Raw genomic sequence first — 125409 nt, 5'->3', positions numbered from 1 at the left:
ATTCGTACATTTGGCAGCATACAAGTCACCTCTCATCCAACTCCACTCCTCAATAGTTTTCCCACACACCCTCCCCACCCACTTCATGAAAATGATGTGACCATTTTAGAAAGTACATTGACCACCTCATTGCCCTCTCTCAATACATGAGAGATTTGATAAGAATTAAATGTTTCTAATTCCTTTTTAATTAATTTATGAAATGTATTAATTCTCCATGAAGTCGCCTCGCCTTTCAAGATGGTGTTAACAATAATTTACGAGTCTCCCTCCAGGTGCAAATGTGGGATTGAAAGTCATTGCACCATTCTCACCCCTGACAACGCTTCTTGCACCTCTACTTCATTGTTCATTACATCAACCAATCTCGTAGCTCCAATAGATAAAATATCACCATGCCAATCTTGAGCAACAAAACCAGCCCTTGAAGGCCCCAAATTACACTTTGACACCCCACCGAAATTTACCTTCACCCAACCATCCTTTGGCTTCTACCAAACCATTCATCCCCTTGTATCCCCCTTCCCAAAAATTTTATTCGGATCTACCCACAAAATCCCATTAATGAGCCTCTTCTCAATTTTTAATAGTCTAGATTTAGTCACCATAGAAAAATTCATCGTTATATATAATTTATTTATTTATTTTATTTTGTCTATAACAAAAGTTAGCGAGTTAATGGTAGCTAGAAAGATTAGATGGTTTATCAATATTACATTATTGTATATGATGAGAAAATTTATGTTCTTTTAGATCATGCTATTATAATACCTTTGTTTCATGTAATGAATTATAAAATTAGAGCATACGAATATTCCTTGTAAGCAGCTCACACTCCCTAGTACATTCACTAGTTTTAATAGACCATATTCAAATTACTATTGATTTATTTTAAACAGAAATATAAAATAACACTAGACAAAGTTGAGGACACAAACACACCCAGAGGAAGATTAGTATATACATAGAATTAAATATAGTTTATCTAAATAAAGTTGGTAAAACAACATACTTAAAAAAGCATATGTAAAATAGGTTGATAGAGCACTCTTTTAAAAATGGATATCGACATATTTTACATGTATTTTTTTAAAATATAGATATAATATAGACAAAGAAAATTAGCATTTAGGTTTCATTTGCAGAATGATACAACATGGGTTATTCTTTATTTTTTTCAAAGATCATAAGATGCAACAAACTATTATTAACAAATACTACTCGAACATAGGGCATTGTTTATTATGGGCCCTAACATGGTCGCTAGATGCTCTAAATGAAGAGGTCCTAACTCTATCTTTCCCTAGATTGTTAATAATTAAGAATGTCCCACCATTGTTGTGAGCTTTGTTGGCTTAGGTTTTGGCTTCACTTGGAAATGTCGTTAGGACTGATGAATCCAAGACTACCCTCCCATACATGGATGATAAAGTTCTCATTTATTGTCTCTAACTGTGGAGATTTTGGAAATTAATATGGAGGATTGAACTCACTCCTGTAACATTTAAATTCTAGGTGGTATTAATGCTTGTTACCTGTTCAAGAGAGAGGGCCACAATAGGAAAAACTAATTGATCATTCTTAATGGAAATGATAATCCCAAGTCCAATATGAGTCAAGATAACAATGTACCTAAACTTAAAATGACCACTGACAAGCCCAAGGTTCCTGTAAATAATGGTGGTCTAGTTGTCAGTCTTGGTAATGCTTTTTAGATCATTAACTATAAACCAATTGCTAATTGTAATTTAGGAGGCCCCATTTCAAAGGGAGTACCTTTTAAATTTTATGCTCATGGTGTATCTATCAAGGTAGATACCTCTAATAGCTCAAATCTAGACCTATGCAAAACAAGTTGAGCGACAAGGGGATAGCCCCAGTACTACTTCACTAGTGGAAGTGATTAATTCAATTGACTACTTATCAAGATTATTTTATAACCGTATTATGACAAATGCATTTGGAGAAGACTAAACTCAATCCTATTGCCCCTAGTTGCTCAAAAATTAAAACAACCAATCCATTTTAGTTGCTCCATAACCCTTAGAGGCAATAAGTCTACAACTTGGAGGTAAAATCCAATGAAATGGTGATTAAAAAATATACAACAACTACATATGAATAAAATTAGAAAGAATTTTGCCTTGGGAAATAACAATTTGTTAAAACTAATAGTAGTGTTATAGTGGATACTGGGGAGATTGAAATAAGTCCTCTAGATAAAGATCTAAATAATGACGATATTAGTAATGATATGACTATGGTTAGCACAAATAATGTTAATCAAGACCAACAAAACATGAAATGAGCACCTTCTATAATTGTCCTTAAATTTGAAGCAAAAAATCAAATTACTGGCAAGCTACAAAGTACCAATAATAGGTTAGTTTCAAACACTTCTAAAGAAGAGGATAATAAGAATTAATGAATAAATTCATCACCTAAGCTTAATAGCAATCAATTCGAGGATAAGGTGTTTGAATTTAATAATGAGTTACATGTCGATACTAATAATTCATCACTTAAGCTTCATAACAGATAAAAGAAGGGTAAGGTATTTGAATTTGATAATGAGATACAAGATGATACTAATCTCAGTGATGAGAACATCCTAGACCAAGATGGTGTTATAGACAAACACACTACTTATAATTTGGAGGTTACTAATAGTTTGGATATAGATAATAGAGAACATTTATCTCTTCTTCACTCTATGAATGTACCTAGCGATGATGCCAATATTATTTTTGTGTTGCCTATAATCATAAAGGGATATTTAGACCCTAATATTAAAAGCATCAATTTTGGAGTAAATCAACATGGAAATGATAATGAGAAATTATATACACTAATGATAGTAAACATAGAGAGCCTTATAGGAGCTAGTGAGTTTTGACTAAGAAGTGGACCACAAAAGGTCAATTGATTCCTCGTCTGGTCTCTTCCCTTGCTCCTAGGTGGGCTAAGAAGGAAAAACCTATTCTAATTAGGTGGGGTAGATAAAACCACACCAAACATATAATGATGAAGACATGCATAATGATATTTGAGCCTTCTTCTAAGAGGAAATATATAGAAGACAACATGCCTAAATGCTTTGATAGCTTTGAGATTGCAAAGGATTACTCTCAATAATTGTTTGTCATTGTTCTTAGTTGTACCTCATGGAATGCTAGGGGAGTTGAGTCACCTCATAGAAAATACATTCTTACGAGGTTTCTTAACTTGGAAAAACATAAAGATGCAATCCTCCTAGGGGTAATCAAAGCTACTAGATTTACACTTGATACCAACCTCAACTTTATATGGAAAAAATTCTCTCATTTTTTCACCAAGCATGATAAAGGGAAATGAGGGGAAACTATCCTTCTGTATAAAAATTGGGCCCAATTTGTAACTACATTTGGTACCTATGAAAAGGGGAAAGGAGGGGCAAATATCCTTCTATCTAAAAATCGGGCCTAGTTTGTAACTGAATCTGGTACCTTCCCATGCAACTATGTTGCATGGGCTACTATTAAGAAATGACATGGGCTACTATTAAGAAATGAGAGGCCAAATTTGGCTCATGTTCAATACATGCAACTAATTAATAAGGAAAAGATTGGACAATAGAATTGGTTATTATAACCTTCAATATCTATCTTAGATTCTGGTGGGTGACTTTAATATAATTAATAATATCAAAGACAAATGTTGGGGTATGGACATGGATTAGAAGTGAAATGAAAAAGACTTTTGGTATATAATGAAAGCTAAAATCAACTTAATTGATCTACTTAAAGGGACGAAGAAAGACAATACTATCATATGGTATACACGTTCTAATTCTCAAAAAAGGAAAAGAAGAATCTACTATAGATCGGGCAGGTTTTATGATGGTCTAGTTGTTAGAAAGGGATGAGAAAAATCTATTGTAGATTGGATGGGTTTTATATGCAAATAGAATTTTTTTTAATCTTGATCCAAATATTGATGATTGCAAAGTATCTATCCCTATTTATTGTCTAACCGTCACCCTATTATATAAAGGATTTTAATGGGCACGAAAGATATTGAGAAAAGAAAAAGAAAAGATTGCTTCGCACACAACACTGACCTATTAAAATATGAGGATTGTAATGAAGCTATATTGACTCTTGGGGAAGTAAATAAGCATATGCTTCATGATATGACGGCTATAAAAAAGTGGGAACATAATGTACATGGTTGGGAAGTGATATTACAAAATATTGGTGAAAAGAGGCCATGGATAGAAGGAACGATGAAAACAACCATCAAGAGAGACTTCTAAAAGCATAAATTTGTATACAAAAAGAACCATTAATGAGTACTTTGTTGGCATTTGCATGAAGATTGCATTAATGATATGTTATGTTGTCATTGATGTCAATTGAACTGGTAATGATATTGTTGACATTGTTGTAATATTGTTACTGTAATTGGTAGGAAGAATTTGTTAGGAGAACCAGTAATTGGTGTAATGGTGTAAACCTTATCTATTGTTGTAACCGGTAAACCCTACCAGTTGCTTTTGTTAAACCCTAACCGATTAAGGTTGTTGAATTGGTTATGTTGGTTTATGATCTGATGTTGAGCGGTAATGATGGTGACACGTATGGTCACTGTATGAAGACAAGTTCAAAATGTTTTGGCGCATTTTTTTGTCTAGGGAATCAACAAACGTATTGCATCCAATGCAAAGCGCGTGATGAGTTATTGAGCTCGATGAAGCGGTAATCAAGGAGCAGTTGAGGTTTTCTTGATTGATGTGTAGAGATTGCTATGAAATCCAACGGTCATACTCGAACTAACTTTTTTGTAATATCTATGAGAGAATTAGGTTTTTGTTTTGTTACCAACTTGATTGATTGATTTATAAGGTTGATGAAGTTGTCTAGTTGAAGGTGTTGGCAGAGATCAGTTGAGTGTGTGGTTGTTGAACCAGATGATGAGTCTGCAATTTGAGTAAAGGCAGATAGGAGCTTAAAAGGATTTGATCAAGCAAGTGTAGTGCTATTCGGACAGATCAACAAACTCCTATTGTTTTCTAACAATTACAACATAATTGAAATCCCCTAATCGGGTAAGCTCTAACAAGCTTGGTGCTATTCAAATCCTCTAACAAGGTAGCCCATTAGCTTGGATTTTCAAATCCTCTACTAAGGTTACTCCTTATAGGGTATTGCTTCTAACAAGGCATTTGTAGTCAATCCCTTAACCGAGTGATTCTTAACAGGATCAATTCTTAACAAGACTTTTGCAAAGCTTTAACAGGCTTGGCTCCTAACAGGACAAACTTCAGAAGAGTTCAGATATTATTTCGTGTGTCTCATCTCACCGTGGTTTTTACCTATTTGGGTTTCCATGTAAAAAATACTTGTTTCATGTGGTGAATGTTTTTGTGGTTATGATCTTATGGTTGATTTGATTAACTACTTGACTATTTTTGATAAGGCATGATAACCAGAAGCATTGAGAAATGAAGTATGTTGACATATGATAAAGCATTTGGATGTTTACAAGTTTAATGATGTTTATTGTTAAGTTGTTGTAACAGTCAACCGGTTTTCTTATGAGTTTTCATATTGACAGTGGTATTTCATTTATAAGTTTACTTTGTGTGATTGGAGATTGAGATTGGGAAAGTTTGTATCCATTTTTCTATTTACTGATTCACCCCCCCCACCCCCTCCCCTCTCAGTAATCTACCAGATACTTATTCTTTCATCATACCATCAGACTTGTGTGAAGAGCTCGCCATGGCAAAAAAATCATTGAAGAACTTGTAGGTCAACAAAATCCAGGGTCTTGGAGTGAGGGCTAAACTTAATTGGTTGAATAATGGGGGCAAAGGGTCCAAATTCTATTTTAGATGCACAAGGGATAAAGGCGTCGAAGAGAAAATAGATAAAAATTGGCATGATGATAAATTTCTTAACAATTAGGAGGATATCAAAAGACATATTTTCCTCTTTAATAAGAACCTTTTTACATCTGAAGGGGATAGTGTAGCTAGCCACAATACAAGAGCATACCACAAACAAATTATTCCAAAGAAGATCTCTGAGGATTATGTTGGCAGATCGAGTAAAGAAATATCCAAAGAAGAAATTAGGAAATCCATCAATATCCTAAACAATGAAAAATCGCGTAGGGTAGATGGATTGCTTGTGGAGTTCTACAAGAAATACATTGATTGGGTCTATGATGATTTGTTTCAAGTGTATAAGAAGGTTCTCAATTAAGGTTTCATGGGTAAAAACATTAACAAATGGATTATTAAGTTACTTCTCAAGGATGGAAATAACGTATTGATAAAGAATCGGTTGCCATTCACTTTACTTAATGTGTCTTACAATATTTTGGCTAATGTTTTAGCCATGAGATTAGTAGATATTATTCCTTCCTTACTAACATCCAAACTAGCTTTGTTAAAGATGAATATATCTTAAAGAATTTAATAGCTAGTTGGGAGGCAATGGAATGGGCAAGATACTCTAAACAAAATACAACTATGTTCCTTTTAGATTATGAGAAGGCATATGATAGGATTGTTGGCATTGTTTTGTCATTGATGTCAATTGGTATGCAAGTTGATGTTACCGGTATGAAAGTAGGAGTATTGAAGATTGTTGGCATGTTGATGTCAACCGGTAAGTATGTCAACTGATAAGCAAGCAAAGAGACATATTGAAGGAACCGGATAAGAAGATGAAAGGATGTGAAGTGTTTGCCACGTTAGCAAAATGGTTGAGGACTATCACCGATAAATGATAACATGTCCTAATTGGCAAAATAGAGAAGTGCACGATATGAAGGTTAACCAATTGATGTATACCGATAGTATGTTTGGTTGGTGATCGAGTTTGAACTGACACAATCAAGTGAGTTGGATGCTGACAGAGATGTCACGTGGACTCCAGGTGGCGAACATACAGTGGTAGGTAAATGTTGCATCGACGAGGTAGTTGCTAATTAGGTCGATATTAAATGAAGACAGTGGAAATCATGGATCGATTGTAGAGGATTGTGGCTCGAAGTATATCGAAAGGCATATATTTTTTGATATTATGATCGAAGTAGGACATCTAATCACCTTGTTGATCTAGAGAAGGAAACAACTAGATCATTTATTGTGATCGACAAAATCAAGGCCGATAAACAAGGGCCAATTTGCTAAATATAGTAAACGTTTATTGGAATAATAAAAAAGGACAAAGCTTTTTGTTGATCTATTGCAGGTTTTCGATTCAAGAAGATGAGATCCGATTTGATATGGATCGTGGTCAGTGAAGAAAACCCTAGGCATGTAAAGTTTGAGTTTTTGTTTTGGCGGGAAAGCATGTGTATAAATGTGCAGATCAAAGACTCAAGTTATGTGATGAGAAAGTGTGATCATGCTAGATGAGAGATGATCAGTCTGAGCGTTGATAGAAAAATATTGAAGTGCCTGAGTGTTAGAAGAAGAACTGATAAGAAGGGTTTAACTGGCAAGGTTTAAGGTAACCGGTAAAACTATTATAGAGCATAACAGTCTATCAAACCGACATAGATTGAACTGGTAAGGTAGCCTTTGAGAGTGAAGGAGAGCAAATAGAGTGTGAGAGGAGATCCAACAAAGCAAAAGATGAGTTGAAGAGGATTCAAACAAAGAGAACTGAGATCCGGTAGAGAAGAAGCAGTGTGACAGAAAATAGTTCAACCAACAGAGTGAATAGTTTGCAAAGGTTACAAAACTCACACGTAACAAGGTGCTTATCATTATATTGGTTTTATATCTCATTGTATTTCACTAAGTGGGTGCTCAGTGTAGGGGTTGGTGATCCTTGAGTTGGTGCTCAAAATAGATCAGGGGTTGGTGCTCCTTTGGGTAGGTGCCCATAAATTGTTAGGGGTTGGTGCCCTAAACATTGTAAAACTGTTATTTCACTGTGAGGTTGGATTGGAGCAGTAGATTTCCAACAACATTTCTCATTGAGGTTTTTCCCACATTGGGTTTTCCTTGTATATCCAGTGTTATGTGATGTGCTCTTGTGTGTGATTGCTTGTTAGTGTTTTCATTATTCTACTGATTGCACACACTGTTTGAAATTGTTTATAATCAACTATTCACCCCCTCTTAGTGATATATTGTGTTCTACAAGGATAGAGTGGTATTTTTTGAGAATGACTCTTGAGGCATTTGGTTTTTCTATTAGTTTTTACAACATGGTTGATACCTCACTAAAGATGTAGTTGCTCAAGTGGAAGTAAATGGATCCCTTTCTAAGTTGTTTAGATTGGAAAGATCAATCAAATGGGGTTTCCCCTGGCCCCTACTCTCTTTGTAATAACTTCTGATGTAATTCACTATCTATTAAGAGAATTTTGTTTGACCCCTAGGATTAGAGGCCTCTCCCTTATAGACACCAATGACTTGTTAATATTCAATTTGCATACAACACTACCTTATTTGTGGAACTTGAAGAAATTAATGTGGATAATCTAATTAAAATATTAGAATTATTTTGCATTGCTTTAGGTGCAAAGATATCTAATGCGAAATCCATCATGCTTGGTTGGGTTGACACCCCCCAGTTTAGTTTATTAAGTATGAATTCTAGTGGGGAAGACCCCATCAACAAGTTAGATACTTGGGAATTCCCGTTGCAATTAGCTATTGTCTAAAAGATACATGGTTATAAATTAAGACTGATATTGATAAAAAAAAATGGTTGGAATAGACAATACCTTTCCTCAGGGGAAAGATTTAGATTTGTCAAAAGCTATTATCCTCTTATAGCCTTCACTGTTTTTCTATTTGTCTTTATTAACAATTATCAAGTTAAGTAGATTTAAAATAAAATCAAGAACTTCTCATGGTCTAGTGGGAAGGGAAAGAGAAATAAATGCTTTGTCAAATGAGATTGGCGTTGTCTAGATAAAGTCAAAGGTGGTTTAGGTCTTAAGGATTCAATGAATAATGATATTGATCTTGTGGTTAAATGGATCACTAAGACATTAGAAAGTGATGAACCATGGAAGGTTCTTGTGATGAACTATATTAAGCTTGTTGTCCATAAACAGGCTAAAACTTGGAAGCTTCTACCATTTTGTGATCTCCTTATTAGCAAACACCCAATAGCTCATGTAGGGTCCTATGTGTTTAAGAGTATTTGGAAAGCACGAGAACTAATTAAGGACAAGATCATTAATTATCATTTCATTAGAAATAACAACATACAAGTTCTTGCTCACCAATCCATATAGTAGAACTTGAAACATAAGGGTAAACCCCTTGCATTACTACAAGGGTGCTCCATTAGGATCTGGTCCCAAAAAGGGATCAAATGTTTTAGTGACATTATCCATAATGGGAAATTAAAATCATTGGCCTCTTTGAGCTATGGATAAGCTTTACCTGGATCAAATTGGAAGACTTACACAATTATGCGGGAGGCCTATAAGATATTGCATATTCCTACTATTTGTATTTAGGATGTTGATAACTATAAGAAATCTAAATGGATAGATGACAAACCTCTTTATAACGTGAAAACCAAGATGGTCTATAAATCTTTGTCTAATGTTTTTGTTTTTGTTTTTTTTCCTGGTTGGTAATAGATAATTTTATTAAGTCTAAAAGTAACATTTACATCGATATTCCCATATAAAAAACTGTCAACCCAAAATGTGCCCAAACCACCCTTTCCAATACTATTATGTTCAAGCTATTAAATCCAAAACTGCTTCATAAGGCAGTAAAATAGACCACCCCCAACCATACCCTGCTGAACAAACCGATACCACTATTCTAGGGGTATACAAAAAAGCAAACCCCATTTAACTACTACTCGATCCACCTCACACCTAGACATACATACATTTTAACAAAAAATACAAAAAAAGGATTTCCAAATCACCAGGGACGACCAACAAGCTCTCGACCACCTCGACTGTCCTCTTCTTGGACTCTACCCACTTCAACTCTCATCTTCTTAGATTCTGCCACCTCTTTCTTCCTCGTTGTCTACTTATTCTCCTTGACATCCATTTCAATGGCCGCAATACCAAAGTCTCATTTTGCCTCTTTTTGCTGAAGAAAGGTCTTCGGGGCATCCCACCCAATTAAAGCTTCCGCCCTTCTTTCCTCTTTGTTGCACCGCATCGGCCAACACATGAAAAAACTTAGTTCATACACTTCATCTGCATCCATATAGTCAATTCCTTCTCTAACATAAAAACTCGCACCAGGGATAGCCCATTCCATTACAAAATTTAGCCCATGAATCCAGTCCTCATCAATGCTTGCCTTCATGAACCATTCAACGACTTCTATCCTCTCTCCCAATTCAAGTCTCCACATTAACACCATGGAGACAATGCCATGTTGGTTCGGTATTTGATGCTTGGTGTGTAGAAACTCATCCCCCCAACAAGGTCTCCATTATTTGCAGAAACATTGCATCCCCAAACTTGAAGAGGCTTTTGAATCTCTTCGGAAAGACAAGCCCCAAAAACGCCGCCTGCTGCCTTGTCATGATCAAAGTAAATGTTGCCTCCATCTCCCTTTGCCAACAGAACACCCGTCGCTTCTTACTGCAAAAAATAACTACCTTATGTCACCTTTAAAGCCACCTAGAAATCCCTATCCAATCGATCATCCTCCCATAATTCCTCACAAATGCTTCCTTCATATGACGACGCACCAAAATGTTAAAGATCGCATGCAAGATTGTGAAAATCTTCAAGTCACATATCGCCTTCATCATTGAAGGTTAACACCCACTTTGAAAGGACGTCTGCCACCTCATTACTTGCACGTCGTACATGCAAAATTTGGTAACAATCAAATGTTGCCAATTCTTGTTTAATGGCACAAATGTACTTTGATAAATGCCAAGCTTGCACCTCACTCAATTTGATTGCATTAACAATGATCAAAGAGTCACCCTCTAAGTGAATCTTTGGGAGTCCCAAGCATCTTCCAATTTTAATGGCTAGAAGAGCAACCTTAACTTCTGCAACATTGTTTGTTTCGTCCTCTATTTGTGTTGCTTCCAACGCAATGATATTCCCTTGACAATCCTTGACCACAAATCCCACCTCTAAGGGGCCCAAATTTCCCTTAGATGCTCCATCAAAATTAATTTTAAACCATCCTTCCATCTATTTCAACCATGTTGTCTCCTTTGAAAATGCTAGAATCTGGATGCCCCCGACCATGCCCATTAACAGGCCAAATCTTTGTCTAATGTTGATTCAACCATTGAGTTTGTTAATAAATGTTGGATTTTAGACTTAGAAGATAAATAATGACGAAAATATTTAAAGTATTATGGTATAACATTCTTGAGCCCAAAAAGGCTTGCTTTAGGTGGTTATTCATATTGTAGAGATTACCATACAAAATAAATTCTTCTAATGTTGAAATGTGTGGCATATGTAGGAAGCCTTAATCAATAAGACATATTTTTTTTTAATGCTCTTATGTTAAGGAAATTTGGAAAATGTTTTGTGATGGTTCAAATAACTAGGGGATATAGGGGATCGTCCCATAGTCAACCAATCCCCCCACCTCCTCCCCCAACCCATTTAACAAAGAAAGCTACATCTTCCATTTTTGTGATGGTATCATATAGGGTATTATTTTACAAATTAACAAAAATGCATTTCTTAGGTAAAGGCGGATTTAGGATAAATTTTCCCTTACCTTGATTTGATCCGCCCTTTGTGCTGTCCAAATTTTCATTGCTTTTCCAATTGTCCTTCCCTTCCATGCAATCCAAGATAGAGTTGTGTTATTATTTCTGATTTGATTTTCCTTATTATGACCATGGCTCAAGGTCATGCCGATAGTTTCTCTTTTGATCAAGGGCAAGACCCTATGCTCTTTCCTGCCATTATATTAATTAGAAGGAAATTTCGATTGGTACTATGGATAATTTGGACAAAGAATACAATTTGTTTTGGCTATGTTTTTCAACTGAGGTATTATGGAATGTATGATAAACAAGAAATGAGGAATTGTTTAAAGGGTTTGAGAGGACACTTATCGAGTTTGCAAAAAGACTCACATTCTTGAATATTTTTGTGCAGGTGATCTTAACATTGGAGGTCTCTAAAAGATTTTTTTAAAAGTTGCTAAGGGAGGGCACCACAGAGGTGAAGGAATTGGAAATCAAACATGGTCAAATGTGGCTGTTCAACAAAATCGACAACACCTCCTTTTTACAAAGCTACTTGAAATTCCTAATGAGATATAATCTCCAAATTCCAATAGGGACACTAAAGAAGGCCTTGGGCTTGTAAAGCAAAGCTAAATTTCATATCAACTAGAGTGATGACTTTGTAGCAGAGGTGGTGAGGTCAAGTGATGAGGCCTTTGAGATCAATGCACCTCTAGATTGGAATGAGAGAGATGACTACAACAGTAGCAAAAACCGTTTATAAATTATACAATAGTTTATAATGATTAAAGTTTTGTTTGGTTATATATGTATAGTATAAAAGTAGATAGTCTTGAGTATACCTTACTCAATTTTGTATATTTGTAACTTAATGCCATAGTCTTGTATATTTATAGCATGCATATTTGACCCTCCATGGTCTCATTCAGTCTTAGAAACTCATTATGATGTATATTTTAATTAATATATATATATATATATATAATTGCATGGCAAAAAAAAATCTAATAATGAAAAAGTCATATTCTCATTTTTTTCTGAATTTCTTAATAACAAGCTGTTCAACCCACAGCTATGCCAGACGTCCGTCCGATGGCCAAAACAACTTACGTTTCAGATCTTATCTTTTTCCTCCTCAACGAATATGAAAAGCCAAACAATTCAAAATTTCTTGATTCCCTCGCCTTTCTGATTTTATGCTCGAATTCCGTCAAACACTTGCAGACACATATCTAATCCAACCAAAGGAAAACAAAAACGCCACTGTTTTTATTTTTTTGTTTGGCTTTGAGCATTGGATTTGTAGTGTAAAGGTTTTTGGTTTTGAATTTTGAAAGGTCTGTAAGGCAGAGAAGAGAAAACATGGCTGAGCAAAGTCGCAGCAAAACAGGTTGTTCAAGATTGAGGACAATGGCGGATAGTTCAAATTCACGGCGTCATGTTGTGGCTTCCAAGAAAAGAATGCCACTTTCAACTTTGACAAATAAAGGGGCCGGCACCGGCATCGGCACGGCGACTGCGCAGCGCAACAACCATAGCATTGTTCCTTGTGGACAGGTATACATTAGCTTTCAATGCATCATTGGCCTGAATTGTGCACCTGATGAACCGATTGAACTGCATTTATTTTTTAGGGCTTAACCTTGTTACAAGGCAATATTGGCCTCAAAAGGGCACCAGACCACACGTCACCTCATCAACCAATCAAATGCCTTGGTATATATATGTGTTTCCCAGGGATTTTTAGCTTCAATTATTCACTAAATCAATTGAATGCCCCTCATTCTCCATTACTTAAAATCTTATTATGTATAAGCTTTTGAGGTTTTATTTGCCTTCATCGGGTACCGGGATGCTCTCTGTGGTCAAAGACAAGCAGCTTAGGTACAAGAAAATTACCTTGGTGACTTTCCCTGCAAGAATACTTCGAGTGTCCGAGAGCCGCCATTTTTAATGGGATAGAAACTGCCATCAAGCATATAGAGATGGAGAACTATGTTGTCATTCACATTCAGCTAGGCTTCATACCCGGTTTTGCCCATTTTTACTACAACTAATGTGGTCTGCCTGAAGACAGGGTTGACCTTCTTAGTGTCATCCGTCTGCTTGCACCAGGTTTCAGCCTTCTTTGAACCCAACAAATACCTAAATGCGGGGAACAGCGTGTCCTTAACCTTTGACCTCCTTAGTGTCATCTCACCTGGCTTTGGCCATTTTTGACTTTAATTAACACTAACTGCCTGAACGCAGCGAAGTTAACCTTGATGATTTTTCATCATTTAACCTTTTCAATGACATTGTTCTGCATGTGGTTTTGACCTTTTATTTTATTTCAATTAACATGGCTGCCTTTTTATGCAGGGCAGTTAACCTGGGTGGTTCTTAAAACTTTTGACATCACTTTGTTTTGTATCTGTCTTTGACCATTTTTGAACCCAGTTGATAGGGCCACCTGAAAGCAGGGGAGCCTTGCCAGTTCTTCAACCTTTGTCTGTCTCAGTGACGTTGCTCTTTTCTTGCCACTAAGTCAAGCCAGATGGACATTGGCCAATAAATTTTATCCTGTACTAACCTTGTGGTCCCATACAACTCCTTGCTGCCTTTTTTTATAGAAACAGGTGGTCGCATTGATATTATTTTTAGTTATAATGTATAATATGGAATCTTCTCTGAAAATGATGGAACAATTACAGTTTAGGAATTATATGATGGTCCTATGTAGCTGGTTATCTTAGTTTATTGTTTAAATTTAGCAGCACAGGTGGCCTTATGTAACTTTAAGCTAAGCACAAAAGGATAATTTAGAGTCTTTTAGTGATTAAAAGTAAGAGAAAGGTTCCATATGACTGCTTAGCTTATTTTGTTTAGTAGTCATTATTCAAATGTTTTAGGAACTTTCTGTGGAGCTAGTGGTACCATTATCATTTTATTTATTTTAGTTTAAAATTAAGTAATTGTTATTTTTCTTTTTTTTTTTGATCGGTAATATAGATATTTTATTAATATTTAAAATATAAGAATACATTGAAATTAAGAGTCTGATTCAGCAACTCCAGCAGAAACCCTAGCCACCATACCTCCTATGCCAATGGACTATACAGACACAACAAGACTTCGGCCACCCAGACTGCCAACTAGAAACATGAATACACTACGATGCCATTACAGTATACAGTTTTCATATACAAAATCCAGAACCACTCAAAAAACCATCAACAACTAGACATAGCGAACAAAATTTACAAAATTGGCAACATTTTTTTAATTTTATACAAAATCTATTTCTTGCATGCCTTGAGGGGTCCATTGACCCAATAATCATCAAAATTAAACCCGTCTCGAACTCTGTCCTTGTGCTCCTCTGCTATTTCCTCCTCATGTGCCTGTTCAGTGCCATCTTCCCCTTCACCACCCACATTGCACCCGTGTCCTTTAGGTCCAGACCCTGCTCTCGAAGATAGTCCTTCAAGGCTTCCCATCCAATATGCACCTCCGCCTTCCTCTCCTGCACATTAATAAACAGACTCCACTGTAAAAAGGGTTGCAATTGTGACAGTTGCTCACCAATTTTCAGCCACTCACCCTCTGTGACAAGAAGGCCTTTGCGTGGTTACGCCCATTCAAGAATTGGCCTCAACCCGTAAGTCCAATCTTCTTGAACACATTCCTTGACAACCCATTAAATGTCCTCCTTATTTCCCAATTACAAACCCATGCAACCAGCATTGAGACTATGTCAATATTAGTTCGACACTTGTGCTTTGATTTCATGAACTCCTCACCAAATAACGTGTCTAAAATTTGCACAAACAGAGGGTCATCAAATTTGAAGGCACTATGAAACCTCTTCCCACGAATTCAGCCCAAAAGGCTAACTGCTGCTTAGGGGTGATCAAAGAGAAATTCGCTTCCATGTTTTCTCGCTCCACCACCAAATTGCTTCTCACCAACCTTCGCCACCACCACTACGCTTTGCATCAAATGAAACCTTGATACTAGCATAAAAAAACAACCCTTGTCCCATTGCCTTAAACACACACGCTTTCCCATAATGACTACTGCTTTTGGCGGCATAGTTTCCATCATAGCTCAGAGATCGAAATCCCTTGAAAATCTTCCCATATGAAATCCGATGGATCCTCCATTAATGATACTGCTCACTTTGACAGCTTGTTTGCCACCTTATTACCATTTCTCAAAACATGGGATATTTTTTTTTTTTAAAAGACATTAACATATTTCTAATAATAACAAAAAAATTTATTTAAATTCCAAGCTGGGCATTTGCTCTTGATGATTGCATTAACAACAATTTGGGAATCACCTTCTAAATGCAAATTCTACACCGACAATCTCTTGGCCAACTTTATTCCTAGCATAGCTGACTGAAACTGGCCTCATTGTTTAAACCATCCTTTAGCCTTTTCGCCCCTATGGCCAAAATATTGCCATTCCAATCCTGTGCTGCAAATCCAGTGCCAGAGGACCCTGCATTCCCTTTTGTAATGTCCCCTAGTCATAGGCTGTCAATTCCCAAAAAGCAACATATATTATTACCTAATAGATAATTAAAGTTGCTCATAACCAAAGTTCCCAGACTCGGACTCGGCTCGGACTCGACAAGGTTGACTCGACTCGTGACTCGGCTCGAACTCGACAAGGTTGACTCGACTCGTGACTCGGCTATGACTCAACAACGACTCGACAAAATAAAAAACCCTTGAAATTTAGAGATTTTTAACGATTTAAAACTTGTTTCATGCACCCATTATTGAATAAAGCTTAAAGACACTATACCATCATCAAATAGAAGCTAATTTGATCACATACATAAACATACATCCAAAACATGCGTAGAAATGTAAATTGTAGTTGAAGGAAATTAAAAACATAGATATATAGAGTTATAAATGTTGTCAAATGTATATAAAATCCATGACATCAAATGTTCCCAAACATATATGTAACTGTAAACAAAAACAAGTCTATGGCTCAGGCTCTAGCTTATCCTTAGCCTCAGAGTAGTCTGTCTGCCTCCTACAAATGCGTCTAAGGTAGGTCCTGGATGACTGAGTAGCCATAGTCTCCGCCTGTGAGGTGCCTATGCTGGATCGTGCTCTATCCTCCTCCTCTGCCATAGCCATAGCCTCAGCTTCTCTGTCTGCCTGGTCAACCCACTCATGGTCCTCCTCAGTGAAGACGGGATTGGTAGACTCAGTGATCCACTCAAACTCTAGATCGATCTCCGCTAAAGTGATCGGAGAGGAGTCAGTGTTCAAAATCTGTCTGGTCCTAAGACGGAGGTTGTAATGAACAAAAACAAGATCATTCAACCTCTCCATAGACAATCTATTACGCCTCTTCGAGTGGATGTGCTCGAACATGGACCAATTGTGCTCACATCCAGAAGCGTTGCATGGCTGACTCAACATATGGATGGCAATTTGTTGAAGGTTTGGGGTTGAGGGCCCAAACATTTGTCACCATCTATCTGGAATAACGAAAAGAAAAAAAAATCAAACTCATTTCCAACTTTAAGGCTAGATTATAAAATAAAAAATTAAAATGCATAAGCCATAAACTTAAGAATCTTAAGTTTATATATATTTCTACCTGGCTGCAATTGTGTCCGAGCCTCTATGCACATGTTGCTTGCGAAGATTGCCCCTTCTCGATTATTATATTTATCTAGCTGGAGCATTGTACTTGAGGCTGTGTCATCAGTACACAACTTCTGAACCACTGTATATAGGCCACTAAGAACCTCCTCATCCGCCTTGAAGTCATCACGGAATCGAAATGCCGGATTGAGGTAATAGGTTGTTGCATGGATGGGCCTGTGAAGCTGGTTCTGCCATCTCCTATCAATAATCTCCCAAATGGGGCCATACTTATCCTCATCTCCTGCATATATGGACCTAATGGCCTCCTTGGCCCTATCCATACCCTCATATATATAGCCCATAGAGGGCTTCTCCCCATCAACAACTCTAGGAGAACTACGAGGGGCTCAGTGACCTACACATAATGTTAAACAAAAACAATTAAGTCACAAATTAAATTAAAAAAAAGAAAAATTGCAAAGTTAAATTGTTAATAAATTTAAATTAAATTACTAAATAGTAGATACTAAATGTTAAATTGTAATAAATTTACCTGCACGGTTTTTCCACAGGGGGTCCAAAAACTTGGCTCATCAAAAATGCAATTTACCACATCTATCCCTGCAGTGGTCGTAACATAGGATGAGGAAGTCCACTCCTCACCAACAAACATACGCCTCAAAGCCGCCTTTGATTTCATCAAGGATTTCAGTGTGAGGAAGTTTTAGGCAAACCTCGTGATATCAGGACGAGCCAACTCCTTTTGCCCCGTGTATTGCCTCATAATGTTAAGGACCAATGCATGATTGTAGATAAACTTGCTGATATTTCTGGCCCTTTCAACTATTGATTTCACCCATTCAAGCTTACCAATATCCTCCAACATGAGGTCAAGGCAATGGGCCGCACATGGAGACCAAAGAATTTTCGGGTGCCTCTCCATCAAAAGTTTACCTACAACAATTTTAAATTAATTAGAAATTTTGATGTGTTAAGAAAATTTTAAATAATCATAGATGCCTCTCTATCAAGACTTGAAAAGTTCAAAGTTTACTTGCAACAACATAACTTGCTGCATTATCTGTCACCACCTGCACCACATTTTCTTCCCCCACCTCTTGTATGACTTCCGAAATAGCCTCACATAAGTATGTGACATTTTTCACATGTGAGGAAGCATCAATAGACTTCAAGAACATGGTGGATCCTGAAAATAGAGTTTCAACAAATCAAAATTTAATTTATTCAATGCATTTAGGGAAGTACAAATTAGAATGAATCATGATCAATCACCTCCGCAGGAAACAAGAAAATTTAGGAGTGTTCTATTCCTTCTATCCGTCCAACCATTTGTCATGATGGTGCAACCCTTTTGGCTCCAAGACTGTCGGTGGTCCTTTAGCTCAACTTTCATATCCTCAACTATTTCTAACAAGAGGGGGCCACTTAACTCAGCATCAGTAGGGGCTTTAAACCCTGCACCACAAATGGTTATGGCATCTACCATGCCTTGCCAATAAGGAGACCTGTCACAAATAGATTATGATTAGACAAAGTAGAGTTCAACTTCAAACTATAAATTTACTTTTAAACTTAAAGCAATCAAATCAAAAAGAATTACCCGGCTGCAATAAATGGAATGTTGCAAAAGTACCAAAACTTGCAAATTTGTTTTCTTGCAGCATCATGAACCTCCTTGTTCCAACCCATGCTCTCAAGTGAGGGTTGTGCCCCAGGAGTACTACGCGGCACAAAATAACTATCCAACCTGGATTTCCGAACTCTAGGGCGAAAGGTAATAGTGCCACTAGGAGGAGTAGAAGTAGAAGCACTAGCACTAGCAGAAGCACTAGGGCAAAAGGGAGGCATGGAAGAACCCTCTCCAACACAGCCTGCGGATGTGGATGCAAACGCGGATGCGGGTGCATGAGAGCCAATAGCACTTAACTCTTCCAATTGCCTCTTCTTAGTTGACTTTTCTTGCTCATTTGTTTCTAATTGGACATAACAAAAATGTTTTGCCTCAGCAGTTTGTTTTTTACATACCTCAATATCATGGCCAGGTAAGCCGACAATATGGTATTTAAATCTATTGATGCCACCAAAATTAATTTCTTTACAAAAAAAGCATTTTGTTTGATTTTTTTGTCTGCCAATAAAGTCTTCAGTATATTTCCAAGCCTCATCCTTTTTAGGCATTGTGAAAAATGAATGTTTTTTAAATGTGAAGGCTGTTGCAATAAGAAAATTTAATAAAGTTATAAACTAATAGAAAAAATCAGCAAACCCTACTTTTAAAAAAAAAAAATTGTAAATACATGTTTAAAATTTTTTTCTAAAAAAATGTAGGGTTTGCACTTTACTATTATTCTACTTCTCTCATTGAAATTAAGCTAAAAAAATAAAAACATTCAAGATTTGGAAAGTTAACTGTTAAACTAAAAAAAATTAACAAACAAATGAAAAAAATCCATTAACATACCTAAAAAAACCAACAAAATCTACAAAGTTTAACACTTACCTCTTTCAAATGAGTTGAGAAGTCTTGCTATGGACTCCTTGATGCTCTCAATGCAAGCCTATGGCCTCCCCAATGTGATTTGTGGTCTCCTTGATGCTCTTCTTCCCTGCTGGTTGCAAACCTATGGCCTCATGTTTTCCTTCCTCTCTCTCACTTTTCCTCTCTTCTTCTCACAACTAACAATTAGAAGACCTTTTAGGGTTATATGAAAGAGAAATTAAAAAAAAAAACAAGTGAAAATGCTTTTGTTTTTTAAAATCGAAATTTGGCATGCCGCGGCCGAGTCCTGGAGCTCAGACTCGACGAGTAAAACCTGTCAAGTCCGAGCCTTGAGTCAGCAAAACTCGCCGAGCTTGGCTCGACTCGCCAACTCGGCGAACTCGCCTGACTCGTGGCGAGTCTGGGAACTCTGCTCATAACACAACTTAATATTGTCATCACTCCAGTTCTAATTCCAAACCCTTCTAATTCTCAATCCCAGAAGTGGGCATTGGCTTGTCTAGGGCGCTATGACACCACCTCCCTAATTCAGCCCAGACGTCAGGAACCTCAGTCCTTTCGTCCTTGGGGCTCTTACATCTTGGAGTGGATTTACTCTGCCTCTCCCTAACAACATCCGTCTCCCTTGGGGATTAGAAGAATCAGAATAAATTAAGTACTTTGACTGTGAATATATTTGTCCTTCAATTATTATGAATGTATATTAAGTATGACTGTCGTACATAATGCAGTCTATATTAATATTATTAATATTAATACTAAATCTGCATAAGAATATTGTTAGGTTGCATATATTAAGCACATCCCCATGCATACCACCAAGAACAAGGATATTACTGCCTGTAACTTAATAACAATTCTGATCTGATCTGATCGATGGTGATCTCACTGGATGCTTTTGATTCCTTTCCTTTATATCTCTTAATGCGAGGGAGAGGTCACGCCTCTTCATCATGTATGCCCTTTGGCAAGAGACACACCCTTTCACCATAAGCAACTCTTCATTATTTCTGCCCTTTGAAAGGGACACAACCTTCACAATCAGATCTGCACTTCTGATTCCCAAATTATGCCCCCTCAAACGAAGTTCTCTTCTCCCTTTGATATCTCATATTTGAGGGAGTCAACTTTTCATTTTTTTGTCTTTTGACTATTCATTAACTTAATTAAATTTTAATTATGTTCTTTTATATTTTAAATTTTTTTTTTAATATTTTAATTTAATTATTTATTATTTATTATCAAATTCTATTTCAAAGTGGGGACATCACACCTTTCGAAGCACCGTCAAAGTTGACTTTCATCCAGTCCATTTCTGGCTTCAACCATTCATCACCTGATTTCTCCTTTGATTCCAGATCAACCTGGATAGGTTTATTAACAGGCCAAAAATTAAGTGATTGTTAAATGAATGGTAGACATCACTGTATATTTGTGTGAGCTAGGAAAATTCTGGAGGTGAAGGAAATAGAAAAGAAGAGGAAAAGAAATCTATGTAGCTCCATCATTATAGGTATAGATTTCAAATTATCCTTTATGCTTAGTTTTAAATTTGCATAGGATCACCTATGGTGCTAAAATTTAAGCAGCAAATGCAGATAAGCAGGTGCATGGGACCATGGCCTAAGCTATAGAAAAAGGGGGTGAAATTATGCAGCTGTTGCATAATGAAAAATATATGACCTTGTCTGCACACATTTTCTTCCCTCTTTTATATTTCCCTCCAAATTTTACTTCCAATTTTTTTCTTATTAATACAAATATTTGTCATGCATTTAACATCTACTTAAAATAAGCAAATTCATTGAACCACTAACTCCACAGAAGGCTCTTAAAAGCATTGAGTAGTGGCTGCCAACCAAAATAAGCTAAGCAGTTATATGGGACCTTCCTCTTAGAATTTTAGTTGAAGGTGAATAAGAATGGTCGAAATATACAGCCACTGTTGAATAAAAAGTACCATGTGGGTGCACATTTTTCATTTCCATTCTATTAACATTTCCCTCCAAATTTTACTTCCAAAAATGTCTGCACATTTAAATGAAAGCAATTTTTATACTACACGTTAACATTAAAACAAAAGGATCCGAGAAGAGCCAGATTCTAATTGCTTGTCTATAGGTCATAATGCGATTACCTAGCTGCAATATTTCCCTGCAGATCTAAGGTTCCTTTGTATTCACTGTTAACTATACTGAAGTAAAATAGGGTTCTCTATATAAAAGACATGACAATTGTTTGCCTAAAAATTCTTTATACATTCTAATAATCCACATTATCAACATGGAAATAATGGGTTCAATCCACCTACTTGATATTGCTATTTCCTGGTTGGAATTGGAGATATGAAGACCGTCAACTTTGCCAATGCCCTCCTATGCCGGCTGGAGCTCTATTCCTCAATCGGACTGTTGTTGTGGATGGTAGTCCTCTCACACCTTGCCAATGCTCTCTTCCCTTATTCCACGAGCCTGGTGTACTCCTCTATGGTGCCATTCTGTAGCAATGTGGCTTCCTGTAGCAATGTGATGCCAAGGGATAGTCTATCGCAGATAAGAGGAAAACAGAAAATATAAAAATCATGGAACTGCTAACCAAAAATAGATTAGATGAAAAATTTAGTCATTGCTATTTTTTAAGCAAGTGGCTGCAGGTTTCGTACATGGTAGTCGATGGATTCAACTCCAGAGCTTTAATCATTGTCATTAATTTTCATTTTCTTATTTTTTGATTGGTATTACTTTTAATACATATTTTTATCATAAAGAAGGGGTTCTAGGTGTTTTTATTAGGTACTTTCGTATTTCCAGGGATTCTTGAACTTATTCAGTCTCATAGCTTTATGGAAACTCGTGGTTCTCAGCTAATATTATTGATTTGTTTAGGCATTATTAGTGAAACCATTTTATATACAGGATTCTAACTTCTAGGTGTTGAAGTCTCAATTTTTTATTTATTTACTTTCCAAGCATTCTAGACTATTAGTTCAACCTTAGAGCTTTGGCGAGTTTCAATGGTTCTGTTTTCTTCTTGTAAATTATTGGGGTTCTATTTATGGGCCCCCAACCAAAGTAACAAACTTACAAAATTCTAATACTGATTTTACTCCTAATAGAACACATTTCAGCTGTCATAAATAACATATGCCATACCCCATATAATAACCAAATCCTCAAACTTTTTTTGTATGTGCCTTGAGAACCATATACCCTAAAGTTTGCTTTCTTCAAGTAGCCTTCATGTTATTTACTTCTCTCCAACATATAGTTTCCTCCATTTCATTTTTTGAAGTAGATAAAGTAGAAGGAGATTGATTTATTTTGTCTAATAAAGAGTTTGGGATGTTTGTGTCTATATTGCATTCGTTAGCTTGCAATAAGTTTGAATTCCAAACAACATTTAGATACGTGAAGGGAAGTAGAGTAGGTAGCTTTGGACTCACAAATTTGGGAGAATCCCTCATTGTTTATGCAACATCCTTATTTTTTATTTTTTTTAAAGGTAAGTGCTATCGTTAATGGGGATAGCTCCCTATATTGCAGAATTAAGAAAGTTACATACTGTTTAAACATCAGACAAGACTAGCCTTGCCTGCCATACACTACCATAGACGCAACTTTAGACACCCAAGCCCGACTACCCACTAACCAGTAACATCACAAAATAGAAGCACAACCCCATAGCCCACAATCCTGTTACATTTGTCCACCAATTGCTTGGTATATCACAGCTGCAAATTCACCTATATTGATAGCATTGCAGGTGGAGTTCTCAGGGAGCCACCAGTCATTTGATTCAGTCAGTCTTCGGAAAGGCGCCATGTCCCCTTTAAACACCGCTTATCTGAACACTTCCCATGCATTCTCCCCAAATGCCTTTAAACACTCGCGCTCCGCCTTCCATAGCTCCCTTCTAGCCATCTCGCGTATGGCGTCACTGTCAACAGAGCCACCACTGCCCCCATCATCTGTATCCTCAGATTCCTCCTCTGACTCTGAGGATAAGTAATTTTCAAACTGGAAATACACCTTCAAAATGCTCACTTTGACACCCTCGTCCAGACTTAATATGACATTAGCAACATTGTCCGCAATGAGTGGCTTCTAATCTTGCGAACAATGCAAAATATTGCTTTCTGAGCATTTATTTTTTCCCTTTTGGATGAATCCTCCTTATCTTGTCCTTTTTGTGCAAGAGAGATTTGACAATGTTTGAGTATCTTGAAGGTGAGTGATTAACCTTTACAAATTTATCCTCTTGATTTAAATGTGTTTAAGTTATGTCAAGCCCTGGATTATATTGAAAACCATTAGATGAGGAGTCTTATGAAACAAAAGGAGGATTACAAGCAAAGCGTTTTATGTATGGATGTGAGAAGTGGGCACCTTGCCAACGTGTTTGCCTTTTCTGAGGTTTTGGGTTTTTTTGCTTTGTAGTCAAATGTTATATGCCCTACTTAGAGCACCTACAACATCTAAACAATTTTTTTTTCATAATCTAATGCTTGCATCCAAATCCGATCTCCCCAGTTGAGACGTTTCTTAGTAGGTAAACCTTTTGAGATATCCAATTCTCCCTAGATTCTTGCCGATGTTGATGGAATCAAACCAACTATTTTAGGATAAATGGACAAAAATCCACCTAACATATTTCGTATACCTTGGAAACATGAATCTGCCTAGAATTGTAGAGGGAGATATAGAAGCTGAATCCATACAAGCATAACTGAAAAATTCTTTGATATCAGATTGAAGGAAAGGAACAATGGCTTGTCCAACATAACATTTTTATTCCATAACCATGGTCCATTCTCTAAAATAAAGGATCTATCCTCTATAGATTAACGAAACAACACAAAAAATCCTCGACCACTAGGATATATCTTTACTGCCCTTTAAATCTTTTTCGACCAATATTTTGAAATCCATGTATGTAAACCAGAAGACTAGGCCATAAAGTATTGAACTTATAAGTTTAACTTTTCTTAGAGAAAGTATCTCCCTTATAAGTGATTCCCTTACCTAGTGAAAGGATGAGACGCTCTCTTGTACACAATATAATGTTCAAACACTACATTTGGGATGCCAAAACTGCTGCAATTTCCTCCTCTTCATCTTTGGATGACGTCAAATTCACCTGCTTCATTTTTGAATTTTGTGGCCCACTCGACACAAACTTTTCAGATACCTTTCAATTATTACCCACAATGCCTTGTTTTCAAGGTATGATAGGGGCCATAACATAAGCACCTGATTTTTAGAGAAAAATAGGCCCAAGCCTGAATTATCTGCTGTCCATGGATAAATGTACCCTCGTCAGTGAACTACACTTCGAAAATTAGTCTTTTTGCTCCATTTCCAATTGTGCTTGTCACAATAGGGTTTGCAGAAGAAAGAGTGGGAGCATCCATTTTGGAAATCTAGTCCTATTGTTATGTAATTGTATGGGTGAAACGCATGAGGACCTTGTTCATTTCAGTGCTTATGTTAATACCAAACAAATTTAATTAATCTTTACCAGATTCAACTATTATTTTGATTATTTTATTTTGGTATATTGATTTTCAAGCTTAATGGCCAATGCATTATATTCAGTTTTAAACAAGGGGTTTTCAATCTTCAAAGCTCTTTATTTGGTTCAATTAGCGAGAGCTTTTCTGTTGACCTATGCCTTTGGGGACAAACAATTCAAACACCTAGCTTTGGCATAGAGAAATTTACAAGTATAAACGGTCATACTCTTTATATGTTTCAAGTCCCTAACTCTGTCAGCTTACACTATGCACTAGAGCTTATTAGTTGCTTAGTAATACTCAACATGTTTTTCTTAGTTCCGAAAAATTTAAATTTGGTTTAGTGCATCAATGAGATTGTAGCCATTCTCTACTTTTTTCACAAACAAATGGTATTGGATATTTTCAGTCTCAAAATTTTCAAATCTTAGGGTTTGCTGCACTAAATCAGTCTCACAGATTTAGGATATAGCTTGTCCTATTCATATTTTTTTTGTTTTTGTTTTTTAAAAGTTAATATTGGAAGATCTATGTTTATTATTTTGGCTCAAATAAATTTTCAGGCTTTCTGAGTCAATTTATTTTATCATCAACGACAGGTTTTAGTCATATATCTATAGCTTCCTGCACTAATTCAATATTCAGAGCTCCACACTGACTATGCTTCTTTTAGTTAGTAATTATCTATGCAGCCAAAATTGGGAAATTGAGAGTTATTGTGACTAGGACCTATCAGCAATCTGGTCTGAATCAGATTGCTAGTTTTTTCAACTTATGCATGATTCCCAAGGTTGGAAAAATTGGGAGTAACTCCTCATTTAATTGGAAATTGTGATTTAATTATGAGTATTAGAATTAATCAGGATTGAAATGGAAGAATCTTGCGACTTTAAGTCTTTAACAAATGCAGAAAATTCATTAAAAAAATAGACAAAAAATTGTGCACAAGTTTTTCTCTATTTTCAAGAAATTTTCAATTTTTTAATTTTGTAAATTTCTTCCAATTAATTGCAAAGCTCTTTATCTTTTGGTTTGCTGAGTCAATCCCAAGAAGGAATTTTACTATTGCGGTTATTATCCACCAATCCATTATGTACCTAAGGCTTTTGGTTTTGTTACCTTTGATTTTGTAAATTTAGTGTTTTCTGCACTTTAGATTGGTATGGAGACATAACTTCAGGGGATTTCGTCTGTCTTGTAAACTTTAGCACTGTTTTTAAAATTGGAAAACATAGTTTTACTTTACTTGTAGCTGTATTGTGTGTATTTGGTTGAGTTGGCATTCTTATTTCTTAAGTTTTTTTTTTTTGTTAATCAAGTGAGAGATGAAGGCACTCCCCTTTCTATCAATTTTTTGTGAAAACTACATCAATATATATATAACTTGTGATAATTTTCCATGTTTGGGTTCTAAGTGACTACAAGACAAAATAGAGAAGTGAGATACAAACAAAGACAAAAATACATCAAATATTGGTTTCCCATGACAACATTGGTAGATACAAAAGGCAACCTAATACAATCCCTTTAGACACAAACATATTATATTCACAATGAGTAGAGGAAAAGGTCATTCACCAATGAATTCAAAGCTGTTGGAGCCATACAATCGCTTGAACCATAGTTTTAAAACTCTTTGACTCGCCTCGGACTCGCCACGGACTCGCGAGTCCTTTGGCGAGCCGAGTCGACTCGCCTAGGACTCGCGTGGCGAGTCCAGGCGAGTCCCTGTGAAAGACTCGCGAGTCTTTCGCAAAGACTCGCGCGAGTCTTTCACTCGGACTCGATAGTCTTTCACAGGGACTCGCGGGCCCAGAAAAAACGCGCCCGTGAGGCTTAAAACCAATTTTTTTTTCATTTTTTGACTTCAATTTGGGTTTTTTTTGGCTGGAGCAGGTTAGAAGGGTTTGGAGGAGTAGAGGGAAGAAGGAAAAATCAGCAAGAGAGATCTAGGTAAGGATTTTTCTCCTCCTTTTTTTTTTTCATTTGAATCATTTCATTGTTTTGAAACTGAAAAAAATCTTGAAAAACAAGGGGATATGCTGCCAAATTTTTTTCTATTTTCTTTCCTAAGTTATTTCCTCTTTTTTTTTTCTTGTTTTTGAATGCTATTTTTCCCAAATGATTCATTGTCATTTTTTTTGTTGATTTTCCATAAAACCCTGCTGATTTTTTTTTTTTCATGTTAAATCAGCAATGGCAAGTTCAACTCCAAGGGCAACCCCAAGGTCAGGAAGACAAAGAGATAAAGCTTGGAAATATGGGATTGCAGGAAGCAAAAAGGGGGAGGTCACTTGCACCGAATGCACAAGATGGATGACTGGTGGAATCAATAGATTAAAATACCACCTTGCACAAATACCTGGATATGGTGTGGAGGCATGCCCCAAATCAACTCCTGAAATTATTAGAGAGATGAAGGCCATTCTTGCTGAGAATGATATGCATAAGGAAGAAAGGCAAAAAACAAGAGAAGCCATAGCAGCTGCAATGAATCCCACATTGTCCACTTCGGGTCCCATTGGTCATAGTCGGGGTCGTCAGTCACTTTCATCTTTTGGTGACAATGAGGGTGAGGCTAGTGGCACTCCTGTTAGATCAGACCCTAATTTTTTTGTACCACGCAATGTTCCAGGTGCACAACCTTCACTTGAAGGTACAGGATGGAATAAAGAGAAGCATGAACAAGCACGGATAGCAGCTTCAAACTTTTTGTTTTACAATAATCTATCTTTCAATGCAGCAAACAATGTGTATTGGGAAAGTTTTGTTAATGCATGTACAGTGGCGGGTAAGGGGTTTAAGGCCCCAACAGGTTATGACTTCAGTGGGCCATTGCTAGAGAAAGCTGTGAAAAATACAGAAGGCGTGGTTGATGATCAGAAAAGGTATTGGAAGAGAAAAGGATGCAGCATTTTATCTGATGGATGGACAGATGGACGGAATAGGACTCTTCTCAACTTCTTGGTGGCTTCAAATGGTGCAATGGTATTCATAAAGTCTGTTGATGCCTCAAATGAAATAAAAAATGCAGAGACTTTGTGTAATCTGTTGGATGGTGTGGTTCGGGAAGTTGGAGTTGAGAATGTTGTCCAAATTATCACGGACAACGCAGCTGCATATGTATCTGCAGGTAGAATGCTTATGCAAAGGCATCCTTCGATTACATGGAGTCCTTGTGCTGCACATTGCTTGGACTTGGTGCTAGAGGACATTGGGAAGATTGGATGGGTGAAGAAGGTGGTTGAAGATGCAAAAAGTGTCACCAAATTCATCTACAACCATACTTGGGTGCTTGCTTTGATGAGAAAATACACAAATGGCAAGGACCTTGTGCGACCTGGAGTGACACGATTTGCTAGCCACTTCATCACTTTGTAGAGCATTCTTAGTGCCATTCCTCATCTTAAGCAGATGTTTGTGTCAGATGCTTGGTTGGGGTCTGCATACTCCAAAAGACCTGAAGCAGAGAAGATTGCGACCATTGTTTTTGATGATGGGTTCAATAAAAATGGAGAGGAGTTGACTGCGGTAAGTAACAAACACAAAAGTAAAGTTTATACAATCTTGTCTATTTGCTGATTTTATTTTTTAGGGGTTGATTTTGTATTAATTTAAAATTTGTTTTAATTTTTTTAGGTGACAGAACCTTTGGTGAGGGTTCTTCGTATGGTGGATGGAGAGGGCATGCCAATGGGTTTCATTTATGAGGCCATGGATAGGGCCAAAGAGGCCATTTCACATTACTATCGTGGAAATGCAAGAAAATGTGAAATCTTTTGGCGCATCATTGATCGTAGGTGGACAAACCAACTCCACCAACCGATACATGCCTTCGCCTACTTTTTGAACCCGAAATTCTACTTCTCTGATTCATTTAGGGCTGATGAGGAGGTCATGGCAGGTGTTATTACATGCATTGATAAGATGACACCTGATCCTGAGTTGAGAGACAAGGTTCTTGATGAGTTGGAGGTGAGATTTGACATTTGCAATTGCTCTATCTTTATTTATGAATTCGGAAATGTTCATTATTGAATTTGAGTTTGACACTTTGACTATCTAGTATCTATTTCTGAATTTGGAAATGTTCATTCCATTGTTCAAGATCTACAAAAGTGCAGAGGGGAGACTCTTCTCATCACAACTAGCAATTGATAGGAGAGGAAAACAACAACCAGGTAAAACATTTAGTAACTTAGTTCAACAGTGCAAGAAAAAACCTACAAACTTGATTGTTACATTTTTTTCTCAATTCTAATATTTCTAAATGTTTTTTGTAGATTTATGGTGGGAGAATTATGGTGCCGGCACGCCTAATCTTCAAAAGATAGCTATCCGTGTTTTGTCTCAGCCATGCAGTGCTTCTGGGTGTGAACGAAATTGGAGTGTCTTTGAAAGCATTCACACAAAGAAGAGAAATAGATTGTCACAAAAGCGGCTCAATGATCTAGTATTTGTTCGGTACAACCTTCGCCTTCGAGTTAGACAGGTGGAGGGTGTTTCACATGAGGCCATTGACTTGGATGAAATTGATCCATATGGTGATTGGACCATGAATGAACAAAATGATGGTGATGATGTCCTCCTTACCGAAGAAGAAATTGCAGAAATAGAGAGAGGAGCAGCACAAGATGCAGAAGGAGCAAGATTGGATGAAGATGAGGACGAAGATGAGGATGATGATGAGGACTATGACTTTGAAGAAGACTCATCTCACCATTTAGATACCACAACACCCACTGCTACTACTTCTAGCTCAAGGCCTGAAAAATTGAGCTATATTAGGAAAAATACAAAGAGGAAGATGTAGTCTTCTCTTTGGTTTGTTCATTCACATTGCTGTTTTTCACATTTGCAGTTGGACTTGGACATATCATTATATGTAATTTTGTGAACATTTATATACTTATGCTGCCATTATAGTATTATACATTTTAGAGTTGAAACTTGAAACTTGAATATGCTGCCATGAATGATGAAATTTCAAATATTGCGTGTTTGTACTTTGTAGATCATATGACATGTGTAATGTTTCAATTATGGCACTTATGTTCTCTAAATGCATTAATTTCTTTATGTTTTTTTGTAAAACTACGGTTTTTTTTTTTTGCCGAGTCTTTGCCGAGTCTTTCGCGAGTCTTTCATGAGTCCGAGTCCGAGTCCAAAATTTTGGTTTGCCGAGTCCGAGGCGAGTCCGAGATTTTCAACTATGGCTTGAACAATCACCTTTGGAGGAATTTGATTGCCTTTACAATCTTTGCTTGGTTGAATTTGTTCAATATTTTGTCATTGATGTCAAAGGTTTGTTGAAAAGAGAATTGGAATGAAATATTAGTCATTGTGCTGATTATTCATCAGATTTTCATCAGCTACTTGTTGAAATTAGACTTTCAGATTTAATGGAAAACTCAGAAACTGAATCTTAATTGATTTGCTGTTTAGTTTAGAGACTTTCAGAATTAGGCATAAACATAAAGATGAACAATAATGAAACACGACACGCAAATACCCTGGGAAAACCTCCCAAGAGGAAAAACCCAGCAATGAAGACCCACAGGTCTGATTATGCATTCAATTCCAAAAAGTAACAATGTGTATTTAGCTGCAACTCAGATCTGAGATCTGTATTCTGCACACTTGCATAAATCTGATCTGCTTCTTTATTATGAACAGGTTTGCACTAGGTTCTTACTTCCACAGGGAATAGGTATGCCCTTTCAAGTGACTATGTTTGCTTTGGGTCTGTATCAGATCTGCACCTTGAAGAACTTGCTATCAACAGCAACAATATTCGCTATGATCTTGAACAGATTCGCAAGTTCAGTAACAACTTTCGCACCTTTAAAGCAGATATCCTTTTTCTCTGTTTTGTTTATTTATTGAATGGCAAATGACTTTGTTATATATGAGTTCTAACGTGCAAGTTTTCCTTTGGGGTCGGCTCCATATTTTGGCGCCCATATTTTATATTTAACCTTAACACGTTACCTTAATTGTTCTGCCCTATATAAGGGTCACACGCTACATGGGATAGGGTCGGCCCTATAACACTCAGATACATGAGAATAGGACCCAGCTGAGTCTCCACGGTACATCAAGAAGAAGGGCCCAGACCTATAAGGATTGGAATGAAATAATAGAAATATTAGTCATTGTGCTGATTATTCACCAGATTTTCATCAGCTACTTGGTCGAACTACTTGGTTGTGTGCTTGAGCTACTTGGCTACTTGGTTGTGTGTTTGAGCTATTTGGCTACCTGGTTGAGCTACTTGGTTGAGCTACTTGGTTGTGCACTTGAGCTGCTTGGGTGTCTGCTTGAGCTGTTCTTGTGTTTGCTTGAGCGGGCTGCCTGTCCACTTCACTTGCTTGTTGGGTTATCTTGCCAAGTCAGATTGCCATGTCATCATCGATTATTCATAAGTTTAATGTTTTTTTAGACATGCTTCCTTTTGTTTAGGCTGCGATAGTCTTTGGCATATCGCTACTAAAATAAATGAGCCTTCATCACATATATTTAATTTTCTGGATGACATCAGAAATTTAAGCTTGGTGTCTCTGGTTGAAACAAAATTCATTAATTTATGCACCTATTTTAAGTGCGTCGGCTTCAGTTTCTTCCTTTGTACCATTTGTTATTGCATCTTGGTTTAGAGCTTCTTAATGAGATTCCTGGTTTGATACTATTTGTAGAAAAAGACAAACATTTTTTTTTGATCGGTACAAGAAAAGACAAACATTATTAGTGAGAGATATGATGATATTGGCTTATTGGGATTATTTCAAATATATCGTGGGTGATTTCCTTATGATTGTGATTATATACAGTGAACTAGGTTGCCATGATTTTGGGTGTGCGTTGAATATTCATTCAATGACTGGACAATGAGAGATATTGATAGGAGAAAGACGTGAGTATAGGAGTTATGATAATTCTGCTACAAATTTTTATAAAGGGGTTTAATGAAATCGGAGGAATTATGTTGTAATGTGTCCAAGGGGAGTGTAGATTAGTGTATACTCGGAGAGTGATTTCTTGAGTGACAAGAGATTGAAGAAGCCTTGTGTATAAAGAAATAGATACTTCAGTGAAATCTTTTTGTAGGATGGGTTGCAATTAGAGTCCGTTTTTATTTTCTGAGCCAAAAATAATTTTAAAATGATTTTAGCTTGAAAGTTTTATTTTTAGTATGCTCATACCATGTATTAACAAGGTTTTCTTGAACCTGAAGATTTGCTTTTTGAGCAACCAAACCTATTTGACCAGATTTGCCACTGTTAGGTCAACTCATTGACGGTTACATTGAGTGTCAATGTTGTCATGTAAACTCGTTTTCCTGTGTGCATGCTTTGAAAACCATGATGAACATTGTTAAAACTACTGTCATGGTAGTACAGAATCACAGATGCATTGAATCAGGATATAGTACAATTGTAAATGGATCAATGACCATGAATAAGATCATATAGCAAGTGTTTTGTTTGAAGATGTTTAAATTGTCATTTTAGAGCTTAATAGCTGTAGTCTCCTAGACTTAGGAGACTTGAGAGTCAATGCCACTTTCTTGACATTATGTGATGGTTTAATGTATCAAATTTAGAAATCTTATGAGCATTTGACTTTGAAAAATTTCTTTTATTTCACTTTCATATTCTTTTTTTGTGACTACATTTTTTTAATAGGACGTTATTTTTAACTTTTTTAAACGTAGTAAAATTCCAAAATTTAGTAAATATTTCTTTCACCTTCTTAAACGTACAAAACTTTGGAATCTTGTTACCATTAGGATATCTGTGAGAAACATTCCTCATTGCCAGTGGGACAAATCTAGGAGTTGGATGTGAAGTCCCCACACCCTAGGATCACCTGCATAACAAAAATAACCTTCTGGAAGAGAGAAAATGGCAAGAATAGCATTCTTGATTATGGATGCTTGAATGATTAAAAGGTACATGGGAAGACTTGCTTATCAAGGCAAGGTAGAGGGATACAATTAGACAAGATTGTGACATGTGTCTTTATCATATGTTATGAGACAACTAACTTGCCAATTATTAAATGACCTGGGACAGTAGAATTAAATGTCAAAAGATAAGAGAAGAACTTCTCTAGAACCTTCTAGAAAGATTCCGTAGGACCTAAGTTAACTTGAGCATGTTAATAGATCCCCACTAAGGAACTAGTTATGTACAAGACGTTATTCACACCAAGAACAAATATTTTTTTTGTCATTGTCAGTCAATCCGTTTTATTCAATTACAAACAAGGACTTTTAGGTCTTTTTATTCTCTAGTATTCTATATCTATGGTTTCCTGTACTCTAGACCTCTAATTATACCACAAAGCTTTTAGGATTTTGCCCTTGCTCATTAATATTTTCAAAAATTGAAGATATTTTATTATTTTTACCATGCAGCCTTATCTTGAATTTTTGTTGGATATGCGTGTGATGTCTTAATGGGTAAGTTTGTGCCTTAAATATGAGTATGCCACATTGTAGGATTAATTAACAGGTAATTTGAGAATATAATAAAACTGACTATTTTTGTGTGAGCAAAAAATTAATTTACTATTTCCTATTCTGAATTATGAATGTGATCATGAACCATCTTTCTTAGCATGTGATTGAAAATTCATTACAACATCTTTTTTTGCCAAGGGTTCTGCCCAAGCTACGACTTCTAAGGTCAGGAGTAGAGTGATACCCTGTGGCAGAGATTCTGAAATTGACAAGATAAGTGCAAAATCTTCTCTCCCAAAACACCTTGGAAAGGCTAGGGCTGTTTTGAAGGCTCCGAAGGGCAGTGCTGCTTCGAGTAGCTCTGTTTCCTCTTATCCAGATGAGAGTACTTCATTGTCAGGTGTAGTGGAATCAAAGATAAAAATCACAGCTATTTCTGACTCTTCAGTTTCTCCAAAAGTTGTATCTATGGATGGAAGTTGCTTGGATATTGCTGCGCTGGAGAGGAAAACCGCACAGAACTTGAGCATATCAAAGAATCATTCAAAATCAAAGTCTTTGCAAGGCAGGATTATTGTTTTGCCTTCTGCTTTCTCATTTGTAGTCTTTTATCTTGTGTTGTCTAATGTGATAGATCCAAAATGGCTTTCATCATTAAACTGGACATGTTTACAATGCAAAATTTTCAATGTGTTGCTTACTTGTAATGATGTTATTTGTTTCAGTCCATTCTTTGGAGGAGAGTTCTCTGGAGGTTGCAGGGGGGGAAGGATCTCAATATATTAACATTGATTGTGCTAACAAAGATCCACAGATGTGCACACCATATGCTTCTGATATATATGAGCACCTTCAAAAAATTGAGGTAATTGAATTTTTGTGGGATGTAATGATGACATTTTTAGTTAGATATAAGGTTATTCAGATGAACATTTCTTCCCATGCTATCTGCATTGGGTTAGCAGTGTAAAAATCACATTTTAACTGGATTTGCTGACTAAAAACTGCTGGAAAAGTTCAATCACCAACAATATAGTGGTTCTGAATAATGGTAATAATTGTTTGATGCAAAATCCTCATGCTTTTATAGGATAGTCAGTAATTTTACTGGTGGTTTATAAATTATAGGGTTTCAGGTTATTGATGTTGTGTAGGCTGCTACTGTTGGTTTGTGTTTGCCATTTTTCAAAATTTGGCTTATGCTCTAGCTCAACAGTAAATAATCCATGCAATACAGAATGAGTTAAGAGGAGATAAAATGAATATCATATAATGGGACATTCTTGTGCTTTTTTTTCATACAGCTCATTTGTTGGACTTGGGAACAAACTTTATTTCATAAGTTTGACACAAGGATTAGTAAAGATGTCTTTTGCTTTTAGTTCTTGTCTCATATCAATTAAATTTTTTTATAATAATTTTTACTATATTAAATATGTTAGTATTAGAAAAGCAAAAAGACCTGCAATTACATCAAATTACCGAATAACCTTATAACGCCTAAGACAGTCTATGCTAGGCAATGATATTTCTCTTTATTTTAGATTTACAAATTTTGTGGGTAGGGCCCACACGTGCATTATTAAAAAAGTAACAAAAGTCACTGAAATCCTCTTTATGAGCAATTACAAAACCAGTCTATAGTGTTGAGGATACAGTAGCTTCAGTCAAAATTCATAAGGATGACTGAGTTACCGTAATTGTCTAATTGGCCATTGGCCTTACAAATTACGTATGCCAGCTATTAATAAAAACGATATTAAATGTTTATACGTGCCGTTTAATAAATATGCAATTATTAATGATTACTAGACTAAGTGCTGAAACCGATTATGTTTGAATCGGTTCAACTAATTAAGGTTTGTTAATAACGATTACGTGTTGTTTATTATCGGGTTCTTACATAAACCGATTGTGTAATTCCGATTATATTTGAATCGGTTGGTAACTGATTCAAGTTGTGAATGGTCATCAGGTTCCATGGTGAAGAATCACGACTTTATAAGAAACCTTCTTATATCATACATTAGCACATGCGTTTTCTCTTGACAGGAAAAGCAACAAGTACACGATATAAGGGAAGGTGATTGATAATAAACAGTGATAAAGATAAGAGGTGGACATATATATGTGGTAGTCAATATCCATTACACGGTGAACACACATTAACCCTGCAGATAGGGATCACGTATGATACACGGTGAATAAAATAATAGAGCAGTCTGTAATTATTATCAATTCTAAGGAAGTACGATACATTACAGATCGTGACATATAGAAATATATTACAGATTGTGACATATAGAAACATAGTGCATATCATGGCATATACATACAACAGATCGTGTGATATACAATAAGTGCAGAATTTAAATACAGTAGGTCATAATCTTCAGTGAATATGGAGGTCACACAGCAGATCGGTGACATAGACAACAAGCAGATTGAATTCTACGAACTGATCTGTGGTACACACACACATCATATTTGAAGGATTTAATTTGATATCAGATTGTGATCAAGGCACAATTAAATTTCAAAATTACCTGCTTATCCAAATCTGATCAAAACTTGACATATAGTAGTCATAGATACCCTAGCTTATACCAACCTAAGGTCAATTCCCATAAATAGGAAGGCCAAACAAAATAACTAGATCTTAAACCTTTCCTTACACCAATCTCTCCCTTTCTGCCTGGGTAGGGAAGAATCATTCGATGTGAATGCTCATCTTTTTTCTTTTGAACTTAGTCCCATTTTGACTGGATCTTGGGGTTTTGGCTGATCCAACCTCAACACAAGCTCATCCTTGCCAGATGAAGACCCTTGTGCGCTTGCTGGCACAATTATAGTTGTAACTATCGATTGGCTAGGTACCTCTTTTGTTCCTTTTGGGATGATTGTCTTGGCCCCTTGAACACTCTACAAGGGCAACCTTGTTGACCCCCCAACAGTATGTGATAGTAACTCTACGCATGAAACATTTGGTGCGACCCCCAACTCGTGCAACCATGAATCAATCCTTGCATCCGGCTTGCGAGTGCCTTCACCGGAAGGTACAAGTAGTCGCCAAGTTGGCTGCTCTGCCGATGGTGTTACTGCCATCGAGGGTGTCATTGTTGAGGGTGCTACTGCCAAGGGTGCCAAAGGTGTCACTGTCGAGGGTGTTGGTAGACTTGTCCTTGCCACGGTCACCCCTACTATTTCCACTTCATCACTATCTGTCTAGGTTGCTGCCTCAGCGTCCTCATCATCATAGTTCCCAGTGGCATCCAATGTGCCCAAAGATACATCATTTGGAATAATTGTATCCCATACACCCTCAGGTGTCTCCTCGTAACTTGCACATCTTCCCCAAACACATCTTCCTCAGGCACCTCCTCTACAAGCACCTCTTCTGCTGCAAGCACATCCTCAACTTGCACATCCTCCACCATGAAGTCTATTGTAGGCACCACACTTCCATGAGTCACCATTCTAAAGGTGTACTCAGTGCTCTCTCTCTCAAAGGACGACATCTCCACCATTTCCTCCTCCGGGCTGCTATCAGTCTAGTCTACACTACTTTGCAACTCTTGTTGTCGTATCTTTTTGACAGTCTCACCACCACTCGTGAGGGTATCCAGGTGCTTCAAGTAGAACATGGCAGGTTTGGATGGGTCCACCCTACTGAGGGGCTAGTAATGTCCCCATTTATTTGGAGGGACTTGTGTTCTGAGTGCTTCTAGAAAGAAGCCGATGGAGTGGTGAGACATGTAGAATGTCTTGTGCTCCAAACTCAAGAATTCCTAAATACTCTGAGATAATATCGACACCCAACTATACACCTTCCCATTCATTAGCCCGTTCATTAGGTATATCATCCATAGGGCATTGTCAGAAGCTCTGCTAGCTCTTGTTAGGCGACTCTTTATCAAGTCCACGAGACACCTCTATTCAGCTGTTGCTATGAAAGTCTTCTTCATCCCTCAATTGCTGCTACTGTTCCACATGTTGTCCCATTGCTTTTGTGTCAAATCGCTTCGACGCACCAGTTTTAGCATTTTGTCCTTCTCTTGCATGGTCATTTTTGTGGAGGGTTTGGCTACCTTGATGCCCATTGAGGGAATCCCAAATACCCTCGTGAACTCACTCGACCAGAATGAAATAGTGATTCTGCAACCTTGGAAAGTCATGGTGGACTTTTTAGAATGGCAATCATAACCCATCGCCAGAGCCCTCAAGCTCAAACTCTCGTATGTTGAATACAAGCATTTTAATTGCCTTATCAACCTCCATCATTCACAATGAATCTTTCACAGGATGGTCATCTGGAGTGTCTTGCCACCATGTGCAACACCTAATGCCGTTTAGACTTTCAAACATGAGACTCTCCACTGAACCCTATCATCCTTCTGCATGTGAGGCCGAGTCTACTTCCCTTTATCGCTTGTTGTGGCCATGTTTGAAATTGCAACTGGTGATTTTGTGTCGTCTTTCTCGTTTTTATCACTTGTCGGGTCGTTATTATAACTATCTCCTCTTTTGGCCCGATTAGAGTTGCCAATACTTGTTCAAACTATATTCCCAACTTATTCGTACAACTTTCCTTGTTTGGTTGCCACGTACCACTCTCTCAGATTGTATGGCCTTGGTACAACTTTGTTCGTACAATCTACGTTCCTCATACAAACCCTTTGTTATGTTCATGTGTGGTACTCTTCGTACGGTGTTGTTGCTTTCCTTCGCGTACAGTTTTTGTCGTATGGTATTATTTGTCCCTCGATCGTACGGTCTTTCAGCCTTAGTCTCCCCTCCGTACATAACCTAGGCGTATTGTTGCAATGATGCTTACACGGTGTATAACCCGAACTCATATAGTGCACAATTTGAACTGGTACGGTCTTTCTGCCTTTGTATTTCCTCCGTATGGAACCTTGGTGTACGGTTGCAATGATGCCTGCACGGTGTATATCTCGAACCTTTACGGTGCACAACTTGAACATGTACGACTTGAACCTGCACAATCTGAATCGTACGACTTGAACCTGCAGAACCTAAATCCATACGATCTTCTTGCTTGGCTAGGTGTTCTTTTCCATACGATGTACGGATCCACTCTATCCACCCTTCTTGTTCATACGGAGTTGTGCCCAATTTTGCATACGGCTTCTATCCTTGGTTTCGTACGACATCCTTTTGCCACCCTTTGCTTGACGTACGACGTGATCACATTTGGCTTTTCGTGCAACGAACAAAGTCAATCCGTACAATCCTTCCAATTTGCATATATGTCAGAGTTCTCTGCCCTATGGTGGTGTTTGCTACGTATGATTGTCTTGCATTGTATTGTTTCCACTTTCCTTTGTACAATTTTTTCTCTTGTCCTTCCAAGCTTTGAACTTTGGTGTTCTTGCCTTCGCTAATTTGACTTGTATGAAAAAATGAACCTGCTGGCTTGCTTTATAACAACTTTTTTCCTTTAGGTTTAGGTTTTTAATTACATACTTTATGGGATTGACAAAAAATAATCGCCTTCTAATATCATTAATATGGGACTGACAAAAAAAATCGCCTTCTAATATCATTAACTCTTTTTGTTCGAGCTTCTTTTATCATTAACAACTTTTTTCCTTTAGGTTTAGGTTTTTAATTACATACTTTATGGGATTGACAAAAAATAATCGCCTTCTAATATCATTAATATGGGACTGACAAAAAAAATCGTCTTCTAATATCATTAACTCTTTTTGTTCGAGCTTCTTTTATTTTTTTCCCTTTGTATAATATTTTCCCTAAGCTCCATACCTTTAATTTTCTTTCTCAATTCCTTTCTCACTTTTGCCACATTTAATTTTTTTCCTAAAAACATTTTCCTACGTTTCATTTTTAATTTTCTAATTTTTAGCATTTTATATTTTTTTCCCTTTTAATTTCTTGAAGTGCAAGCAACTTTTGCTTACCTTCCCCTCTTCTCTTTCTGAGTTCCTTGTCTTTTTTCCTCTGTATTTTTTAATTTTCGGAATGCCATAGTGAATTTTCCTTCATGATTTCCTTTCCTCCTTGTTTGTCCTTTGCTTTTTTGTCCTTGTGTCGCCATCATCAATTGTTTGTTGCTTCGTCTCTCTTGGCTTATCACGGGGTCTCAATTTAATCTCCAAATCATATCGCCACCAACAGGTGAACAATGGACGCTTATAGCACTCCTGCTTGCAACATGTACCTACAGATTCCAAATTAAAATTTTTGTCAAGCAAGGGTGCTGGCCTAGTGCCTTTGTATTGTTCGTCGATGTATTGACCTCCATACTTCTGGTACCATGTTACTTCTACTCCATTGATTCGTGGTGGCCCAACTGGGTTGGGAATCACTTGCCATAGCGAGTTGGATGTAGGTTCAACACCACCATTGTGCATTTTTGCAATAAAGCTGGTGCAGGAGCACCTAATAGGTCCTCATGGCACAATGAGGTCGAGTTGGCACAAGGACAATGGTTTTGTGTTTATTCTATGTAATAAGGTTAATAATGACCATTTATGATGTAATAAGTGTCTATGAGTCCCTTTGTTAAGGTTTTTGAGTCCTAAAGTTGTATTGTTGACAAAATTGTCATAAGTTGTCAATATGGTGCAAATATGTGAAAATGAGTCATGTAAGGGAATTTATGATGTAAAAGGGGTTATTTGATGTATTTGGACCTATTTGAATCATTATTGGGTCATGGAAGTCATAGATAGGGTCTATGTTCAATTTGAAGCAAAAATTGTCAAAGTTGTTCAATTTGAGAATGATAGAGGGGTGAACCCCCAACAGTTTGGTCTTTATTTCATTCTTTTTCATTAAGTCTTGAGGGAGATCTACTAATTTTTGTAAAACACTGTCAAAACCCTACTAGGGTAAACAGTGAGGTTGTAAAATGTATTGCACCTCCATTTCACGATGATCAAAGGCCAAATCTTGGTGGAATGATTGGCATGTGCAAACAAGTTGTAGAGTGACTGAAATTGTGTCTCAGTCAGAGTATAACAGAAAGAGAAGGGTGTAGATGACGAACTACATGCAAAGGGGTCATTGGGTGAGTGAGGGAAGGAAGCAAGGAGTGTGCGAAGAGGTTATTGAAGTGTGTCAAGTGGTTGCAAGCCAAGGAAACAACCCAAAAGTAAAAACACATTGACTGTTCCAGAATAACAGCGAGTACATTAGTTTGTCAATGAAACAAGAACTCACGTGTTTGCATGAATGAATGTTGTTTGGGTTTGTGGTCAGGGTTTGGAGGAGTGTAGGGAGGCCCTATTGAGTACCTAATAACCTTTGAAGGCATTGAGAAGTGAGATGGAAGGCAAAGTCTATGACTGTCCCTGCACTTAGTTGACTGTCTTAATTTGACAGTGATAAAACGTCTCCATTTTTTGTGTAAGATCGAGTGAGTGTTGATGTGAGTTAGAGTGGGGAGTATTGAGGGAGGTCTAGGAGGTTCTTTGAAGCCTTGTGTAGTGTTTGAAAGCCCTTGAGTGAGGAAAGATTTATGTCAACATGACTGTCCTAAATGAGCGTTGTTGCTGTCTAGACCGGTATTGTTGCAGCAGTATTCATTGTGAGTTCTTGGGAGGTTGGATGGGTAGAGAGAGCCTTGTCTAAGCATATTGGGAGTATTTGAAAGTGTGTCTCAAAACAAGAGTATTGTGTTTACATAAAGATTGTCCAAATGATGTGTTTAAGACCATTGGAATGAGTCTAGGCAATCGGGTGTCCTGAAGACTTGAAGGGTGGATGTAGGAGTTGAACCTTGTGAGTTTGGTTAAGGAAAGGAGTATGAGAATGTGTGGATGATAACCCTTAGGTTGGTGGATGATTTGTGAGTTTTTGAGTCCTTGGTAAGGAAAGGTGTTGATGAATTGTGAGTAAGAACGCCTAAGTGAAGGAACACACCTGCTGGATAGGTGAGTTGGGATAGGTTGTCCCTTAATTGGTGAGTTTATGTGTGGATGCTCTGCATCAATAGCAATCCTTGGCCTTGATTACCAACTTCAGACGCAGATCAAGAGTCTTTTCATATTCTATGAAGTCAATTTTTGCTTCGAAGTCCTCCACGGGTTCTCCTTTCCCTACATGTTTGTTCTTTCTTTTCCTCTTAACTTCCTCATCGATCTCATATGCCAAGTATCCTTGGTGTGGTCCCTTGTACAATGCCTTCAGTTAACAGTATCCACCAAGTCTTACCCATAATGCTAGTGTGCCAAAGTAGGCATTTGTTAGGTGTTTGTGTATGTGAGGGACGACAATGCCTTCCATGTGCTTCCTGACCAACCTCTCCTCAGGTAATGTTATAGGTTCGGTCCAAGCCTCATTTGGTCTATAAATTTGCTCATTGATCACTGGGTCTTCCTCCAAGGCCTCCCTTTTGATCGTCTAATCTCCCTTAGCAGCATATCCCATCATATAGACTCCGATGGTAGGTCCTCTCCTTTCTTGATAAATTTTGAGTTTCGAGTCATTCACAGAATCCCGAATGGGGTTATTGTTGAGTGTTGCTAGTTTGATTGCCCCATTCTGACCAACTTCACTTACTTTATAGGATCCCAACTTATGAACTCTAAACTTCTCCGGTTTGAGTTTGTTGCGACCGTTACACTTCAACATTAACTGTCCTGGCCTGAACTTCTGGCCGGAAGTTCATTTTTTAGAGATGTTTATCATGCCAGAGTTTCTGCCGGTGTTGGACAATCTCCGTCCTATTGTGAGGTATTCACACATTGCCCCATTGCAAATGGGGACCCCCACTTTTTTTTTTCTTTCTGCTTTCTAGGTAGTGTTTGAGTCTTTTGCTATTAGCCTTTGCATTAGAGAAGTATAGGTGCTCAAATGGCTAGGAGTCAGGTGGATAGTCTTGCAGGAGTATGAAGTAAGTTTATAAAGTCTGGGGTCACTTCAAGTGCCACTCTTGGGGAACCAATTTCATCTTCAAAGCCTCAGGAGTGAATTTCACTTTCAAGCTTTCATAAACAAGGTTGGCAATAAAGGAATGAAGCAAATTTAAGAACACTTACTTCATGAGTTCACGTTTTGGAGCGAAATTCCAACTTCATGAGTTTAGCTTTTGGAGCGAATTTCTAACTTCATGAGTTGGGGTATTGGAGTGAATTTCACCTTCAAGGCTTCATGAGCGAAATGGAAAGATAAAGAGATGAAGGAACCACTTCATGTGTAAACATTCACAAGCAAACTTCATGACTTGCTGCCTTGGAGCAAACTTCACGACTTCACCTCTTGGAGCAAACTTTATGAGTTGCCAGTTTGGAGTGAACTTCATGAGTTGGACTTTTGGAACGAATTTCTTCATGTTGAAAGTGGAAGAATGAGGGAAAGTCAAAAGGTGCCTACTCCATGGTCAAACACTCAAGCGAGCTTCGTGACTTCATGTAGTGGAGCGAAATCCATACTTCATGAGTTGCCACCTTGGAGTGAATTTACAACTTCATGAGTTGCCTTCTTGGGAGCGAATTTACAACTTCATGAGTTGCCTTCTTGGAGCGAATTTACAACTTCATGAGTTGAGCAAGTGGAGCGAAATACACACTTCATGAGTTGATGATCCCAAGCGAACTTCATGAGTTGACAAGTTGGAGCAAATTTCATGTTGGAGACATATGAAGCGAGTTTCATACTTCATTAATCAATGAAATGGAGCGAATTTTATACATAATACACTTCATGAGTAAGGGAAATAGAGCGAAATTCATGATCAAAGGTAGGAGAGCGAATTCAAGTGTATCGAGAAGCATGAGTGTACTTCATGAGTTGCCATCTTGGAGCGAACTTCAGGAGTTGAGGATTTGGAGCAAATTTCTACAAGGTGAACTTCATGACTTAGATGATTGGAGTGAATTGATTGAAACAAGCTTCACATGCACACCATCTAGAGCAATCTTTATCTTCAAACATGCATAAACGAATTTCAGCTTCATGTTCAAACCTACATGAACAAATCTGAACTTCATGTTCTAAGCCGCAAAAGCGAATTTCAAAGTAAATTCAAAGGCAAGACAAGGGCAACTTAATGAACATCAAGGGTGGAATAAACTTCAAGAGCTCCTCCCCAAAGAGCGCTAAAACAACTTCAAGTGTCGCTTCATGAGGGCAAATTCTCTTTATATGCTCTTATTAAACCTATATATCAAGTGTATTTGATACTTGCTTGTTTGTTTTGCAGGAGATGGAAAAAGAAATAAGGAGATCACACAAGAAGCATTCACTTACACAAAGACATGATCTACAACATCAATGACATGAAGGGAGTCACAGGAGAAGGAATTCCGAAGGAGAAAGGTAGTGATGACATCAGAAGTTCATTCCAAGGCAACATCAATACTTCAAAACTAAGATTTACACCTTGCACTTACATGATCAAGGCATTCGAGAAGACAGTTTCAGAAGAGTTAATCAAAGTTAGAAGATCATCGTCATCATTGCTGAAGTTGAATAATGTTGAGTATCAAGAGATATTCCTTCATGATGATCTATCAAACCTACAAAGTGCTAGTTGAAGTGGCATCCTAGTCATCATCCGAGTCACTACACCAATCCGAGGGGTCCACATCAACGCGTCCAAGTTCAATGCATCAAGCTCATACATGATGGCACAAACTCCGAGGCACCTACCCTTGTTATCTATTGGTCATGCCAAAATGTTGTAAATATTTCATTGGCCAAATTGAGTTTGTTGTAACAAACCCTAATTAGGGTTTCTATTGTAAAATCTTGGCCATTGATCTGAGCCGTTGAATTGTATCGAGAGCACTATAAAAGGCTCAGGCTCTTCATTTGTAAAGGCTGATAGTGAATAGAATAGAATAATAGATAGCTTAGAAGAATAGCCAGATTAGAATATAAGTTAGAGTAGGAGGAGAAGGCAAAGATTGTTGCCAAACCTTGTTGTAAAGAACAATTGATTTCATTGGAGTTATGGTGAATTTGATTTGTTACTTCAACAACTCGCGTGGTCTTTGCTTCTCTATTTGCTTTCATGTTGTTTAAATTGAGTGGAGGAATTTGTTGAATCTATTTGTGTGGAATCTGTTTTGTCCATACCACTAGCCTCTTGCTGATTGTAAGTGTGCCTTGTGTGATCGATGTTTGATGGTATTGATTCGTATATCTTTGAAATATCCTTAGAAGATTGCACTAAGCTTGTGTCAAATTGTTCAAGTTGATGGTGAGACCTCGCTTAGTAGGATTCTACCTAATCATTCACTCATCTTCCTACATTCTTAGGATTAGAATAGACTCTCTCAAGCCCTCATCTTTTGCCATTTTTTTCAAACTCCATAGTTCAGGATCAAAAGCATCACCATATTGTAACATCAGATGATCTAAGTTCCAGCGAATCAAGCATTTAGGCATTCAAATGTAAGTCCCCTTGTGTTTCCAACATGATCACATCAACCAACAGAGCTTATCCACACGTAGTGACCCTACATTCATGAACCTTGGAGTCTTCTCGAGTGATCCTTAAGCTAATCTTTCAACATCCAAGAGATTTTGTTCAAGAGAGGATATGATACTCTTGGGTATTTTATTTTGTGTTAGCATGTGCGTAAAAAACACATCAACACGTCCCCCATTGTGCCATTACCCGTCGCTCATCCAACTTGGTGATATTCAAAAGATGTTTCTTCAAGCTCTCGGTGCCTCTTAGGCAGTTCTTCATGGCTATTCGTAGATTGGGTACCATGTATTCTATCAGAACCATTGCCTCCTGCCCGTACATGAGTTGGAATGGAGTATATCCCGTGGTGTACTTGGTGCGGTATGCCTAGAGCACCACTAGGATTCTTTCTTCTTAGTCTTCCTCCTCGATATCGCATGATTTATATATGATAGAAACAAGGACTTTACTTGTTGACGACCTGGACATTGGCTCGGGGGTAGTATAGGTTGGAGAGGTTGTGAAATATTTTTCTCCGTTGTCATGGCTCGACTGATGTGGTTCACAAAGTGCACTCCCTGGTCACAATCTATTCGTAAATAAACCGTGCCTATTGATGGCAGTATTGTCCAGGAGTGGTCTTGCTTCTATCCATTTTGTGAGGTACTCCATCGCCACTACATTGTACTTACACCGATGCATGTGACTCACCTTTAGTGGTTTGATGAAGTCAAGACCCCACCTTTCAAACAACTCCTGGGGCTGCAAAGGGAATAGTGGCATGAAGTCTCGCTTGAGTGGCTTGCTAGCTCTTTGACATGTGTCGCACCCCACTACCCACTTGCGTGCGTGTGTGCAGTGTCAGTCACCACAATCCTGGCAATAGTACTTTTCGTGCGGTGGCGTCTGGTCCCATGTGACCTCTTGCCAACCCCTCAGGAGACTTCTTCAACACTCCTAGGATCTCCTCTTGCATCATGCACCTCTGTAGTACTTGGTTTGGACCCATCTTGTACAACTACTCATTAATAAGTTGGAAGGTTTTACTCTTAAGGGCTAGTTTCCTTCTTTCACTTGGAAGCATGTCCCTTGGGAAGGTGGAAGTGGACAAGTACTCCCCTATATTCTTGCACCATGGTGGCCATGTAGCAATTTGGAATAGGTGAGCGTTGAGAAAGTCCTCATTCACCCCGTCAAGTAGTTTTTCTGACTCAATCCGCGACAATTGGTCAGCAATGACATGACTCTTCCTTGGCCGCATGATAATGGTAAAGGTGAATTCTTGCAATAGGAGCAGCCACTTGCTCACCCTCCCTTGGATGATGGGTTTGTTTACAAGGTATTGTTACCCATTTTCATTCTCCAGCTCAATTAGGTTGAGCTGGTCAAGTTTTATAGTTTTAAGGAGACATGTCTGTTGTTTGTGTTTTGCGAAGAGATACTATAGAATGCTAAAAAGAGTTCCAAGTAAATGCAAGTGTTCACAACCAATCAAGAACCATACAACATTGCATTTTTTGAAAAAGCATTTTTCTTTATTCATAAATGTTAAATGAGATACTCCCACACAAGCCGTGGGAATGACTCCCTATGATGCATTATACAAGAAAATGATGCATGTAAAACCAAAATATAAACAAAGATAAGGGATCCGTCATTGCCTCGTAATGACGAACCCTCCGCAGTTGAGTAGCTTCATATCTAGCTCCTTTGCAGTGGTCCCCTGCTGCTCCAAGTGTTTGCAAGAAGATAAGAGAATTGTATTAGAGCTCGGGATACCATATCCTTGCATATACATCATCAATGCATGCACAATCCACTCCTACAATGCATTATACCAGTCCAATCATTGTACGTATCGAAACAGCAAGAAACATATCTGAAAATTCATAGTTATTTTCTAACAATTTGTCCAATGTGCAGATATAGGTAAAGTTTTATCGCTGACTACTTCAATTAAATATTGGCATGTGGGAAAAATGGGCTGCCACGAGGGTTGAGCTCAGCATGTATGATATTAGGGACAGATTATTATGACATCAGTGAAACAATCCTTACCCGTCTCCTACGGTGGTCACAATAAAGGAGTGCATGTCGCTCATGGCATTAGGCTGATAGGAACATGAGAGTCCTAAATGTCAGCACCAGCATACTGTCATAAGTGAGGGGCACTCATTCACGAAGACCATCGTACAGGAGAATTATAGAAGATTGCACGACAAAAGATAATACAACACATAAGGTAGCAATACATAGGTCTTTTAGAAGTTTTCAAAAGACAGTAGCAAAAGGGCATAGAAAGATCTTGTCAAAAGACACTTTCAAACATCAAATAATGTTCAGACAAATGTTATACAAAAGATATAAAGAACAGTTCCAATGTCTGCTACAAAAAAAGCAAGATGGTCACAAAGCTTTAATAGATCAAGCATCGAAACTTGGACAATGAACTGATATTGACAATAAATACAGGTGACAATGATTATCATAGTTAAAACATAGTGACCTATGCCTAGTCAAAGAGTATAGCAGCAAAGACCAAGTGTGCTTACAGGTTCACTGTGTAATGACAAGCAGTGTCAAAGGAGTACGCAGTCATCACTTCAAGGAAAAGATTCATACTCAGTATGAATATAGCTCATGTATAGTGTAGTCACTATCCTGTGAAAGAGATCATTAAGAAGCTATTGACATTCAAAAGGTACCAAAATTCAGTAACTACAATAATGGCAAGCACACAGTCATAATATCATATAAGAGCCAAAGTTTTTGCCATTGATCAATGATCAGCTACAACGACAGTTGTAACAGTGATAGAACTATGATAAAGGATCAAAGCATAAACATTTGAGGAGCTTTCTATCATGCCAAAGGTACAACTAGATGTCATTGTCAAAGATATAGCAGTATAGGCCTAAAGGATCAGACTTTTGTTTTACCTTGCCTCATTAGTCATAGAGGTTATTACAAATTGAACGAAAGGAGCAGTATTACACATGAAATTAAAGCTACTCAACAGTCATATGTGTGGGCGGCCTGATAGTACAGTCCCTATTAGGAATTGCAGCCTATAGAAGGCGATAGTATAGTGAAAAGGGCAAGGTTACGGTCCAAGAGAGTAGCAGGACAATTATTAATGTGTGAACCATCAACAAATACATGATTTCATTCACAAGTATCACTGTCAAAAAGTCATATAGCAGCTATAAGAGGAATTGACAGAGCCCATGTTATGAGCAGTCTTGAGGTTATCAACAACAATAATGCCGTAGCAATATCTGCTATTCAAAATAGCTAGGATTTACAGGGTTAGGGGCATGTGTATGGCACATCTTTTACAAGATCCGAGATGCATTATGTTCTCACATATCAAGAATACATTTTGTCGACTTCCAGCAAATCATTTGTCGAATTCAAGGTCAGCTATCAATTTTATTGTGCAAGCAGCAGTGTAAAGGAATCTGATAAGCTAGAGGATGGGTTTTATTTGTGAACGTGGAAGGTGAAAATGCCAAAGAAAAGAAATCAACAGTTTTACCCACGTTTACTGCTATATGCCAGGAAAATCAAAGTGTCAAATGCCGTGAAAATGCACATCTGAAGCAGCCTACATGTGGTAAAGGATCATTACCATTTCCAGATTTCAAACCAAGAAAGAGAAACCAACATCAGTCATTTTCCAAGTAAAATGCCCAGTTTATACTATCAGACAAGGAAAAATAAAATAAAATAAAACCCACGACTTGCTGGAAATATACAACGACAAGGATGCATCCATGAAAATACATTTATAGCCTTAAGCAGCAAGTTTTCAGCAGTCATTTTCCACGTAAAATGGAGAAAGTTGAATTTTGTTTGTAATATAGTGAAAGTAGCAAACCTGAAACAACCGAAATTAGAGGTAAAACACGTGAAATATCCCCAGAAATCCGCCCAGCATTCAGAAAATTGTCCAGAAACAGAACAAAATCATGCCCAGCTTATTATTTTCGGCGAAAGGTATGCAGAAATCAGGCACCCAACACTCAAAAAATAGCGCCCAGCTCGCAAAGTCATGCCACAACAGAAAATGAAGTGTCAAATGCCAAGGGGGTGAAAAGAATTTCACAGTTTCGACTATCAGCATCAACAAAATCATGTCCAACGGCAACGAATGTGCAAAATATCTCCACGAATGCCCTTCATTTTTCCACAAACCCTAGCTTCACACCATAGCAGCAAAGAAGGAAAAATATCGCATAAGGAGAGAAAGATATCGAATGAGAGGAGAAATGAAAATTTAGGGTTGCCTTTCCCTTGAAGTATCATCGAAATAGCTTAAGGCATGTTGCCTTCATTTTCATTTTTATTTATTTTCTCAAAATATCTCTGGTGGAATTGCTATGAGGTCGATAGTTTCTATCCCTCAAAATGCATAAAGATTTTAATACTTATTAAGTGATTATATATTGTCACTTAATAAGTCATGTAAAATATTTATTAAGTGATAATATATAATCACTTAATAAGTATTAAATTTATTTTTATTTTTGAAGCATGGCTAGAGGGTATAAAAAATGAAATAGAAGAATATTTAATAAAGTGAAATTATTATTTGCTTTATTAAATTTTTTCCTCTTTAAAGATAATGTGGGATTTTTTAATAAAATTAAATAATAAAAATATTTATTAAGATGTAGATTTATTAAAGCATTTTAATAAATATTTTTCTTATTTATATTTATTAAATTTTTGTGTTTATTAAAGTGAAAGTAGCTTATCACTTTATTAAATGTTGTTTGTGAGAAGTTATTTTTGACTTGAAATTGTAAAAATGATTAACAAGGTATTTAATAAGTGGTGTTTTATAAATCACTTTATTAAATCTTTTTTCTTTCATTTATTGTTTAAGTCAAGATATTTTTCACATTAATGAAGGCTTGCAGGCCTGTCAGTGATATTTTGGGGCCATTTATGGTGCTTTTAAAGAGCTTTTATGGTTGCAGCATGGGTTGGCTTGACTTTTGGCCCAGTTTTCTCCCTTTCAGACCTGTTTCAGGTCTTTTGAAGAGGGGTTTTTGTTTCTGCTCACCCAAGAGGAGGTGGAATATATTATTCATTATTTGCTTTTTTTGAAAAGCATATATACCAGTGTTCCACGGAAACACGTTTCCCCCTCCCAGGCCCAAGTCCCCCCGTCCCCGAAGCCCGTCCCCATGTCCCGCCGTCTCCCCGTCCCCAACATCCGTGGAACACTGATATATACTACCTTCCTTCTTCTTTGTAAGGGTTTTGACTTGTTCATCTTTTGGCAGATTGTAATTTCAGAGTTCTTTCTGCAAAAGTGGATGATTTTGTAACACATTTTCAGGAATAATACAACTTGGTGATACCTTTTGGCAGGGATAATAGCTTGTACCTTCCCATTTTTTTTGTTATTGTGTGTCTTTAGTGTTAGGCAGTTCTTTGTGGTTGGTTTTTTTTGCCCCCCTTAAAATTGCACTTTCTGTTGATGCCTTATACAGGAATACATATACTCTTGCAGGTCATAAGTTGTGTTTTTAGTAATTATCAGTCTTAGGTTGTGGAAGAAGGAGTTTTTTTTTTCTCTTAGGACTGTGATTATCCAGCCTTCTTATGAAGTATTGACGCAAAGATTATGGGTTGTTGGGTAGTGTAAAAAAGCTTCATTATCACTGTTATATTGTGTATCATTTGCTTATTTGAATTTCAACATATCATTTGGTGCATCACCTTAGGGTTAGATTTTAGTTTCATATGTCCTCCTCCTCACTCTTTTCCTTGAAGAAATTGTTAGTTTAGGTGAAGATTTTGAAAAGAACCAGCTTACTCTGGAGGTCCACTTGAGTCTTTAGGTTACCCACAACCTTGAAGTGTTCCCATGTTTCAATAGGCAGCTAAAGTTCACAGCTTTAGCAGAGGGTGTAGGCTTGATTGATAACAGGTACATCAACGCGTAATGATCCACATAAAACGTGAAGGGGGTTGCCAGTAGGTAGTGGCAAAACTTCTGTATGGAGTACACCATGCCAAGTGCCTCCCTCTTTGTCGTAGTGTAATTCCTTTTGGCCTTGGAAAGTAGGTGACTTGCAAAGAAAACTGGATGGTCCAATCCCTATACTCCCACTTGTGCCAGTGTGGCCTCAATTGCATAATTGGAGGTATCCACATGCACATGAAATTCTTTGTCTTAATCCGGGTACGCCAGGATTGGTGCACTCACTGGTCTAGACTTTAAATCATTGAACGCCTTATCCTATTCATCGCCCCACATGAACGATTCTTCTTTTCGTGTCAACATGTCTAGCGGGTATGAAATTTGTGCAAAGTTCTTTATGAACCGTTGGTAGTAGCCTATGTGGTTGAGGAATGACTTTAATCTTGTTATATTCTCTAGGGCTTCCATCTGAATAATGACCCTTACCTTGTTAGGGTTTGTCTCCACTCCTTCTTTGCATACCATGTTGCCAAGCAATTTCCGTTGTGGCACCATAAATTTGCACTTTGTCAGGTTCGAAGGCAATCGTGCCCTTCGACACCTCTCCATACATTCCAAGAGTGTGGTGAGGTGGTTCTCTTGCTCGCTGTATATCAACCAATTATCCAAGAAAGCTTTGAAATTACCCACCGACATTTTATCAAAGATGTGCAATATTATTCGTTGGAAGGTGGTGGGAGCATTGCACAAGCCGAATGACATCCTTAGCTGGTTGTATTCGGAGAATCCATCAATGAAGGAGTATATCTTGTGTCCCGCAACCTCCTCCAATATGGTGTTAGTGAACGGAATTAGGAAGAAGTCCTTGATGGTTACCACATTAAGACACCTGAAGTCCACATAGATCCTCATATGGTTTGCTTCTTGATGGATATGGCAATTGGAGAGACCCACTCACTTGTTTCCACTTTGAAAATTATTCTTGCCTCCAATATTTTTTCAATTTCTTCTTGTACCTTGGCAGTGTAATTCTTATTCATCCGGTATGGCCTCTTTCTTATGAGTTTTGCACCTAGTACGAGAGGGATTCTGTGTACACAATTCTGACAATATACCCTTTAGATCTTTGTATGTCCATGCGAAGACATCGTTGTACTCCATAATTTTTTTGAATGTAGCTGCCTTCAGTACGGGGTTCCAATCGTCACCGACCAATATCATCTTTGGATCATCTCCATCATTGAGGTTCACCTTCTTCATGTTCGATTCTGCATATTTTATGATTTTATCCCGTTCAAAGTGGTGTGCTGGCGTGTCATCTACTCGTACCACTCCCTTCTTATATCCTTCGTACTTCGGGGGAAATGTGGCACTCTCCGTACCTTTAACAACTTCCTCAATCTCTAAGATCTGCAACATGTTACACTCGGGGTAGAAGACTTCATAGTCCTCCATTTGCTAATGAAACAACCCGTTTAGGGAACTTGTCTCATCCTTCGAGCAGTCTTCTAGTTCAAGCATCCCTTCCTTGTCAGGTTCCATTGCCTTCTGCCTTTCATCCATCACAAAATCTCCGCCCTCAAACTCTGAGTCAGAAAATGCCAGTTCTTTGTGTTGACGTGTTTATTATGACTACCTCGAACACATAATAAAGTTACCAATGGTCACCTTACTCTCTCTTGATCAAAGTGCGATTGTATGCTAAGATTGCGGAATGTTTAGACAATCGACTCCAAGGTTCCTTAATGCAACGAACGTGACTCAGTTGGCAGATGTGATATGTTGGTAATCCAAGGGGCCTTACGTTTGGATCGTTCCTTCACTTCTTCGCTATGGTGTGGAACTTCATCATCAGATATGGCAATTCTGTGATGCTTCTGCTTAAACTGAAATGAATTGAAAATAAAGGGGAAAGGGTTAGAAGAATCTAAATCTACTCCTAAGGGCAGTGATATCAATAGATAATGCTTTAGTGGACAAATTCTAAATAAACCAAGCTCTGCTTCGCCAAGATTAACTACAACTCCACAAGAACCGGTGCAATCTTTTGAGGATGTTGAAGGATTTTCACATTGAAAAAGTGTATTTGAATACCCAACATGGCGCAATCCAAACGACTATTCACAATCGAACTTAGCGCAAATTTGGAAGTTCAAGCTATAACTTTACACTGTAACTTACAATCGGCAAGATGCAAAAAGTATGAACAATGGAAATTCATCAAACAACATTACATTCTCCATTGAAATCAAAGCACTATACTATTTCCACTCTAAGTGATGAAGGTGAAACCATGCAAGTTTTGAAATAACTTGAGTGGACACCATCAGAGAACAATGTTTCACTGCTATTATCTCAAAACTTATCGCAACAATTTCATACAAATCTCCCTCTTCTTACAAATGAGGGGGGACACCCCTTGTTATATACTTCAAGCCTTGACTACATGCAAACCGTAATTAGGGTTTACCCCAAAAGATTCCCCACACATGATGTAACAAGGTGGGAATCAACAATAAATGCCCATTATGCCCATATACAATTAATTACAATCTTGCCAAAAATGACACCCATAAAGCATTAATTAACCATTACATTTAAAAAGTGCTCACCATGCAATGAATGCACCCTCATGCAAAAGATCACCCATTTTTGTCATAAATGCACCATCATCTCCACACACAACGGTTACATGCAAAAAGATGCTTCACCACCTCGCCATGCATTGACTCAGTAGCCATTTGGTCAAATATTCCGACAATGATTGCGCGACGATGCTGCCATGCGTTCAATAGATTCTTGCCATGCAAATGGACCCCACCATCATTTATAATTTTCTTGGTTGTGCTTCATTAATACTGAATGTCCTCTTTTCATGGTGCCAACTCATCCTTTACAAAAATCTTTCCATTTCGGGCCCACAAAAGACATTTTGGAAGATTCTCATGCCTTAGAAGAATTTTAACAAATCTATCCGCTCCTGTAGGAATACCACACATTTGGAATTCTTGAAGAGAGAATTGTGTCCTTGAGGAAAATTTTTGTGCACACTTCGTCCTGAAGGAAGATTTTCTTGACCATTGACCATTTTCCATGCCTAAGGAATTTTTGTCTGGTTCTGAGCTCTAGAGAGAGAAAATCTTCCTACTTGGCCAGTTTTTCTTGTTCCTTGAAATTCACCTTGGGCACATTTCTTCCCCAAGGAAGGAATTTCTTCAATCTTTAGCCAATTTCACACTTTCCTAGAATTCTGTCTTGAAGGAAGGAATTTACAATACTTAGTCAATTTTTTACTTTTCTTGGAATTTTGTCCTGAAGGAAGGAAATTCTAACACTTAGTCAATTTTTTCACTTTTCCTGGAATTTTGTTATGAAGGAAGGAAATTCCAACACTTAGTCAATTTTTTCACTTTTCCTGGAATTCTTGAAGTTTTATTTCTAAACCTTGATTTTCACGTCCTACTTCCAACCTCAGACACATTTTGGAATTGGAGAAGGAATTTTGGAAATTTGTTCCTTGGGGAGGGAATTTTTTTGTGTGCTTTTCGAGTTCATCTTGTTCCAAAGAAGCTTTTTTCATCAATTTATCATATTTTGTATTTTTAAGAATTTTATAAAATCAGGGTTCCAGGGGTCCAGGAGAGAGAATTCTCTCATGAATCCAAATCCGAAAAAAATTTGAAGTTTTGATGAATTTTGATGCCCAAAAATGGTTTTTTCAAATTTTTTCCCGAGGGGAATTTTCTTTTCCAGTTCATCCTTGACCTCCATTTCCATGGAATTTTCACCTTTTGTCTTGGGTGTGGAATTCATGTTTTGAAGGAAATTTCACCTTTTTCATGTTTTCCATGGCACCATCATTTGGGCGCTAAATCACCATGAGGAAGGAATTTTAGACTTTGAACATTTTTCCTTGTTGCCTTTGTTCCAGCGCTCCATCCTTGACCTCCAATTTCTTCTTTGCCTTGGAAAATTTTCATCTTTTGTCTTGGGCCTGGAATCCTCGTCATGGAGTAAATTTCAACTTTTCAAGCTTTTCCTTGACATCTTGATTTTGGCGCTCTATTCCACACTTGGGTACAAATTTGCCCTTGAGGAGGGAATCAGGAGTTTTATGATTTTCCATGGCTACCCCTATTTGGCGTCTTGACTGAAACTTGTGCGCCATTTCACCTATGTCGAGGAATTCTCCATTTTTCTTATTTTCCACGCCTTCTTGATTTTGGCGCTCTATTATGGACTTGGCCACTATTTTCACTTGGTCAAGGAATTTGGCATTTTTGAAACTTTCCATGACTTGGTCATTTTGGCACCCAACCTCTGACTTGGGCGCCATTTCACCTGGGTGAAGGAATTTTCCAATTTTGAAGTTTTCTCTGACCACCTCCATTCATCGCCCATCACTCTCTTTGGGCGCCATTTCACCTAGGTGAAGGAATTTTCCATGCTTTGGATTTTTCCATGACACTTGCTTCAGCGCCCATACCTGATCTTGGGTGCCATTTTCACTATGTCAAGGAATTTGACTTCTTCCTCTCCAGACTTATCCAATTTTGAACATTTCAAGATTAAAATGCCATTTTGGGAATTGAAGTGATTTCCATGGGCCAGACTTAGAAGATTTTCCATGCTTTCCCCTTCTTGAATGGATGTCCATACAACCATTTTTGGATCCATTTAGCTTGCTTTTTGACCTTTTGGATTTAGAAGTGTTCAGGAATGCTTCGTCTTCAGTGTTTGCCTGCGAGGAACCTGCCACAAATAGACTTTCCAAAAATAGAAAGTTGCTCAAAATTCACTCAAATTTCACGGGTAGGTTCCTTAGAGGGTCCTGATTTCGATGCAACGCTCAGTTTTCCAAAACCCTAAAGGAATGGACTCAAATCCAAGTCTGAAGGATGAAACCCTAAAATGGACAAAATAGACTCTGGACTTAGCCAAATTTGCTCAAACGAGCTATAGACTTGATCAAATTAACCCCAAAACACTTGCAAACTGAGGAGATCGAAGAGACTGTTGTAAAAAGACTCGGAGAAACACAACCAAAAGGCCAAGAGGACCTAAAAAGTAGGGGCTCCCCATTTGCAATGGGGCGATGTGTGAAAACGTCACAACACTTTGCTCATCGCTTGATTCCTCAAGTCGATGATGTACTTCCTCCCTTCACTCTCGATGGAGAGTGTGTTTCGCTTCTAGTTGTGATTGGCCTTGGTAGTGATCAACTAGTCCCTTCTGAGGAGAGCATTATACGCTTTCTTTTCTAGTGGAATCACTATGAAGTCCAAGAAGAAATATTGTGTGCCAATTGTCACATTTTGTGCCATCAATGTCTCGAGTGGCTTGATGCCGTGCTGGTCGACACATACCGGGTGGAAGGTTGGCGGCCAAAGGGTTGGCTTCCCCAGACATTTCCATGTTTCTTCTGGAAACACATTGATGCCTGAGCCTCCATCGACGATGGTGTTCGTCAACTTCCTTTCCATTATTTCCATCTCGACGACGACCGACTTCCTTCTAATGCTCACTATCAACAACATGGGATTAGTGGCTAGGTTGCTAGGTGACTTCATCGTCGGTTCATTTTGTGTCTTGTGTTGTTCTTGGCTGACTGTGTCGTCACTGAGTGAATGACCATTTTTAATTGTGGCGTGGTATGTAGAAGGTCAGTTACTTGTACGGGTATTATGGTTTGCAACACCTGTCTTACTATGTTTTTCTCAGACACCGATTGTAGTGGCAAATTGGTGGTAGCAGTTTCATTAGAAGCTCTTTTGTCATCGTCCACTCCATGTCAGCTTTGGCTTCCCACAGTCTTTCCTTCTCCATACGGGAATTTGGATATACTGCTTTTGCAGTCTGGTGATTGCTAGTACTTCATCATCTAGCTCTTCCACGACCAACATGTTTTGTCATTGATGTCAATTGTATGATTTTATAATGCTTTGTTTGAAGCTGCCTGGATGTCTTGCTGCTCTAGGTGTTTGTTTGGTTGTGTGGAGTACTTGACATATCATCTATTGACTTTTTATAAGCCTCTGGGATGTTGGCAATGGAATGAGTATCGTGGCAAGTTTTTGTTTCTAGTGGTGTAGAGGATTTGTGTTGCTCGGTATGAAGAGGTAGCTTGAAGCATTTCGTGTGTGCAAATATTCAAAAGTAGCATTGGTCTTGTCATCTTTGGCAGCGGGAAAGTTGTCATTTGCTGTTAAGGTTTGCTGAATGTGGCAGCGACACAGTTGATCAAGGTTTAAGGGGTTTTGGTTGGAGTAATCATGTTTGAGTAATGGTTTGAAAAAAATTTCTTTTTGGTGATGTATGAAATATAGTAGTTGAAGCTTCAGAAAAGGAGAAGCAGACAACAATCTTGTGAAAGAGGAAGATAAAAACATTTGGTTGGTAGTGGTTTACGTAGATGATCTAATCTTTGGCAATGATTGTGTAGCTATGTGTAAAACTTTTGTTGCTAATATGAAGAATGATTTCAAAATGTCTATGTTGGGAGAGCTATCCTATTTCTTAGGATTACAAATTCAGCAATCTCAAGAAGGTATCTTTATTTCTCAAACCAAGTACATTAGAGAGATGCTGAAAAGATTTCGAATGGAAGATTGTCATCTTGTAAGTACACCTATGATAACAGGATGTAAACTTAGTAAAAGATGATGAGTATCCTAGTATAAATCAGACATATTACAGGTCTATGGTAGGCTGTTTGCTTTATGTGACATCTACTAGACTTGACATTATGCAGGTAGTTGGATATGTTGCAAGGTTTCAGGCTACACCTAAAGACACTCATGTGCAAGCAGTAAAAAGGATTTTTAAATATATGTTGCAAGGTTTCAGGCTACACCTAAAGACACTCATGTGCAAGCAGTAAAAAGGATTTTTAAATATCTTAAGGGTACAATGAATTTTGGCTTATAGTATCTTAAATGTCAAGATTTTACACTAACAACCTATACTGATGTAGATTGGGGAGGTTCAATAGATGATAGAAAGAGCATGAGCGGTGGTGCCTTCTTTCTTGGTGGCTATCTTGTTTCTTGGCTAAGCAAAAAACAGGCTTCTATTTCTTTGTTTACAACTGTATCATGTTGTACACAGGTTATTTGGACGAAACACACTTTGCAGGACTATAAGGTTGAGTATGTTCATCCTATTTCTATTTTCTGTGACATAATGAGTGCAATTAATATTTCAAGAAATCTTGTTATGCACTCTAGAACTAAGCATATTCCAATTAAATATCATTTTTTAAGGGAGCAGGTTATTAATCAGGTTGCTAAGTTGGAATATGTTTCTTCTAAAGAACAAGCAAAAATTTGGGGTGATTTCACTTCAACACTAATTTGTAGACTGAACTTAGGGGGAGTTTTTACAAATACACTTCATGCCCGAGATCAGATATTCAGATTTGGTTTAGTCATTGATGTCAAATGGGGACTAGTATGATAGGGGGAGTTTCTTGATTCAGCTTGCTTCAAAGTTTTGTTGTTTCAGATGGTTTGTGGTTGGTTTGCCAGGGAGTTTGTTAAGTGTTTTGTCATTGATGTCAATCGTATGATTTCATAATGCTTTGTTTGAAGCTGTGTGGATGTCTTTCTTTTCTTTGTGTTTGTTTGGTTGCGTGGAGTACTTGACTTGACATATCATCTATTGACTTTTTATAAGCCTGTAGGATGTTGGCAATGGAATGAGTATCGTGGCAAGTTTTTGTTTCTAGTGGTGCAAAATAATTTGTGTTGCTTGGTACGAAGAAGTAGCTTTAAGCATTCTGTGTGCGCAAATATTCAAAAGCAGCACTGGTCTTGTCATCTTTGGCAGCGGGAAAGTTGTCATTCACTGTTAAGGTTCGCTAAACGTGGCAGTGACACAGTTGATCAAGGTTTAAGGGGTTTTGGTTGGAGTAATCATGATTCAAGAAGGCCAGCAAAGTTAAAGCTCTAAAAAGGCTATCTTGTGCGGACCGTAAAAACTGAGGCAAAATATTCACAAAAGATTTCTATTCGCATCAGATGCAGATCTTGATGTTATTCTTCTGCCCAAACCGACACAGGTCGTTTTTTATTTTAATAAAGGAGCGATAAAATGTGCTCAAGTCATAACATATTTGAGCATTTGAAGTGTTGGCTGGTGATTCACAAAAGGCAACATGTCTATCGTGCTGGCAAGGAGGTTGGAGTCGGTTGATTTTGTATGTGCCTGGGTTGTGCGTTTTTATTTAGAACTGCAAATTTTGTTTGGATTGTGCGTTTTCTTTCAAACTGCGATTTTGTTGTGTGCATGTCTTGCTTATTTGTAGCAGAGAATCTGCGTGAGTTGGTTTTTATTGTCTAAAATGATTGTGTTGAATTGGAAGACGTGTTTGAGTAAGAGTAACTAATGCGTCTTTTATGGTGGTTTTAAAAAAAGTTCTTTTTAGTGATGTATGAAATGTTATTTGAAGCTATTGTTTTCGAGATCAGCTATTTTAAAGAAGTTTTGTTTTTAGCTAAGCCATCCTTGAAAAATCTTGAGTGTGCCGTTTTTGTGTGTAGAGATTTTATCTGCATTGATTGTTCGTTGTTTGGTGTGGGTGATGCGTTTTAAAAAGGTTTTTCGGGTTGTTGTTTTTACTAGAGCAAAGTTTTAAGCCGATGATAGAGATGAGAAGAAGTGGGATAGTATCCTGAGTAGTGTATTTTTGAAGATGGATTGAAATTGAGTTTTGCAGATTTGAGTTTTAGTTTGTGCATCATAGAAGTATTTTTTAAAGAGACAAGTCATGAAGTTTTTAAAATTCATCGAATACTATAAAATTTTCTGGCTCAGCTGAAATGCACAGGTATAGACTCGAAGGACAGATGTATATGGCTACTGATCTTTGAATGAACAAAAAATTCTAGAAGAGTGTTGACCTCCTATTTATCCATTTGAAGTGTTATGAGAGCCTATCTTTCTTTTAGAGGTTGCTGTAGGTCATGTACAAAAACAGTGATAATAAACATTATACAAGAAGTTTGTTCAACCCGTTATAAACTTGGATATTTTATGCATAAGGTTTGAGAGTTTGTCTGTTCATTTTAAAAAAAAAGGAGGTTGGTGCCTCTATGTGAGATGAAGCTCTTTTAAGGTTGGTGCCTTCATGTTTAGAGTTGATGCTTTTTTGTGAGTTGCAGCTCACTGTTGTAACTGGGTTGGTGCCCTGCAGCTCACTGTTGTAACTGGGTTGGTGCCCAATTGTTTAATGAAAGCTATTGATACCATGGTTGTTTATCCGAAATGGTTTTCCACGAGATAATCTCTGTGTTGTCTATGTGTTCAGCTGTCAAGTTTTCTTTTGGCTATATTGTTGATTGAAAAGTATTTGAAATATTGATTCAGCCCCCATCTCAGTATTTCTGATTTTGTTTTCATCTATGTTACCCCGAGTTTCCGGGACGAGGACGACAGGGGACGGGGGTGTGTGTTTCTGGGACAGTGATTTTTTTTTGCCAATTTTGGGTACGACTAGGGGACGACAAAGGGGACGGCTATATGAAAATAGTAAAATTAAAATATATAAGGAAATTTAGAATATTCGCACGAAAATATGGATAAAGCATGCACATATACATTATAGAACCTTAACATATAAAAACTAGCAGAGTTCTTATGCCAAATTTGTGTTAATTGAGACTCAAAGTCAGATTGCTTATAGAATTCATTGTCAAAATTCACTGTCAATATGCAGAATTTATGGGGACGTCCCCTAGGAGTCCCCTGTCCCCGAGACGGGGATGCCTGAAAAAAATACCGGGGACGCGTCCCCGGGTATCATAGGTTTTCATGTTTACCTCTTTTTGTTTCGGATAGTTGGCGTCTTTGTGGTTTCTGGGTTCACACCACTTGCATTTAAACTTGGGTTGATATTTTGACCGCTTGACAGTCCTCCGCGAAGTGACCCCATTCATTACAATTTCGACACTGGATCATGGGCCTACCCTTCGCGTCGTACTGTATTCTCTTTCTTGGGGTGTTGTTATTGTTGTAGCCGTTATTATTCCATGGTACCCGCTAGGTGATGCGTTAGGATTGGCACTGGTTTTGAAGGTGTGGTCGGAGGGGTTGCTTGTTCCCCTTGTGCAAAGAACACTTGTATGCTTCTTGTCTTTAGGTTGTATGGGCATACCTTGATGGAATGTCCCAGTAGTTGAGAGATGTCGCATAATAGTTTCTTGGGGCAGGTTATCTTTGTGTGACATTCTACTTTACAATCGGTGCACCACATTTCTTTATTCTCCTTGGGGTTCTCCTTTTCGGCCTTCAATTCCTCATCATTCTCAACACATCCCGTCAGAGGGCTTGCACTGTTTTAGTTTCATCGTTGCTGTCACTCTCCTCCATACTCTCATCATCACTAGCTTTCTTCTTTCCTTTTGATGTTTTGTTTTCACTTTCAATGCCCATTGCCTAATTGTAAGCATCTGCATACGACGATGGGGGTACCACCTTCATTTTCTAACTCAGTGAGGGGATGAACCCTTTGATGAACCATTGTTTCTTTAGCCCATCGGCTGGTTGGTTTTCCATCTTACCCAACAATTCCTTGAGCCTACAATTGTAAGCTCGTACATTTTCATTTTTTCCTTGTTTGGCATTATAGATTTTCGCCACAATTTCATTGTCATCCCGCAAGAGTTTGAATTCCTCTTAGAATGCCTTCTTCAACCTATCCCACAAACTTGAGTGTCTTGCTTCCAATTCTGAATACCAATTGATCGCCACTCCCCTTAATGTTGTAGGGAATGACCTCAACCAGTAGTTTTTGTCATTTTGACCGCTTGCCAGCCAGATGGTTCCACATGTCTTGCAGTGTCTTACATGATCCTCCGATCTATTACCGGTGAACTTGGGAAGTTTCTACCTGTCCACAATTGAACTCGTCAAGGAGTCAAGATCATCCTCGAAAGGTGTGTACCGTGTGCCTAGGACTAGACTGGATTGCTTGTCTCTCGATGTTTTGGTGCTTAATTTGCACTCTACACGTCCACTGTCTACATCCTTTGCACCTTGGCTAGCTTCCTTGTTCTTGGATTTCTTCCTCCCCGAGGTCTTTGGCTCAGACCCTCGTATTCTTGGACCCTCTCTTATGGATAGTCTCTCAATGCGTCAAATTATGTTAAAAAATCTCGACAATCTCGCTTTGGAGGTCCCTCCCTTCGTTGTCTTCTTTGTCATGTACCGACTGTACAAACGAGCTACTTTTTATGTTGTTGGCCCCTTCTTCTGTCACTGAGTGTACAGATTGATTATTTGCCTGGTTGGCGAGGTCCTTGTTTACTTCGTCTGGGAGTGGTAGGTTCCTAGTAACTTCCTCCCACTCACTCCATGTACGCGGTCTCTACCTCTCTCGATTACGGCTTCGACTGATGCTTCTGCTCTTGCTCCTTGCCGAACTCTGGGGCTCCTCAACTATTCTTCGTAATCGTTTCCGTCTGTCACTTTGTTCCTTGCAATATGCTTCCTTTCATTATTTGGTTGTAGGGGCATTAATTGCTAGGGGTACGACGTCTACTCATATCCCTCTCTTCTTCCTCCCTACGGTATCTCTCTTCGTATCATTGCAGTATTTGTTGCCGATGGTGCTCTTGATTGTTGTTCTCATGCAGGTTTTGGAGGGCAATGAGGTTATGTGCCAACAACCTTGTAGTCAAGAAAGGAGACGATTGACAACGCTATTCATAGTTAGGGCATCCCTTACAACACTCTTGGGGACCTTGTTTTCCCGAGTCTCGTCGAATGTATTGGTTGACGACACCTCCCACAAGTACATCAAGTCCTGTGTCAACTCGTCCTGCCTTGAATTGTCCTCTTCCTCAGATGAATTTGGTTGTTCAATCGGTTGGCACATTATCCGCCATCCTGCCTGTCACCATTCTTGGTCACTCTTAGATCTCTAGGTTTGAATCGGTAGTGATGCCAAAATGTTTACTCCCAAAGGGAACGTGATTGATTACACAGAGTAAATGAAATACAAAAACATAACATACTAGAAATGATACCAATTAACAAAATTCAACACAACACATGGCATAAAGATTTATTCTTTATTATCAAGTGTAATTTGTACATTCCTATATCCTTCCTAATACAACACTAAGAGAATCTATTGTGTCTGACAATTGGTTCAGCTTGCCAAGTATGGTTTTAGTCCAAAATATGATGAGTAAAAGTTGGAAATTGTGGTTTAAAGTATGATTTTATTTTGTGGAGTTATGATATTATATAAGTAAATTTTATTATTGGATCGATTTGGATCCATTCTCTCGGCATTATGGCCAATTGAATATATTATGATTGTTTGTGAATATGGCGATGTAAATATGATAATTTGATGTGCATTGAGAATTGTTGGGCTCAATTGATGGAAGCATTTGGTCTTGCATATTGGTATTCTTATCATTTGATTCTATGTTTTGGATTTCTTCAAGCCTTGGGAGGGTAGTAGAGTCAATGATGGGATGGCTCCCAATGCCACTTGGCCCAAAGTGGTAGGTAGGCAATCACGTTGGGGGTTTTCTTAATCAAGTGATAACATAATAAAACAATGGGGTAAAACGCTAATAAGATAATTGTATTCCTCAAGCATGCAATGAGCATTGTTATGAGGCTATGGGTGTCCTGAGAAGGCATGCCTACACATGGAGCTTAGAGAGACATGCTCGCTCATGTAGCGGTAGTACTTGCATGCTCATCATTCTCATCTGTATTAGAGAATGTTTGATTCCGCGTGACTCATCCCTTCGAGCTACGCGATGACGGTCCCTGCTCTTGTTCTCTATGTACCTAGCCCTGTAGATTTGAGTAGCACCTAGAAATGATAGTGCTTCTTTATGGATTCCTTATATGTTGGCCATTGGGCATTCTTATCTCTTTGGTGATTGATTGATGTGTTGGTTCGTACTTGATGCTTGGGTGTTGATTCTCCTTGTTGAGCACATTCTTACTTGTCTGCATTTTGGATTGCTTGAGTGTATGGCTCTCCCTCTCTATTAGTATTTGATGTTGTGTTATGGTTGTTGTTGGATGAGATGTCAAGTTGTGTGCATGCCCCATGTGTGCTCTTTTGTGAGCCTATTAGTCTCCTTGCATATGTGTATGACTGTTTGAGCCATGTGACTATCTCCCCTAGCACAGTGGGGTGGACCTAAGGGTTCCACATGGTTGGGTGGCGTTGCCAACCACCGTTAGGGACCGAAGGATTTGGATCGTGAGTGGCTTGAAGAGTTCTTCCTCCTTCCTCAACACTTGTTCTTCTTCTTCTCTCATTTCTTGTGTGTTGTAATCATTGTATAATGGTATCAAGCATTGTAATCATGGATGATTTGTATGTTGATTGCTCCTAGAGGAGTTGAGTGTAATTTGTAACTTAATATAATGAATGGATGTATCTTTACGTGGACCTGTGTTGGAACCGACCACCAAGCATGATCTTGTATACTTCTCGTTTCATGGTATTTTATATGGTTATTATAGAAACACTTCCATTGGTGCTTTAAAATGAACACAGATGTGTCTCTTATAGTTTCAAAGGTTTATGTAGTCTTGTCCTTCATTGGGCATGAGTTCTTGACCGATTTAGAATGGTTTGACCTATTAGGAGCCAGTCTAGGCTCGTTTGGAGCACTTAGATAGGTGTGCTTAAGGTCCAATTGTGGTTTCTAGTTCTATTGGACTTTGCCTTGACTTGTAGGTGCAATCCGGTGACTCGAAGTTACTCTTTTTGTCTCAATTCTGCACCTTTTCATTGAATCTCTTGTCTCAGGTGTCCTAGAGATATTTTGTCTTCACCAAGGGGTTTAGGGTGTTCAAGGCTTTGTACAGTCCAATTGAGAAGCTCTCTGGTTTTGGATGAATGCGCAACTCAGGCATGTCAGTGTGGATGCTTGTGTTGGAAGAGGACACCAATGCGTTGCACTAGTGTTCTTCTAGTGAGCTAGTGTCTAGATGTGACACTAGTTTCAGAACTGGAAGCCCATGCATTGCTGCTCGGTCTAGAGATGCGGTCTAGAGCTAGGGGTGTTGGATTAACCCCGTTTTAGATGTGTTGTGAAGGTAGCGATGTCAGGGAACCCTTAGAGGGGTCTTGATTAATTTTTGAGTGAGTTTGGATAGTGTTGGGGGTGTCCATTTGCAACTAAGGTTTCACCGGAGCCTATCCGTGACACCTAGGACATAATAGTTTGCCCTGTTTGTTGTATCGAGCTTGGCAACTTTGGGGATGGTCATGTGTGGCCCTAAACACCTCGTAGATCTTGTTTTAGGGTTTGGGAGACCTTTCCTTTTGTTTGTTTGTAGTTTGAAGTGTTAGTCTTTTGCATGTGTGATGTCAGTTATCGATAGTTTGAGCTTATCTTGAGGTTTGAGCGTTATTCTTGTAATATTATGCATGATGACACTTTATTACAAAGAAAAAAAATATTTTCATGCATTCCTTGTGTATTTAGCTCTTATCATCTAGGGTTCTTTGGCGGGGCGTTACAAATCAATAATGCACCTTTTGGTTTCTCAACTCCTTGGCATGAAATGGTGGTCACCACTATATTGGAAAAATAAAAATAAAATGTAGACATCACTCAAATCAATTAGGGATTCTTGGATTGAAATAGGAGTGTTATCATTTCTGATGGATGGAAAGTTTGCAAAAAATGACCTTTAATAAATATTGTTGTAGTGGCAATGGTTTTGAAGGCGGTTTATTGTGAGGGACAAGTATAGGATGCAAAGTTCATTTCTGAAATCCTCATTGAGTCCATAGAGATGGTGGGTCTTGTAAATGTCGTCCAAGTCATTATGGACAAAATGGAAAATTGTAGGGTAGTAGGTACTTTGGTCGAGGAAAGGTATGCAAACATGTTTTTGCACACCATGGATCGTACACCCTCTTCACTTGGTGATGCAACCAATTAGCACTTAATAGAGTGGGTGAAGGCTATATACATGAGGGGGAGGAGATCCAAATGTTTGTGACAAGCCATCATACGTCACAAGGCATTAGCAACACTTTTATTGAATTTGGAATGAAGGAAATTTAATTAATGTCATGCTTATTTATATTTTAATGTGTTATTATTTTATTTTTTACACAACATTAGGTTGTTGAGGTCTGATTCACATCATACATTATCATTTTGAGATGGCTTCTGAAGGTTCGAGTGGCATTGGTCGCCATGGTCATTAGCCAACAATGGAGTATTTGGAAGAAAACAAATTCAAAGAGAGTGTAGAAGGTCAAGTCATTGATCCTAGATGACGATTGGTGGGCTCATGTGGACTATGTTTTGAGTTTCATTGAGCTATCATGAGTATGATCGAGTTTGTTGATAGAGATTGACCATGTTTGGGAGAAATCTATGATGGCATTGACTCCATTATGGAAAAAATAAAGGTCAATAGCACAAAAGAGAATGAACTGTAAGAAACATTAGTTATAAGTGTAGAAAAAATCATTCATCATTGCTGGAACAAGATGAAGACACCATTTCATCTCCTTTCATATGCATTATCCCTCAAATAATATAGCATAGAGATACTTTTCTTTTTGCTAGGGAGAACTGCAACATATAGAGATAGCAAGGTTGCTAATTGGTACACTTTGGCATTCCAAAAAATCTTGTCAAATCTAGAAATTTTAGATAATGTTAGGAAAGAGTTTGGTACGTTCATCTAGGACATGGACATAGTATTTGTGCCCTTTGAGAACAATACAAGGAAGGTGCTTATACATGGTGGTATCTCCATGGGCAAGATTTTTTGTTTCTCTAGCCTCTTGCAATCAAGATTCTATCACAAGCAAGCATTTTTATTTATTTTTAGTTTTTTAATATTTGTAGACTTTAGTACTTACAATATTTAATTATTTTTCTTTTATTTAATTTTAAATTGTATTGGTTTTCCAATTTCAATAGGTTGTAAGTTCTTAGGTTGAATGGAATTGGAATACATACTCCTTTGTCCACTTAGTGAAATACATACTCCTCTGTCCACTTAGTGAAGCATAATAGATTGACTTTAAAAAAAGTAGAAGACTTGGTTTATATCCATTCCAATTTGCGTTTGCTATCACATAAGGAAGCTAACTACAAGGGGCAACCAAGAGGTTGGGCATAACCTTTGACTGTACCAACTTGGATGCATCTATTATAGAGCTTGCTAGAGTCAATATAGATGATGAGGAGGCTCTTACAGATGATGTACCTAGTGAGAGTGGCATTCTATTTGCTTGTGATTCAAGTGATGTTGAATCAAACGATGACCTTGATGTAGACCCTTTTGATGAAGATTGAAGACCAATATACAAGTTTTTGATTGTATTTATTTCAAATTTTGTAATTGTAATGAATTTCTTTTGTATCATCCTAGACATATATGATATAACATAATATTGAACATTTTAACTATCAACTGACATTTATCTTTATCACTACCATTGATGAATGATGGAGTATCATACTATCAAATATATATTATAGGGCTGTGACCTAACATACCCAAACGTGTTGTACTCAAGTGTTTTTAATTTATTTTTGCCATTGCAGCATACACCCTTGTACCAGAACTGGCAACTAAGGTGTAAATAAATTGCCTCTTGCACTGTCTTGATATTTTTCATTCTATTCTTTTTAGATTTCTTCTTCCAATTTTTCTTTTTTCCACAATTTGCTTTTTCTCCCCCAAATTTGCCTGTTTTTATTTTGGTATACTTTTTTGCCATAAAATGGGCAAACTCTCATGCCATTTCTGTTTCTGGCTATCTATATGCAAGTGATAAACTCTTCATCCTAAATGTGATGGATGTAGACTTTATATTGTTAGAAGGTGAACCCTAGATATTTTACTTTTGGAAAGTCAATTTCAAGACTTTTCTCCAATATTTTTGGAATAGGTTCTTTCACCTCAAACACATCCTTTTATCCTTCAGCTACAGGTGCTAAGGGTTATGGTCCTGTTGGTGTCTGTTTTATCATCTACCAAACATTAGAATAAGATACCCGAAGGTATTCTATCCTCTCCTGAAAAATCATTACTGATTCCAAGGTCTATATGTGCAAACAAGCGACTTTAGTGGGATAGCTTCTCGGGTAGTGTTTGTTGGTGTTGGAAATAAGCAACACCCAGACCAACGATGGATTGGTCCAAGAGGGGCCAGTAGCTCAGTGGTACAACACTCCAACAACGTATGGAAGGTCCTAGGTTCGAGTCCTAGTTGGTCCATGTCTCAACATGGTATCAGAGCCAAGTCTAGGCTAGGAGCCCCAAGCACACGAGAGGTGTGGCTTAAGGGGGGGTGTTGGTGTTGGAAATAAGCCACACCCGGATCGACGATGGACTAGTCCAAGAGGGGCCAATAGCTCAGTGGTAGAGCACTCCAGCAGTGTATGGAAGGTCCTAGGTTCGAGTCCTAGTTGGTCCATGTCTCAACAGTGTTTGCTGAAAATCTCAAGGGGGACTTACGTTTATGAATGTCTTTTCAAGTTTCTAGACTTAGATAGATTTATCAATTTTAGGCTCTTTCTTTTTTTGGATTTAGACTTTCAAAAAGGGAAAAAGGGATAGGGTTTCAGAAAGCTGATCACTGTTTGATCTCTGCCATTCATTATTTTCTGAAAAACTATATAAGGCTACCTCCTCTCATTTGGAGAGTGTGAGGTTTTTGATATATTGTTGCGTGAAGGTCATATTTTCAAATAATATATTGCATGTGCGCTTTCTCTTAAGGCTTTGTAATCTCTGTTGTTTGAGTGATTAGCATGGTTTCAATTTCCTCGACACTTTAGTTAAAGTTAATTTAGATTTGCTTTCATGTTGTTAGAATTGAATGAAGGATTTGATAAGTGTTAATTGATGGTGTATCTCTGCTCATACTTTTGGTGAATGGATGATTTCCATCTCACTGTGCAAAGTTAGTCTGAGCCTATCCTCTGTGCATGCCAACATTCCGATCATAAGCACAACCCGTTGAAGATTGCACCCGCTTTGTGTAGTTGTTCTTAGTGTGGCGAAGCAAAGTGCGGTTCCTCGAGAGCACCCAGTTAATATCGTCTCCAAAATTCGTAGGATTGGATCAGCTTTCTGAAACCCTATCCATTTTTCCCTTTTTGAAAGTCTAAATCCCGGAAAATCCAAAAAAAGAAAGAGCCTAAAATTGATAAATCTATCTAAGTCCAGAAGCTTGGAAAGACATTCATAAACGTAAGTCTCCCTTGAGATTTTCAGCAAACACTACCCGAGTAGCTATCCCACTAAAGTCGCTTGTTCGCACATATAGACCTTGGAATCAGTAATGATTTTTTAGGAGAGGATAGAATACCTTCGGGTATCTTATTCTAATGTTTGGTAGATGATAAAACAAACACCAACAGGTCCGTATGTCAGTAACCACACCTTTACAAATGAGTAGGGGAATAAGAAATTTCTAGATCAGTTTCGACAAAGAATTCATGAACTTGTTCTTTTCTGCATTGTATGTTTTTTCTACACTGATTTCAATTATTTTTTTCGGGAGTAATACTTTTTCTTGCTTGACAGAAAACATAATATCTAGAAGAAATTTTTATCTGTCTTCTCTAATCAAATGGAAGCTGGAAATATATGTTACAATTCTGCGTGCTTTTTTGGTCAAATAGTAGCTATTTTAATAGAAGCAGGGCCAATCACAAACTTCCTAAAGATCTGTTGCACCATATGATTTTCTAATTCAATAATTGGAATTTTACTGCAACTACTTTTAGCCTCTTTCTTTACTTTTTTCTTGAGTATTTGGAAAGGATTACGTCAATTGACGTAATTGAATTTCTCTCTGCCAGAAGAAGAGAAGGCCAAGAACGGACTACATGGAGGTGGTTCAGCAAGATATGAACAATAGCATGAGAGGAATTTTGATAGACTGGCTTGTTGAGGTTAATATTTCTTCCATTTCTCTTTCATAGCGCCGCCAAATTGCTGCCTAAAATATTTGTTCATATCTGAAACTGCAGGTTGCAGAAGAATATAAACTTGTTCCTGAGACTCTATATTTGACTGTAGCCTATATAGATCGGTATCTTTCTTCTGAAGTTGTAAGCAGGCAAAGGTTACAATTGCTTGGCATTTCCTGCATGTTGATTGCATCGTAAGAGACAGTTCTTTCATCATAATTTCAAATGTTGTGTCATTTGAATATATGATTCAACTGATTCAGCTTTGCAGTTCCTGGTCATGGTTATTTCTTTCTATTTTTGCTCAGAAAGCATGAGGAGATATGCCCTCCCCAGGTCGAGGAATTCTGCTACATTACTGACAATACGTATTTCCGGGATGAGGTTTGAAGAATTTGTTTCAGTATAATCTCTGCATTTATACATGCATATTTGTTTACATATTTGCTCTGAAAAATGTAAATTTTTTATTTTTTATTATTATTATATACAGGTGCTGAGAATGGAAAGACAAATTCTGGGTCAGCTACATTTCGAGCTTAGTGTTCCAACAACTAAGAGTTTCCTTGGGTGTGCCTATAATGATATTTTTAAAAATAGCACAAGGATTTTTTTCCATTACTAAATACAGTTCTTGTATTCTCTAGGATGTTCTTGTGATATATGCATAGGTTATGAAGTATTTGCTAATTGCTAACCTTTTGATTCCTTTTATGTGATAAGGCGTTTTATACGATCAGCTCAGGTTTGTAACAAGGTATACAATACTATTCACTGCTGCATGATATTTGTAAGTGACGCATATCCTTGTTCAATTATGAATTTATTCTTACTCTTTTTTACATGTCTAGTCCTTGCAGCTTGAGTTCTTAGCAAACTATCTTGCAGAGTTGACACTCTTGGAGTATAGTTTCCTGCAGTACTTGCCATCTTTAATAGCTGCTTCTGTTGTGTTTCTATCGAAGTTCACTTTGGATCTGACCACAAGACCATGGGTAAGTTAATTTAAAAACTAGATTGGGTCAGGTAATTTCTAATGTCTTTAAGTTCAAGCTCTAATGGTATCCTGAATTTGTTGTCTATTACTTTGTCTAGAATGCTACTCTGCAATATTATACTCGGTATCGTGCATCCGAGTTATGTGATTGTGTGAAACAGTTGCATGAACTACAATGCAATACAAAGAACTGTAGCCTTTCTGCAATTAGGGACAAATACTGTCAGCACAAGGTAACTGCAATTTCTTCATATAAGCTTTGAGCTTACATTGATTAAATTTTTGTGAAATTTGGTTTTCATCTTATCAATTTGTGACATAAGAAAATGTCTATTTCTTGCAGTTCAAATGTGTGTCAACTCTGGTTCCTCCAGTCGTAATTCATTCAGATCTATTTGTTGACGTTGATGGCTAGGCTGCATTGGCTAAGTAAAATGCTTCTGGGATAATGGATATTGGCAATATCTGATACACTGTTCATGATTTGTCTAAGACTGACATGTCTGGGAAACAAAATGCCGATGAAGCCACCACAACAATATGGCTGGTAGAGTGCTGGAATGTCCTCACATTATTAATGTTCACTCCTGCATTTAAATTTCTTCAGTGGCTTCTGTATCATCTTGTAATTAGATTTTAAGACAACATAGTATGTTTCTAGCCGATGTTTGGAATTGCATATAATTTCATCTCTGAGATAATTAGTGATGAAAGCTCTGAATCATCATTCTGTTCTCAATTTTGCTATGATGAATTGCCAGAATACCATTGCACTATTAATTTGTATTGATCAGCTTGTTACAAAAATGTGACACGCTTTTGGTGAAATCTAGAATGGAGTTTCTATCTTCTGAGACAATTGAGGAAATATCTTTTGCGCATTCATTTTTGAATATGGTACAGAATTTTTTTATACCTTCTCGTGTGCTCCCTTGGGATACTTATTAATGGTGGATTTAACAAACTTATTAAACTCTGATTTATGGAAGAGTCATGCCAATGCAGTTGAAGAGGTATAAATTTTGTTTATTCTTTGATGGTGACCATTTATTTAAAAGTATACTCTAAAATGTAGTCAATAGTCTAGATAAGATGAGTTGTCTACATGGGTATACACTATCATACTCATATAAGGGCATTGTAAATGTAAGGTGCAATCCATCTTGAAGATATATTGGCCTAGCGTGAATATTCTTTCAACAAGAACATCTTGAGAGAAGCAGAGACCTACATGTTCTTGTTAGTCCAGGTTTGGTTGATGCGTTTTACTTATAAGAGGGTACTCATGGTTGCAGTGAGAATGAAAACTTTGCATACCCCAATAAGTTTTGAACCTATGGTCTCTAATTTTAGCATTTGATATGGAAACTTTTATTCAAGGGTTTAAAGTAACTTGCATAAAAGCTAATTCTCTAGTAGCAATCTATTTCTTGCTATCCTTTACCCTTTTATTTAAAATAGACACCTGATTCTCTTTTTTTTTGTGTATACATTGGTCAGACTATTGGTCTTTCACTGGTTGCAAGGATGGACTGATTGCTTGGTGATGTGGTTGAGTCCGTGAGTCATTGGGAACACACGTGCTTGAATCTTGGGCCTTTCTTAAATAGAACTCAATGATTGCAATCAAACAAACTCAATGCATCTCCACTGAAATATAAGAGCTGTGACATGCAATGGTCATTGTAGCATATTTAGTTAAAAGGGATGACATGGCCACCAATCAGGCTTCCATGAATGTCATTAGCATGGTGAATAGCAAGATGCATAATGCCTCACTCTTATTAGGAGCTCAACACGATTATTTGCAGTGGTTCTAGTAGCCCATCAAACTATTTAAGCTAATATCAATTGTATATTTTCTTGTGTTGAGAAACAAACACTATAGCTGCATTTGACAGTAGGGAACTTTACATTATTTGATTGGCTATCTATTAGCTGAGTTATACTCCTGGAATGGTATGTGCCATAGAAGTCAAAACACATGGCTGGTTGATGGCACACCTAATTTGCTTCTTACAACTGTCTTTTCAACCCTAAAGTGCCTTGTCACCCCATTATAGTGGACTGCTTGAATCAATCCTTCAATACCCTTGAGAATACATATGTATTCTATGTGGCATAGAAGTCCATCTCGTAGATGGTAGTCAGGAACATGTTGCTTGACTCATCTTTTGATACATGTAATAGAAATCACTATCTTTGACAAATCATTCATGTCTCCTATTTTTTGGAGTCATGGATAATCACGAGTGCTGTAATTGGAGTTGTTGGCAATATTGTCATTGATGTTATAGAGAGAAGAATACGTTGTTGATCAGAGAAATCACTGGGGTTATACTGGGCCACTAATTGGGGTTATAATGGCTAAAGGCCAGTAATCGAGGTCCAAAAACCAAGCCAATCTAGAGCAAATCATACCATGTTGATGAATTAATGATGGTCAATAGGCAAATTTATGATCATAGATGCACAGCATCATGACATGCAAGACAGTTAATGATTGCCGACTTCAGTTATTGCAGTCATTTAAGAGATGAAAATAATCAGCTATTACTGAATAAGGAGCAGCCACTTATATCATTTAAAAGGAAAGTGATTCACTTGAAGCAATGATTATTATGTTTGTGAAAGGCAGGAATTAAGGATCGCCAAGGTCATGCTATATATGGCGGCGCTGTTTTGTTTATGAACAACTTTATATGATGGCTGACTTGCAATTTATGGCATCTACATTGGGCTTTAAATAGATCTAGAATAAATAAATTTGTGCATGCTTAGCGAGGCTGGCCTCCCCCAACTGTGGTCACCAATTTCTTGTAGCTTTTAAAATAAAATATATATATTCACAAGAGGGCTGACCCCTTGACATGAGTGCATATCTTTGCAAGCAAATAAAATAAATAAAAATTAATTAATGCTGTTTTGGGTCGACCTCCTTGAAAAGTCACCCTTCTTGGGTGAAAAGTTGTAGTTGGCAAGGTATAAAAGATAAATTTGAGATTAGAGAAACAAGCAATTGATGAATATCTTTCAGATTTCATAGCAGATGTAAGAGCAGAAAGTTATACTTCAAGAGCAGATTTCAAGATAGGTTATGAGTAGAGTATAAGGAAGTTTATGGCATGTCTAAAAGCAAAATCATGGCAGAACTATGAGCATAAATATTGAAGATTATATTGCATATTATATTTATGAGCATAAATATTAAGGCAGATTTGTGAGCAAGAAAAAGTGCAAATTTGGGAACAGATATTAAGGCAGATTCGTGAAGAGGTTTATGCAGAGTTAAGAAGAAAAATATATGAATGTGATTACATCAAATTTGTAAAGAGGAAGAAGAGTGTGCAAAGAAAAATTAGATGTCCATTTGTTGAAGAAGCAACATCCTCAAGGTGGATTTGGAAGTTGGTGCTTCCCAAAAGAAAAGATTTGTATCTCTTGCTGAGTCGACGCTCAGTGATGGGGATTGGTGTCTCCATTGGGTTAGTGCCTACGAATCTTCAAGAGGGGTTTGATGTCTCTTGTGGATTGGTGCTTACGAATCTTCAAGAGAAGATTGGTGTCTTTTGTGGGTTGGTGCTTACAAAATTTGTAAGAAGGTATTATACATGCAATATTTTATCGTGGTTTTCTCATGCAAGGGTTTCCACATAAATCATGTGTTTGTCTTGTGTTCCTTATTGCTAAATCTTAAGTGCATGTTATTGTTGTGGATGATTAAGTTTTGAAATATTATTGTTGTGGTTAATTAGGTTTCGAGAAAGTAAAAGATTGTTGTTATACTGATTCAATTGCACACCCCCCCCTCTCAGTATAACCGAGTGCTCTTTAGGAGTTAGACTTAAGTAGTTAATAACTTGGTGGACACTTCCCTTGTGTTAGATATTGAAGACATTGAGGAAGAAATGTCTTAGATAGATAGACCTCCTATGATGAAAATCATTTTGCAACTTGTTGTGGATCTATTTGAATTACAAAGGCTTGTGATTTGTGTAGATGATTGTCTTTTTGGCCTAAAATGTCATTCTTGCATTGCTTGTTTTTTTGCACAATAGAGTAAGGTTTGTCGTAGGACTCATGCCTACTCACTATGTCAGAAAGTCACACTCCAAGGCATTTGTTATTTGTATGAAATAAATCTTGTATATATTGAAGGACATTGACTAGTGTTGAGCAAAGTCTACTTCAACTATTCAAGTGTCTAAATGAACTTGGCTTTTGTTTCTCCTTATGCCATTTGATTTAGGGACCATGTGAAGTGGGATCATCCATGCATAAAAAAATTAGTAGAAGATGAGTAGGTCCAAAAAGCTTTTATGTTCACAAGTGTTTAGGGCTGACTAGTGTTTGACGACTTGTATCTTTTTAGGTCAATCAATACCTTGTTTATGTAAATGTATCCTAAATGTTGGATCCTCCATATGTTGCAAGAACAATTCTACATATTAATGTATAACACATTTTGTATGGTGTTAGGGACTTGTTAACCTTGTTACATATGCTCCTCCATGTGTTATATTAGATACGGATGTGATGCAAAAGCATCACAAGGATCACATAATCAACATCAACAAACTATCTTTAGTTTTATTTTATTTTTCTTTGGAAATAAAGATCCATCACTTCTCATGGGAGTGTGCCTTGGATGTTTTCTCTCTAGGAAAACTTCCATATTAAAATTTGCATTTATTAAGTAAAGGGGGCGTCATGTGTTTGGGAACCCCCCACTTATAGGGAATAATTAGATTCCCCTCTTGAGCCACTTGAAATTTTTTGTTAGAGACCATGACAACTCATTGTGAGGGTGATTGCTATGAGATAACATTAAATGGAGAGAGACTTGTAAGGCTTTATGACACTTTATTGATTGGGGGGGAGGGGTACATTCTTGAAGCATCATTGACCTATCTTATATGTCCTTGAAGAGGTGCATGGTTTTTAATATGTAAACCAAGTTTGAGGAACATGACCAAGGGTGTCTTTTGTTGCCATTATTAGTTAAAAGTTGTCACAACACTTCACATTGGCTAGAAGAGCATGGTTTGACAATTTCAAAAACCAGACTGGTATGTTGGTTATAAAGTTGGAGGTAGCATTAGGGTGATTTAGAGTATAACAAGGAGGTTAGAAGATAAGGGAATTTGTTGTTGAGAAAAATTAAAAAATGATTGGTGACAAAATGATTAGTTTGTAACAAGAGGTAATTTTGTTTTTGCCCATATATTGTTGTATCTACCACTATAGTTTCAAAACCATCTATTGATGACTTGTGGTAATTTCATTTTGTTTGGCCGAGAAGGAATGTTGAAGGCTTTCTGCCTCTTTAATTCACATTCTTGACATGTGGAATGTCATTTGTTTTCATTCAAAGACATAGGAGAGCTATAAGAACAACTGAAACATTTTATGCAAAAGTGGGCTCTTTTTAGTAACCTCATATGATGCTCATAATGTAAGAAAATTGATTGTAGAATAGGGATTGCAAAATAGTGGCCATTGTTGTAGGTGTTCAAGTGCATTTGTTCATCCAAAGACCTTTTTTGTTCACATGATGTTATTCATCTGCTTGAATTTTGATTAGATATAGTGGAACAATGGGTTATGTTGCCAACTCTTTCTAGACATTTTTGTTTTTTGCATTTTTCTAGGGTATTTTGTGTGTTTAGTCACTATTTTGCTAATTGTTTTATTGTCAATATTGTGGATATATTTTTGCATAATTTTCCATGTTAGTATATGAATTTTTATTGAATGTTATAATAATTGTGTGTAGAATTATTCATCATAACATTATTAATAACCAATCCTGCACGATGGAGATTTTAAAATCTTAGACCCATTCGTGCTCTCTCGCCTGCTCCCCTGGACGCTCTCTTGCTGTTGTTGATCTCCCGACTGACACAGATGGAGCTACCGTCGGTGGTCCCTCCTGGGGACCCTGCCCAGACTCTGCTCGATTTTCTAACAGGGTCCCCCCTTCACTTTCACGCAGAGGGGATGGAAGAGGGTTTATCGCTGTCTCCTGCGCCATCTCTGTTAATGCGAATAAGGAGTTTGAATAGGAGATAGAGAACAATGTGAAGGTTTTCACGGAGCACACTGCTATCTGCAGATTCAAGGGTATCTGGCCCAACCTCCCGGAGTTGCATAAATGGATTTCCCAACACTGGAATCCCCTCATTTCTGGTACAATTCACATATACCCTATGGCTGAATGTTTCTTTGTTTCTAAATTTTAAAATGCAAAGGATAGAAGAAAAATACTATGTGAAAGCATTTTCTATGAGAAAGATAATATGCCGCTCTTGGCCAAACCTTGGCACTTTGATTTTAACCCCCTTTTAGAGAAGCAACAAAATCCCAGTCTGGGTCAGGCTTCCTAACCTTCCTCTCCACTTGTGGGCTGATTCTTTCTTTGAGGAAATCGATGATGCCATTGGGAGCTTCATTATGGTGGATAATGACTCCTATGGGCTTTATCATACTACTTTTGCTTGTATTCTGATTGAGCTAGATGTTTCTAAGGGACTGCCAGCTGAAATCGCTATTAATTCCTCTTTTGGTAGTTGGGTCCAAACTTTGGATTACGAAGGTATTCCTTTCAGGTGTCATAGATGCTTCAAAACCGGCCATGCAGTTGGGAATTGTGGGCTTGAGAAGAAAAAATATGTGGCCTCACACCGACATTGTACGGTTAGGAAACCGTTGGATTCTTCTAAAGAGTCGTTGGCTGCTGGGGTTTTTACTTTAGCTGGCTCGGATTCTTTAAAGATGATAAAAGATTCTTCGACTGCCACTAAGGATGTTTATGAGATTAAAGATGCTGTGATACATGATGCTATTGTCCCCTCTACTGAAAATGGATTGCTGTCTCTTACCCCGCTGGTTGCTTCACCACGTGTTGACACAACTTTGGCCCCATCTGCTGGTTGCGGTCCTGTGTCCGCGACGGTTGCTGCTCCAACTTCTGATGCCCTTTCTCCCAATTTGGTAAGATTGATGTTGGGCCCTTCAGACTGGTTAGTTGTGGCTGCTAAAGTTGAAGAAGGTTGGATTACTGTTAAGGGGAAGCATTCGAAGACGTCCAAGCCTTCTCTTGATATGACTCTTCATTCCCACAAGGCCAATTGTAAATCTTGAGGGCCCTTGTAGTTGGTTGTTTGGGATGGCTTTTCTGGCCCTGTCTTTGGTTGACCTGCCTGCTGTCATTAGAGGCAGTCTGTGCATTTTTGGTTGTGCCTCTCTTCGTGTTGTGTCTTTTCTGCTGCTGGATTTTTGTTTTCGGCCAGCTGTCCTTTCTGTGGTTGCTGTCTTTTGTTTTCTAGTGGACTCTGATGACTATCTTTTGAATCTCTGATGTAAAGGGTTTCAGGGACCCTTCAAAACTTGTTTCTAATAAAAAAAATTGTGTAGAATTATTCAATTGAATATCTTAATAGTAGATTATTCAAAAAAGATGTCTGCCGTAGCGCCTAGGGTTTCCTTGGCTGTGCCTGCTTTTCTGGTGTGGCCCGCCTTTGGGGCTATGGCGGCCGTGGATGATGTTCGCTCTTCGTCCTCTTTGACGACCAAGGGGAATGTGACTTCTCATGCTCGGACCACTCCTTTTGCTAAGGTGGATGGGGATGTTGTGGCTTCTTCGGGTACGACGACTGGGTGAAAGCGTTGCAGTGTGGTCATTGCAAATGCTTCAGGGGATGCTAATGTTGCTAAGAAGATGCAGTCTTCCGAGCTTAGGCCCTTTCCAGTTTCAAATCCCATTTCCATTACGTTGGATGAGGAGATTGACTTGAAGATTGCTTCTATTTTCTCCAAGCATGGTTTGATTTGTCGATTCAAAGGCGTCTGGCCCAATCTCCTGGAGCTACATGACTAGATCCTGCAACATTGGGAACCTCTTCTGGCGGGTACTGTGCACATTTATCCTATGGCAAAAGGTTTTTTCATTGCTAAATTTAAAGATATTGAGGATAGAAACAAAATTTGATGTGATCACCTCTTTTGTTGGAAGTATAGATTTATGCTTATGGTTAGGCCATGGCAATCTGATTTCAACCCTTCTTCTGACTCTTTCAATATTATTCCGATTTGGGTTCGGTTACCCTCTCTCCCTCTTCACCTTTGGGTTGACTCTCTTCTTGTAGAAGTTGGTAACACTCTTGGGGTTTTTCTAATGGTGGATAATGCATCATCATATATTCTTCACTCCACTTATGCCCGCATTTTGGTTGATATGGATGTGTCTAAGGGGTTTCTTGCGGAGATCTCAATCAAATCTTCCAAAGGCTCTTGGATTCAATCCTTGGATTATGAAGGTATTCCCTTCAGATGCAGACGATGTTTTAAAACAAGACATGTGGCTGCTCAGTATGGAATTTAGAAAAAGAAATCTTCGGCTTCATGGTGGAAATATGCTTTTGCCCATCACTATACGATTGTTAAGAAATCTAGCTCCCCTCAGAGTTTCTCGCAGGTGGTTGCGCAGGACCCTCTCTGCTCTGTGACTTCTTCTCAATCGGCTCCAATTTCTGATGGTGGGGTTGCTTCGACTATTGTGCCTCAGTGTGAGGCCCCCTCTCAGGTAGATTTTTCTCCTGTTGGTATGGCTGTTGAGGTTGGTTCGCTTCCTCCTGCTCTTCCTGTTGTTTCTTCTGCGTTGGGGAATACTTTTGGCAAAGTTGCTATTTGTTCCCCTATTGTCTCTGATTTGGTGGGAGGCGCTGGCCTACCTTCTCATGTTGGGGCCCTTTCTGTGATGCGTTCGCTTGATTGGCAGGAGGCTACTGCTAAGATTGAAGAGGGTTGGATTACTATAAAAGGAAAAAAATCCAAGACATTTGGGCCTTCTTTTGACATGACTCTTCGTTTCCACAAGGGTGAAACTAAAATCAAATCCTAATTTTTCTTTTTGGTGGGTTTCTGGTTGGAGTTTCTCTAGTCTTCTGTCTTATCTTTGGCTGCTTGTTGGTTTTTTGGTAGGCTTTTCTTTCAGGTTGTGGGAGCCTATTGGTAAAACCCATTTTGTGGACTTGGTCCTGTCTCTTTCCTTGGTTCGCTTTGTCTTTGCCCCATCAATATTACATTGTATTTGTCTTCTATGAGGCTGTTTTGTTGTTGTGATTGGCTTGGGCTTAATGTCTTGTTAAGTCTAAACGGATCTTCTTTTGTAAAGGGTTTCAAGTCCCTTCAAACCCTGTTTTTGCCTTAATCCAAAACAATTGTGTGTAGAATTCAATCAAATGTAAAGGTTTAGTGAATCTAATTATAAGAATCCATTGATGAATTGACTAAGGTATACCTATTTTAGTTTATAGATCAAGGGGCTTGGAATAGGTTCAAATGACTTGTGATTTGTGTTGCTCTTAATAGGTAGAGGAGAAAAAATGTAGGTTATGCTTGTTGAAATTGACTGAGTGGTGATTTGGAATCATTTGAGCTTGAAATCAATATTAGGAACTAGAATAGAGGAACTAAAGAGATGATAATAGACATTGGTAGTAAATGAAGATTTGGTAAATTTCTTAGGTTGGAGGAAGAGGTGTCATGGATTTAATTGTTAATATAAGATCTATATTAAAAGGTGAGGCTATTGAGAACATCGAGTAAGGAGAGCCATTGAATAAGGTTGAACAAGAGAAACGAGAGTCCTCTTACAACAAGAATAAAATCATGGTCAATGGTGAAGCCAAAATTGACATCTTATCATTTGATTGAAAGGTTAATTTGTATAAGTTGGAGATTGTAAAATAGAGGTCCACTTTAGTTTGCATAAATTGAGTTGACATCAACAAAATTCTTTAGCAAGGTTGATGCTATTTGATGATGCTCTAACTTGGTACAAAAGTGGGAGCATTTAAGGTGATGTTGAAGAAGTAGGTCCATCCCATACATTATGAGGAAGAGAGGTCCATCCAATGACACTTCATTTGAAAAAAAAAAACAATTATAATGTGTTTGGACATACAAGTAAATTTCGTAAGAAGGTGATTTAGCTTGGTAAGGATGCAATGGACACAAAGTTGATTATATATGTTGGGGGATTTTTTGGCACCTTATTATGCATGCTTTGATTTAAAAACTTTGAGATATTGAGAATACTTGTGCACACACCCACTACCTTGAGATGGAAAAGAAAAACAACTCTCCCAAAAATGATAGGGTAAGAAGCATTAACAAGGTAGAAAAAAAAGAAAGGGAAAAGACAAGAACACAACCACTACAGGGAAGACAAAGTGAAAGGGGAAGCTATTTTTTAGTAAATTTGATAGATAGACACTTTGGGGAATCATGTTGGAAGTTTGATTTGAAGTTACACCCTCATAAGAATAAGAACACAAATGTTTCATCTAGTGTGAGATGTAAGGAGATTTGTATTTCTGAAATAGACGTGTTTAAGGGTGAAAAAGTGTTAGAAATTAGGATCTAAGGATACTAATCATTATAAACAAGATTATAAAGTAAATGAAATATGAAACATACATGCAAAATGTACACATTACACAAGATATACATGGGGAAAACCCTTTCGGGTAAAAAACCCCATAAATCATCATTTAATTAAAACAATTACAAATATTGTCTATAATAAAATAGACATGAACCTGGGGACACTCCTCCAATACTTCCACATGGCCAATAATACCTCATATGCATAGTGATACAACTCACCATAAAGCTCCAAATTCACACACCTCTCAAATGAGAGAGAACCTCCTTAAATATAAGAGGAAGGGTGACTTCACTAGTCACACCTTTTCAATAACCCCCACTCATGAATAATTAATAATCTAATAGTTATTAGATTATAATTATTTCAAATGGGATATGCTTATAAAGCATATAATATATAAGGTTTTATAACCTTATATTAGAACATTATATATAAATGTTATAAGGATGTGATCCCTAATAACATTATGTTCTAACAAAAAGGGAATGGACAAGACCAAGACCAAAACCCTCTTTCAGTTAAACATTGGAATACAAACCACAAGAGGAGGAGATATGCTTGACTAACTCTTGTCAACGAGAGTCAAGCAATACCTTAGGGTTCTATTCCTTTGTTGCTCTACAAATTGATTAGACTGTTTTGAAATGAAAAGTGACGAGGAACTAAATATTGAATGAACAATTGAAGCATTGAAACTATTTGATACAAAAACAAAAACTTCAGAATATGTACATAAATGAAATGAGAAGTCACTGGTGCACACGTGTCTGAAAATTGAGCTGGAAATGGGAGGACAAGGGTGCCCAGAATAGCCTTGTCCAATTGATGAGTTTTTGCACACCAAACTGATATGAGACCCTAGGACATTATAGTTGATTCTTTTGCTAAATTTGAACCTTAACTAGGAGGATAATGACACCCCAAGCGCTCTTGTCTAGGACAATGGTGCCCCAAATGCCCTTGTTCAAAGGATTCCTGATGAAATTTGGAGGGGTCCTTTGTCTTTAAGTCTTGAGCACTTTTCCATATTCGGTCTTTATTGGAAGCCTATAGCTAAACTTGAATTTGCACACAAGAGGAGAAAATGGTGTTTGGGGGTTGTATAGGGGTTTGGCTTGGTCGAACCTAGGGTTGGGACTTAACCGTACAATAATGATGAATTGGAATAGAAATCCGAATTGAAATGGCTGAATAGATATGCTCATGTTACAATATGCCAAGTTGTGTCTCAAATTCAAATATGAACAAATAATAATGAAATAAGATGATATATGGAAAACAATATTGAAGAGAAGACATGGTCTCTATGAGTGACTAGTACTTCCATTCAAATCAGCAAAGAACCCAAAATTTCATGTGTTGAATGAGGTACTAAGACCACTTATAGACACTTGTGTCATAGTTAATTTGGATGATATCCTAGCTTTTAGTTTGACTTATGAAGAGTATGTGAAGCATATTGAACAAGTTATACAAGTTTTTGAGGGAGAATGAGCTTTTGTTAAATGGAAAAAATATTAGTTTGCACAACAATCACTTGTCTACTTTAGACATGTTTGGAGATGGAGAAATAAGGATTGATCCAATGGAGGTATAATCCATAATGAAATGAAAAAGTTTACTAATGTCAACAACACAAAGAACTTCGTAAGAGCCATACAAAAAATGAGGAGTTTTTTCAAATATTTCTCATCCATATCAACACGTTTTCATGCTATAGCATGGAGGGGGAAGTGTTTCAAATTGAGCAATAAGAAACAAAAGACCTTTGAGGAGCTAAAGCACAAGATTAGTTATTCACCCATATGGATATTGCAAAATTTTATAATAAATGCTAGCCATTATAATTACAGAGGTTATCTTAATGCAATGAGGTAAATCTCATTTTTACCAATTTTAACTCTTTTATGGTGTAGTCCTAAGTTATTGCACTTATGAAAATGACTAATATGCATTAGTATAACTATTAATAGATAGCCATATTTATTGATGGATAAGGAAATGGTTATCTATATTTATTGATCACTAATCACTCCAATAATTTAAATCACACCCAAAAAGTAGTGTTACATTTCCAAGATGGTTTACTCTTCAAAACAAGAAAATTTTGTTTGCAAAGAGAAAGATGATTGTTTTTTTTAAGTCAATAGGTCACTAGATAGTTTGACACTTCCAAGACCATCGTTAACCTTCAATGATATATATATTAGCCTTTATGAAATTTGATATCTCCAAATTTTATAGTGTAAGAAAGCCTAATAATTGAAAGATGGGATATTATTAGCTAGCACTCATATCTTCCCATGCACTCATATCTTCCTATTCATGGGAAGACATCTCCATGGATTGTAGTAGACATACCCATTTCCAAGAGTGGGCTTACGTATCTTTCCATGGTGGATGATAATTTTTGCAAGATGCATGTTCTTATTCCATGGAAGAATACATTTTTCAATTGTAGATGCAACTAAGTTATTCTTAACACATGTTTAGATACATTTTGTTTTGTGAAAAAGTATTGTTTTAGATAGAGATTCAATAATTTTTGGAAATTTTTTTGGCATGCATTTTGGGAAATAATTATTCCCAATTAAAAAGATCTACCACATTCTATCCGTAAACCTCGCAAACCTAGACAAATGGAAGTGGTAAGAGAAACATTAGTACAATTGTTAAGGGTATTATTAAAATGACCCATATATTTGAGATGAAAATTTGGCATATGTATAATAGTACTCTCACAAGAGCTCTTTCTTCAAACAATTCATCTCTATTTAAGACATGTTTCGGATATCTAGCTCATATGTTATAGAAAAGTCACATGTTAAAGGACAAGATGTGGATTCCATGTTCCAAAAGGCTAAAATAATCATTGAAAAAAATAGTGAATACATCTCCATGTCCAAGAGAAGCTAAAAGAGTCCAAGGACAAGTACAAGGATCATCATGGTCAACATTATGTAGAACATAAATTTAAGGCACTATGCGATAAAGCTCGGTTGTACTTGGGCAATGAGATGTTTCATGACAAGCAAAGAAATGTAAGAATTGTATTATAGTCACTTTTTTTAATCTCAAAATGAGTGGGAAAGAACACTTCTCGCATAGATTTGTTTTGTTACATGAAGACATATTTTGGTGGTGAATGTGGACAACCTTTGCCTTGTTGAACCTTCTACAATTGATAAAGAAGAGGGAGGTTTTTTTCTTCTAGCTTATTGTCTTGGTCCAAACATATGAGATGAAGTAGAAAATGACATGGATCAAAGACATTCCTAAAGAGGAGTATGTGATATTTGGTTGACTAGATTGAAGGACCAACTTCCAATCAAGGCAAGGTGGCATCCAAAGGAAATGCCATGGAATAAATTTCCTCACTTGTTGAGTCTCCAAGATTTTAAAGACCAAAAAACTCCCTACTAGGGAAATATGGTCTATAAAACAATTGTGAGAAATATGATTAGGAAGTTATTTCTCACCATTACCATTCAATCTAGTCATCTTAAGACTTTAAATTGTCTAAGAGTTCATCGGTCAATGGTATGGAGTTTATAAGTTAGTTTTAGGATGACAATAGCATTGGGTTGATTTAGAGATATAAGGTGAAAAAATAAGAGATTAGATGTTGAAAACAAGACTTTTTTCAGTGATAAAATTTCCTATTTATGAGGTAGTTTCATTTTCACTCATGTAGTTTCAAATTCACTAATTATCAATAGGTAGTGGTTTTGCTCCCAACTAGATAGTTTTTATAAACATCTTGAAAATTGCATAAATGCCTCTATTATTACATAACTTCTTGTTGAACACTTGTGATAATTTCTTTCTATTTGAATGAGAAGATAAGTCAGGATTTTTTTTTCGAACTTTGATTTATATTCCTAGCATTTGGGATGTCGTTTTCCACCACAAGTAGACATGAGAGAGTTATAAAAAATTCTTTCCCCGTATTATGTAAATGTTAGCATTTATAAGGTAATTGATAATAGACCAAGAGTTGTGAAGTAGAAGATATTGTTGTACCTATGGAATCTCATTTGTTCATGTAAAGACCCCATGTTGATGTGATGTCATAATATAGATGTATGTTAAATGGATTAGGTGGAATGAGGGATTGTGTTGCTCATACTTCTTGAATGTTTTCCTATTTCCTTGATTTCTCTAGGTATATTACATTTTTAGTCATTTTCTTGCTTAAAATTCTTTGTTTGTAGTATTATGGATATGCTTGTATATCTTTTCTATGTTCAATGTTATAATAGTGTAACTAGAATTTAGTAAAGCGTGAGGGTTTAGTGGAGCTAGTAATAAGAACTTATTATTGATGAATTCATTAGGTAATATCCACTTTACCAATAAATTTTGGGGAATGATAAGATGGAGGGAAAGAAAAAACTTTTTGGGAAATCACATCCATATCCAACTTATAGGAGACATTAATGTTTTTGATAACATTGTCAAAAATGGAATTTTAGATACGAGTGTTGGATTTTATTTTTATAGGGGACAAAGACACATATGTTCATAATTTTTATGTTGTATAGGTATTAGAAGATTGCAAGTCTTGTTGGAGCTTGTGAGTCATTGATCTATGATAGAAATTTCTTGTAGGGTGGGGCACTTTTTCGAGGGAGATTTAGATAGAATCCATGCATGCAATATTACTTGTGTGAGGAATTAGCTAAATATATTGTTGAGTGAATCCTCTTATTCATTCCACTACATTATTTTTACATATGTATCTATGTTGTATTGTTGCAATATTTGTCTATGGTTCATATTGGTGTTATTGCAAGGATACTATTTCCATTCATTTGAATACATATTCTTTTGCATCAATTGGCATCATAACAGGTTTTACGTACTTGTGTGTGTGGAAACATTTTTTTTCACTAAGACAATATTGAATATAAAGTGAATGTGAAACTTAACATCCTTCTCTAGATAAATAGTGGGTAGATGGTGTTTAGTTAGTTCTCCATTTTTGAGTATAAAGGTGTTATGTATTAACTATGTTTTGTTGGTCATTTTTGACTTTGTGGTTTTGATTGACCAAACATGGCATCTAAAAGAGGTAGAGTAGATGCTGCCAATATATTTTGAAGATTGGAAGAAATGATAAACATGGTATGAGCCTTGAAATACAATTGGATGCAATAGAAATAAACCAAAGATGATTTTTGTTAAGATAAGAAGAACTAATGATAGTTAATGAGATGCCTTTAGAATAAGGGGAAGATCAATTTTTAGATCTTTTAAAAAGGCTAGAAAGAAAAAGAGAGATATTTTGAACCTATTTGGAACCTTAAACCTTGGAGAGCTTATATGTTGGATCATCAAACGGAAGAATATTTTGAATAGGATTATGTGAAAGATCTACAAAGACTAAAGATTAAAAAATCAAACTAAAGGATTGCATATTATTGCTTTTGAGAGAGGTACAAAATGAGAGAAATAGAAGAGTGAAGAAGGTTGGATGTTGGGACAGAATGGCAACCAAGCAAAAGGGAAATTTCTATTGAGATTACTAGTTGGAATCGTTGAAGAATGTATATAACCTAAGATAAAGGGAGATTGATGTCAAAAATATAATTAGATAATTTTACAAGATAGTTAATTGACTATATCATTATGAGATGGATCAACATAAGGCAAATAAGAACATAAATGGACTGGAGTTCAATACTAGAGATAAGTGTTCTTGAACTTGATATGATTGAAGAATTGTAGTGATTGAATTGGAGTTTAAAGAAAAGTAGTCTAATATGTAACACATTAGAGGAGCATGAGGAAGAATTTCTAATGATAGAGATCAAACAAGTGTTGGGAAATACTAGAGCAATCAAGAAGGAGAGGCCCTATTGGTGAGTAGGGTTCTTTTGAAACCACTCATTGAGATTGAAAATCTTATACAGAGGATTCTCTTTTAGACCACAACACGTTTAAGGAAAATTGCTAGAAGATTATTGTGGATAGTAGTAGCATTGATAACTTGATTTCTATGGAAATGGTAAATAAGCTAGGTTTGAAGAATCTTTACAAATTTTCATGGCAATTTGTGAAATAAGCTATACATGATGGTAGGCAATATACCTATACTTTTGTCAAATATGAAAAAGTGTATATTAAATATAATAAAGGACAATGATGAAGAAATTGAGAAGGATCATATAATGATAACTATTATTAGGAAGGGGTTTATTATTTAAAAAAAAAAAAGAGGATATTTATCATGCACTCATCACAAAATGCACATCACAAAGAACAATGGTGTAGGCTAGTGAGTCACTATAAGTGAAAGTTCTTCTAAGGAAAAATCAAGGTATCATATCCAATAATATACTATAAATTTTGTTTCCCAAAAGAATAAGAGATTCACTTAGGTTTGATACTAGATAATATATCAAACATGTTCACTTATAGATTGATATCTGTGAAAGATGAGATGAATCAACAAGTTCACGAGTTGTTGATAAAGGGTTTAATTAAAGATTGAGCTCATATGTGGTACTTTTAATATTAGCATAGAAGAAAATTGGTGAATGGAAAAGGTATAATTATATAAGAGCTATTAATACGATCATCATTAAATACATATTTTTATTGCCACATGATTTGATGAATTGATTGAGAAGAATCTATCATATTACAAAGATTCATTAGAAGAGTGGATACCACCAAATTTGAATTAGAGAGAATGACAAGTGGAACATGAATTCTAAGACTAAGGAATGAGTATATGGATAGTTTCTCATTCCATTTTTATCAAAAAATGCACCCAGTTCTTTCATGAGGCTAGTGGACAAGGTATTAAATTTGTCTATGGGAAAGTTTGCGATTATATACCTGGATGTCATCCTTATTTTTAGTCAAGCAAAGGAGCTCTTAGAACACATGAACCTTGTTTTATAAACATTTGAGGAAAGAATAATAATAAATTTATAGAAATATAGTTTTATGAAGATAAAGCTAGTATTCCTTGGATTCATTATTTGTAGATGAGAGTAGAGGAGTCAAAAGTAGGACATGAAATTGATATTATAGAAAAAATAGGATTGTTTCCACATTTTTGGGTTCGATTTGTGTCCAAAGAGGATCTTGTGTAGAGGTAAAATCCATATTTGTGGAAATAAACTTGCATAGAAATGACTCTTGACTATTAAAAAATCGTAAATGAAATGAAATGACACCCTCTCCAATTCTAGCTTCTAGGGGATATTCATCGGACATATACACACACACATATGTATGTATGTATGTATATATACATACATACATAAATATATATACATACATATATATGTATGCATATACATATATATAGATATATACACATATACATACATACATACATATATATACCTATATATACACACACATATATGTATATGTATATTTATATACATCTATGTATATACATATATGTGTGTGTGTGTGTGTGTGTATACATATATGTATACATATACACATATATATATATGTATGTATATATATATATATATATATATATATATACATGTGTACATATATATGTATGTATATATATATATATGTATATATATATATATACATATATGTATATGTATACATATATATATATATATATATATGTATATATATATATATGTATATATATATATATATATACATATATATATATATATGTATACATATATATATATGTATATATATATATATATACATACATATATATGTACACATGTATACATATATATATGTATATGTATACATATATGTACATATGTATACATATATGTACATATGTATACATATATGTATATATGTATACATATATACATCTATATATGTGTATGTATATGTATACATATGTACATATATATGTATATACATATATATGTATATATATACATATATATGTACACACACACACATATACATACACATATACATACACATATATATATACATATATACATATATGTATATACATATATCTACATACATATATGTATATACATATATCTACACACACATGTATATACACACACACATATATGTATACGTGTATATACATGTATATACATGTATATACATATATACATGTATATATACGTGTGTGTGTGTGTGTGTGTGGGGTGGCGGAGGGTGGTGGGGGCATAGAGGTGGAGGGTGCATGCATTGATATAAAATAAAATATTTGACTATTGTAAGTGTTATAAATTGGAGAGTCAAGTTCGTATATTTTTGTGGCTATATAGAGTAGTGACAACAACCATTGTTGTATTCACTTTTTGTACTTGTTCTTATTAAGATTAGGGACTAGATGTTATACACCTTGGGAGTCCCAAGTCTAGTCGAATTATTTAATATTGGTAATATTATCAAATAATATTTCCACACAAAAAAACTCATGCCTTATGATGGTTGTAAAAGTCTTTGAATAGGGGGTTGCTAAGTGGATTATGACTAGTATATTTTACTGAATATTTATAGTCATCTACAAGAGGCATGCAAGAGATATTATTGCACCCACATAGAGTTACTGGGGGTCACATTAGAAACCTTTGGTCATGGGAGTCAACTAATCAAGTTGATACCCTAGGTCGATAAGAATTACTCTTTCTCTAGAGAGTGCTTAAATTTTTTCTCATTGTTTTGGGCCTATGGTTTCTCAGGTCTCTATGGCATTTATATTGATGATTTACAATAGAGATTGTATGTTCAATTTATGTAAGTTTATGCTATTCAAATTATTCTAATTTCAGAGAATAGATATCTTGTGAAGCATGAAGACTTTGGTATTGTATATAATAACATGCTGAATAATATACTAGGTGCGTGCTTTGTAGTTTTTCCCCTTTGTAGGGTTTTCCTAGGGTGTATTTTGTGTCATGTCCCTTTTATTTTATTTTTATTGATATATTGTTGTTACTTTGATGAAATTATTATAGATCTATTTACTTGCATTGTCCTTCTAATTGGATTAGCTAAGATTTTTCGTACTTTCCTTTCATTTAGTATTAGAGAAGACTAGCTTGATGTATTAATGGAAGGAGTGGGTGGTGTGATTAACAATTTTTAAATGGGATCTCTGTAATGTGATCTTATGTTTAGGAAAAAAATGAAAAACATATCTAGAATAGAGTCCTATAAATTTAATAAAACCAAATTTATAATTTAAAGATAAAGATGCACGATTTATTTGTTGATAGGGATCTATGGGTAGTAGTTTTTAAGGAAAAATCGTTTGGTGTAAAAGATTAAGATTAGGTAGTGATTGCTAGAAAGGTGATAATCTTGATTTGGTTTTGCATTGCATATCGAATGCTCCTAAATGTTTGAGAACCTTTAGAATAATTTAGGGAATTTGTACCAAAACATGTCCTTGATAAATATTATTTTTGACAAATTAATTATAAACATCATTTAACCATTCTACATCTATACTGAAAAAGCATCAACCATCAACACATGAACACCAGATTTACATGGAAAACCTAATTAGGGAAAAACCACGGTGAGAATCATGCTCACAATATAAATAAAAATGATTATAGTGTTTGAGGCTTACAATCAAGGAGCAAAATGCACCTAATGGACTTGCAAGACTAAGGTGCCCTACCTTAGGGCAAGATACATGGACTTGCACAAATGAGGCACACTGCTTCAGGGCAAGATACAAAGTGTTGCCAAAAGACCCACTACCATTCAACAACAAAAGAAATAGTAGAATTGATATGAGAAGAATCTCCTGATCATGAAATTGACCATGAACCTCTGTGTCAAGTGACCAACATCATGACAAACATCTCTGACAATCACCATTGTCTCAACACACAGTCTCATTGAATGTATCACCTTAAAAGCTCTTCACAACCTGACTTTTGCACATCCACAATCTCAAATCTGGTTGCCTGTTATTCACACTCTTCTCATACACCACTACACTCAACTCATACATCCGCACTCTTTAAAATAAGTTAGATCATCAAAAAACCTAATTGAGGGTCGACCATAGTTATAATAAACAATATTGTAAAAAATAAGCCACCCGAACCAAAAATACTCAAAGCAGTCCACTCTAAAAAAAAGAGAGGACCCAAATGTTAGTCATAGTTTGTCATTGATGTCAATATGTATATGTTTTCAAGATCAATAAAAATATTTTCAGATTATACATGTATACATACACAATATGTTTTCTCGTCATACTGTTATGATCAGATTTTGAAATGAAATCTATTTTGTTCAAGAGATCATTTGTATTTGAATGATCAACCATAGATACATGGACGTGTTTACATCTGCAAAAGGAATGATTCAGTTCATATAATTTTGATGGCAGAGAAGAATTTTAACAGTTAACAGATTATGAAATGGAGATCATTGATTACCAGGGAATTTGAAGTGAGAAAATATGATCGAAGCATGGCATAAAGAAAAGTTTTGTTACTCACACTGGAAGCACAATATTTTTCAGATTGATGTGTATGTGGCACATACATTCTCTTTATGTTGTATTTTCATAATATATCAGCAACATCACACGATACTAAGGTATATAGAGTTGGGCATTCAGACCAAATAAGAATTGGATATGATAACATCTGATACTTATAAGTCTTATAATTTGGTTGCTTTGTAACAACCTCTTTACTATAAACACATTAAACTTTTATAACGATTTGAAACATTCTTGTCATCGGCAGAGAATAGGATCTTATTCTTGAAAAGATATAACAAAAGTGGTTCGATATTTTAGTTTCAAACTGTTTAGCAATTACAAATCACTTTCTAACCATATAACCGATAAGGAGCCTTATTTATATTCAGGTTGGTAAAGGAAAAGTATGATGATGGAGTGGTGCTGAAATATGTGTGAGTTTAAAAGAAAAAAAAACTTGTGATATGCTAAAGTCTGATGAGTAAGATTTGAAAGAATTTAAGCAAAGTTCATTATAAGGAACCTGGAGTGAGATACCTGATGAGGAAGACAGAGACTTCAATGATCATATGCAGTGTGAAAGCTTGAAGACAAGGGCATATATCTGTGAAATTATAAGACAGTAAGAAACAAGTTTTAATGTCTTGGGTATTGAAGTTTCAATTGGTATTTCAGTACTAAACTCACAGTTTTATCACAATACTATTTCAGTTTTAAGATGTCACAACAACTAAAGTTTCTGTGAATTTTGTATTTAAGATTTGTTTATTTGATGTAAATCTTTTAAAAGATGACATTGTGGTCAGACAATTAGTGAAGTATTATTTTCATATAGTTTACAGTATGTTTACAGATACACATGGATATGATTTTTGTGTTCAGTCTGCCTGTTTGGATATATCATTTTGCAGACCTTCAAGGACAATATATCTTTGCTTCAGTACATTTTTCTTTGCAAACTTTTAAAGAATATTTTACTTCTTTAACAGTATATAATCATGCAAATTTACCGAGACATTAGACTAATTTTCAATATATGTATGATTTGATGATCAAGGAAAACACATTGTTATAAGAGTCTGTCAAAAATATTTAAACTATTTTGAAGAAGAGATCAAAGTGTTAATAGTTGTATAGCTACTAGAGTTGGTGCTCTAAAGTATTGGTTGAATTGATATAAGAGTTGGTGTTCTTAAGATAGGGGTTTGGTGATTTCTTAGGGTTGGTGTCCTTAAAGTTTGTAATTGATTTTAATTATGAATTATGACAGTAGATTCTAGCAGCGTTCTCACCGTGGTTTTTTCTATCTTGGGTTTCCATGTAAATCTTGTGCATTGGTTTCTTCATGTGTGTGTATCTCTCAGATTTCAGTTTTATGCTCATTTTGAAAATTAAGTTTATAAGCTTTGAAAAAGTCTTTCAAAAGATTAATTGGATAAGAGTTGAAGTTTGTATTTACTACTGATTCACCCCCCCTCTCAGTAGTAAACTTGTGTTCTACAATAAAAGAATCATAATACATCCTTCCAATTTGAATCCAATGAATCACACATGTTAACACATCCTCCAAAGTCGCCACCAAACGTAACATGTAGATACACAATAAAATTTAGCAATCAGTCAGCCAAAAGACAACTTCCAATGAATATAAACTACTGTACGGACAACTCCACCAAACCGAAGCATAAGATTCATCATATCTGTAGGCCACCAAGCACTTTTTAGACCAATTTGACAGACGCCCTTACTGTTAGAGAACATTGACAACAAAATTTTGCAATCCCTGAGCTAGAAAACCAGTTGATGCAACATCCATAGAACATAATCTTTACCATTTATATAAATGCAAAGTATTCTACCAGTGGAACACAAAATATTGTTTCTTGTATACATTAAGTACTCTTTCCTGCATATTGAACTTTCCACACCTATAACTTCACCAGAGATAATTCACCAACACCAATGCATCAAACTCAATAGCAATGCCAAACACAAGATAAAGAAAACAATAAGCTCGGTAACAAAAAAAAATTCTCTCCCCCTTCAAGAATTTTCTCCCCCTTTGACATCAAAGACAAAGGGCACAACAAGATATGTTGATCATCATTCCTTTTGACACTATTCTCCAACAACCAATAGAAACCACATACTCCACTGCTCCCCCTTAGAGCAACAACAATATCAATCTAGGAGACAAAGAATAAGCCTTCAATCTCCCCTTGTACATATGCACCTTACCTATGCATCTAGTTAGAGAAAGGAGGGACAATAGCCCCTAATTTCAACATGAGATACTCAAAAATATCCTTTGCCAATGCTTTAGTAAAAATACATATGTAACATTCTTTTGTAAAAATAGACTCCAATATCACTTCCTTTTCTGCAACATTCACTCTTAAGAAATGATATCAGATTGAGATATCTTAGTTTTTGAATGCATTACCAGATCCTTTGAAATGTTTATAGCATTGGTATTATCACAAATAATGGGAATAGCTTCATCATATACCACTCTAATATCTTTAAGAGTTTTTTTCATCCACATAACTTGAGTACAACAAGATGATGTTGCGATGTATTATGCTTATGTAGTTGGAGGTTGATCCGATATATAACATTCATATCAATGGAATTATTCAATCTATCTACTGAAAAATAGTCCTAATCTCCCGTCCAATTTTTTGGGTTTAAATGCGGAACCGACGACCTACACAAAAGCGAATTTATTCAAGAAAAAGTAAATAGGAAATATGAATGAAAAGAAAAAAAGAAGAAAAAGAAAAAAGAAGAAAAAGAAAAAACAACTTTGTTGATAATAAAAAATCCCAACCTGTCTCCCAAGAAAAAAATACCACCACTAGTAATTTTCCTATCATCAACACATCCAGACCAATCTGCATATGTGTACCTAAATATTCTCTTTACTGCTTGCTCATGTGACTACTTCCGACTAGCTTGGAATATTGCAACTAAACATACAACTTGCATAATACATGGTCTAGAGGGAGTTAACTATAATAGTCCTTCAATCATAGATACATGTACTTATTCTTATCAACTTCTAGAGATTTATCATCTTTGCTCAACTTACAACCAACAACCAAAGGGGTTGCAACCAGTTTACTATTCTCCATTTCAAACTTCTTTAGCATCTCTTTGACATATTTGGCTTGAGAAATTTAAATTCCATCTTCTAACTGCGTAACTTGTAAACCAAGAAAGAATGACAACTCACCAATCATTGACATTTCAAATTCCTTCTGCATCTCTTCTGCAAATTCCTTACATAGATCATCACTTCCTCCAAAGATAATATTATCAATGTAGACAAAAACAATTAGTAGCTTATTACCTTCAACTTTAAAGTAAAGATTGCTATCAACATTAGTTAATATGAAATTTTGTTGTAGTATATATTTATCCAATCTAGCATACCAATCCCTAGGTGCTTGTTTGAGTCCATATAGCGCCTTCTTCAATCTACAAACCATATTTGTGTAGAACACAAGATAACACTGAAAGGGGTAGTGGGGGAGGGGGGTGTGAATCAATGTTTATAAACAATTTCAAACTATGTGTGCAACCAGTAGGATAATGGAAGCACTAACAAGAAATCACACACAAGAGCACATCACATAACACCGAATATACGAGGAAAACCCAATGTGGGAAAAACCTCGGTGAGAAATATTAATGGAGATCTACTGTTCCAATCCAGCCTCATAGTGAAATAATAGTTTTACAATGTTTAGGTCACCAACCCAAGGAGCACCAACCCCTAGCAATTTATAAGCACCTACCCAAAGGAGCACCAATCGTCACACGGAGCACCCACTCAATGAAATACAATGAGATATAAAATCAATACAATGATAAACACCTGGTTACAAATGAGTTTTGTAACACCTGGAAACTATTCACTTTGCCGGTTAAACTCTTATCTGTCACACTACTTCTTTACTACCAGTCTTTTGTTCTTACTTTCTGAATCCTCTACAACTTAGTTTCAGCCTTGCCGAATCTTCTTTGAAACTCACTTTTCTCTCCTTCACATTCTCCTGCTCTCTTACCGGTTCAGACACTGCCGGTATAACACACTATTATACTCTGTAACAGTTTACCGGTTACCTCAAACCATGCCAGTTAAACCTTTCTTACCAGTTCTTCTTCAACACTTAGTCGCTTCGATATTTTCTATCACACTCAGACTGATCAACTCTTGCCTCGCAGAGATTCACTGTATCATAAATCTCTCATCATGCATTATCTCTTCACATACTTAAGTTTTTGATCTGCATATTTATATATATGCTTTCCTACCAAAAAGAAAACTCAAACTTCACGTTCTTAGGGTTTTCTTCTCCAACCTCGATCCATATCGAATCAAATCTCTTTTTTCCTGAATCGACAACCTGCAATAGTACAACAAGAAGCTATGTCCTCTTTTTTTCTTCTTATGAATGTTTACTATATTTAGCAAACTGGACTTTGATCATCAGTCTTAATTTTGTTGATCACAATAAATGATCTAGCAGTTTCCTTCTCCAGATCAACAAGACGATCAAATATCTTTCTTCGGTGATAATGTCAAAGATTAAAATCTTTGCCCTTTTATCTGCTTTGAGCCACAATCCTCTGCAACTGAATCATGATTTTCGCAGTCGACTTCTAATATAGACTTAGTCGACAACTACCTCACCAACGGGCCATTCACCTACCACTGCACATTCTCCACCTGGAGTCCACGTGACATCTCTCTCAGCATCCAACTCACTTGATTGTGTTAGTTCAACTTTGGTCACCGACCGAACGTGCTACCGATATACATGAACCGGTTAACCTTTATATCGTGCACTTCACTATTCTGTTGATAAGGTCATGTTATATTGGAGTGTACTTATTGGGTTTGCTTGCTTACCAGTTGATAGACTTACCGGTTGAAATCCCATACCGATTAACATCAACATGCCAACAATCTCCAATGCCAGTAACATTTGCATACCAGTTGACATCAATGACAATACAATACCAACAATCTGGATCGCAACCCAAACTCTCCGAATTATCACCAATTCATACACATAAAATGAATCCCAAATGCAATAATGTAGCTCAAAATCTACAAAATCAGATTTTGATCATCTTCTAATCAAATGATTTCTCACACTACAAAATTCAGTCACTTTAGGATAAGCAAAAGGACATAAGAACAATCTCACCACATCACAAACTGAATCCAAGACAAATATTGAATGCCAACTTGCTTCTTTATCTAATTGAGACTTTAACAAAGTTCTAAAAGATCACCTTCAAATCAAATGATTTCTCACGCTACAAAATTTAGTCACTTTAAGATACACAAAAGAAGGACATAAGAACAATCTCACCACATGACAAATTGAATCCAAGACAAATATTGAATGCCAACTTGCTTATTTATTTGATTGAGACTTTATTTACACTTTAATTTTTTTTTCTAAAGATCACCTTCTAATCAAATGATTTCTCACACTACAAAATTCAGTCACTTTAAGATATGCAAAAGAAGGACATAAGAACAATCTCGCCACATCACAAACTGAATCCAAGACAAATATTGAATGCAAACTTGCTTCTTTATCTGATTGAAACTTTATTTACACTTAATGCAAAATTGCTTCTTTATCTTATTGAGACTTTATTTACACTTTAAAAACAGAATTCTAAAATGCTTCTCAAATTGGTAGAGTTTTGATGCATAAGATAGAAGATTCTCTTTACAAAAGAGCTCCCTCATATATATAGGAGAGCTTATAAGCAAAAAGTGGAAATTTACAACTAACTTGACTTGTTCGACAATAGAATCCTATTTGACTTTGGAATTGTGTTGTTCTTGCATGTAATTATATTTTTACAAAAGACATGTAAAATGTCATAAACAAACTACAAAATGCATAAATAGAAAGCATGGAAAATAAACTAAGTGTGTCGAGACACATCTTCTTCATCAACATTTTTCATAAAAAAGTCTTCATATTTTTGCAAGCGGCTTGCATTTCGGAATTATTAGGTCTTGAAGTATGGCTGGAAATAGGTCAGACTCATGTGATGGATTCTTCTATGCCAATGTACATCCCTTCTTCAAGAATTCAAAAATGTCCGCATGACCAATCTCTGTATCTCCGATGTTGGTTATATTGGAAAGAGCTCTGAAAGAATGCATCTTCTACTACAGTCTGCAATTTGGAAGCCGCTAACTCTAAAGGAAGAGAGAGTTGGGAACCAATGCCATATACCAACTCAAAAGGAGACATTCCTATGGCTCGCTTAGGTGAAGTTGGATCTGCCCACAGTGCTTCATGTAACTTCTTATGCCAGTCCCCGAAACTCTCACTAACCAACTTCCTTATGATGTTGATTAAGTTTTTGTTACTTGATTATGCTTGACCATTACCCTGTGGGTAATAATCAGAAGCGCGTGCCAAAGAAATTCCACAACCATAGCAAAATAAAACTAATTCGGATGAAGAGAAATTTGACGCATTATCTGTGACTATTTTCTGAGGAACCCCGAACCTGATAAGAGCATTGTCTTTAAGGAACACACACACAACCTCTATAGTGGTCTTTTTCATAGGGATAGCTTCCACCCACTTAGTGAAATAATCCACTGCTAATAATATGTGAGTATGCCCTGCACTGGAAGTTGGGTTCAGAGGACCAATGAAATCCAATCCCCATTGTTTAAAGGGTTCCTTAATCATTACAGGTCTCAAAGGTAAGGCAACCAATTGGGGTTTACCTGTGAACAATTTGCACTTCTCACAGTTCGCCACCCAAGCATACGCATCTCTGAACATTCTTGGCCAATAGTAACAGTTTCTCAAGATTTTATATGTAGTAACCGTAGATGAGAAATGACCATTGCACGTCTCATCATGAAAAGTTTTCAATAAAGCCTCTTGATGCGGTTTATCTACACACCTAAGAAAGGTGCCATCTAAACCCTTCTTATATAGTATGCTATCAAAAATAATGTACTTTGTAGCTTTCAACTTCAAATTTCATTTCTCCCTAGGAGAAAGATGATCTGGGCAGTCTCCATAAGTGAGATAATAGGCAACATCGGTGAACCAAGAATCCTGATGACTAACAAATAGAGTTAAGGGCATAATCTCCTCCTCTTCAAACTTTTTCTCTGCCATTAGTTTACAAAGGCCTTGTCCTCTGACTAGCTTAGTGGGCTTAATATCTAGATTAAACTCTTGAATCTTGGAAACGCAAGATGCTCTATTATTGATACCAACATCTTGCTGGGTTAGAACACTTTTCACTGTAGAGTTTAGAACAAAGACAGTTGCATGTGAATGAAGTATATAGTACCTGAATTGTTTCACAACTTTCACTACTGCATAAGCTTGCTTTTCTGTCTGCGATTATTTTAACTCGTGCTTCTTTAGAGGTACACTCATGAAGGAAATTGGAACTTCCTCATTATCTTCACTTTTCTGCACTAAAATTCCATACTTAGTATGCTCTGATGCATAACAATAAATGATAAAGTCTTTACTAAAATCCGGATTAACTAGAGTAGGTTCATGTGCAATTGTCCTTTTTATTTCTTTAAAAGCCTTTTTACCTACCTCATTCCACTTAAAAACTACTTTCTCACTCATCATATTTACAATATATTTAGTAGTCTCAGTAAATCGAGAATAAAATACCTTAGAAAGTTCACATGTCCAAAGAAGGACCTCACTCCATTTCTGTTGGAAGGAAGATTGAGTTGTTGTATTGGTTTTACTCTCTGTGGATCTACCTTTACTCCCTCCTGTGAAACAATATGTCCAAGAAGTTTTCCTTTTGTGACACGAAAAACAAACTTTTTAGGATTTAATGATACTCCATGCTCTCTGCATCTCACTAGAACTTTCTTCAAATCCCGTACATGATGTTTCCTCTTCCTAGAGAAAATAGTCAAATCATCTAAATACACCACAATTATTTTATCCCTCAAATTCCCAAAGGAAAGATCCATCGCCCTCTAAAATGTTGCCCCTGCATTAATCAATCTGAAAGACATTCTATTATATGCAAAGGTGCCTCAGGGAGTTATAAAGGATGTCTTGTGTTGATCTTGCTTCGAGACACTGATTTGGTTATATCCAGAGAAGCCATCCAACATGGAAATCATCTCTGATCCTGAAACAGTTTGTAAAATATGATCCATTGCTGGCAAAGGATAATTATCCTTCAAGCTTGCTTGGTTTATGTTTCTGAATTCAACATAGATTGGTATTTCACCATTTTTCTTCTGAACTGGGACGATATTAACAATCTAGGTGGAATGATGTAAAGGATAAATAATTCGGGCTTTCAACATCTTGTCGACCTCATGAAAGATTGCTTTTGCTACTTTTGGATTAAAATTCCTTAACTTCTGTCGGAAAGGATTCACACCTGGTTTCAAAGGAATGTGATGTTGGAAATTACCATCCTTGAAATTCTTTAAATCATCATAGCTCCATGCAAAAACATCTTTGAGCTCAACCAATAGGCCGATGAACCTTCTTTTCTCCTCTTTGGAACAACATTTTCCCAAATTAACAAATTTAGGGTCTTCCTTAGTACCAATGTTGATTCGTTCATACTCACCAGAATTTTGAATTACATGAGTCTCTTTCTCCCCTTGCTTAACATATCCATCCTTTCTATCAAAAAGATATTCAAGAGAAACTAAACCCTTTGGGATTTTATTTCCTTTCAACTGTAACACCCCATCATGTAGCCCCTCTGGTGAATCGGGAGAAAACTCTTTACAACTCGCCTCTGATCCTTCATAAAACAAGGAGGTGAAAATCTCAGCACACTGTAAAAAGTTCTGAATTTGTTTATCATTTTCAAATACCTGCTAGGATTCAGAATTGTCGGGCACGTTGGGTCTATAAACTAATTCTACCCTGTAGGTATCAGTTGTGAAATCAGGATGAGCCACTAATAAAGCTACAGATACCACAAAAGAATCAGCCTTCGAGTTAAACTCCCTTGGTACCGCTTCAATTGAGAAAGCATCAAATGCTTCAATCTCATTCGAGACACGATTTCTGTAGTGTCTCAGTCTTAAGGAATAACTTTACCTTGAGGAGGCATAAGGAATAACTTTACCTTGAGGAGGTATTAATACAACCCCAACCCCTGAACCAGAAGATTAACAATTCCTATCAAATTCCATAGACCAGAGTTCATCAAACATACCTGAATCTATGGCCTTATCCACACCTTGAGGATCAATTGATATCGTATAACTTCCAAAACCACAATCTTGATACAAAATATGAACTTTCAGATCATTTGAAGGAAAGACTGTGTATTTAGCTTTTGTTTCAGGATGCAAAATGACTCTCCATTTTCCAACTGTGATAATTGCTTGAGACCAATCCATCCTAATTTCCCCTCCCATATCTTTACAGAAGGTACGACTCAACAACATACCATAACTAGTGGTGATGTCAGCCACCAGAATCGTCAACTTGATTCTCTTGTTAGGATGTGCTACTAAGGCGACCTGTGCATCTTTAATTTTCCCTAACAAAGGAACTTGCTTGGAATCCATGGAACAACATTTGTCAAAGGTCTTTGTTAAGGTTAAGCCTAAATATTTTGCTACTGTTGAGGGCATGACATTGTCTGATGCTCCAGAATCTATTATATAATTACTCAATTTATGCCCATTGATATACAAGGACACATAGACAGGTTCTAGTTTATTTTCAAGGTTAGGTTGAACCAATTCAGCTTGTTGAGGAACAATGTTTGATGAGACTTTTGGAATTACTAAAGCAAGACTGACATTTTCGTGCGCTGAGGAATTGCAAATCATCGGCATTTGGGTTTCACTTGCTAAAGCATGAGCATCATTTCCCTTGACGAATTCAGCTAGTCCATCTAACTCCTTAGGGTTCAATTTCAGATACTCAGCCGGAGTGATCTGAACACAAGATGACTTGCAAAATTCAATGATATCAAAAGAATTATTAAATGAATCAGAACTTGAAGAAGCAACTTCTTGAACAAATTTTGAAACACCTCCATGATGAGTCAAAATTTTCTTACCTTTTACAATGCTATGGACCTGTGTTACAACATCTTGAGACTTCAAATTTTGTTGAGTTCTAGTAAGAATTGCGTATGAGGAATCTTCCAAAGAGACCAACATGTTTCCTCCCCTTTTCGAGTCAGAGACATATTCCATATAATGAATTTCAGAACCACGAGGCATACTTTGGGAACCTCCTTCATCATCTTCTAAGATTGTTTCTCCTTTACTGATCATTTGAGAAAAATGAACCATCTCTGGACATGAATAACCGTCATTTTCATCAGTTAAATGAAACACACATGTATTTGTCTTAGGAGGTGGTGCTTCAATAACAAGTCTTTGTTGCATGGGAGGTAATTGTAATTGTCTTCCTCCATTTCCTCCCTGTTGATTAGGATATTTTCTAGGAATGTCTTGGTACAATTGAGAATATGAAGTACTTGCTTTAGGAGCCTGTCTCTTTAGGGCAATCACATCATTCATTAACCGTTGGATGACAGGATCAGAAGAAGTTGAAGGTTGAGCACTAGGTGTCTGTACTTCTCTTTTCCATTTACTCACTGTGATTAAATCATCTTCTAATTCAACTGCAAGAGTTTTAACAACATTTAAATCTGCAACCCTTTGCCTATGAATCAGGAAATATATTTCAGAAGGCATAAAATTAATGAAGAAACACTTAAGATTGTCATCTGAGGGCTTTTGATTCACTGGAATCTTGTGCAAGATCTTATCAAATCTTGCCACAAAGTCCCTCATAGATTTAGGAATTTCATTTTTTAACTGGGATAATTGGGCTAAAAGGGAATGTTCATCCTCAGCTACTTTAAATCTTGCTTCAAATCTTGCCAGGTTGTTATCACACTATTTGGTAAGTGATAAAACCAATCGGCTGCTACCCCTGTTAGTGTCTGGACAAACAACTTGACAACAATGTCCTCATGTTGAACCGATATTACTTCACAAGCTACACTGAAGGCATTCAGGTGCTCATCAATGGTTATCATTCCATCTCCACTAAATTTTGGCAAATGATCCCTAGCACCTTTTGGCAAGGGGTTAAGATTCAAGCCTAAGTTCAACGGGCCCACAACAACCCCCCAAGGATTATTCGCTGTCATTGGGAGTATGATATTGAGAGGGGTCGGGTTGAATATATTCGGCAAGGCAACACCATGCAGGGTCAAAGCTTGACAAATTGAGGACACAGGTGATGATGGCAATGGGGAAGGAGGTCTACTTCTTGCCCTTCTTTGAGGTGAGAAGGTAGGTTGAAAATTTAAGTTCTACAACTCTTAAAAGAAAGGATTGCCTGGGTTGTTATGAGGTGATAAGGTAGGTTGAAAATTGAAGTTGTTTGCTAGCGAGTCTAGTTGTCTCTTATTTTTAGTTATGCAGTTAGGGTAGTTTCTTATTAACTCTTTCGAGTTAATTTTACCTTTGGTTAATACTATTGGTTTGGCAAACTATTTATAAGTTTTGTAATGACTTTGAAATCACGTGGCAAAATGAAAAGAAACAACTGAAAATAAGAGACAACTAGATTTTGTTTCAGTCAGATTGCCCGGGTTGTTATTTGGACGGACACCATAACCGCTTTCGCTGCACTCCACTCCCGATGAACCTTCGAGAACTCCCGAATTACGACTACATGTGGCAGACTGATATGTATTACCCTTTGCTTCCAGAGTTCTTTCTCCCTTTTCACCATCTGTACTTTATCCCTGTGTGAATCCAAGTGATCTAGGCAAACTGTGAGCATTGACTCCACTTTGGAAATCTTTGTAAAATCTTCCACAACTAAGGATTTCTCCACATTAATTTGCTTAATGTGGCTGCTGAATTGATTGATCATTTCTGCTGTATCTTCCAAAGTTTGGCTATCCTCCTTAAGCAACTAGACATCTACGCATCACAAATCCTTTTGCATGGTTGTTCTCAGGGTTGTTAGTTCACCTCGTAGACTGGCAGATTCACTATGACCTTGCTCGATGATTTGGTTATGCCACTCTATGCTTTTTTTGCATATGAACATTATATCTTCATTTAACCCTGGCACTTGTCTTTCGGCAAGAAAATTCATCAAGCCATACCACTGAATATCGCGCATTTGCTTTGAAATCACCGCTTATTTAGTCTTTTCTTTTTTCCACGAGATTAAGTCGGATATATAATTAGTATCTTTGAAAAATTGAATTAAATCGGATATATAATTAGTTGCTTGATGCACAATCAATGTGAGCCACTCAGAGAAAATATCTGCAATCATCTTGTTTCATTGAACCTCATCAAATAACTTCTGATTACTAGGGGATTTTGAACTAAAGGGAACAGAGCTTTGGGACAATGGCAATAGACTATTCTGCAAGGCATGAATGTATTGAGCCATTTGCATTAAACTCTGCTTTATTCTTTTCGTCCTTCCAAGTGTGGGAGATAATCCTTTTGGTTGAAGTCTCTAAATGTTTCACATCGACTGCCCTGGATCCTACCCCCAAATCAACTCACTCAATAGTATAATCAACCTCTAAGGCGGTGGTAGCATCCTTATCAGATGTAGGTTTGGCAATGCCTGCGGTCCAATATTTTGTGCCTTCATCAAAACCAATCATGGTCTCCATTTTTAGCCGCTTAGGCTTTGTGGCTCTTCCCAAACATTTACTCACGACATCTTCCATTGACACTGAAATAGGCACCACATTTCTTTTCTTTGTAATTGAATCACTTAACCATTTAGGAGCCATAGTTAGATCCTTGGATTGCGTGGGTGAAGGCCCTCCTGAAGGCGACAATGTAGCATTATCTACATTACACAAAACAACAAGCACCTGTGAATCCTAGACAGCGGCATCAGAATCAGCTAAGACCTTGTTAGCATCAGAAACAAGGGTTGTTATATTTCCATGTACTTCCTTGGCATCCAAATCAAGAATGAGATTAACAACAGGTGGCTGAAAATTCTTCTTGTATCTTGACCTGGTCACTCGGCCACCAATGGAATGTGCAGCTTCAGAGTCAAGTTTTTCTTCTTTAATCTTAGCTTGCTTCTTTCTTGCAACAGAAACAAGGATATCAGTTAAAACAATAGTTTTGCTTACATTCTTCCTTTTTCCACCTTTATTTCTTGAACTAGTTGCCTTTCCCGGATAAAATCTGTAGTTTCTTAGCCAATTCTCAGTTCTGTGAATTATACTAAAGGTGCGTGCTTGTACAATACCCTCCATCTTTCTGCTCCAATCTACCTCTGGAAGGGGTTAATTGTGTAGTCTCATGAATTATGGATCTGGTACATCTTCATTATCAATAGTGACACCAGAGGTATCCATTTGCAATTTCATGTCAAGAATCTGTTTCAGAGTTAACCTGGACCAACTCCTTTTTCTCACTTCAAACTCATCTGGGAAGTCTTCCCAATAATCCTCCAACTGTGGCACATGTTGATCAGGCATTATCTTTTTCACATACTAGGCAATAAAACCTTTGTTGTCAAAATTGTCTCTCTTCACAAAAGTTCTCAAATGAAACCTCTTAAATTTCAGCTCAAGATTCAATGCATCAGAAACTGACCTGCAACTATAATGGCCTAAATCAATAGGAAAAATTCCACTCGTGCCAAAATCTTCACCATATTCCTTTACAAGATAGGCTAACTGCTTGGAAACTTCAATCAAAACACAGTAGTCTGAAACATATCTAGGTAGCCTAAAGTGTTCACCTTTAAAACCTCCAACCTTTATGTAAGTGAAGTGATTGAATTGAGTAAAGATGCTACCATAGATGTTAATTAGTTCAATCGATTCTATTGACATTCTTCTGTGCAAATTATCTTGTAATTCAAAAGTCAACCTCCTAGCGAAAATATCATTCTAGCAAAGGTAATTATCGACATGTCCTTTTTGGGTCAAATGGGGGTGATATTCATAAATTTTAATACCCTGATCCCATTTTGCATGGAACAGTCCAGGCCACTCCCTCACACAAGCTACCATATATAACAGATATGAAGACATGTAGAAATTTGACATCCCAAGGTAATTGCTCAAACCCTCATGCAACCTCTCTCCAATAACAGTGCCCCAGTCAATGAACCAGTTTTTGTCGTGAGTGACATGAATGAAGAAATACATCTAGTCTTCCCAATAGAAGGAGTGTGAATTTCGCCTAATTCAGCTTAACATTATTACCAAATACCTAATTCTAGGAATCAAATGCTCTCGGGTTAACAACCTTGGCAACCTTGAACTGCCCTTTTGAAATCTCAAAAGCCAATTCCGTGCAATAATGGTTCTGTAGTATTGCTTCTTCTCAAAATAAACCCCATAAGACTTTCCAATAGTCCAATCCTCATAGGGTTCCCGATGTGGGATGCCCATGGCAGCCATTACTGTCTCTCTCTCAATAGACAACAAAACCTCACCACTATTTTTCCTAATACATCTGTTAGCTTTATCATAGTGATTCGTGCACTCTGAAACCAACTCAGGACAAGGCGCAGCCATGGGAAATGTCATCGCTTCCAATAAACCACTTTGTGCAATGTCCTTAATCATAGAATCAATAGCTGGGATCCTTACTCTTTCTAAGAAAACATCTAAATCTAATTGAACTAAAGTTGTATCAACCAACTCTGGTAAAGAACTTACAAGGGAAGAAGAGTTCATTAATTTAGGCAAAGTAGGCCTCATGCTTAACCCGTAATCTTTCCCCAATCAACCCAGACAAGAAGAAAATAGGTAAAATGGAAACAAGCAGCTAAACAATATATCTAGATATTTTAAAAAACTGTAGCAATTAGGAAAGTCGTTCAACATACCTTCCTCTGTCATCTGCAAAACCCCTGTCGCAGTTTATTTTCCTCCCGCTCCAAAAACTCTTCTTAAAACTTATTCACAAATGACAATCTCGACAAGACAACTGCTCCATTTAAAATAGCCAAGAAAATCTTACCCATGATTACCACAAATTATCATCATTACTCTTCACTCGTGCGACATCACTCTAAAATGATCATGATCGAGCATTGATTTAATAACAAGTCACTTCATATCTGCAAACACAGATTTCCACGCCATACTTTCTATAAATGACAACTTTCAAATTATTAAGAAAGAATATTCCCTTTTCTGCTGCCGTCAACCGTATCTCACAATCCGCGCCTCCACCTCATGATAGGTCACATGATTTCCAAGAAATCAAATATCGAACTTTGAACCACGAGGGACAATCAGCAATGCAAAAACACAAACATGACAAATATTGAACTTTGAACCTTGAACCAAAAGGTTCAACCAATGCTAAACACCGACGAAAACTAAAGAAGACTTATAAAGACGAGCGGGAAAATAAAATTTAACATGATGCCCGTTGAACTTTGAACCTTGAACCAAAAGGTTCAAGTTCAAGGTTCAAGTTCAACATAGTGAAACTTAAAGAAAACAATGAAGAATGGATTACACGAGGAATTCACAGCACACAACGTGACCAAAGGACCAGTTAGGGACATGACTCAATAAGGCGACATATAGAATGGAAATTTTTATATGTACAATAGAGAGGTTAAGTGAAAACACTTAACCTATATTGTGTTTCATTTAGGCCATCAACATGACCTAACACCTTAGTTGTGTTTTTCCTTATTAATCACTGGTAAGTGATTTTATTATATAATTTGGTAGTGATGCATAATGTGAGTAAATGCATATCTCTTTTATGATAAATCTCTACATGATTGAGTGATAATTATTCCTTGCATAAGTGAATGTGAATGGTATTATGTTGGCAACAATGCAACAAAATGAGAAGGGGGGAGGGGTGAATCAGTTTTCTCACAAACTCTACACAATTCAAACTTAAATTTAGATCTAATAATAAATAGTAAAAGCATAAATCAACACCACATCAATAACACACATAAAACCAAGATTTTTGACATGGAAAACCCGGTTAAGAGAAAAACCACAGTGGGAACCTACCCACAATGAGATAATACCCTGTTAGGAGTAAGTGTAAATATTACAATGGGGAATGCACATGCATTCAGATACACTACCTAGAGCTCACTGCTCAAATACAGGAAGAGCTACAACCCTGAGGAAGAGTCACAGTCTTACAAAGAATCTGACAACAATCTGGATTACATGAACTATGAAAATAGCATCTCCCAATGCCTTATTACAATTTTGGTTAAGCACATATACTCAAACTCCACTCTTTCCACTTCTTCACACTTTTTCACACTTCTCCTTTATAATTGAAAGATCAATTCAATGTTCGCACACACAGATGCATATCACAACTTAATATTACATATATTTATACAAATCATCAACCTATATTTCAAGGTCAGCTAAACCCTCAACACAAATTATAAATCTACAGTTTCTTAGCCAATTCTTAGTTCTGCGAATTATACTGAAGGTGCATGCTTGTAAACTATACTCCATCTTTCTACTTCAATCTACCTCTGGAAGGGGTTCATTGTGTACCCATCTCATGAATTTTGGATCCAGTACATCTTCATTATCAATAGTGACACTAGAGGTATCCATTTGCAATTTCATGTCAAGAATCTGTTTCAGAGTTAACCTGGACCAACTCCTTTTTCTCACTTCAAACTCATCTGGGAAGTCTTCCCAATAATCCTCCAACTGTGGCACATGTTGATCAGGCATTATCTTTTTCACATACTAGGCAATAAAACCTTTGTTGTCAAAATTGTCTCTCTTCACAAAAGTTCTCAAATGAAACCTCTTAAATTTCAGCTCAAGATTCAATGCATCAGAAACTTGATGAATACTAAGAGGGGGGGGGGTGAATTAGTATGCCAAAACACCTTGCACTAAAACACTTACACAGTCTAGAGATAAACCGGTAAAGCAGTCTGACAATCAAACCAGTTATCACACATACAAACCAAAATGCAAATGAACCATTCACCCACAAAAGCAATACAACCATAACACAAGATATTTGATGTGGAAACCCAACTGGGAAAAACCACGGTGAGATGGAACTCACAAGTCACTATCTGCAGAATAGAAACTAGACCGGTTAAGGTCTTACAATGTTCTTCACCAGAACAGATCCTGTTAGGAATCTCAATCTCTGTTAGGAGATAAGTCCGATTAAAGACTACCTTGTTAGAGGATTTTAGATTCACATGTGTGAACCACCTTGTTAGAGGATTTTACAAAGGCTTTGAGGACTACTCGGTTAAGGGCTACAAACTTGTCAAAGATGTGAGTAATTAACAAGTGTTTGATCTATCTACTAGCACAAACTGCTTGGTTAGATCCAGTATTGCTCACAGCTAATGCATTCCAGCATTACTTCAGTCTTCTCTGTCTCACTCTCAGTTACAACTCAATCTTCTCTAATAAGATCGCTCTACTCTTCCACCTTAAACCCTAGCTCAACATAAACCCTATTCGCAGCTCCTTCAACCACCTGAAAACCCTAGACATGATGTCCTTTTAAAGGAATTTGATTTCATGTCGGTCCAATAGGATTACATTAAAATTTCCTAGGTTTAGTGAATCTAGACATACTCAGTAACACGACACAAGAATCACCATCAATGGGTCGACACCGTCAAACAATCGGTGGATTGGTAACTGATCGCAAAATGTTGGTTGGTAACTCATCACAGAGTGTTACCGGTTCATACAAAATGCCGGTTGCCGGTTTGACAAAAATGCCCAGTTGCCGGTTTGACAAAAATGAAGACCAGTAAGAATGTGTTGTGCCGCTTTGCTTCCTTGTACCGCTTGTGATCTGCGAACCGCTTGGGGTCGACATGCCGCTTCAGACCGGGAAACACATTTTGCAAAATCACCACTAGTCAAAAGACTAGAGTACAACATACCGGTTGGAACAAATACCGGTTGAGCATCAGCTCATACATATAAAGGGGATCTCAATACAAGTGTGTGTCCATCAATGACAATCACAACATAAACATAAAAAATGCCAACAAAACTGGCCTGCAACTGTAATGGCCTAAATAAATAGGAAAAATTCCACTCGTGCTAGAATATTCAGCATAATCCTGTACAACATAGGCTAACTGCCTGAAAACTTCAATCAAAACACAATAGTTTGAAACATATCTAGGTAGCCTAAAGGGTTCACCTTTAAAACCTCCAACCCTTATGTAAGTGAAGTGATTGAATTGAGTAAAAAAGCTACCATAGATGTTAATTAGTTCAACCGCTTCTATTGACATTCTTCTGTGCAAATTATATTGTAACACAAAAGTCAACCTCCCAGCGAAAATATCATTCCAATGAAGGTAATTATCAACATGTCCTTTTTGGGTCAAATGGGGGTGATATTCATAAATTTAATACCCTGAATCCATTTTGCATTCAACAGTCCAGGCCACTCCCTCACACAAGCTACCATATATAACAGATATGAAGACATGTAGAAATTTGACATCCCAAGGTAATTGCTCAAACCCTCATGCAACCTCTCTCCAATAACAGTGCCCCAATCAATGAACCGGTTTTTGTCGTGAGTGACCTGAATGAAGAAATACATCTAGTCTTCCCAATAGAAGGAGTGTGAATTTCTCCTAATTCTGCTTAACATTATTACCAAATCCCTAATTCCAGGAATCAAATGCTCTCGAGTTAACGGCCTTGGCAACCTTGAACCGCCCTTTTGAAATCTCAAAAGCCAATTCCGTGCAATAATGGTTCTTTAAAACTGCTTCTTCTCAGAATAAACCCCATAAGAATTTCCAATAGTCCAATCCTCATAGGGTTCCTGATGTGGGATACCCATGGCAGCCATTACTGTCTTTCTATCAATATACAACAAAACCTCACCACTATTTTTCCCAATGCATCTGTTAGCTTTATCATAGTGATTCATGTACTCTAAAACCAACTCAGAACAAGGGGCAACTGTGAGAAATGCTACCGCTTCCAATAAACCACTTTGTACAATGTCCTTCATCATAGAATCAATAGTTGGGTTCCTTACTCTTTCTAAGAAAACATCTAAATCTAATTGAACTAAAGTTGTATCAGCTAGCTTTGGTAAATAACTTACAAGAGAAGAAGAGTTCATTAATTTAGGCAAAGTAGGCCTCATCCTTAACTCGTAATCTTTCCCCAATCAACCCAGACAAAGAAGAAAATAGGTAAAATGGAAACAAGCATCTAAACAATATACCCAGATCTTTTAAAAAACTGTAGCAATTAGGAAAGTCGTTCAACATACCTTCCTCTGTCATCTGCAAAACCCCTGTCACAGTCTATTTTCCTCCCGCTCCAAAAAATCTTCTTAAAACTTATTCACAAATCACAATCTCGACAAGACAACTGCTCAATTTAAAATAGCCAAGAAAATCTTACCCATGATTTCCACAAATTATCATCATTACTCTTCACTCGTGCGCCATCACTCTGAAATGATCACGATCGAGCATGCATTTAATAACAAGTCACTTCATATCTGAAAACATGGATTTCAATGCCATACTTGCTATAAATGACAACTTTCAAATTATTAAAAAAGAATATTCCCTTTTTTTCCGCCATCAACCGTATCTCAAAATCCATGCCGCCACCTCATGAAAAGTCACATGATTTCCAAGAAATCAAATATCGAACTTTGAACTGTTAGGGACAATCAGCAACGCAAAAACACAAACATGACAAATATTGAACTTTGAACCTTGAACCAAAAGGTTCAACCAATGCTAAACACCAACAAAAACTAAAGAAGACTTATAAAGCTGAGCGGGAAAATAAACTTTAACACGATGCCCATTGAAATTTGAACCTTGAACCAAAAAGGTTCAAGTTCAAGGTTCAATTTCAACATAGTGAAACTTAAAGAAAACAACGGAGACTGGATTACACGGAGAATTCAAAGCACACAATGCGACCAAAGGACCAGTTAGGGACATGACTCAATAAGGCGACATATAGAATGGAAATTTTTATATGTACTGCCAGCAGAGAGGATAAGTGAAAATACTTAACCTATATTGTGTTTCGTTTAGGCCATCAACATGACCTAGAACCTTAGTTGTGTTTTTCCCTATTAATCACTGGTAAGTCATTTTATTATATAATTTGGTAGTGATGTGTTTATGGTGAAAATGGATAACAATAATAACAATATTGAAAGGCTAAATGAATCCAACCACGAAACCCTAGCCTAACAATGAACAAAGATCCACCATAACATATGAAAATTACCTAAGACAATGCAAATAACTCAAAATCACAAAGATTATACCATCACATGTCCACTAGGGTTTTGATCTCCATTCTTCCTATCTCCATTGATCTTGCTTGATATATTTGCTCTCAGATTTTAATATGCACAAGAGCTCAACAAAGAACGGAATGTGGTTGCAAGTAGGATTGTAGTGTAGTCAATTGATCAAGTGGTTAGGTCATTAGCATGAGTGATTAGGATGATTGATTAGGAATGAATGATTAGGGTTTGATAATGAAGAAGGCATCTCCTTAAATAGAAGACACAATATGAAATGGAGGGTTAAGATTGAGAGGTGTAAAAAGAGAGGTCGGCTAGGATTAGAGGGTAGGTAAAAGAAATACCAAAATAATGAAAGGGGTAGGTAGTGTATGAATTAAGAGATGAATGACATGTGTCATGTGTAGAAAAAGCTAATGAATTAATTAAATAAATAAAGATTTATTTAATAAATAGAAGAAGTAGGATAATTAAATAAATAAAATATTTATTTAATTTAGGAAAAGAATAATTTAAATAAATAAATGTATTTATTTAAATGAGAAATAAGGCTAGAAGAGGATAAATGAATTAATTAAATAAATAAAGATTCATTTAATTAATAGAAGAATTAGGCTTAGGTAATTAAATAAATAAAATATTTATTTAATTAGACTGGACAATTTTAGGTGTCTACATTTTGCCCCTCTTTGAGACAATGCGGCTTGTCGCGTTGTTTCAAAGAAGATAAGATGAACTGATACAGAGTTGCCCCAGAATGGGAATGATATGCCCCCTCGAGAGATTGGATGAAAATGTCTGAAAAGATTGCAGACAATCTCTCGATAAGAAAGAAAGGCTAGAATGGACAGACCGGATAAAGTGACAGAGTCACGGGATGAAGAAGACTGACTCGGGAAAATGCAGGTGAGGGCTAGGGTAGGCTATAAGATAGACCACGGGGGAAAATACATCCTCATTGTCATCTACACATTCACGAGAGCAGAGTGCAGAGCGAAAATAGAGCAGCAGCAGTCAGCAACGATGGCTTTGGTTCATAGATTCGACCGTGTTCGTCGATTTCAGAGGCCAGCAGAGGCAGGAGAGCCGGTGAGTACCACAAAACCTCCTCGTACTTTGATGCATTTATTGTTGTCATTAATGCATACTAGGTAATGTAATAAATGCACGTTTATGTCAGGAAAGCGTGTTTGCATTTGAAAAGTATGAATTTGCATCTTCTAGGTCAAATCGACAGTTCTGTGATAAACATATACTGTCGATTCGATAAGTTGCTGAGAGGATACACTCAAGTAGGTCCTCTAGGAAGACTAGGATAGATCAAGGCACTTTGTGATGAACAGTGAGTACCAAGATAGAGTACTTTGTGATGAACAGGGAGTACTAAAATATGAGCAGCACTTTGTGATGAACAGGGAGTGAGAATGTGAGTAACACGTTGTGATGAACAGGGAGTGTCACACACGTAGTACTTTGTGATGAACAGGGAGTACCACTAAGATAAATAGCAACACTTTGTGATGAACAGTGAGTGTCACTAGGGTAAATAGCCATATGCATTTAGATAGCGAGTAGCATTTTGTGATAAACAGTGAATGCCACTATAACTGACATGATTGAGTTGTTTGACTGCAGGAGTATTTGCTGATACTAGAGTCATGGGAGAGATTCCCGTCGACGCAGAGGTTGCGACCTGAGTTGTCGCTCGAGGACAGAGTTGCCATCGAGGAGATGGGTTTGAGACATGTGTTGTATGTGCCTGAGTTTCGGGCAAACATGGGATTGCTGACTGCACTAGCTAAGAGATGGCACTCAGAGACTTGTACGTTTCATCTGTCGATGGGTGAGATGACAGTCACCCTGGAGGATGTATATAGGATTCTGCAGATACCGATCGATGGGGAGTTAGTACCCTATGATTGAGATGGAGACAGGGATGCACTGGGATGAGTGTTCTAGGATCCAAGACTGGAGATGAGGGTGGGACATGTGGCATGGGATACCATGACATGGATAAGATTAGCACTACCAATAGTGTTGGCAGGAGTGATCAGTGAGTTCCTCTGTATCAATTTTGTACCATTTTGTATAATGATGTAGACACCTACGGGTGATTGTAGCCATATGATTTTGACATCATTGTATCATGACACTTTATATATATATGAGATGATGCATCTTTGCGGCAGCTATATGCATGTGTACCTATGTGATGCTTATGATATGGATGCAAATATGTATATGATGCAATGCAATTTTTTTTTTTTTTTTTGTTCGTTTATGTTTTATATGTGTATGCATGATGCAAATGTGAATGTAAGTAATGCAGATGAATATGATAATGCAAATAATTATTTACATAATGAAAATGTGAGATGTGCTAACAGGTGTTGTGTGCAGGATGTGATGCAGTTGTGATATCTATATGTATGTATGAAATGCTTATATGTGGTGATGTAGGTGTAACTATATGAAATGCAAATGTTTTTGGTATGTCATTATACTCAGTCATGTGATAGTAGGCTACACGGACTCGAGAAGGATGATGGAAGTCAATCAAGAAAGGGGGATGAAAGATAGAAGATATGAAAGTGAAAGAGCTTCTTGTGCATTATCATCATTGAGCTTTATTATGGCAGAATAGGTTATGACAATCGAGGCATATGTTTGACCCAGAAAGTCATTGTACCTGTTTGCATGGAGATAAGACAGTCACAAACAAGGAATGCCCCAGTTCATACTAGACTCACAGTGTCCTCATATCCTTGGACAAGTCATAGCATTACTAAGAGACAATCCACAGACAGCAAATGTAAATAGGTGACGATACCCCATCCTCGCCTTTCTAGTCAAAGACATCCTGGAGATAGAATCTCTAGTCAAAGACATCCTGGAAAAGCTAAAAGACATGTCACCACAAGATAAAATCAAAAGAAAACCAAGACTCGAAACCAACATCCACTGTAGTCCTCAAGTTTAGTGTCTCTTGTCACTTGTATAAGTCTTATTTGATTATGGTCACAATGTTTACTTTCACAAAAAGGATAGATAGCACTGAACCATAATGTTGTCTGAGTCTGTTGAAAGATTTGATTTTGTTGAAGCCCATTGTTGCTGCTGTGTCTCATCTGAAACTGACTGAATCCATGAAACTAATACTTTATTGTGGAGAAGATGAAACTTTATTGCGGATCTGCGATGCAAATGTTGCTTTATTGCGGATTGCGCGTGAATAGACTGAAGGAAGCTGAAAGAAACTGTACTCCTTGAAACATGTGATGTTCTCAGTTCCACACCCATCACTAGACGTAGGATTTGCCTTAGCCATAGATAGGATCTGATTTATTATGGATGGAAAGGGATGTGAAAAGGGAGGTTTATTATGAATGGCTAACCAATCTTAGGTAGATCAATAACAAGCCATGATGGGAATGGGTAAGTTTATTATGGATGAATAGGTTGTGAGTGTGTGCGAAGTGAAAGGATGAAAGAGAATCCTGAAGGAGGGAGGAGCAATGTCTCTACGCATGGCGCTGGTGACCCAGTTTTCACCATGGTACTTGCCCAGGGCGCCACCGAAGTGGTTTTCACCGTTGGACGAAATTATTTCTCTTTACTTTTTTCGATTTTTCAATGTTTTTGTGTCACAAGGCGCCTGTTTGCCAGGTTTTCACCAAGTAACGATTTTTTTGTTTTATAATTTTTTTGTATTTTTGAAATTTTTTGATTTTTTTGTAGTTTTGAATTAGGATATTCTGAAGAGTTATGTGTAGAACCTGCGAAGGTGCATGTTGTTGATAGGATCCTCCAAAGGTTCACCTTCTGTAGTTGAGAGCTGATATGCCCCAGATCCATATACCGCTGTGATGATGTAAGGACCAAGCCAGTTTGGTTTGAACTTGCCCTTCTTATCTCTGTCTTGCTGATTCTTGGGGTTCTCTCTGAGGACTAAGTCACCTACTTCAAATGTGCGAGGCTTGACTTTGTGATTGTAGCTGCGACTCATTCTTTGTTGGTAAGCCTTGAGATGATTAAAAGCAGCGTGTCTTCGTTCCTCCAACAGTTCTAGTTCTTGTAAGCGAGAGACCCTGTAATCTTCATCGTTGATTATGTTTCTCAAAGAGACCCGTAAAGAGGGTAACTCGACCTCAATAGGCAAGATGGCTTCAGCGCCGTAGACAAGTGAGTAAGGTGTAGCTCCTGTAGGTGTGCGGACACTTGTGCGGTAGGCCCAAAGTGCAGGATTGAGTTGGATATGCCAGTTACGGCCAGCGTCGTCGACTGTCTTTTTAAGGATTTTGAGAATTGTTTTGTTAGACGCCTCAGCTTGGCCATTACCTTGGGGGTAATATGGTGTGGAGAAATGATGGGAAATATGGAAGCGGTCACAAAGTTCACGAACATCCTGATTTTTGAAGGGACGCCCGTTATCAGTAATAATGGACTTAGGAATACCATATCGGCAAATGATGTAGTTCAAAATGAAGGTAGCGATTTGTTTCCCAGTAACTTGTGTGAGAGGCACGGCTTCAATCCACTTTGTGAAATACTCTATGGCTGTGATAATGAATTTATGACCGTTGGAAGAAGGAGGGTGAATCTTGCCTATGAGATCGAGTCCCCACTGACAAAAGGGCCAAGGAGATGCAAGTGGTTGTAGTTCTTGTGCTGGTGCATGTATGAGGTCTCCATGAATTTGACACTGCTTACACTTCTTGACAAACTGATATGAGTCTTTTTCCATAGTAGGCCAGTAATATCCAGTCCTGATGAGTTTCTTGGCCAAGGTAGGACCACTAGTATGCGGACCACATATCCCTTCATGCACTTCTCGTAACACAATCTGAGCTTCGTCACTCTCCAAACATCTAAGAAGGGTGCCATCTAGACCTCGTCGGTATAGGATATCAGCTAGAATGACGTATCGAGAGGATTGGCGAATGAAAGTGCGGCGTTGATTGTTCGATAGATCGGGAGGTAAGATATTGTCACGAAGGTATGTGAATATGGAACCATATAACTGGGATTCAGGACCAACAACACATATCATTTCTGTAGGAGTGATCTCATATGAAGGAATCAGCAGATTATCTACCAGGAACTCATAGCAGGTCTCATTTTGTGGTAGATCAATCAATGAAGCAATTGTAGCCATGGCATCTACGGCACGATTCTGTTCTCTTGGTATTTGCTCAAAATCTATCTTTGTGAAGTGTTGTTTCAAATCATCTACCAGTTGTTTGTAAGGCATTAGCTTTTCATCTTTTGTTTGGTAATCATCAGTTGCTTGACGGATGACAAGTTGAGAATCCCCAAAAACACGAAGTTCCTGGATCTTCCACTGAACTGCAATTCTTAATCCAGTTGTTAATGCCTCATATTCCGCTATATTGTTGGTGCAAGGAAATGATAAGCAGTATGATTTTGGTATAGAATCACCTTGAGGAGTTATAAAGAGTATACCCGCTCCTGCTCCATGCTGTGTGTATGAGCCATCAAAGTATAGTTGCCATGGCTTCACATGTGATATTGTTAAAATTGCTTCATCTGGAAATTCTGACTGTAGAGGAACATCATCTATCATGGGAGCATCTGCCAATTGATCTGCAATTGCTTGTCCTTTTATTACTTTTCTGTCTACGTACTCGATGTCAAATTCACTCAGAATCATTACCCACTTGGCCAGCCGCCCAGTAAGTGTAGCTTTGTTGAGAAGATATTTTAGTGGATCAATTCTGGCAATCAACTTAGTCTTGTGAGTGAGCATATAATGACGTAATTTTAGTGAAGCAAAGACCACAGCGAGACAAGCACGCTTGATTGGTGTGTAATTTAGCTCATATCCCACCAGTGTGCGACTGATATAGTATACTGCTTTTTCCTTGCCGTCAGGTATTTGTTGTGCTAAGAGTGCCCCCAGTGCCGTTGGAGTAGCTGATATGTAGAGTAACAAAGGTTGATCTGGAATTGGTGGCATCAAAACTAGTGGGTTCAAAAGATAATCTTTGAGCGCCTGAAAAGCCTGTTGACAGTTCTCATCCCATTTGAACTTGATGTTTTTGCGTAGCAGGTGCTGGAAAGAGTTACACTTATCTGCAAGTTGTGCTATGAATCTTCGTATGGATTGGAGTCTCCCTTGTAAAGATCGAAGTTGACTGATGTTCCTCGGTGGCGGCATGTCCAAGATAGCCTTGACTTTTGCTGGATCGGCCTCGATTCCTCTTTTAGACACAATGAATCCTAGGAGCTTCCCTGAGGTTACTCCAAAGACACATTTCTTTGGATTTAATCTTACTTTGTATTTTTCCAGCCGATCAAAGACAACTGAAAGTATGTCCAAGTGTGTATCTCTGTCTATTGATTTTCCCAAGAGATCATCAACATAATCTTCCACTGTTATGTGCATGAGATCATGAAAAATAGTGGTCATCGCTCTTTGATAAGTAGCGCCTGCATTTTTCAGCCCAAAAGGCATAACATTCCAACAGAAGGTTCCCCATGGACAAGTGAATGATGTTTTATGTTGATCTTCAGGCGCAATCCTGATTTGATTATATCCAAAAAATCCGTCCATTAAAGATAGCATTTCATGACCTGCTGTGAGATCAACGATCAAGTCAATGTTTGGTAATGGGAAGTCATCTTTCGGACAAGCTTTGCTGATATCTTTGAAATCTGTACATATTCGGATACTGCGATCTGGTCTGCTGACAGGTACTAAATTGGAAATCCATTCGGGATAATCAATTGGGCGTATGAATCCGACATCCAATAATTTCTCCAGCTCTGCTTTGACTAGTAATGCCACTTGCGGGTGCATTTTCCTTAATTTCTATTTTACTGGCTTTGCCCCCGGTTTGACTGTCAAATGATGCATCACCAATTCCGGATCCAATCCAGGCATATCAGCGTATGACCATGCAAAGTTGATTTGTCGTTCCTTAAAGAAGCTTATGAATTTTTCCCTCTCAGACTCTGTCAAGGATTGAGCTAAGAATATGTTGTGTGGAACTTTTTCCGTACCAATGTTTGTCTTTATAGTTTCCTCTATCAGCATGGATGACTTTTCCTCATATGATGCTGGGAGAATGTCGAGCCTTCCATCTTCGGGTGCCTCAGAGAGGTTTTCACCCTCAGATACGTCCTTTCTTTTTACTTTTTTGGAGTCAGATAGCGCCACAGTGTGGTTTTCGCCATAAGACCCTTGTTTTGTTCTTATTTTCACATTTTTGCGACTAGAAGGCTCGACACCCTCACCAAAGTATGCCATGTTGTTGAGTTCTATGGTGTATCCTGCTTTGTGGTCTCCAGGGGGAAGATCATCTTGAATGCCAAGATAGTCGACAATAGCTTCGTCATTTTGAAATGTATCAAATTGTGCTGCTCCTTCATGATCCCAGTCAATGAGTTGGGGGTGAACAAGGGGAAGGTCATTAGTGTTTTCAGAGTTTGCTGGACAAAGAGTGAAGATGTGGTTATATTCAGGTATGTCAAGGCAATCGTCGAGGTCATCGATGGCACTCTCCTCATCAGTTTCGATCGTGAGTGAATCCAAATTGTCATCACTAGTAGCGCCTTCTGGGACAGGTGTCCTCATCCTATGCGATTTCAACCTAGGACCTTGAAACGAAGACTGTGCGGGATCCTTATGGGTTGGTTCTTGACCAACTCTGAACTTTTTGTAAAATTCCTCCTCCTCTGTAGGTTCATCTGGTTCTCTGAATGTCTCGGTGAGCTCATAGTCACTGGAGGATTTGTCTGAACCCCATTCCCACTTATTAGAATCTGTGGAATAATAATCCTCTTGTTGAACTTCGGCCACTTTGATTCGCCATGCCTCTTTTGTTCTTTTATTGTGAATCTTGGAATTCAGAAAACCGAGTCCCTTGGAGCGTTCCCTTCTTGCAGTTAGCTCAGGTTGTAAGGGCTCCATGACACCTTCTTTGCGTAACCCGAGAGGGCTTTTTCCATCATACCCAAATCTTTGCAGAATTTTGAAGCCTTTGCCATAGTTCTCACAGGGTATAATAATTTGATCTTGCGTGTCCTCTTCAATGTCTCTATAGAGCATTTTATATAAATTTTCTTCTTCTAGTTCGCCCCATCTTTGAAAGATGGTAGGATCCCATTTGAGTATCATGATGGAGATTTGCTTGTTAGGATGTGGCCTCCCATATTATTTTGGAGAGCTCATGACTTGTCGTAAAAACATTGTCTGATTCAAAGTGTATTCTCCCATGCCTTTGTCTTGAAACTTACCTCTAAGTTCACCTTGTTTGGATGTCGAGGGTTTTAATGACTCAGGGTCAATGTACGCCGAAGAGGGAGTAGCCTCACGGTTACTGGGAATGATAGTCTCAGTATGTGATCTCAAGTTATTGCAATATATGAATGGATTTGGATCACCATTGACTGTTACCTCGACTCCATTATGAGGAAACTTAATGCATTGATGATATGTTGATGGGACTGGCCTCATTTCATGAATCCAAGGACGTCCTAGCAATATGTTATATGTGAGATCTAGATCTAGGACTTGACAAACCACATCCTTTGTGACTGGCCCGATTCTTAGTGGTAAGGTAACTGTGCCCTTGGATGAACGCTCTTCGTCATCATAAGCCTTGATGGTGATTTGGTTTGTAGAATTCACAGCTTTGTCAGAATATCCCAATTGTCTGATGGTGCTCAATGTACAAATATTTAGACCTGCTCCTCCATCTATCAGGACTCGCTTTATTCGATGTTTATGTATGAAGGCTTCAATGTGTAAAGGTGCATTATGTGGCTGACTTATGGAGGCATCATCAGCTTCTGTGAATGTAAGGGAGTGTGGAATAGATAGGTATCCCACCATGGCTTGAAATTGGTCCACGTTCAGATCAGTAGGGACAACAGTGTCTCTCAAGATTTTGTCAAGGATGGCTTTATGTGCAGGGGATATACGTAAGAGCTCAAGAATAGAGATGAGTGCAGGTGTCTTCCCTAATTGTTCTACAAGGTCATACTCAGGTTTGATTGATGAAGGATTGGTATTCTTAGTGGAGGCACCTGGCAATGTGATTTTACCTCGACGAGTTGTAACATGACATTCAGAGGTAGATTCAGACGAAGAGCCAACACCCTTTAGGACAATCTTGGGTCTCTGAGAAGGATTCTCAGGATTTTTGTTCTTGATAGTAACAGTAGAGATATGATTGGCCATCGAGATGTGATTGATAGTAGAATCATAATTTTAAGGTGCTCTAGTGTAATTGGCTTGATCATCTGTGACTTTGCCTTTTCCTTTGTCATGTTTTGGGAATGGTTCCTTAAACATCTCATGTTCTTGGTTAGATGAATGTCCCTCAATCTCAATATCTCCTTTATCAATGAGATCTTGCACAATGTTTTTCAATCGATGGCAATTACTTGTCTTATGACCCTTGCTCTTATGAAACTCACAATACTCATCATCATTCCACCAATTTGGTTTGACCTTTGGTTCATATGGAGGAAAATCTGGAACTGTGATCACTTTGTTTGCCACAAGCTTTTTGAAGATTGATTCAAGTGGTTCTCCCAATGGAGTGTACTTCCTTCGTGATCTAGAAGTTGTTTGAGTATTCACTTGATTGTTTGTAGAACTTGATCCCGAAAAGATGAATTTGGGTCGCACTGTGTTGGCATCAACAACACCATCATTGACTGTGTTCTTGTTTTTATTCCAAAATCTTGGCTTGTCTTTTCCTTTAAAGTCATCTTTGTTTTCCTTGAATATCTTAATGACTCCTTGTTCAATTAAGACCTTTTCTGTTGCTAAGCCCTTTTCAATAACATCCTTGAAGGTGGACAAACAAGCTTTCCTTAAGTCATAGCCAATGTCTTTGTTAACATTTTGTGTGAACATCTCTACCATTTGTTTTTGTGGAATTTCACAAGAGCATCTGCTGGCTAGATTTCTCCATCTTTGTAAAAATGATGCAAAAGATTCTCCTTCTTTTTGCTTAGTGTTGCACAAAGTAGTGACTGATATGTCTGTCTCTATGTTGTAGGAGAAATGTTGAATAAATGCCTCTGCTAAGTCACCCCATGACTTAATACCAGGTGGGAGTTGAGAGAACCATTCCATAGCTTGATCACCTAAGCTTTGTGGGAATAATCTCATCAAGTATGTTTCTTCTGCCGCTACCTCAATGCAGGCCGTGAAAAATTGTCGTATATGTGCCTTGGGGTCTCCTCTCCCTCTATATTTGTCAAATTTTGGTGTCACAAAGTGTGCAGGAAACGGAGGCATTGGAATACTCTTATCAAAGGGATAAGGACATATATCTCTCATAGTGTATGTAGGTTTTGATGTACTCATGTCCTCCATTTTCATTTGTAGATCCCTAATTTGTTGCTCCAAATTATTCTTGGGAGGAGATTGATTTCTTGTAGCATACCCCATGTTTGAAATGCCCATTTGAGGAGGAGCTTGTTGTATGTATGGATGATACTGATCATAGACATGTCCATATGGAGGTCTATATTGTTGCGACATGTATGGAGCACTTGGCATAACTTCATGTTGAGGGACCCCATATCTATTTTGTGCATATATACCATATTCAATAGGCCTTTCATTTTCCATTGTGTTGCCCCCAATTTTGACATGAGGTCTCCTTGTGTCAAAATTTTGAGGATGTCCTTGAGTATCCACTTGTTTTGATTGATCCATACCTTGAGCATGTGTTTGAGCATAAGGCCTCCATGATGGTCTTTGAGTGTAAGTATCATATGTTTGAGCTTGTGAATGTGGGATTGCTGGCTTTTGAAGCAAAACTGATGGTGACTCAGGCATCACATTCGGTCCCCTATTTCCTCCACTATTTGGTCTCCTTTGATCCATGTTGGGTTGAATTTGTTGTGAGGGTCGACTTTCTATAAGTTGAGATAAGTCAAAATCATGCGGTATTTTAGCTCCACTTTGTGCCATCATGTGTAAAAAGTATTGACGATCTCTCCTCATTATCTCTTCAACCAATCTATTGAAATGAGGATTCATTATGGATTCTTCTATGTCTACTGATAGTATTGAAGAGTTATCCACATTGTCATTGTGTGTAACATTGTTGTTTATAGTGTTTGTGCTTTCCACATTTGGATTATGTCTATAAACATTCATGTCTGGTAATGTAGTGTGCTCAGGATTGTAGAATAGATCATTGTCATACTCATAAGAACTCATGTTTGCGGACTCTTGAGCTTCTTTAGCTTTTCTCCTAGATTTTTGAAGATGGATTTCAACCATGAACTAGGTGTTTGACCAAGATGTGTAATACTAGATGAAAATGAAGAGAGTATGGAAGACCAAGAGTTGTATGGAGTGTAAATGAATCTGAAGTTTACTTGCAATGTCCAAAGTGTAAGACCAAGTATGTAAGTAGTAGAGTAGGTGTGACTTCCAAAGAGAGGATAGTTTCTCTTGATGAGGTAAGCTGACCTTGACTCTAAGTAAAACCAAATGAGACCTAAAGGTAAGAAACCTTGATGAGGGACCACTTAGCAAAGTGTAGTAGTATGTAGTGTGTTGAAAGAGTATAGTGAGGACAAGCAAGTGACCTTTTTGACTCAAGTTTAGACAAGTATGAATGTAAAATGAGATGTGAAGCAATGATGGACTGTATGAGACCTTAGAACAGGCTGAATGCTAGATGAAACCTGAAGAGACAACCTAGGAAGCTCAAGTATGCCGAAACTGATTTTCTTTTGTTTGCTGGACTGCTAAAGTTTTCAATTCCTGACACAAACGCCTCTGTATACTTCACAGACGCGGTTACCAGACACAGACGCCTTTCTGTTTGACACAGACGCTGTTAAAAACACAGACGCTATTCTGCCCTTCACAGACGTGCTTATATGACGCAGACGCGGTTAAAACAGACACAGACGTGTTTCTGTAACCTTAGTGCAATTTTTCCAATGTGTGAAGTTGTTTTGTTGTGACCAAATCCGACTGTTTGACTGTTTTTCGTGACAAGAGGACACAATGTTGATGATCCAATGTTTGCAAACTGTTTAGACTCCAAAATGACTCCAAGAAAGTGTGTTGTTTGATGTAAAATTGTTTTGCATACACTTGAAGACACAAAAGACACAATGTTTTGTTGTTTGGTCTTGAATGTTTGAGTGTTTAGCATAAGACAAGCACAAATCTTAGGGCTGGCCAAGACAATAGTTGTTGATCCCACATAGGGTTTTACCCCCGAGCCTACGCTATTCAGAGCGGATACTTAGATGCTTGACCTCACTGGCTCCACCCTCGGCACTCACTTCTCGGGTCAGCCAAGCATCAGTCCCCATGAAAACTCCCCATGGTGAACTTTGTATCTCTACTAAGAACCGTATGTGTGTGGGCCGCTACCAGAGGTCCGACCTCCTACCTCAACAACTAGAAGGATTTGGGCTTCTAAAACAAAAAGGTGCTAGTAAGGGCATCCGCTCGTGTGGCCATACATGCGGCACTTTCAGCTCTGTAAATACAGAAGGCTCCCAACCGGTAGGGGTTACGCCCTACAAATGATCAAATAAATTTGATCAAATGGGTTTATGGGGAGACATAGTGTCGGTATGAACTAATCAGCACACGTTATTCATAGTTTTCACCATGAATACATTTGATTATAGTGGTTCGGAAGAGGTGGGTTTTCTTCGCTACCACTTGGGTCATTCTCTTCTCACTAGTAGTCCTAATGACCACACGGGAAGACAGGCCCTCTAAAGATCAAACAAAAAGAGCCTATTGCTCAAGACACAAAAGACAATGATTCAATTTTAGTGCACCAATGGAAGTGTTTGCTAATCTATGAAAACAAGGCACACAACAAAACTACAAAACCCTAGATAAGGCCCTGCAACAAAATTGTTAGTAGTTTGGGTTGTTTGAAATAATCACCCCTTCCTGCAAGCACACAAGTTAGGTAAATTTTAGATCCAAAAGACTTTGTGAAATAGGGGCCTTCAACAATGCATTTTGTTGACCAATTCAAAGATTTTATTCATCATAAAAAAAAGACCACCTGTAAAATTTCAAGAGATTTCCAGAAATGTAAGAAAATCCAAAAAATTTGCTAATTTGCTCCAAAAATTAATTTTTTATGAAAAATCATAAAAAATTCATATAAAATGAAAAATCGATCCAAA

At 37.2% G+C, this 125409-nt stretch overlaps 3 protein-coding genes across 4 annotated transcripts; all 3 read left to right on the top strand.

The window, feature by feature from the left end:
- The first annotated feature begins 12744 nt into the window (after nucleotides 1-12744).
- Nucleotides 12745-71937, top strand: LOC131048069 (cyclin-A1-4). 2 transcript variants are annotated; one of them, XM_057981920.2, is made up of 11 exons: nucleotides 12745-13229; nucleotides 33971-34337; nucleotides 34498-34637; nucleotides 69945-70037; nucleotides 70116-70249; nucleotides 70364-70439; nucleotides 70549-70625; nucleotides 70779-70812; nucleotides 70916-71050; nucleotides 71151-71285; nucleotides 71396-71937. In XM_057981920.2, exons 1-11 carry the CDS (start codon nucleotides 13035-13037, stop codon nucleotides 71465-71467), a joined length of 1458 nt encoding a protein of 485 aa, XP_057837903.1. In that variant the 5' UTR covers nucleotides 12745-13034; the 3' UTR covers nucleotides 71468-71937. The 2 variants fall into 2 exon arrangements, with proteins under 2 accessions (XP_057837903.1, XP_057837902.1); XM_057981919.2 differs by having other exon boundaries at nucleotides 70907-71050.
- LOC131855742 (uncharacterized) lies at nucleotides 27183-28689 on the top strand. The gene is made up of 2 exons (XM_059207097.1): nucleotides 27183-27261; nucleotides 27503-28689. Exon 2 carries the CDS (start codon nucleotides 27505-27507, stop codon nucleotides 28687-28689), a length of 1185 nt encoding a protein of 394 aa, XP_059063080.1. The 5' UTR covers nucleotides 27183-27261; nucleotides 27503-27504.
- Nucleotides 28717-30267, top strand: LOC131048070 (uncharacterized). Its single transcript, XM_057981922.2, has 4 exons — nucleotides 28717-28839; nucleotides 28948-29283; nucleotides 29417-29489; nucleotides 29592-30267. Exons 1-4 carry the CDS (start codon nucleotides 28723-28725, stop codon nucleotides 30119-30121), a joined length of 1056 nt encoding a protein of 351 aa, XP_057837905.2. The 5' UTR covers nucleotides 28717-28722; the 3' UTR covers nucleotides 30122-30267.
- Nucleotides 71938-125409: the final 53472 nt, after the last annotated feature.

Source organism: Cryptomeria japonica, chromosome 6 (assembly GCF_030272615.1).
Source record: "Cryptomeria japonica chromosome 6, Sugi_1.0, whole genome shotgun sequence".
Lineage (NCBI taxonomy): Eukaryota > Viridiplantae > Streptophyta > Pinopsida > Cupressales > Cupressaceae > Cryptomeria > Cryptomeria japonica.
The sequence above is the reverse complement of the archived record's forward strand: the minus strand, read 5'-3'. Positions and strand labels throughout refer to the sequence as shown.

What these genes read in the sequence shown, in the direction of transcription:
- LOC131048069 (XM_057981919.2), top strand. Translation starts at nt 13,035, where the DNA reads ATGGCTGAGCAAAGTCGCAGCAAAACAGGTTGTTCAAGATTGAGGACA. An exon ending in AAAATCAAAGTCTTTGCAAG is followed by an intron (nt 34,338 to 34,497) that starts GCAGGATTATTG and finishes TATTTGTTTCAG; the next exon opens with TCCATTCTTTGGAGGAGAGT. An exon ending in ATACGTATTTCCGGGATGAG is followed by an intron (nt 70,440 to 70,548) that starts GTTTGAAGAATT and finishes TATTATATACAG; the next exon opens with GTGCTGAGAATGGAAAGACA.
- LOC131855742 (XM_059207097.1), top strand. Translation starts at nt 27,505, where the DNA reads ATGGCAAGTTCAACTCCAAGGGCAACCCCAAGGTCAGGAAGACAAAGA.
- LOC131048070 (XM_057981922.2), top strand. Translation starts at nt 28,723, where the DNA reads ATGTTTGTGTCAGATGCTTGGTTGGGGTCTGCATACTCCAAAAGACCT. An exon ending in ATGGAGAGGAGTTGACTGCG is followed by an intron (nt 28,840 to 28,947) that starts GTAAGTAACAAA and finishes TAATTTTTTTAG; the next exon opens with GTGACAGAACCTTTGGTGAG. An exon ending in GAGAGGAAAACAACAACCAG is followed by an intron (nt 29,490 to 29,591) that starts GTAAAACATTTA and finishes TGTTTTTTGTAG; the next exon opens with ATTTATGGTGGGAGAATTAT.